The sequence below is a fragment of the Astyanax mexicanus genome, chromosome 2 (genome assembly GCF_023375975.1).
Source record: "Astyanax mexicanus isolate ESR-SI-001 chromosome 2, AstMex3_surface, whole genome shotgun sequence".
Taxonomy (NCBI): Eukaryota; Metazoa; Chordata; class Actinopteri; order Characiformes; family Acestrorhamphidae; genus Astyanax; species Astyanax mexicanus.
The window spans coordinates 33,545,933-33,690,111 of NC_064409.1; the positions used below are offsets into that span (position 1 = coordinate 33,545,933).

The 144,179-nt window shown below is 38.2% G+C and overlaps 1 protein-coding gene across 1 annotated transcript; it reads right to left on the reverse strand.

Annotated features, from left to right (window-relative positions):
• Positions 1-1,532: 1,532 nt before the first annotated feature.
• pdzrn4 (PDZ domain containing ring finger 4) lies at positions 1,533-90,456 on the reverse strand. Its single transcript, XM_015604721.3, has 8 exons — positions 89,838-90,456; positions 22,081-22,328; positions 19,242-19,344; positions 10,880-10,978; positions 8,082-8,144; positions 6,115-6,216; positions 4,200-4,316; positions 1,533-4,084 (listed from the first exon to the last, which is right to left on the reverse strand). Exons 1-8 carry the CDS (start codon positions 89,904-89,906, stop codon positions 2,480-2,482), a joined length of 2,406 nt encoding a protein of 801 aa, XP_015460207.3. The 5' UTR covers positions 89,907-90,456; the 3' UTR covers positions 1,533-2,479.
• Between the last annotated feature and the right edge of the window lie 53,723 nt (positions 90,457-144,179).

Here is a 144,179-nt window from a genome sequence, read left to right on the forward strand (position 1 = left end):
GTCTTGATTGTAGAATCTGACTTTGTGTCTAAAAATGTCATAAAAGGAAATTCTTCAGTCAGTCAGCAACTTAAAGGATTGCCAGCACGTAAAACAACAATCTGTAATAAATGCAAGCAAGTGTGTGAAATTGCTACAGGAGTTGAATTGTCAAACAATGTTTGTTTGCTGCTGTATATACCTGGCAAACCTGAGTGTGGAAATAGGAGTGGGAAATAGTTGGTGGGCAGATTCAAAGGCTACATCCCACACAGATTACTGTAATGTAACACGGTTCAAAAAAAGTTCAAAAGTTCCACTTTTGTCCCGTCAACCAACAGGATATTATCAAGATTTTTTTTTTTGTCAAATGTGAGACAGGTCGTTGTGTTCAATTTGGTCAGCAGTGTTTTTTTGACCATGGAGACCATTTTCAACCAGTCTCTTTCTTATTATTGAATCATTAACACATATCTTAACTGAGGCAAGTGAGAGCTGCAGTTTTATTGGTGTTGTTCTGAGTTCTTTTGTGACCTTCTGGATAGGTTGTCCATGCCCTTTGTGCCCAAGCCCTATTGCTTTTTGAGATCTTTTAGCTGCTTCATGTTGTCAGACAGGTTCTATTTAAGTGATTTCTTGATTCTACAGGTCTGATATTAATCCGGCCTGGTTGTGGCTATTGAAAATGAACTCAGCTTTTTCCAGAAAATGTGGTTAATCACACTTCACAATTCATGGAGCAATTACTTTTTCACAAAGGGCCAGTTTAGTTTGAATTTTTTTTTTTTCAATTAATAAATAAACGATCATTTAAAAACTGCTATTAAACTGATATCAAAGTTTGTTAATGTAAAAAAGTGAAAGTATGACAAAAAAAAAAATCAGTATAAGGGGCGAATACTTTTTCACACCACTGTAAATCCATTCTACAAGGAGGTTTGTTTCAAAATATACTCTAAAAACGTCTTCTAAAATCATCTGGAAAGGATGACAGCATCTTTTCCAGCAACACTAGATCACACCCAACACATTACAGCAGAATTTAATCTGTGTGGTTTATGATGTGCCTGGCCTCAGTTTAATTTGAGATGCAGGAGTGACTCCTGTGATGCTGGATTCAACAGACTGAGCTACTGATCCTTCCCTTTAAGAATTCATGAGAGCCAAGCTTCTGCGCTTTCATCCATTCTAACCCAAAATAATGAGCGAGAGGGTGGGCTGCATGTTTGGAGAATCCCTTTTATGATAAAAGACGGTCTCGCTCGATTGAATTTGTCAGGAATGCCTTGAGTTTGATGGTAGTGACATGGATGGCATTTTGGCAGAGGCGGGAATACAACAAATGCCGAAGTCATCAACACTTCAGGTCATAATTAGGATACTGTTCTATATGCCCCGGTGCTGGAGCTCAAGCTCAGTCAATTGAGGCAGTTAATTAACACATGACTGACATAGCATGGTTTATCACAGCAAATAAATCAATAGAGACTGAAGACAGGAAAGCAATTCTGACAAACGAAATTAATGTAAAACATCTTTATAGTTTTATACCAATAATTTATTATCATTGTTTTCAAGTAGCACACTTAGAACATGTTGACCTGGCTGCAAAGTGGCCGGCTACACTGGAAAGAACTACTTGAAGAGGATCAATAAGTTAGCAAAAATGCACATTTGTTCACCACAATGTATAGTAAAAAAAATGAGTCATTGCAGACAGTGGAAAGCACCAGATCCTTAGGCACAACAACAGTGATAAAATTCAGACTCGCTAAAAACCTTCAGAAACATGTCATTACCCTCATTCAGGAATACAGCTAATAACTGTATTTGGCATCAGAGGTGCAATGAGGTATAGTGAGAGAAACGCCAGACATAAAATATACTGCAATATTATTAAGGTACAGTAGCTACAATGGAACAATGAAAATGATCATAAATACTGCATGTTAATGGTACCGTCAGATACCATGTGAAAAAAAAAGCTTTTGATTTGTGTTTGTAAACCATCCAGGTTTGAGTTTAAATAAGTAAAGTTCAGAACGGAACGTAACTTATTTAAAAGTAACAATGATCCAAAAGTGTCTATTTACAGCACATTTTAGAGTGGAAAGAATAGCTGCTGCATAATAAACCATAGAGAAAATTCAAGTACTTTGAAACACACAGGACTTTATAAAGGGCAGAAACGGTTAAGCTGTCGAACGCTGTACAGTAGTAGTGTTTGACACCAAACACTTTAGCTAAACTGGCAGTCTTATGCACTTGTAGGAAAAAAGACAGAGAGGTCTGAAGTGGTCCAAATACTTCCAGCTAATATATATATATATATATAAAAATCTGGAACATTCAATCACAGTTATGTCAGATTTAAAACAAAGCCCATTTGGAGTGAAAAGTCTTTACAAGGTGTTTTTTTACATCATACAAAACATGAAAAATACCTCCTTTTGCACAATATAAAACTGTCATTTGGAAGGATCTTAGTACAAAAGATCGACTACACGGTTGTGACAGACAGGAAGGCATTGTGAACTTTGGTGCCCTCAGGAGCCCTGGCCCCATGACTCATCAGCTCCTGAATGGTCATCCAATTGTCTAAGATCTTGCGGTTGCGCTTTTTCAGCATCTTCTTGTGGCTCAGTTCCAGGATGCTGACCTCAGCACTGGACGTTCCACCAGTCTCTCTCAAGCACTCCAGTCGGCTGCGCTGCATGAACTCCCGGCGCCGGCGCTGCTCCCTGGCTCGCGCCAGCTGCTGCTTGCGTTCCTCCTTGCTCCAATAGCGTCCCATCTTCAGCTCACTTGCGGCATCATCGTCTGTGGTCATGCCGCCACTGCGCTCTTCCCGGATCCTTAGTGCCCTCTCTCGGAGGATCCGGTCTCGGGCAGGTCGGCGGGCAACGTACTTGGTCCCGTCGGCTCTCACCTTTACCTTCCACTCTAGCCGACCTGGCTGAGGCGCGGAAGGCCGACCGCGGAGGCTAAGCAGGCTGAGCTGGCTCTGGGAGTATTCCAAAGAGGAGGACGAGTGCTGCTGCAGGAGTTGCATGTAGCCCTGATAGTGGCTTGTGTTTGAATGGTACGGAGAAGGATGGATGCGTCCTTGCGCCACTTGACTCTGACTCTTCTTCCGGTCGTGCCTCTCGTCATCAGCTGGAAGGGCTGGGTCTGACTCGGATGGGTTGCTTGGACTCTGCTCCAGGCTGCTTGAAAGAGCTTGCCCTGGACCTTGTGATCCAGGACTTGTAATGGGGGTCTGAAGTGGTGGAGTGGAGTTGGGAACTTGAGACGTGTGGGTATATGTAGAGTTACCTAAAGAGAAGGTACTGTGAGAAGGTAATGTGTGACTGTAAGCAGAGCAACTGTGGGAGGTTAACGGACTTTCACAAGAAACCCCATGGGCATGAATTGCATTGCTGCTGCGCAAGTTCCTCTGATTAGTCTGGTTAATGCGCCTTTGCAGGGAGTGATCAGGTGAACACTCAGTGCCTAAAGGGGTGGAGCGTGAGCTTTCTGCTGTGTTGTACGCACTTGAGCTGTCCTTGTCCCTCAGCTTCTCGTTTTGCATCCTCTCAGGCTGCTCATTGATGTCCTCCAACTTGGCCCTGCGAGACCTGCCTTCCTTGTCTGTTCGTGGAGAGTCGCGCTTGCTTCTCCGCAACTGGTGGGCCTGCATGATGCTCTGGCACTTGCGTTCAATGCTGCGCAGCTCATCGTTCAGCATGCGCAACTCACGCTCCACCCCTCTTCTGCTGGCCTGCTCCGTCAAGCTGCACTCGATGGTGCTACTCCGCCGGTACACCAGGCCACACTCGCCTTCGTTCCGGATCTGGCACTTCAGTTGCAGAAGTTGCTGGAAATGGTCGTATTCCACTCCAGTTTCCACATGCTTACAGTCTTGGCTCAGCTCCTGATTGGCTGAGCCTTTGGAGTCTGTAGAAACCAGATGTGGAGTCTCTGTCTCCCACTGGTGCTGCATACGCTTTGGAGTCCTTAGTTGAATGCGAGTTTCGGAGTCCTCCTCACCCCCATATCCCATTCCGCTGTCTTTATCCTGCAGGGTTGAGGAGCAGGTGGCTTTGTCCTCCTCTATCAGCTTGGACTGTAAAAAAATTAAGAAAAAAAAAAGGAAACACATATTGGTGGGGGATTCAACTTAGATGGGAGGGGGTTCTTTGAAAAACAGACATAAAACATGAATCATGTGTTCGACTCACTTGCTTATCACAGTTGGCCGACTGGTATATGTCCTCTTTCCTTCGTTGCTCCAGTATGTCCATCTTCAGCTCTTCCAAAAAGTCATGGTGTTCTTCATCCAACCAGCCGTCATCCATCTGTGAGAAAAGACAGTCACTAACCATTAGTGTATTCGTATTCAGTTTTGGCATAATGAAGAAAATGTGATTAAATATTTAGAAAAAAAAATTGTGGAAAATTTTTTTTTACATAAAAATGAAGCACAGAGTTAATGCACAACTCCCCAACTACTTTGAGTCTTAACATCAGATGGTGTGATTAATGGAAGGTCTATCTTTCTTAAAAGAAAGAAACTAATTGTGTGAGATTTCAATGTTAATGTTGAATTACATTTTTTTTGTTGTGTCTTGTAAAGTTAGTTTATGGCCACATTGCATTAACACCTCTTGCTTGGACAGGTCTACTGAAGTGTTCTCCTGAAATGACGCCATTTCAAATTCTGGATCTAGAATGTATCTTGTATAAATAAAATGCAAATGTGTTCAGGTTTAGTACAATGGTCTCTGAAAAGAATACTAAAGATAACCTCATAGTGATATTTCTAAACTTTGGAAAAAAATCCTAAACTTTCCACTTTAGAGAAACACTGCCCCTCCCGCTGCTCATGTGTTTAGAAATGCTCTGTGTGGGTCAAAGGTGTCCAATAGTGACAATTTTCTATTTACATGTAAATATGAAGTGTTTTGTTTGGTTGGATATATAAGGAAAGCACAAGGCCATTGTCTCCGCGTTGGTTTGTAACTATGAGAACTCCTGTGCTCTACATGTGTCCACATCAATTTTCGATTCACTACCAAATGGTTTTGACTTGTTTGATTAGATTTTTTGACTGTTTTATTGATTGTACGCCTATTTCAATTACACAAAACTGTTAATCTGTGGTAATTGCCTTGCTGAGATCTAGGTCTAAGATCCTAAGAGGTCTGTGGTCTGAGATTCTTTGTGTTTTCTAGACTGTTATAGTCATATAGTGAGTTTCACTGGGAGCTATACAGTGTTATGTTCTGTAACTGCTAAAGTTTTGGAACACTGAACATCTAAACCCAGGTATTGAGCTGTTTTCACATATTATGTAGTTTTGTTGGACTATACCATGCTCTTAAAGTCTTAAAAAACTGTGATTAAAAAGCAGGGTTATTGCACCAAATATTGATTTCACAACTCTTAAAACTTTATGAATATGAACTTTTTTTCTTCGCATTGTTTGAGGTCTGAAAGCTCTGCATCTATTTGTTATTTTAGCCATTTCTCATTTTCTGCAAATAAAATTACTCAGCTCTAAATGGAATTTGGGAGAAATATTGTCAGTAGTTTATAGAATAAAACAACAATGTTCGTTTTACTCAAACATTTACCTATAAATAGCAAAATCAGAGAAACTAATTCAGAAACTGAAGTGGTCTCTCAATTTTTTCTAGAGTTGTAGATTGTAGACAAGTATGTAGTAGCATGTGTTTTTTTTGTCGTTATTCTCCTTTTTAGTTTTTATTCTCCTGATTCAGCAAAAATCCACCATATTTATATTATCAACGCAACGTAATGAACATCAAATGGGTTTAAAAGAGGTTAGTAAAGAGAAGAAGAGGAACCCACAATGCCTTTAGACTCAATCATGCCTTTTATGTGTTGAACTAAACACGTTTTTCCTTCATTTCCTTCTTATTAAAATTATTTTATTATTTTTGTTGAAGTTTAAGCTAGAACTGTTCCACAATAGTTGTGCCTCAGAAAAGACAATGCTTTTGAATAAGCGAATGATCATCAAAAGTGGGCTGGAAAATTACAAATCACTGTTTAAACCCTGCTGAAGTCATGACTGTGACTGTTTTGGTCTAATCCGTAGCAGGAAACCCCTAGACATGGCTGCAAGCTCACCTGTGCCTCTGGTCTGGTAACCAACAACACAATGTTCCGGGTGTCTTCATTAGACAGAAGAGCCACAGCTTCCTCCCTGTCCTGCACATCTTGGCCATTTATCTGGAAAAAAACACATAAACACATAAAAAGAGAGATAATGACAGACTGCCGTCACCATCCAAAACACAGCAGCATCTCAGTGACAACAGCAGAACAAAGACTCAGCTCACTAAAATAAACACAGACACATGCACACACATACGGCCCCCATCCCGAGATAAGAACCCGCACTCAATTATACATATGCTGGAAGAGTGGCTGTGCATCGATTACAGCGGGAGGCACCTCGGCTTCGGGGAGTCCGAGCGAGCGTTCATAAAAGCATCCTAGCTGAGCTCGTTCAGACACACAATTAACCAAAGCCTGACAGGTGGCGTTCATCTCTTCCTGTATAGAGTAATGGGACTGTCACAAAGAGATAATGGGGTGGGGAGAGGGAGCGGGCCAAAGAGAGGGGAAGAGAAAATAGGAAGAGGGGGAAATTCATGGGACTAGCAACTCTCTATGAATCAGTCTACTCATTTCTTTCAGAGTAACAATCCTGAGCATCCTTCCTCTTCTCCCATTTTCTACAGTAACGCCATGCTCACTATATACTGTATTTTCTGCTTTTCTCCTGAATGTTTTTGTGAGTCAGCATTGTGTGTGGAAACAAACCAAACAGGTTTACATGAACAATGTGTAATCTTTGGAGATATTTAGACAGCTGCAGTCCCTAAATATATGTCTCAAGTGTGCATATCTCCTATACACAGTACCAGTCAAAGGTTTGGACACAAACCTTTAAAAATAAATGTGCATTGTAGATTAATACTAAAGTCATTAAAACTATGAAGAGAACCATATGGAATTATTTAGTAAAAAAAAAAATGGGAAGTGTTAAACAAACTAAAATATGCTTTATATTTTAGATTCTTCAAAGTAGGCAGCTGGAATGACTTTTTAAATAACAGCTGCACCTTTTCCTCTTTTTCTTTTTTCCTACATTGTAAATTAATACTGAAGTGATCCAGACTATGAAGGAACACATAATGAATCAATTAATAACTTAAAAGTGTCAAACAAACCAAAGCACCTAGGTGGGGTGCTGTAATTTTGTGGTTTCTGAGGCTGGTAACTGAGCTGGTCTTCCTTTCCTGGCGCAGTCCTGATGAGAGCCAGTTTCATCATAATGTTTTTGATGGTCTTTGCTACTGCACTTGAGGATACTTCCAAAGTTCTTGAAATGTTTCGGATTTACTGACCTTCATTTCTTATAGTATCTTTTATCTTTACTTAGTTCAGTAGTTCTTGCCATAATCTGGATTAGAACTATTAACTGTACACCAACTCTACCTCTTCACAACTTTACAACTGATGCTCTCAAACACATTAAGAAGACAATAAATCCAAATAAATTTTTCTTGACAAGTTCTAAAGTACCTAAACCTATTTTTCATGTGTCCAAACATTTACATGGTCATGTATGTCACCCACATTTCCACTGGCTTCTTAGTATATATTGGAAAGACATTAGGTAGTTTAGATAAAGAGATAAAACAACAGGGATTTTAGGAAAAGAAAACAATTTCAGATGAAGAAAATCTAAAGAGACACACTGCAAGAAGATTTTGCAAGATGCATTTTTTGGGTAAATTTGTGGCTTTCTTAAAAGACTTGGTTCAGAAAGATTCACTTGTTCAGTAACATTCCTCCATTAAAGCATGCATTTTTTTTTTACACATTTAGACATTTATTCTGAAAGCTCCTCAAGTTCACACTGTCATTAATGCAAAAAGATTAATAATAAATAATGTTATTCAGAAGTTCTGAAATTCACAAGCATTTTTATTAACAGCCAAGCAAGCCAATCTAAATCCACACTTCATGTTATAAGTAATCTAATAATGCTGGTAGATTTTGGATAATTCCTGCAAAAGCTGTACCTGCAAAATTCGATCTCCCTCTCTGATGCGTCCATCTCTGGCAGCTATGCTGTTTGGGCCGACCTGTGAAAGACAAAACAGCATCGGTTCATTATTCAATGGTCCATTGTAAGACACTGACACTTTTAATGTGACACTTTGCCGTTTGATGAATTTGACAGGCTTTATGAGACATTTGGAGCACAATTTGCTACTCTTCTCTTTAAGTGTGCTTCTTTCTGGCTCTGTTCATCATGCTGATTGGTGAAATTATTGATAAAAAAAATATTCCCTGCTGCTTCTTTGTGCGCCTTCTAAAAAAGAGACAGCTGATTGCTTTCTATCGCACATAAAAGTAAGATAAAAGCAGCGAAAGTGTTCTAACTGTCACAGTTAATTTAGGGTTCAGTCGCATTTGAATGTAATCAGAAGCAATATTTTTGAAGATGTCCCAGTGAAGGTGAATATGAACTTGATTGTAGAGCATAACACAACCCTTCTGAATCTTGTAGATCATGTGAAAGACATGGTGAAATGCTGAAAAGTGAGGAAAAAGAGAAAAACCGGAGGAGCACCAGGAGCAGTGACACAAACATCATATCCATACATGCATTTTTAATGAGTTATATTAGCATACCACCATGTTTCCCCCCCTGTTGGAGGTGTATAAATAGAATATCTCTGTAGGTTGGTAGGTTGTTTATGATCTGCATCCTGCCTTGGATCTGAGAGTCAAAAAGCACCGGCCTCAAAAAATAAAGAAAAAAAACATGGTTTAGGTGCTGCGGAAGCGCGGAAGCCATTTTTGATGTAAGTTACGCTGTATTTACATATCTCACACTGATTTTGTACTGTAACAGCAGGCTATCTAGAGACTAGCTCTTCCGCTAAGATGTGTTTTGCTATTCCTCTATTCCTTTGTTTGCGGGTAATGTGTAGAAAAAAAATCCTGCCGGGATCCAGCACTCCGTTTCTGCCCTCTGCAGGAGATGAGAAGAGTATCACTCTCGAACAATTAAAGTCATCAATTAAAACACAGAAAGGGAAGGGGCGGGAATCACATTTCAGACTTCACTTCCTCTCTCCACGCTTGCTTCTGTCTCGCCAGTTAATTTGACTGCCACTCTGACTCGGAGAAAAAAGGCAGGAACTGTTGCTGAGGCTCTCCAAACGAAGCTTCTTTAATTTAACCGTGTCGCTGATGTGCTGTTTTCAAACAATAAGGCTGCATCAGAGAGAATTTCTGCTTATCTTTTAATTACCTGACTGGGAAGCCCAATCTACGCTTGGATTAATTCAGAGGCTTCAGTTCATTTGATGAGTTGGGTTAGACCTCCCACACAATCCTACACTATCACGTACTGACATGCCAAAAGTCAGGAGACAGGAACTAGTCTTTGTCTGTTCTATGGAAGCCTTACAACTACTAAAGTAATTAGCCCCTGCTTTAGAAAATACTTAGTAGAGCCACCTCTCGCTGCAATTACAGCTGCAAGTCTTTTTGGTTAAGTCTCTACCAGCTTTGCGCATCTAGAGACTGAGATTTTTGCTCATTCTATTCTAACACATGAATATTATCAATTTAATCTAAAAATCTAAATCATTCCACTGTAGCTCTGGCTGTATGTTTAGGGTCATTGTCTTGCTGGAAGGTGAATCACCTTCCTAATCTTAAAGCTTTTGCAGCCTGCAACAGGTTTTCTTTCAGGATTGTCCTGTATTAAGCTTCATTCATCTTCTCATCATCTCTGACCAGCTTCCTTGTTCTCTGTCCCTGCTGATGCCACCACCACCATGTTTCATAGTTGGTATGGTGTGTTCACAGTAATGAGCAGTGTTACTTTTCCGCCACACCTGCACTTTGCATTTAGGCCAGAAAGTCCAACTTTGGACTCATCTGACCACAGAACTGTCTTCCACATGTTTGCTGTGTTCCTGCATGGCTTGTGGCAAACTGCAAAGGGCACTTCTTTCAACAATGGTTTTCTTTTTTTTTCACTTTTTCATAAAGACCAGATTTGAGAAATGCTTGACTTATAGTTGTCCAGTGGACAAATTCTCCCCCCTGAGCTGTGGGTTTCTGCAGCTCCTCCAGAGTGACCATGGGCCTCTTGGCTGCTTCTCTATCCAGTGCTTTCCTTGCTCAGTCTGACAGTGTCTTGGTAGGTTTGCAGTTGTAAAATACTTTTTCCTTATAACCTAACCCTGCTTTAAACATCTTCACAGCTTTATCTCTGATCTGGTATTTCTGACAGATGCTTTGCTTGTCTGTTTGTTCAGGCAATTCTAGGCAGGCGCCACTGGTCACGATAATTAATACCCACAGCACCGTCCACTGTTGGTGGTAATACAGTCTATGTTGTATTTCCAGTACACCTGTGACACTGTGTATCAAGCAATATTCAATTTTTCCATGCGCAACTTTGTAAATGAAATGTCTCATCTATCTGCCATCAAATTATTCTGTCCCTATCCATGTCATTTTTTTCCTTATTCTGATAAGTATATTTAGTCTTTCTCTCAGGATTTAAATGATAACAGCGAGAACACAGAGATTATTTCAGGGCTTGAGGGAATAATCACACATCCATAATCACCTTCAGCATGTGTGCATGTGTGACAATACAAACGTTGATTAGCCTGAAATCAGGAACTGCAGTGTCGGTTCAGTCTAAATTAAATGTGACAGCTAATACATTTCAGGGCCTTCCATCTTCACCTGTGCTTGATTTTTATTTGTTTGATGAAAGCAATCAGTCGTGTCTTTTTTTCTGTGAGTGGATGCACTGTATATGGAAATCAGTTCCAGTGGTCATCACCTGACTGACGTAGATAGCCGTGTCTTCCTCATCATCCGTCCTGTAGCACAGAGTAAGCCCCAGCTTCTCCTGACTGTTCAGACGACACAGCTCAACCTCCTAAACACAACCAATTAGAGAGTCAGAGAGTCAATTAGATATTTATACACACAAACCTTTAAAAATATATATTTTTAAATTTATATATTCTCCACCCATCTGTTCACCTTTTCTTTTCAGTCCATCCATCTATCCATCCATCCATCCATCCATCCATCTACTTATTTATTTACTATTCCTTGTACCTTTTAATCAACTCATCTGCCCATTCATTCATTCATTTATTCATCCATGCATCAATCCATCCATCCACTCATTTATTTATTCTTCCTTCTACCTTTTAATCAACTCATCTGCCCATTCATTCATTCATCTATGCATCAATCCATCCATCTACTCTTTCACCTACCATCAATTTACTACCCTTTTATTCAATCATCTCTCCATCTATACCTTCATCCAACCACCTACACATTGACCTTTTCTTCCATTCACTTATACATCAATTAATCTATAAATCCGTTATTACAATTAATCCATCATTTACTCGATCTGATCATTAATACACTCATCCACCTGTCCAGCCATTCATTAGTCCATCCATCCATTAATCGACTCAACACTCCATCCATCAATTCATTCTCCATCTATCCACTCATTTATTTACTCTTCTTCCCACCTGTCAATCAATTCATGCCCATTAATAGTCCCTCCGTCCATTTATCATCCATACATCCACCCATCAATCCACTCATCACACTATCCATTCAATCATATGTGCATCCATTCTTCAACTATCCACTCATTTATCCACTCTTCCTTCCACCTGTCAAACAACTCATCTGCCCATTCATTCATTTATTCATCCATCCATACATCATCAATCCACCCATCCATCCATCCATGCATCATCTACTCTTTCACCTACCCATCAGTTCACTACACTTTCATTCAGTCACCTGTCTATCTATACATCCATTCAACTACTACCGATTGACCCTCTCTTTCATTCACTAATACATTAATTAATGTATCAATCCTTTTTTTTTTACAATGAATCCATCAATTCTGCTATCTGTTCTTCAATACATCATACATCATACATAGTCCCTCCGTCCATTTATCATCTGTCCATCCACCCATCAATCCACTCATGACACCATCCATCCAATCATATGTCCATCCATTCTTCAACTATCCACTTATTAATCCACTCTTCCTTCTAGCTTCCTTTAAGCATCTGACCATTTAACCATTCGTTCATTTATATTATCAATGAAGACATGAATAATCATATTTGTTTGTGCTGTTATTTAAAGACACGTTATATTTCTCAATACTCTTGTCTTGGATGAAAATCAGCTCACTTTTTATGAAAACCTATCCAGAAAACCATAAAATACCTAAGGGTTCACATACTTTTTCTTGCCACTTTACATAAAATCACCTACCCATCCATCCACCTATCATTCTGTCTACTTTGCCATCCATTTTTTAATACATCCATCCATCTATCTGCCTGTCAGTCTGTCTTCTTATCCATCTGCTTATTGAAAATTTCCACCCATCCATCCAACCAAGCATTCCTCTGTCGGCCTATCTACTTATCCATCTGCCTACTGAAATCATCCATCCATCCATCCATCCATCCATCCATCCATCCATCCATCCATCCATCCATCCATCCATCCATCCATCCATCCATCCATCCATCCATCCATCCATCCATCCATCCATCCAAGTTCTGCTCTAATTGAGCTTTCAGAAGGTTTCAGTTAGGAATGTCTTTAATGCAAATGAAATATTCTAATAAACTAAAAATTCTTTAAAAACGGCTGCACTCTCCTGTGGATTTATGTTTGGCAAGTTTAATATTTTATGTTGGACCCATCTGAAATTGGCAGCAGAGAGTGATGTTTGGATATTGCACATACTCTATAAAATAACTTAATGAGCCCTTTCATTAGCATGAGCAGCAAAGAGACAGTAAATTAAATCGTCTCCAACGTGCTCATAACCCGAGTCATATAGTGTGTCTCTTGAGTAAAAAAGCTTTAATGCTCTTTAATCATTTCTCGGTATGATGCAGAGGGTTTAAAAAAACAAAAACACGGTGAAGATATTTTCATCATTCTGAGACTTTTATCTCCTGATCAAAATCTTTTAGAGATCTAAGAGTCTAAAAAATCTTCAATCGTAAATTGTGTACGGTCGTGGAATGTGATGCGATGCAGGAGTGTGGTTCCTTCGTACAGGTTTCCAGTCACATATTAAATAGGTGCAATGAAAAGTTACAGCATGTCTGAGCACTGAATTAATCAGGCAGGGAAATGAGGGGGCATGTCAGCGCTGCCATCCCAGCACTGATGGGTGAGAGCAGTGCTGTGTTTGACTGACGTTCATTTGTCTTAGGACACCATTTAGTCACAGCTGACAGCTCTGGAGTGCTAACAACCCTGAGCTGCTGCTCACTGGACCAGAAACAAGCCATTTACCACTCAGCAGCCCGACTGTACCACCATATATCAGCAGAACCAGCCGTCAGCACGGCCAGAATCACAGTGGAGCACTTATATTAATATGTACCTTCTCTCTCTCGCTCTTATATTCATATTTATATATCTCTCTAGTGAGTGTTTATTTAATCCAATGTAAAGCAGTTCTTCTTCAAAGATGATCACTAAACTATAAAAAGAGATGAAAAACACTTTCAGTCTGGTAATGTTGAGCAGCACAGCTTGAGTGCAGATCAGAATTTGATAGAGTTTCTAAAGTTATGTTCCTAGTACTGTATTTTTCGCACTGTAATGCCCACTTAAAATCCTTTAATTTTCCTTTACATTAATCAGGTTGTAAGGAACAGTAAAGCCAATCCACTGAAGTCCAGCATTTTACAGGAGTTTAAGTTTAGTTCTCCAGCAGCATTAGCATTACCAGCTAACCTCGCTAAGCGCTAGCTCTTTAGCATAGGTGAGTATTATCAGCCTGTTGCCTGCGTGTTTACCGTGTTAAAACAAGCTATGAGGAACGAACCGCTAGTTAATGTTTCCTCAGTGTAGCGCTGTTGGGCGGCATTAGCCGCTAACCGCTAGTGCTAGTGGTTAGCTGCTAATGCTAATGCCCATGCTCCAGCCTTAGTGGAAATAAGCTTATTCTAAATAAACAGAAGCGCTTTACTCACCCAAATATAGTATACAGTTTTCAGGAGAAAAATCTGTGTAGATAAATGTTTAAGAATTACAATTTTGTTTACTTAGCTTAGCTTTACAGGTTTCGCCACCCAGTGGTGAGACCTGCTGAATTAGAAGAAAATCATGGCGACATAATCTGCTGCACCTTGTGTATGAAAATAGATCAGAAAATAGAAGTTTATTGATAGCGTGTTTTTATAACATGGTGCGCCTTATAATGCAAAAAATACACTACATTTTAACATTTATTAGTATTTACACAAAAGACCATCTTTCCTATTGGTTCCAGGGATTTTTTTTTTTGCCTAATGTTTGTATTCTCCTAGCCTCAATCACCATTAGTGTGTGGTTTTGCCCACCAGAGTTACGTTCCCTTGAGTATTGAGTTATATATTATATAATGGTTAACTGCCTGTGGTCACAGTGTTAAAGGCCATAAGAACAAGTTACCATTTACTTTACTGCAAAGTGAGACTTTATGTTGGATGAAAACTGCAATGAATTTACTCTGTGCTTTATTAATTCTGCCATCTGTTGGGAAAATAGGCTTGCGGAAAGGAGCTGTGCCATTTATGGTTTTTTAAGACGCAAAATCACAAGCTAACCTTTGCTAAGAAAAAAGCAATGGTTAGTCATATTGAGTGACTAATAAAAAAATATGACGTGGATAAAGATTGTTTGATTTCAATCATATTACTCAGTTATATGTAAAAGTTTTAACTGAATACCCAAGGAAAGACTTAAAAAAAAAAAAAAGATTCTATTCATTTCTGCCGTTAAAATTAAGATTAGACCAAAACTGTGAGCTATGGGCATAACAAGGTCTACACTTTTTTTTGAAGATGGGTAATGTATGTCCATAAAAGGATACATATGCTCATCAACAATACTCAAGCAGGCTGTGGTTGTCAATAAGTATAACTAATTGATATTATCGGAGCCAAAATGTGCCAAGAAAAACCTTCCCACACCACCATATCTCATTTTTACCAGCCTGAACTGATGACAAGCACAGTTGGGTCCATGGATCCATGCCTTTGACCCCACATTCTGACCCTACCATCTGTGAGCCTCATTAAAAAATTAAGATTCATCATATCAAGCTGCGTTTTGGTGAATCTGTCTCCACTGCAGCCTCAGCTTTCTGTTCTTGGCTGACAGAGATGGAACATGACACGATCTTCTGCTTTTTTTAACCCAACCCAAGGTTGGACATGTTCTACATCACCACAGCAATCACAACTTTTGTATTTTTGTCAACTTGAACCAATCTGGCCTGATTTCAGTTGACCTCCTTCATTGGCTAGGTGTTTCTGTCTGCATTCAATTTACTACAATATTCTCAGTACGCTCTAGAGACTGCTGGTCCATATTTGCATGATTTTATGCATCACAGTGCTGCCACATGATTGGCTGGTTAAATAATTGCAAGAATGAGTAGGTCTACAGGCTTTCTTAATAAACTGCTGGGTGAGGGTGTATCAATTTTCACTGTCACTGTTACTGTCACATGCGGAATGAAAGTGATGGTATATATATTTATTTCATATATTTACTCCACTCACACACACAAAATGCATTAAAACATATTCATATATACAGCATGATATTCATCACATGCCCCCACACACACACATGGAGCTAGGTTTGAACAGCCGTTCCAGGTTAAATGCTCTCAATCTAGTTAAACATACTAGAGCTTAAAGAGATTTAATTTTAGGGTCATTTTCTCAAATGCTTAGTAATATTATACTTGTTCTAAAAGGTAATATCATCTTAGGCTTATAGTGCTTTTTGGAGATTGCAGCATGGTGTTGTTTTTTATCACTAAGGAGCACAGATGAAAGCTGCTCTATTTCAGCTCTAGAGTGATGCCAATAATCACTCTGAAGGATATTCATCATCGCCAGCTTTAATGTAGCTCACTATTGATCTGCCTCCCAAGCCCAGCAATAACTCATAATCTCTTCAAGCCGCTCATTGTTTCAGGCTGCATTTACTGACTGGTGTGTTCTCCTCGCCTGCTGGACGAAAACAAAGGATAATACCCCCTAATCCAGAGCATATCCTCCCTATATTACATTTAAGGAATACTTATTCATATTATATTAACGTCTCCTTGGCCCAATGACAAAACCCCCATTTACATGACAGACAGTTAGAAGTACCACCATGCATAAAGGAAGCTTATTCATGCATGAAACAGTACAATCTGATGAGGAAGATCCAGAGGGGATAAATGTATTTTAAGGGAATGCTCAGGAATCTTTCAAATTCATCTCTTTCTATAACACTATATCCACTATAGATAAATATATATATATATATATATATATATATATATATATGAAAAGAAAGAAGAGATCATTTCAAAATAGAGCATTGTGGTTTTAGTCTATAAACTACTGACAAATATGTAAATATGTAATTTAGAGCATTCATTTGCAGAATATGTAAAATTGGTGAACAAAAAAGACGCAGTGCTTTCAAACCTCAAATAATACAAATAAAACAAGTTGATTTTAACCTGTTCTTTTCATGCACTTCACCCCAGCTGTCATTTGCCATTCTTTTTATAGGTCACTTGATGTCATCCTGCGGTTGCTGACTGACATTCAAATAAATTAACACTCACTCTCCAGACCAGAGCACTCCAGACCAGTCCATTTCAAAACTTTCGCATTTCTCATTTAACATGTGATTGAACTATTTTACTAGCCCTTTTAAAAGAGTCTAAATTCTGGTCTATATTAAGGCAAATAGGCATTTTTCTAATTTTGTCATCCCCATTACTCCAAACCCCTAAAGTAATATCATTGGCAGCATGATTAATACTATAGAAAGTGTATTTAAAGACATTATTGGTTTAATGTAATAAAACCTTGATTTTTTTTATGAAATTTAAAATTATAATCTATACATAGTTTAAAAATATAGTGGATTTAAACTGAAAACAAAATGTTTGTCACGGCCTCGCTCTGTTCCCCTGTGTTTCTCCTGTATTTTTCCGTCACGTGTCTGTAATTTGTAGCTCCGCCCCTTCCCCAGGTGTTCATTGTTTCTTGTTAGTATAAATAGTACCTGTTAGTCTATATTTGCTGTCGGTCTTTGCACCTTCCGCTGTCTTTTGTCTTGCCACGTTTCTAGTAGATATATCCACGTCCCATAGTTCTCTCTTTATTTCTCTAGTTTGTTTCCTTGTTTATCTCTTGTTTATATTTACATTTTATTTTCCTTGTATATATATATATATCACCAGTCCTGTTTAGTTATTATCTGTCTAGCTTTGCCTTTTGTTGTTCTCCCTGTTTATGTTAGTTTATCTTTGGTTTGTTATCGTTATCCTTCGCTTGTTTTGGTTTGTTTCTCTGTTCTATGTTTATTTGTTTATTTGTTTTTGTTATTTGTTTAATAAATCTTTGCTTACCCGCATTTACGTCCGCCTCCCGTCTGCTCCAGCGTTACAATGTTACACTGTTGTATAGATAAGTATTTATTTATTTATGTATTTTTTTAACATAATTCCCAAAAACAAATAACATAAAGTGAACAGTTTTTATTTGGGCCACCCTTTAAAAACAATAAAAACAGTTCACTGCGAGAATATAAAAAATAAAAAAAGTTTACTGCAAGAATATTATAAGATTAAAGTCGTAGTATTTTGAGAGGAAATGTAGTTCTAACTGCTTAGTCTGTTTTAAAAAGCACATTTTTTAGGTTGTGGAAAAAATGGCCAAATTGATTCAAATTATAATATAAACTGCCCATTTAAATAAACATCTTAAAACATTGTAATATTATAAATTTAGGCCAGCATAGTTTTACAGATATAGTATTACAGATTTAAAACAGCTCTATATGACTCATTCATTGACTGCCACACATTTCCTCATGATAAATGTATATTCATAACAATATATTTCTTTACGTTATACTTTTGTTAAAAATAAGAAATTAAGAAACACAATTTCACACTGATCATAACTTTGATGATTCACTGTAAATTTTTGATCTTGATACAGTTTTTTAACACACAGACAGTCATCCTGCATTAGTAAAATGTTTATTTCCTTTATTCATGTCGCAAAACTCGAAGTAAAAGGCAAGTCTCAGCGCAGCAGCGCACGCTTTCCTCAAACAGAAGGCATCTCACGGCAGGGGAGCTAAAAGCGTTTTTTTTTTTATTTCCCATTTTTGTTTGGATCGTTAAATAAAAAGCCATTATTTGTTTTTAGGTATTATATATAAAAAAAGAAAAAAGCTAAATAATTTAATCGTTTCTTTTATTTCCTGATTTTAATTCTCAGTTGAATATCAATTGAACAAAAGAAATTCTGCAGCTGCTCAGGACTGTATTATAAGTGAGCTTCAGGTCAATATCAGGTCAAGGTTTTTAATTTTTTTTTTTCAATTTAGAGCACCATGGCATTCAATACAGAACAATACACAAAAAAGATCATGAAGAGGAAAGTGTTGAAAATATATATACACACACACATAAGCACAGAGTTAGTTTATCTGTCTAAAGATACTTATACTTCTACACAAGGGTCAAACTCTTAAAAAATAATCCTTACAGTATATTCATGGTGTGCCAATACTTAGGTTTAATAATTTTTTTCACTGTTTCACACAGTGCGTTAAATAACACATATTGCACAAGGCACGTTGTGATGTCTATTTTACACCTTGTGCCCACAACATTAAAATAGTATTGGAGTTTAGAAATATTTATTTACACTGATTGGTGTAGTGGTCTGGAAGTGAGGTGTGTTCAGGTCAATTTTTGCCGTGTTGCTATTTTGGTGGCGGAAAAAACACAGGTGCTCCACTGACTTGTTAAAACCCTGACAACAGTCAATCGTTAGTCCTATAGAGTCCATTCCTATAGGTGAAAAGAAATTCTGCAGCTGCTCAGGACTATATTATAAGTGAGCTTCAGGTCAAGATCAGGTCAAGGTTTTTAAATATTTTTTTCATTTTAGAGCAACATGGCATTCAATACAGAACAATACACAAAAAAGATAATGAAGAGGAAAGTGTTGATATATAGAGATATATACACACACACACACACACACATAAACATTTATCTTTATGGTGTAACAAGTGTAAACGATGATGACACACACCTCATACTCAAACTCATCCGTCCTTTCCACTTCAGTCCGCGGGTTGGACAAGTACTCCGGACATTCAAAGTACTCGTGTTCCATTGTCTGGATGGAGTGACAGCTGGAGTAATAAATAAATAAAAAAACAAGAAAATTAAAAAATTAATAGAGCACTGGGTAAAATGCATAAAAACATAAATGTACTTTTACACTGAAAACACTATGTAAATTAAAACTAGTTTTTAACATTTTGTTCAATTTAATAAAAGCAATCTGACACTATCCTGCATGTCCTTGTGTCCTTTTTTTTAAGTACTTAAGCCCTTGAACCAATAGACCCATTTCCCATTATCAGTGTTAGGATTAATTATTCAGTGACTGAGATGAATTATTCGCTATCCATTATGTAGCAAAAATGCTCTGTGTGTTATGCAGTAATAAGAGTGAGCTGCTGAAGTGTGGATCCACATTCACTTAGGAACCTGGATTTAAGGTGTTAAAAGGTTCAAGCTAAACATTAACCATCTGCTGTTAAGATATACAGATCAGGGGTCTGTGGAAAGGGCTCCACAGTTTGTTCTTTTTTCAGGCTATGCCCAAGAACACTTCCACACAGGATGTACTGGATGGTGAATTAAGAGGACAAATTGGTTTGGACTGGCTGCTGTACAAGGTTATACCCAGACTATGTATAAATGTCCATTTCTGCTCTTAATCACCCTGTGAACTCCTTATTAAAGCCAATGGATGGAGCTAGCGGGAGTGCTGCTTATTTGCAGGACTTGCTGCAGCCTTATCATATTAGTAGACTGAGGAGAGCTTAGGTTTTTGCTCGATAATGAAGAAATTCAGAAAAACACAGCAAGCTTTGCCTGAGCTTATTTATTTAAGTTATTACTGAACAATGTGCTGCTTTCAAAAATGGCTGAATGCAGGAACAAAGCACTGACGTTCCAATATTTAATAAGTGACTCTAAAGCAAACAGAAGAAAAGTGCTGAGCTTGTCAATTAAATTCATGAGCTGTAATGCTGATATGTTGGATACCTCAACTTCATATTTATAGATAGAGGTCTAGTAGCAAGATTGAGCAGCAATAACAGGCTATTAAAATGGTTCAGAAGGTTCATAATTGTATTTATTTGTTTTTTTAATGTTTTGTTTGGCAAAAACAGTCATAATTAATTTATCTAATTATTTCCCAATCACTATTTACAGTATTTTTTTTTTTGTTACTGTGTATTCACACAGACTTTTACATGTAAATTATCTCAATAATAAATGAGTGAACACTTTGTACTGTGCGTAAATAAGAAAAAAAAAACAAATCTGAAATGCTCCTCATACCTTGAGTATACGTTTAATAGGTATCATTGTGAAATTGTATAAATGCTCAATACAAAATATGCAGTCAGAATCTGTATATCGTCGCTGTCCAATGAAAAACATGTATCTCCAAAACAGCAACTTTACAGGAGTGAGATAAAGGTTTATGGTAAAAATAGTTTATTGCAGATAATTTTGGAGAGTTTTGGTCCATTCATTAAGAAATTTTGACACAGTCTTTGTGTGTTCAACAACGTATGTGTAAAACTAAAAATCGTCAAAAATGAAGATACTTGTTTTTCATTGGACAGCAATGATATGGACTGAAATTTGGGATGACTCATGAAGACCACCAAATCCATGTGTGGTGAAACTGAGCTTCAGGTCACCTTTGCTCTTCATTACAAGGACTTTGACAGCCCCACCTTATGTTAATGAGGTCAGAACACCTGTTTCTGAATGTGCACTTTGCTTTTCCAGCAGGACAATACTTATGCATATATTGTATGTGTGTAAGAAGGCTGCTTAAAGACATTTTTACATTACATTACATTATCTTACATTTTACAGACCAAAGTGACTTACAATAATGATATAAATAGAGTAATAGAAGTTTAAGATTAAAAAAAAAAACATTTTTAGACAGGGTCTAAAGGAGGTCAAATGGAAATAATGGGATAGAGGAGGAAAAGAGGGGGAGAAGGAAATGTGGTTAGAAATACAGGGGTTGGACAATGAAACTGAAACACCTGTCATTTTAGTGTGGGAGGTTTCATGGCTAAATTGGAGCAGCCTGGTGGCCAATCTTCATTAATTGCACATTGCACCAGTAAGAGCAGAGTGTGAAGGTTCAGTTAGCAGGGTAAGAGCACAGTTTTGCCCAAAATATTGCAATGCACACAACATTATGGGTGACATATCAGAGTTCAAAAGAGGACAAACTGTTGGTGCACATCTTGCTGGAGCATCTGTGACCAAGACAGCAAGTCTTTGTGATGTATCAAGAGCCACGGTATCCAGGGTAATGTCATTATACCACCAAGAAGGACCAACCACATCCAACAGGATTAACTGTGGACGCTGTAAGAGGAAGCTGTCTGAAAGGGATGTTCGGATGCTAACCCGGATTGTATCCAAAAAACATAAAACCCCGGCTGCTCAAATCACGGCAGAATTCAATGTGCACCTCAACTCTCCTGTTTCCACCAGAACTGTCCGTCAGGACAATAAATTATTGTGGTCTAAAACCAGGTGTTTCAGTTTCATTGTCCAACCTATGTGGATAGTTTGTTAGAGGTGTTACAAGACTAGGCGTTCTTTGAAGAGCCTAAAATCTATGTCTGAAAAATGAAAGTATGACAAAAAAACAAAAGAAATCCATGAGAGGAAAATCCTTTTTCACACCACTGACATTTAAAAAAAGAGTTAAAGCAATAATGTAATGTCATAAATGAAACACCCTCTGGTTTGATTATGAAGACAGTAATATACGACACATGTATGATGAGTATAAGCATCGACAGTGTAGGTACCTGTCCGACAGCAGAAAAGGGCAGATGTCAGGCACTGGTGGAGTAGCTGGTCTCATTTTGGCCAGAGCCATGATGTGCTCGAATGTGATGTCTGTCTGAGTACACACATCCACCACACACACCTCCTGCAGGTTGCCATGGGTACTAGCTGTGGGACCCCGCCGTAATACCTGGACAACGATGGGGTCCTTCCGCATCGCTTCCACAGCCACTTCATGTCCAGTTTTAGAAAAGTCTCGCCCATTTACCTGCCGGGGAGAGACGAAGACCCGTTAAATAAAAAAACCAAAAAAACAACTCAATAACATGGTAACACTACTGATACATATTAAAATAGAACACAATTACAGTTTGTCTTAAACATAGCTGTCTGTGGAACATACAGTACCAGTCGAACCTTTGGACACAACTTCTTTTTAATATTTATATATTTTTTACTACATTGTAAATGAATACTGAAGCCATACAGACTATGAAGATAGACATAAGGAATCATGTAGTAACTTAAAGTGTTAAACAAACAAAAAAATGAAACATTTAGGTGCTCTTATCTGGGGTGCTGTTAACCTGGGATGTTCCTGATGAGGGCCAGTTTCATCATAATGCTTTTGATGGTATTCACGCATTACTTAAGGACTCTTTTAAAGTTCTAGAAATGGATTTTTTCTTTACTTGAGTAGTTCTTGCCATACTGTGGATTAAAACATTACTCAAATATAGCTATTTACTGTATACTAATAGATGCTCTCAAACACATTAAGAGACAAAAAATTCAAGTAATTATCTCTTAACAACACAGCTGTTAACTGAAAGACATTTCAGGTGACTCTACCTCATAAAACTGACTGAGAAAATCCAGCCAAGACATGCAAAGCTGTCATTTAAGCACTATAATCTAGAATATAAAACATATTCTGGTTTATTTAACTTTTTGTTGTTTACTAAAAAGGCTGCCCTATTACCTTATTATCTCATTCCAAGAATTAGATCTCATTCCAGGCGAAAAGATCCATTATAACCTTTACAGGCAAAGACCTTCAATTGAAAATGTGTCTGTGTATCTATTCAATATATAAAACTCATGAGAAATCCTGTTGTTTACAAACTGAAGGCTGACAGGAAACACCTGACACCTGTCAAAGCTGCCCTATCCACCTCCAGTCAGCTGTAACAGCGACTTCCCTGCCCAACCAACTGATTAAATGAGCTTCACAGGACAATTATAAATGAGCTTCCTGTACCTTCAGTGTAACCTGCATTTCAGCCAATTATCATGTTTTAAAATTAGATCATAGCGGGATACAGCAAATCTGCTTACCAGGGTTTTTATGGAAATAGCTCATTAAATACTTTAATCAGTCCAGGTCTAAATATTCCAGAATATTTCATTTGAACAGAGTTAGTTTATCTGTCTAAAAAAGATACTTACACTTCTTTCTCAAGTGTCAAACTAAAAAAAAAAAACCTTACAGTATATTTACGGTGTGCCAAAAGTATTATAAATTATAATACTTAGGTTTAATAATTTTTTTTGTGACCTTATAGGTAGTTTCACACAGTGCATTAAATAACACATATTGCACAAGGCATGTTGTGATGCTCTACCTTGCTACCTTACACCCTGTCAACACTCTATTTTCAAGTCTTGTGCCCACAACATTAAAATAGTGTTAAAGTTTAGGAATATAAATTTACACTGATGGGTGTAGTGGTCTGGAAGTGGGGTGTGTTCAGGTCAATTTTTGCCGTGTTGCTATTTTGGTGGCGGAAAACACAGGTGCGCCACTGACAACAGTCAATCCTCAGTCCTATGGAGTCCATTCCTATAGGTGTGTTCCATGTGAGCACACCCCAGTGCATTAAATACACACACATGGATGCCAACCGGACTTTTAACTCAACAAAAAAAGAATAAAGAATAAAATAACATTGCTGTTTCCTTAAATGAGCTGCTGGTGCACCTTCACAGCATGAACACTCAGGTCAGTTTCCTCTGCTGAGACACACAAAACACTGCCCTGTTAAGATATAAATGTGCCAAAGTCAGAGTGCACCTGCCTCTTTAAGGGAATGGCAAGTGACACAATGATTGATTTATATTTTACATTACGCTCAAAACACATTAACGATTAATAAAGAGCATTAATACATGCAATGCATGTTTTGAGACGCAACTTATTCTGAAAGTGCTACTGTATGTGTTTCATTGCTTTAGCTTGATTTCAGTTTGGAACTGAAGGTTGTATATTTAATTTAATTATATTTGACATGTTAATTAGCTGGAATGCACCAATCAATTATCTGTTAATACAACCTAAATTAAACAATATATATATATATATATATATATATATATATATATATATATATATATACAGTTGTGGTCAAAAGTTTACATACACTTGTAAAAAAACATAATGTTATGGCTGTCTTGAGTTTTCAATAAGTTCTACAACTCTTATTTTTCTGTGATAGAGTGATCGGAACACATACATGTTTGTCACAAAAAACAGTCATAAAATTTGGTTCTTTCATAAATTTATTATGGGTCTGCTGAAAATGTCACCAAATCTGCTGGGTCAAAAATATACATACAGCAACATTAGTATTTGGTTACATGTCCCTTGGCCATTTTCACGGCAACTAGGCGCTTTTGGTAGCCATCCACAAGCTCCTGGCAAGCTTCAGGTCGAATGTTTGACCACTCTTCTTGACAGAATTGGTGCAGTTCAGCTAAATGTGATGGTTTTCTTGCATGAACCCGTTTCTTTAGCACTGTCCACATGTTCTCAATGGGGTTTAAGTCAGGACTTTGGGAAGGCCATTCTAAAACCTTAATTTAGCCATTCCTTTACCACTTTTGATGTGTGTTTTGGGTCATTGTCTTGTTGGAACACCCAACTGCGCCCAAGACCCAACCTTCGGGCTGATGGTTTTAAGTTTTCCTGCAGAATTTGGAGGTAATCCTCCTTCTTCATTATCCCATTTACTTTCTGCAAAGAACCAGTTCCACTGGCAGCAAAACATCCCCAGAGCATAATACTACCACCACCATGCTTGACAGTAGGCATGGTGTTCCTGGGATTAAAGGCCTCACCTTTTCTCCTCCAAACATATTGCTGGGTGTTGTGGCCAAACAGCTCAATTTTTGTTTCGTCTGACCAGAGAACTTTCCTCCAGAAGGTTTTATCTTTGTCCATGTGGTCAGCAGCAAACTTCAGCCGAGTCTTAAGGTGCCTTTTCTGGAGCAAGGGCTTCTTTCTTGCACGGCAGCCTCTCAGTCCATGGCGATGTAAAACACGCTTGACTGTGGAGACTGACACCTGTGTTCCATCAGCTTCCAAATCCTTGCAGACCTGCTTCTTGGTGATTCTTGGTTGACTCTTGACCATCCTGACCAATCTCCTCTCGGCAGCATGTGATAGCTTGCGTTTTCTTCCTGATCGTGGCAGTGACACAACTGTTCCATGCACTTTATACTTGCGTATAATTGTCTGCACAGTTGCTCTTGGGACCTGTAGCTGCTTTGAAATGGCTCCAAGTGACTTCCCTGACTTGTTCAAGTCAATAATTCGCTTTTTCAGATCCACACTGAGTTCCTTTGACTTTCCCATTGTAGCTTTTGTAGCTGAGTCTAATCACTGGGTCAAATGAGCCCTATTTAAATGGGCTCATGAGAAGTCAACAGCTGTAGTCAATCAGAATCACTTACAAGAAGTGAAGAGGCCATGACATGAAGCTAATTTGATTGACACAACTCGCTACATCACCAAAATTGACAAATTTTGTTGCTGTATGTATATTTTTGACCCAGCAGATTTGGTGACATTTTCAGCAGACCCATAATAAATTTATGAAAGAACCAAATTTTATGACTGTTTTTTGTGACAAACATGTATGTGTTCCGATCACTCTATCACAGAAAAATAAGAGTTGTAGAACTTATTGAAAACTCAAGACAGCCATAACATTATGTTTTTTTACAAGTGTATGTAAACTTTTGACCACAACTGTATATATATTCCTTTCAGTTCTGTTTAAGTGAAAAATAAACAGAAAGAGGCAGATGTTTTTTACACTAAGGTTAGATAAGTCATTTCATGCTATTGCAGTAAATACACATAGAATTATGTTTTTTTTTTGTACACCATACATGAAATACCATTTGCAAAGTGATATAATTTTACTTTACCTACATAACATTAAAATTATCCATTTTTTTCATCTATAATCAGCAATACTATCTTATAATATCTTAAAATTGCTGTAACCTTTGTTATATCAATGGTCATACTGTACTTAGTGTGAGATTTAACCTCAAGATGATTGTACCAAAATACAGAGAAACTGTATATTTCAAATTTCATTCACATTTTAAGGTTCTATTGAGGTGCTATTGTCACTGGTTGACTAAAAGGGATAGCAGAAATAGCCAGGTTGTTTAATTAATTCTATTTTTATAGACTTACACTTAAATTATATGATATGACATGATTTAAAATAAAAAAGAACAACCAAAAACATTTATAAAACTGTATTTTTGCCTTTGACCCATAAGAAAAAACTCTTGTGATTGCAGTATTCATGTAAAAACACTGACATGGTGGTACACACACACACACACACACACACACACAAAATCCACGCATTCTGAGCATGACTGCATGTTAAAAATGCCTCCTGCAGAGATCAATGCACACAAGATCAATAGTGACAGAATAGTGCTATTTAAAACCCAATTAAATCAGCTTTATCCAAACTTCCACTACAGAGATAAAGAAAAGACTGACACATTTGTTTCTTTAATAAAACGAAAAGTATAAAAAATTCAATTATGAAATGATTTTTCCAGATAACATGGAGTGTACCATTTAATGCAGTATGATTGTGGACCAAATATTTGTAGAACTCACTTCAAATGAGTGCAGCTCCTTTAAACTGCACCTATTTCAGACATGCAAATACACACACACACACACACACACACTTACACACACACACACACAGCTTCTAGTCTAGTCCTGTAGAGACGTACTGCCACAAGATCAACACAAACCTATTAGCACTATGCCTAATTCAAAGCATGGTCTAGAGGAGCATATAATGATGCTGCTCCATCCAATACTTTTAAGATGATTTGAGGATGAGGTCTGGTGATGATCATCCAACATTTTGACCTCACTAATGCTTTTGTCACTGAATGCAATCAAATGATCAATAAATCAATGCAATAATTAAGTAGAAACCCTTCTGAAAAGCAGAATAAATCCTTTTTATTACTCGTGATTTCAGAAGAAACAATGGAGATGAATGAGAAGTTGTTCTAATTCTTCTGCCCATATATTGTCTAATATGTCAAGCACCAAAAGTTCTTAAGTAAGCTGAAATTACAACTACTGCTACTGCTATAACTATAAAAAGCTTATGACTTATATTTATGATAAGTGTTATATATCATGTTATATACTTCTTATTGCAAGTTTGTCTTGACTGAAAACCAACAAGTGACCTGTAAACCATAATCATTGTCACACCTGTCTCTCCCACACTCAGCTCTACCTGCAATTTCCAGCTTTTGGACTACAGTACCCAGAATGCACACTGATATAACTACCGCACACAGGAAGCAGATCACCGAAATGTTGACAACACCTGTTTCACCCACTATATATACACCTGCGCTTTACTCACTCGTCGCAGAGTATTGTTGGTTTTTCTACTTTACAAAGCATTTCTCCTTGCCTTTGTTAGCTCTCTCGTTATGAACTTGTTTTTTTTTTTTTTCTGACCCTGATTATTGCCTGCCCTTTGCTATTGCCTCGCTGTGTTTGGCCCTTGCACTGTTTCACGTTTATGGTATGTCTAACCACCCTTTCTGCTGTTTACTGGTGTTGGCTTTGCTTGTTTTAAAAGTTTTCATTTGCAGCTGTGCGTGTCTGGGTCCTGTCCAGCCATAACAATCATACTATGATCTCTAGAGTCTTTCTGGTGCAACTGTTTGGTTACTTTCCCAGTGAAGTCACCCTTTTCATATTGTTCTGCTATCATAACATTGATCAAAATAATTTCATCATATTACTAATTCTGTGATTTACTCAAGATTTGGTGCCCACCACTTGAAAAAACTTTGGTTTAGAAAAATACATTTTAGCTTTCTATTTAATGTATATTGTACAGTTTAATGTTCTTCTATGATTTAGACTAGTGATTTAGACTACTGTTGGCTATTATGGGTCATTGCAAAGAAACATACTGATTCTGAATTCTTTGCACTGGTGGTGATAGGGTCTGAGGTTTATTTGTCTGCTGGACAAAATTTTGCCATTTTATTTACTATTCAAAACAACTAGTGAACACATTTGTTTTGTATATACAACCCAAATTCCAAAAAAGTTGAGAAGCTTTGTAAAATAGTCTAGAAATCTAAATAAAAATTGAATGCAATAATGTGTAAATCTCAAAAACCATATTTATATACTGTACAGTAAAATAGAACATTATTATCAGGGCAGATGTGAAAGTGAGACATATTTTATTTTATAAAAAAATAAAACATCTAAAAAAAAAGTTTAAACGAGACAACAAAACACTGGAAAAGTAAGTGGTACTTATAATAACAGCAGCAATAGCAACAATTTTCAACATAGTAATCTACTAAAACTGAGAAGGAAGAAGTTCTCTAACATGAAATTGTGATATTTGGGATATCCCACCACCTCACTTTCAACATCTGATATGTGTTCTATGCACTAGTGTGAATAAAATGTGGGTCTATGAGATATGCAAATCATTGCAAATCATGGCACTTTGCATACCGTTCCAACTTTTCAGGAACTGGGTTTGTAATCTAGATCAGAATAAAACAGTACTAAACCTAAAAAAACCCACAGCTTCCTTTCGGGACTTTTTCCTTTTCAACATCCTGTGTTTTCCTTCACCCTGTGTGTGTTCCTATCTGCCATGAACGACTTTAACTTAAGCTCCAGTTGATCAGTCGAGCAAGGACATCCACAGAGCAAGCACCCCCAATCAAACATCTATTTGCTTCAAATTTCCAAAGTAATGGAATTTCTTAGGTGTCTTTGGAGGGCAGCCGTGATAATATCATGCATTTAGAAGCGTGCAACGCAGAGGCCCCAGGTCAGGCTGCATGTTCTGGAGTGACAGTCAAGGCCACGAGAGAACAGCTGTTCACATTGAACAAGTGTTCAATGTGCATCCAGCAGCCTGGCTCAGACAATCCTCTGCAGCTCTCTCAGTGGGACACCAAACCTGGAGCCCCCTGGCAACCACACAACCTTGTGCTGACCTTGCAGCATATACAGCTCCAGAGCAGGAGGAGTCTGATCTCACTGTGAGGGAGGGTTTTTTGATGTCTGACTGCTCGCAAGAAAAAAAAAAACGTCCTTCAAGTTGCTGATGAAAGTGTTACATCATGTTCTTCATCTTGTTCTTCAAGAACACTCTTCTTTCAACTTTGTGTTTTTTCACCTTAAATTGAACTCCTCCAATAAACAACCATGTATTAACTATTAATCACTTTTGGGAGGAATCAGATATATATATTTTTATTATTTACATTTTTTTTATTTAAGGTACCTTCAAGAAAAAAAAAAAAAGAAGATGAGATGCCCCACCTCTTTTCAAACAGCTCCAATACATCAACTAGAAGGCAACTGTGCACAGCACAATGACAATGATGAGGGAAGAGAGTGCCATCTACCCATTTTAGAGAGAGCAAGGCCAAGTGTGCTATTTCGGGCACCGACTGCTGATGCCAAGCAGCATGGTCCAGGATTCAAACCAACAATCCATGGATCATGAGGTCATGTTGTAATGTAAAAACAATATTTAAAGGTAGAATAAATTATTTCTTCCAAAAGGGAGGACTTAATGACAAAAGAGTAAAGTGTAAAAATAGATTTGTTTACCATCAGAAGTGATCTGAGCCAACAAACTTCTTTTATTAATTAATAATTACTTATTAGCTACAGTCCAACAAGGAATAACAATCCTGTTTTACAATAGATTCTACAGGAAAGGATAGAACAAAGCTTTTTTTATGTTCTTAGCATTAGGCACAACATAAACCATAAGTTTTCCAAGTTTTCTGTGGAATCTGGTAAACAAGAATGAATCTAGCATACTGTATGATTGTACTTGTAGGTAGGCAGTACAATTGATCATGGTAAAGTTGACTAAAAACAAATTTAAATACTTGACTTGGCTGTCAACAAGTGAAAAGTGAAAAGCTGCGCTTAATTAATGTTGTAAAGTAATTTTACAGAAGTTTACACATGCAAGATTAGCCCCTTTACATGTTTCACCAGAGTTACATAGTGCAGTAATCATCATTTAGGCCCTATATTAGTACAAAGACACCAGAGACGCCATCTTTCTGTATTATATACCATCAACGGTTTGGAACATGTTTTTATTCGTTTTTTTATTCAATACCTACATAAGGCTACTCTTTAAAAATAAACACATAATAAACATAACATACTACAAGCAGGTTAACAAAAACATATGGCAATGTACAGTTGCAAAAAAAAAAAAAAGTGAACCCTTTGGAATTACTTGGATTTCTGCATAAATTGGTCATTAAATGTGTTCTGATCTTCATCTAAGTCACAACAATAGACAAACACGGTCTAATAACACACAAAACAGTATAAATATGTTTGCATGGTTTTATTGAACACAATATGTTAAAATTAACAGTGAGGGGGGTGAGTATAAGAACCTTTGGATTTAATAACTGGTTGACCCTCCTTTGGAAGCAAAAACCTCAACCAAACGTTTCCTGTAGTTGCAGATCAGACCTGCACAACAGACAGGAGGAATTTTGGATCATTTCTCCTCACAAACCTGTTTCAGTTCAGCAATATTATTGGGATATCTGTTGTGAATCGCTCTCTTGAGGTCATGAGGCCACAGCATCTCAGTTGGGCTGAGGTCAGGACTCTCCAGAAGGAGTATTTTCTTCTGTTGAAACCGTTCAGTTGTTGATTCGCAAGAAAAAGTATGTGAAGGAGTAATCCCAAAGGGTTCACATACTTTATCCTGCAACTGTACATGTGGACACCCTAAGCTGCACACCTCATGAACATCCAGTGTGTATTCTGCTTTGCATTAGAATAATGTTATTTTTTCACGTTTTACACTCTGAATAATTCAGTTTAAATCAGCAACAAAATGCTCTAAAAAGCTGGAATGAATCACTATCACTGCTTCACAAACCTGTTTGTGCCACATAAAAGTTTACGGCATTCGCCAGTCATGTAGTTTATGCCACCTGCAAGCGCGATACTCCCACCCGTCCTGATGGTATGGTGCACCTGGTCCTGCACCTAAGAAGCTCCCTATTGTCCTGAACACGGCTGTCATTAATCAACAGGACCACATGCAGGGGGAGGAGAGGCACAATCAGCACCGCTGTGTCCTGACAGATGGGCCAATTAATTGAGCCTTGAGAAAGGAATAAAAGAGTGCATACTAAAGGTGTGAAGAAGAAGCACTTCTTCCGTCTGCCCCGAGCAAGCAGGAGCTGCTCAACAGATGTGAATGGCTAAGTGGAGGAGAAGGGGGCAATGTAGGATGGAGCACACATCATGATTATGGATGTTTTATTAGAATTAGAAACAAATCCCATGTAGACCCTTTGTCTGGCTTTCTCTCCAAGGTGTGGACAAAAAGCTAAAGAAGTTACTTTATATAACAGAAGATCTAAAAGACAATATATTGTACTATACACATACACATTGGTCTTTAAAGGAGATGGAAATTTTCCAATCCCCAAATCATTAATAAACATATTGTTTTCACAACTATCTCCCCTATCATGCAGGCCTTTTCTATTATAGAGATGTCAAATTTGATGTGTTTTGATAACAAAAAGCATATCATTTTGTATTAAGAGTTATGAAACAATGTCAGGAGAAGTAACATCTAGAAAAGTCTGTTTTCAAAGTCTTAAATTAAATGAATAGTCATGTCCTATGCAATGTTAATTTTGACAGGTGATTTATATTTAGTATTAGTTTTAGTCTTTTGGCTACAATGTATAAGTATAGGTTTAATCACATATTAGTTATTTAGTTATTTTTAGTCTAGTTTTAGTTAAGAAAACGAAAAATATTTTACTCTAGTTTTTCTCTCTACGGCTCTGTTCCTAAAGTAGTAGTGATTGGATCTCTTCCTAGCTGGTCCCTACCTTTTACAGAACTAAATCAGTTTTGATTGGATTTCGTCCCTGCCGAACATTTTCTTCTCGTTTTTATTTGTTAACGAAATGTTAGTTAATTTCGTCTCGTTTTTATTTTTTTAATACTGTTTTTATTTAGTTATCGTCTCGTTTTTCGTCTTGAAAAAAACTTAGTTGACGAAAACTATCATGAAAATTATTCGTTAACGAAATTAACACTGGAGGGTTAGAAAAAAGACTAAAAGTTTTGTTTTGAGTTTTCCAATGTGGTATCTAGCTAATCCATTTCTCGTAACACAGAAAGTGGCTTACCAATGCTAACGTGAATTAAACCTTAGCTATTTTCTATTAATCGTATGTAAAATGCAGTGAAGGCGGTATGAATTGTCTCACAGTTTGAGTTTATGCGGCATTTGTGGCCAATATATCCGAAACACCTTAGCTAATGATCATGAACTGCACATTAAACTCCAGTTTAGGCATTAAGCTGTGCTAAAAATAACCATGAGACTTAAACTTAAACTAGCTAACACTAGCTAGCTAACAGAGCTAAGTTACATGCACAACCTGCCACACATCTGAACATGTCATTATCTTACCTGTTTTTGAATGTCCTGGTGGTAAGAGATATGCCTTACAAGGTTAGCTGTTTTTTTTCAGATGATTTTTATTTCAAGTTTTGCTATCCATGGTAGCACAGCTGAACGTATCCTATAAATAGTTTTTCTTCCAGTGAGAGGAACAGTGTGTGCCTCTATCTGTCAATCAACAGTATAAGTCAACAGTTTGGACACACCTCATGGAAAGTGTTTTCTTTCTTTTTTATGATTTTCTATGTTATAAATGTAATATTGAAGACATTCAACAGAAACTCAGGCAGAATAATGTTGTGACTAAAAAGTGTTAAACAAACCAGAACATGCCATTTTTTTTTTTACTTTAGATTGTTTAGTAGCACATTTAGCTTTGAGGACAGATCTGCATACTCTTGATATTTTCTCAGTGGCTTCATGAGGTCACCTGGAATAGTTTTCTCATAGTTATAAATAGTTAAATAGTTTATAATATATATATATATATATATATCCATTGCTTATAAATAGTTTTTAAACAGTTTTCCATCATGCGGTGCACAGCTCAAATCCCTCATCTCAGCTGGGACAAACCCTTTTTTTGTTTAGTATGTAATTCCATATGTGTCTCCTGATTTTTTAATATTAATTTTAGTGGTATTAATCGATTAAAAAATGTAGTCTGATTAATCACGACAATATTCTGTGAATAACAGCGATTAATTGCACTTGTTCTTCTTAAGACGCAGGTTTTTATAGTGTATTTGGTATTTCTGAATTTCAAGCAGTAATTAAAATCCAATATAATATCTTTATGTGTGTACATTGTATAGCATTTAGTTTTTATATTTTTAAGAACTACTGCTCATTAAGAAGTGCCTGTAACTGATATTCTCCATGTATAAATGCACAGAATCCAAGGGTCACCTGTTTATAGTGTTCCTTCACAATAACCTATACAATATGGTATAAGTAAAATATGTAAAAATGTAATCTAGTACCTCAATCTAAAGTCTTACCATTTGTTGTCTGCCCATAGCGATAAATCACTGTTTAATTAAGGAATATATACAGAACAGAACTAGTTTTATTTGATAATATGTAGAATAATAAGGAAATAATAACAAACAGATTGAAGGTGAACTTGCTGCTGTCAATCAAGTGTATGTAACATATTTCCATGGATATCTGATTGATCACACATAAAAACACTCCACTTCAAACCTCAGGTTTGTTTACTCTGCCTATCAGAGCTGTAAGCCTGATCAGACCGTTTCTTGCTTGTGCCTGTGGCTCTTTACATCAACATTCATATTTCAACTGGAGAAATAAATGTTTTATGATGTCCTTCAGTCGTAACCTTTAAATAAGGTGTTACTGTTCACTCGTTCCTGTATCTGTTTTTCCCCCCAACTGCTGCCCAACGAGGGAACCAGAGGAACAGAGGAACAGTCCAGTCACATTTTTTTAGCTCCAGCGATATGAAGCGAAAGGTCATTACTGTCAATAGAACCTGGCTTCCAACACCAACACCAGGCTCCTCTTTTTTAGATGTCATGAAGGAGAGTGCCAGGTCCACAGCCTTCATCCTCAAAACACAGTACTGAAAAGGTCACGTCTCATCCTGGTGTGGGAACAGGGTTCTCGGCCTGTATAAGCCACAGCTGCTTAGAGCCTGTATTGATCTCAGAATGCAATAACAGGTACTGTATAGTTCATATGCTTCAAACATACTTAACACTTACACATATGAATTTAGCTGCCATGCTAAAACACATCAAAAAAGGGAGCTGCAATCTGGCAGAGAAATTCCTGGAAAACCCTTGCTGTGTGGGGGTGAGCATTATCCTGCTGAAGAAATGCCAGTTCAAAGCCCTACCATGAGAGGCACACCAAGTGAATGCAGATTTTCCTGTACTATACTGTATACACAGCTGAGCTGCTGGTGTCCCTCATATCACCACTCGAGTCAATCTCCCTGATCGACTGTCATATGCAATGGCTCCTCAGAACATCACACCAGCAGTCAGGGCAGATAATCACTGCACACCAAGGTAGGAGTGTAGCGCTCACCACAAGGCCACCATATCATTATCAGATCCAAAACAGAACCTGGGTGCGCCCCCTCTCAAAGTCTGTCAGCTGGACAAAATGTCTTTGAGTGTGTTGTAGAAGTCAATGATATCTCACCAAGAGGGACACTGTCCAAAAGTAGTCTCTCAGAGACGTTTTATAGTGCAGCAGAAGAAGCTTTTACAACATCTTCAGGCAAAAGTCAGTGTTTAATCAGACTGCCCCTGTAATTATTTATATCTACCTGAAATTGCTTGTCTAACAGTCAAAAGTTTTAGAACACCCCAACACATTTTTTCCCCGTATCTTTGACATTAAAGCTCTTTAGGTCCAGTCAATAGCCAGCAATGGTAAAAATTTTTTTACAAAATTTTACAAAATAAAATAAAAAGAAAAAAAAAACATAGGCTATGGTAAAAATGGTATGCAGCAATGGAACTGAGTTGTGCTACGCCTTTGCTAAGCCTTTGTCTGTAGTAAAGCATTGCTGGAATAGATTGTGCTCTCTCTACTGCACACATCACATTCACATTTTTATCACATTTACTAGAAAAAGATACAGAAACACAGATAACTCTGTAACTATTAAAAGTATTAAGGTGCTTACACACTAAACGCAGTGTGCCACGCTGCATTACGCATGTGCTGCCACTCTGCTGGATGCGGGTCAGTTGTGGTTGTGTTGTGCTGCTGCTGATGCCGAGCGACTCCTGCTGATAATAGGAGGAATTTTCTAAATCCTGTCATCTGCAGCCTCTATAGTTCTGTATCTGTCTCTCACCCTCAGAATAAAGCTCTGATTCTGCTCTTCCTTCTGTTGTTTCTTTATAAGTGTAGGGAAGTAATGTACAGCTGAGCATGTTCACTAATCGCTATTATTAGTCACTCGTCCATGTTTATTGTTGTTAGGAGTACAGTTTTTTTCTATTTGTGTGAGTCACGTCATGCGATTTCTGCCGCAGTACCGCTTGCCACGAGGTCAAAGTTAAACCATGTTGAACTTTGACCGCGGTAAGCGGCAGTGCAGTTGAGACGTGGTTATGGGCGGGGAAAAACGCGTCGCTTTCCGCTCAGCTCCATGGCAGATACACAGCGCTCTACCGCTGGAGAAACAATTGAATCCTATGGGAGTCAGTGTACCACGGCGCATCTACCACATGCACCTACCACACCTTTAGTCCTACACCTTCAAAAGACTGGAGACAACTGGTACAAGGAACAGGTCTGGCTGATCCGCATGGCACCATCTTTAGCTCAGCTTAATATTGGACTACGTTTCAGAGAAGATCTGACAGAGGTCTGTCAATAATAATGCAATAATAATAAAGTCAATGCTAAGATAAAAATGGGCCATACAGCATTGATACTGGACAACTAAACAGTAGGGGTCTTCTAAAACTGAAGTGCATATATCAGCAGAAATGATAAAACATAAAAAGACTATTTCTGCCAGCCGGTAAATGAGACTTGAGCTTGTTTATTGGAATAAAATGTTTAGTTTCACATAGTTAATTTATCATTGCATTTTAGTTAACTAACTGTTCACCAGCTTGCTGTTTTCCAGGTAAAAGTAAAAAGCCTTGTATCTCCATTGTGCTGTTTTTCCTGTTTTGACAAAAAGCAAACCCTTAGCAGTTGCTCATTATATTGTATAAATTCAATATTAAATTAAATAAAAAATAAATACATTTACCAAAAGCAATGCTCCAAAATGACGACTTATATATAATCTTTTATCATTGATTTTCATTTATAGTTACGATTTTTTTGTTTTTATATCTACAGCATGATTTATTCTGCCAGCTAGTACATGGCTTCTAAAAGTCCACCGGTTTTGCAGCCTCCACACTGAGTTTCTTCATGCATACATTAATCTGCATTGTAACACACTCTTCCCGTTGCTTACTGCTTTCCCTCAAGGCATTCTGTAAGCTGCTTCGCGCTGATATCGGATAACAACTCTAATGATGTGTTCAGTTTCTCCTGTTCCTGAGAATATTGATTAATGGGTACAATTAACATTTTTTATCTATTCAGAAAAAAAACCAAACTTTTTTTTATTTCCTGCTAATTAGTATGTTTTATCAGCACAATGAGAATTTCTTTGTTTTTTGAGGGTTATATGGCTTCCACTGTTTCAGGAGGATTTAAACCTGTTCTATTGAGAATGAAAGAGTGAAAGAAAAAAAAGAGAGAGAAAGTCACAGAGAGGAAGACACTAAGAGACCAATCGAAGGCTTTAAAGGATGCTGGGGAGTGTTGTGTGTACATTATAGTATGTGTGTGTTGGTATGTGTGTGTGTGTGTGTGTGAGTGAGTAAACATATGGCGATGAAGCATTGGAAGCAGAGGCGGTCACATCCATATGTGGGTCAATTCTCCTCAGGTGACACACATCTTCAGAGTCATTTTGTCCCTCCAGCTGTGCCATTTACACAGGTGAGATAAGTACGCTGGAGTGATAAGACTACAGACCATGTGTGTGCATGTGTGTGTGTGTGTGTAAGTGGGCGTGTGTGTGTGTGTGTATGGCATGTCAAGATAAGAGCTGGAAGAGAAGCTCTTGGCTGTGCAACCAAAGCACAAGAGATAGAACCAAACTCAACTGCATGGCACATGCTGAACATACACACACACACACACACACACACAAACACACACACACAAAACCACACACACACACACACACACACACACACAAAACCACAAACACACACACACAGAGCCGCACACACTTCCATGCAAGGACATCAATCCAGGAAGAATAGCCCAACCCCTGGAGGTTATTTGGACAACCCTAATTCAAAAGCGTATTGTTTGGCTCTCTACTGGCTGCGGAAAGAATGGAGAGAAACCCAACATTTGTCCCTGGAGAATTCTCCACTCTGGTCCAGCCTCTCTTCAACTCAGAGCCACAAAACAAGTCCACTTACGCCAATCTCCCAAACCGATCCAGATCTTCCTGATTCAATTGACGCTTTGCTTTTCTATCACTCCGAATATAGAAAATGAACAGAAGAGCGAGCTAATCTCCAGAGCTCCACGAAGAGGGAAACGTCTGGGAAAGATCTGCACTTCTATTCATGACACCCCCCCCCCCCCATGACGACTCATTTCAATGCCGGAAAACAGGCACCACCAGATCTGCTGTGAATGCCATTTCATTTGGTGGAAGACAAAAAAAATAATAATAATCCCCACAGTAGCAGACGCAGATCATTGCCCCGGTGCATATGTGACACAGTCATGGCCTATGACTGCATTAAATGTTCTGGCATTTCCACAGATCCTGCTTAGAGTAATGGACTTGCCATTTTCAAAGCAGACCTCCGCAGAGATGTTCCAGTTCCTGGGAATCATCATCATTATATCAATTTCTGTCTCAGCTCCACTACCACTCTTGACCTTTAAGAATACTCTATGCTTACCTTTTTCAATTCATAAACCTTCCATTCCTTTCATTCTACTCCTTTCCTTGAGTTCTGGGTTTGAGTCAGGTTTGGGTTACACTTTATTTGAAGGCTACCTGCATAGCGACTTTATAATACATGCATAAGTACTGAATAATGTTTTTTGTCATGCTTCCCTCTGTCTCTCAAACTATCACGCTTCCCTCTGTCTTCCAAGCTGATCCGGACTCCATTTCCCAGAATGCTGCTGACACTCCTGATCATCATCATCACATGACACGACTCACTTGGTCACCTGACTACTGATTGTTTTCACCTGCTTTTCTGTCTATTTATACCCTCTCTTTTGTTAAGTTAATTGCCAAGTTTTTACTAGCCACCTAGCATTACTTATACTATTACATTCCTATCTCTCTTGTTTAATTTTTCATGTATGACCATTGCTACTCTATTTTGTCTTGTAATAAAAGCCTCTTTCCTTTTGTAAATCTGCATGTGTCTGACTTCTCTCCAGTCCTGGCATATTTATCAATAATCCAATTTGGTAACACTTTATTTATAGGCTTCTTACACACAACATAAAGCTACATAACCCATTGGAAACCACTGAATAATGCATTTATAAAGCAATGCTTTAATAATTAAGAATATCTGTTGCCATAATTTCTGCCAGCACTAACATAACATGCATGCATGTTAAGTATCAGTTAAATTAATTTGTTAAATGAATAAATGTATGTTGTATATATGCCAGTTTTACTCAAATTTGATCTTGGCTGGATTTTCTCAGTCAGCTTTATGTGGTAGAGTCACCTGGAACGGCTTTCAGTTAACAGCTGTGTTGAACTTATCAAGAGTTAATTACTTGAATTTCTTGCCTTTTAATGTTTTGGGAGAATCAGTTGTAAAGTTGTGAAGAGGTAGAGTTGGTATACAGTGAATAGCTCTATTTGAGTAATGTTCTAATATATATTATGTCAAGAACTATTAATTTAAGTAAAGAACAAAATACTTTACGAAATGAAGGACATTAAATCTGAAAACTTTAAAGTACTTTGAAAGTATCCTCAAGTTTATTCGCAAAGAACCTTTAAAAATGTTATGATAAAACTGGCTCTCATCAGAACTGTCCCCTACACCACATACGTAGCTCATAATTGGTGCTGACAATGGTAGCCTCACATGTTAATGCATGGAATTTATCTGGAAACTGCAATGCATTATTCATTTTACTAAGTTCGGCCCAGAAGGTAATTACTTTCTTTATGTTGAAATATGAATGAATGAATGAATGAATGAGCACTTTTGAGTGCTTTTCATTCACGTTTTTCACAAAACCATATGGATTTAGCACTCATCAACTCACATCAACTGAGTCAGAAGTGGTAGCCAATCATGCACAGCATATTCTTAACCATAAATGACTTTCCACTGGGCACTGAAGAGTTGACCCAGCACAGATTTCCAATCCATATTTGGGCATAAAGTCATACACACATTCATACACATTCACACCAGGACAATTTAGAGTATCCAATTTTTCTGGCTAAATTTGAGAATCCAATTTAACTGATCTACATGTATTTGTACTGTGGGAGGAAACCGGAGTCCCTGGAGGAAATATGTGCGGACACAAGGAGAACATGAAAACTTTCCCTGTCTCTATCTTTCTCTCTCTCTCTTACACACACCTAAACAAAGGACAATGTGTGTACAAAGTTAAAAGATACAATTAAAGAAACATGTCTGATTATTATTAAAATCCCACTGTGATTATATTACATTAATTCATTTATTTTTATTTTTTAAAACAATGTTATTAAATGTTTCAGTGTTTAAAGAAAATGATGCAATTAATTAGTCATTTTATAAGAATCGACAGCCCTAATTATAATCTTTCAGGAGTATACAATCAATACTGAAATGTGTATAACTCTGAAGCTTGATTTTTACTTAAAAGAGTTTTGAATGAAAAATGACGTAAAGCTATGAATTTGGGACTTTATGTATATTACTGTCATTAACTATTAAAAGAAATGCAGCAATCAATCAGTGAGACGTCATATTATTATTAAAGGAAAACAGATTAAACAGCACTCTTGACTCCTTGGAATAGGATTAATGTTATAAATCAGCTCCAATGTGTCAAAAAGCAAGCTCAAGAAGCATTTCCCCACAAAGAGGAAAGGTCTGCTTGCTATGTTTGCTGTGTATCCAGTAGCGAAATCAATCGATTCAAAAATATTATAACATTAATCTCGACAAGATTCTGTGATTAATCATGATGTTTACTGTGGTAAACATGGGAAACATATCTCTAATTCTTCTTAATTTTGATGAATCATGTCCATATGATGATTAACCAAACCATATGTTGATTTGATATTTGGTGATATGGGGATATGGTACTTTAATTAGTGATATGGTTTAATCGTTTCTTATGTTCCTTGAAAAATGTAACATTTTTGGGTCCAAGTAGTTAAACAAAGTTAATAAGCAAGAAGCCATTGATTTGAGTGGTATGAATTTTGGAATTGTATGTTGTGATGAGGCCGCAGTCACCACCATGAGATTAGTGTCACCACCATCAGATATAAAGTCACCACAGTCAGAGGGAGTTTTATTTGTTTTAAATGAATATGCTTACAATATGTTTCTTCAGTGCTGTTAAGTTATTAAAGCAATAGTCTCTTATAATACAAAAAAATAGTCTGTTAAATAAATAAACAATACTGTTTTATTTAGGGTAAAGTAATTTTATGAGTAAAGTGTTGCATCATCATTAAAAACTCTAAATATGCAACACAGGCCAGACTCAGGCAGATAACACTCGCAGATAAAATCACACAGCTTTTTAGATAAGAGAATAGAGTACAGGAGTAGTGAGGGGCAGGCAGGGTCAGTAACAGAAAAGTTATAAACATCATACCAGGGCATAGTCAGGCAATCTAGGGTCATACATGGTAAATCAAATGAACAGACGGGAGAAGGCAAAAGGGGTGACAAAAATACAAAAATAAGGTTGACAACAAGTTAATCAATAGAGTGGGAATGGCTAAAGATAAAAACAAAAAAACACTAATACAAAACAGGTCGGTAACAAAAAGTCAAAACAATGAAATGCGTTGTAGAAGAGCTAGGAAACTATATTCAATACTTAGCAAAGTGAGAACAGGTGAGAACAATCAGTAGCTTGGAGATCAGGAACGCCGTAGCGCCACGTGATCAGTGATGTGAGAGAAGTCCGGTGTGGGTGCATGCTGGGAAGTGGAGTTTTGAGTAACAAGTAACAAGATTCTGAAGAGGGCAGGCTGACAGCGTTAGGACTGGCTAAATACATATTAGATTTTTTTTTATATTACATATTTAAAAAAATGCTTTTTATTGTCTCTGATGGTGTTGACCAAACGTAATGACTGGAAAAATGGCATTTTCTTCATAAAGAAAACACATTTCTAAACAGTCAAGACCTTAGTCTATAATGAAATAGCTTCAGATTTAACTAACATTTTATTTTTTTAATTAAAACAAGTTTTATCCAAATTCCCAAGAATCAGTGGTATGTTTCACAGAAGCAGCAGCTGCGAGTGCGAGTAAGTGGGAGATTACAGCCTGACAGCTACATCACTTGCAGTGAAGGCAAATATAAGCACTGATTAGCAGTACAGATGAGGTTTATGACAGAAATACCCAAAAAATCCACAATACAAATAAACAACAAAAGCACGCTCAGAGCCCTGTGATGAATGAGTGGGGAAGGGTCTTGGCATCAGGCCACTTGAGCAGTCCAAAATAAACAGTCAGTGGTCTGTGAGGGTCCACACAGGCTGCTCTATTCAGTCACTCGCGCAGCCTTTGTGTCCCATTGTTCTCTGCGCTCGCTGTTTCAGCATCTCCGCTCCCAGTCTCGTAACTGGCCACGTTTTCCACAGTATTCACTTCCACATTAAAATATTCATACATTCAGAAAGAGACTATTAAGCATTTGCATATAAGCTATTTTCCATGGCCTCTCTGCACCAATTAATCAATGTGACAAGGAATTAATGAGAGGCAATTAGCACTTTAACAAAATGCAGAGCACACACACACACATGCACACAGAGAGGTAGACGGAGAGAGAGAGAGAGAGAAAGAGAGAGAGAGAGAAAACACAGCATGTGTGTGTGTGTGTGTGAGAGAGAGAGAAGACAATGCAGACCTTACTGAATAAAATCTATTTGCTAACAGAGTAAAGGTAAGCTTCACTACACATGCATCTGAACCCAGCAACGAGCAGCGAGACTGCAAACAAAATCTGCATATTAATGAGGCTAAGAGCGCTAGTTAGTGATTCATTAAACCAAATTAAATTAGTCTCACCCAGCTTTCCTGACTTTGTCCCATACTCCACTGAGTCTCATATTCTCATAACTTAAAAATCTGAAACGTCAAAAAATCTCTGAAAAATGACTAAAGATTCTTTAAGCAACATCAGCGAGGCATCACATTATTCATACATATTAATATTAGGACTGTCAATGTTTAAATATTAAATGCATGCAATTATTTTGGTATTAGTATCACGTTATTCTTTTGAAAACACAATTAATTACACCATCAAGTTTGACGCTAACTTCTGCTGTCATTTGTGGTTAACAAAAAAAAAAAAGATCTCATTTAGAATTACCATGTTACCATGGTTTGAACGCTGAATCATGCAGCTTGCTATCAGCAGCCGAAGTCCGAGAGAGCACAATTAGCCTTGATCTCTCTGGATGGGTAGATGTCATTCTCTCCCCACATCACTCCCTGGGTGATGTTGATGAACATAGGCATCTGTTAGCGGATGTATAGGAGCTGGGTAGCTGTGCTTTCTATGAGCACACTGGCTACCTAATAACACTACATCAGCAGCATTATTTTTTTTAAAGAGGTGGTATAAAAGGCTTCACATGTGTCAGAGGAGGTATCTGCTGGTCCTCTCCCTCCTAGTTCTGAGGGGGGCATTACTAGTGATCAGGGGAGTCCTAATGATTGAACTGGGTAATTGGCCTTCCAATTTTGGCAAATTTATTGGTTCTGAATAGCCATGACTTGAACAAAGACATAGGCATTTAGGCATCATGGAACATTTACACCTGTGCTTAAGACTATAAAGACAATTAGTATTGAGCTGCGGGGCTGTTCTATGATGATGTCCTATCCAATACATTTAGGATGAGTTGTGGAGTTGAGGATGAGGTGGATTGATGCTCATCCAACAACCTGATCTCACCAAGGTTTATGTCATTAAATGCAATCAGGTCATCACAGAATTTCTCCAAAATCTAAAAAAAGTTTTCTCTGGACTGTAGAGACAGACAACAAATGCAGAATAAACTTGTATTACAATTGATTTCGGGAGAAACAATAATACAATTGGTTTTCTTAGAGTAATTGTTCACTAAAAACAGTATGGGCCCTATTTTATTGATCTATAGTTGAGCCATCAACTGTACACCTTGCAGATTAATTTAGGGCAAAAAAAACTTGCCTTGTGCATTTTAAAACACACAAAAGGCATGTACTAAATCTCTTCATTAATCATGAGTGTGTTTTAGGGGCGTTACATAAACCAATCAGCATGATACTTGCCATTCCCTTTAAGAGCCAGATGAGCTCTGACTTTGGAGGATTGGTATATTATATTAAAGGTGTGAAGCAGATCATTTACAGAACAGTAATGTTATTTTGTATTTAGTATTCTGTTTATTGTTAATATAAAAGTTGGTACACTGCAGCATGTCTATGTGTGTGTGTGTGCATGTGTTTGTATTAAGCAGAGGTGTATGCGTGTGGTGATACAGATGGGTATGGACATCCGACTGTTGACTGTTGTCGGGGTTCTAATCAGTCAGTGGCGCCACTGTGTTTTCCACCACCAAGATAGCAATACGCCAGAAATGTATCTGAAGTTTCACACCTCACTTCCAGACCCCCACACCCATCTGTGTAGATGCATTTGTAAACTTGTCGCTATTTTCATGACACAGATGCAAGGTGTGAAAATAGACTTTGTAGGGTGAAAGATAGCAATAAGCATCGCAAAGATAGAGCCCTATGACCTGAATCAGTCATTGTTCAGGATAATTTATTTGGATAAATAATGACATTTTTATAAGAGGAATAATTTCAGTTGGTGAATTTTTGATGCATCCCTACACATCAATAAAATATCTGTGTCTGTCTCCAGAGATAATTTCCTAAATGTTTCAAATGCACATTTGCTAATGCATATTAGACATACCGCATTCTATTAGAACTCCTTTGAAGCAGCTTAAAAGTGATAACTTGCAGTCAATTTCTGCAGTAACTGTGTGTAAAGTGATGTGCATCTGCCGCAGGATTACTGTGTAGGCTGAATTTAATCACAGCAGCGATACCAATATAATAAAGTTCCCCTGCAGGCAAAGCTCTACAGTACCTCCCATTAGAATTAATCCCAGCTCCATTAACGCTAACACAGCATCCATACGCTCCCCCTCCAAGGGGAAGTCCAATCATACGTACACAACACACCAGCTCAGCTTGTGCTCTCCCGATGAATAATGTATTGGTGCATCGGGGACATATATCATAGCAGGCTAACATGTCTATCTCTGTGTGTAGAAGTAATGGGCCCTTCAGAGAGGCCCAGCCATGGATGGCACAGGTTATGACAAACTGCATCAACACACCATTTATTAACAAGAGTAGTCTTGCTCTTTTCAGAGCTGCAACTAACCATTCATTAGTATAAAGGATACATCTAAGCTGTCATTTGAAGAAACCTTTCTCTCACTTTGCTCGTCACCATCACTGATTTAAACAGTACTAAACAGAGGAAGCTGCATGTGTTTGTGTGGGAAAATAGAGTAAGATTTACTTTATCCCCAGTGTAGCCACTACTTACTGCTTTTACCCGTCGGAGAGCATGAAGCTGGTCTTTGCCACATATTGTCACTGTCCATTGAAAAACATGTATGTCCATTTTTGTATATTTTTAGTTTACTAAAAACCTTGTATATTTTCAGTTTACTTAAACCGCACTGAGACTGATCTTTTACTGCTATATACCATGCTGCTATAGCAAAACTTGCACTCTGGACTTCATATTGCTGCTACCTGTCTACTCTTTTTTGCCTACTATTTTAATTATTTTTTGTGTATTTATCTTTATCTATTTTGTTATATTCTATTTTTATTGTATTCTTAAATTTTGTTATCTATTTTATCTATATATCCATTTTAACAACAGCTTTTGGGTGTAAACTGGTTCGTGAGATTGCAATTTCGTTCCACCACATGTACCACATGTGATGCGAATGACAATAAAATCTCCTTGAATCCTTCCTACATAATGTGAACACAAATTGTCCCTTACATTGTTTCTAGGTTTCTTGATAAATGGACCAATATAAATTTTCAAAAATTACCTGAAATTAGATCTTTTTACACTGACTTCCATAGAAAAGTAAAGAAGAATTTGTATCTCTTTTCTGTAAAGTTGCTGTTTTGGAAATAAATGTTTACTGGGTACATGTTCAACCTTTTCCAGTGCTGGAAACCAAGCCCAATGTCTGGATGGCAAATGCTACAGCACACCTTTACATTTTTTTGTGTAATTTTTTTTTAAGTGAAATGTTTAGTTGCACATGGAGGATCTACATTGTACTACATTATACTACAATATGTTTTGAATAGTGTAGTTAAAAAGTATCCACAAAAGGAGGGGTCTTTAAAGCGCAAAGATGGGCAGAGCATTTCCTGCTTGTTAACAAATATGTGAGAAAATGACTGAAATGTAAAAAAAAGGTTATTTAAACTAAGACTGGATTGAATTCACTTAACTTTTTACTTTAAAGTTCATAAAATCATAAAAACATTCTTAGAATGGAAACATGCACTGTGGTCAGATAAATCAGTATTCCGGATCTTTTTTGATAGATTTGTTGCTCTGTTCTCTAGACCAAAGACAAAAATTGGCATCCAGACCCCTATCAGCAGTCCAAAATGGCAAGTCATGGCAAGAGATTGTGTTAGTACATGTCTCTGACGGCAGCAATAATTCAGGAAAGTACTAAGAGAGATCTATAAAGTAATATACTGTATAGAGGCCCCAAGATTGTGTATTTTTCAGGTACATTAATGCTTTTTTTCAACAAGACAATGCAAAAACACATGCTGCACATATTCAAAGCCATGATTGCATCACTCTCCAATAAAGAATGTGTACAGAATATTACAATTTAATAAAATGTATTTACATAGTGCTTTTTACGTCTGATGGATTCGCAAAGCAGCTTTACAGAAATGTTGTTGCAGCATGGAAGCCGAAAAACTTTGAACATACAACACAGAACCCTCACAGAGCCATAGAGAGAGAGAGTCGCGACAACGGAAGTTCAAAATCCTTGATGGTCACGTGATTCATGGAGATTTCAGATAGTTCCAGGAAGTTCTTGGTGGGCAATTTGAGCCCATAAACACAGAGACAGAATTACGATTTTGGGGCACTAATAATAATATATAAATAATCCTCAATTAATTATCTATGTATAATGAAATAATATATATATATATATATATATATATATATATATATATATATATATATTATTTCATTATACATAGATAATTCATTGAGGATTATTGTGACCATATATTGACTTATTTAAGGCTTATGTTATTCTGTGTGAATCCAATATTGTAATCCATAAGAGAGTTTTTATAGGCTAAATTTGTATGTTAATTAATATTAATTTCATGACACTGTGCAAATGCAGTCGCTACAAGTAAAATTTTAGGTTCAAAAGAAGATGGAGAAGTTTTGGCTTGCATATATTTAGAGTTTACTGCAAAAATAATTTAATCAAAGGATACAAAGATCTGCAAATATTCTTAAATCACCACCTGAATATTTCATGCAGAATTATTTGGATTAAGAAAGAGGAACCACATTATTTGCAACAGCTTTATTATTTTTACAACAAACATGAGATGATATATAACTTTAAAGACTGATATCAGAATAAAGAGAGGCTACATACAGAAAAACAAAGTACAGAACACATGTAAATCAACTAAAGGAAAACAATACATTGCACATGTAAATAAACCAAAGAATCAGCACAGATTACATAAAATGGGGTTTACTTGTGTAGTTCGGAAGAATGAACCCTGGGGAATACAAAAGCAGGACGAGAATAAGAAATTGAGACATGATTGCATTTAATACATGAATACAATTAAACATTTTGGAAACATTACCTACATTTTATTATTATTATTATTTAATATAAAATGAAGACAAGAAAGATGATTGTATTAAAGTTGTTATATTTTGTATTCATTATTTACTTATTTTATATTTATATAAAACAAACAATAACACACACTTATATTTATTGGGTTTGTTTTTGACACACTATTACTAGTGCATCTCAGAAAACCTGAATATAATGAATTTTTTTCTATCATAGTTTAATAAAAAAAAATCTGTCAAATTTTATAATCACTACATATAAAGAGACATATCCCAAAACTGTTTTTGTTTTACTTTTCTAAAAGCTCATGAAAAAAAAACAGAAATAATAAATCCCTAAAATATTTAATTTAAAACTTAAAATATAAATTGTTAGATGTGTCACTGTAAGCATAATTAATACAAAAGATGACTGTTAATTAAACAATATTAAACATTTCTTTTGAGATGCACTACTATTAAACATAACTAATTATGCTATCTTAAATTACACATGCATTGGAAAGTGTTTTCCCTACTGTTGACAATATAGCCTATATCCTTAATCAAACATATATAATAAAATAAATATTGGTCATATCACCTTAAATCATATCTCTGTTAAATTAGTAGTTACTAAGACAAACAGTAAGATAGCTAGTTAGCGTTAGCTACCTGAGCAATAGGTAGCTATCATTTAGCTAAATTCTGCAGTACTACTTAGTACTTAGTTTCCACAGTAGTCTGTATTTATTAAGCATTTATCTCTTGTTAGTGTTTAAAGTTCTTTCTGAAATTAATAGAGTTAAGCTTTATTTACCTAGCTAGTTAGGTTAGCACGGTCTACCTGGATATATAAGATATTTATTTAGTTAGCTTAGCATGGTCTATTTGGACATACAAGATATTTACAATATTTAGTTAGCTTAGCATGGTCTACCTGGATATATAAGATATTAAGATATTTAATTAGTTAAGCATGGTATATCTGGATATATAGGATATTGATATATTAGATATTAAGATATGTACTTAGTTAGGTTAGCATGGTCTATCTGAATATATAATATATTGATATATTAGACATTTACTTAGTTAGGTCAGTATTGTCTATCTGGATATATAAGATATTAAGACATTTAGGAATTTACAACTAATAGGCTCTCAGTCATTGATGTTAAATTCGCGTTGTCCTGGCATAGATTTACTCCCCTAAATCTGCTTTTTAAGAGGGGGTTAATTCACTAAAATGCTTCAGTGCAGATGTTAATTTGATTCTGATGTCCTGATAAAACACAATCAGATTATTTAAGCGTACTAACCTGTAAAAGTGGACCACACATGGTGTATCCTGCTCCAGCTTCACTGTGCTGATAGTATTTGCTGCTAACTTCCGGGAACTATTGACAGGCTCCACGGTCCGCCATTGCTATAAAAAACTGGTCCATTGGAGTGAACGGAGTTGACGCAACTCTCTCTCTCTATGGCTCTGAACCCTCAGTGAACAACTGAGGCAAATAAAAACCCTCTAAGCTGGGGGAAAAAGAAACCTGGGGGGACCCAAATCACATTTACTAACACATGTATCATCAAGGCTAATATATAACATATAAATGAAAGTCATTATGTAGCCGCATAGGCCTAACATTCAGGTAAATAGCCATTCCAGTTAGAAAAGTCCTAGTTACAGTACATATAAACTTCAATGTAATCAGTTGTGGTACAACGAGTCCAAGGCAGATGGCTTCCACAGACTTCCATCAGTCTGGCCATACAGATGACAGGAGAACCTGAGGGTCAAACCCCCATTGACATCAGGCTAAACAGGTGGGCAGTCAATAACACAGAGGAAGGCAGAAAGATCTAATTAGTTTTGACTAGATTTTTGGAGGACAGAGAAAATGCAGCATTATCAGAGTGTGGCTAATGACTCCAGCATATCTGAATATACCAGCCTAACTAAAGGGAGAGAGCCAGAAGGTAACATAGACACAGAGGCAACTTGACACATCCACCCACTCCACCGTCCACAAACCTGAGTGATCGCGTGCAGTGGGCAAGACAACACCACCAGCAACTCAGTTTGCCACAATTTCCTATATCCATGAACCCTTGTATCTGCAGTGTTATCTAAGGGGAAACATAAGCAAAAGCAAAAGCTAAACTAAACAATGATGTTTTTAGTCTAGACTTAAAGATTAAGACATGTCTGAGTCTCAAACATTTTCAGGAAGCCTTTACTAGAGAAAGCTCTTCCTGATGCAGATTTCTTTAGAATGTTAGGAATTGCTAGGAAACCATCATCCTGTGATCTTAGAATATTAAACCAAAATAATTGTAACACAAAAGGAAGAGTTTTTGAAGAGCAAAGATGGACAAAGCATTTACTGCTTGTTAGAATGTGAGAAAATGACTGAAATGTAAAAAAAAAAGTTATTCAAAGTAAGATTTTTTCACTTTAATGTTTATAAAATCATAAAAAAACATTCTTAGAATCAGAATGCATTTCAGTTCATTGAGGGCAGGGACTATCCAAGAACGGACATTCAACTGATATAAATCGCTGACATAATCCTGTGATCTAAGAATATTGAACCAATTTTTTTTTTAACAATAAATAAATCCTGTATTGTTACATACCTTAAGATATGATTACAGGAACAGTGGAAACTTAATTGATTGTTATCCTCAGTTCCAAAATGATCCAAACACAATGGCATCTTTACAAAGTGAAAAATGCTTTACGGACCCAACTTTTTTTGGACAGCTCTGATTTGATGAGCATAGAAAATGGGAAGTGCATGTACATCACCTGTTCGGTGCTGAGGGTGTTTATCAATGTTGGGCTGAATGTTTTTTTTTGATTGGACTCTGGATTGCGGACAATAGAATCGGTTTCATGGTGTGATTATCTCTGACCATTTTCTAAATATGGTCCCCAGTAGAGCAGATAAGAGGCCGGTTGTGGGCTGTGGGGGTCATGCACAGAGAGAGCTTAATGGGAGTGTAATTTAGGGTTTTGCTTCTCTTCAGTCATTAGCGAACCCCACTGCTCTGTCAGGAGTGTGCCACTGTGTCCCCTTAATGACTGTAATGAAGGGCTCTTCTACTATGCTCCAGAGAACAAGAACGAGAAGAGCAGAGAGAGAGAGAAAGAGCGAGAGAGAGGTGGCACAAGAGGACAGAAGAGGAATGATGATCAACAAAGGAACAATATGATCAGACAAACATTAAGCGAAGAGACAAAGGTAAACAGAGGCTGCAGCAGTGCAATGGACGTTATTACATTTGAGTTCAGTCCAGTTGCACTGTCTGAATGGGTAGGCTAATGGATGTAGTGTCTGGGGCCTCCTCCCACACTCTTATGAACACATTAATCTCTCATCAACTAATACTATAACAAACAGCAGCTCTGCAAACAATACCCAGCATACACACAGACACTCACACACAGAGCAATCTGTCTAAATTAGCCCCGTAGAGGAGCACATTAGCAAGGCGGCACATTATACTGTGAACGCGGGTTCAGGAGGAGGTCACTATATCTGACATCTTGAAGGAGGATATGAGATAAGCATCTGGGATCAGCTGCCCCAGCGCTTATCATGCCATTCACGGAAATATTAAAGCCAACAGCTGATCCTAGATCGGCCACGAAGCTCCACAAAATTGAATACGGAAGACCCCAGTCCTCAAAGCTGCCTGATAAATTATTATAAGGCATACCCACAGGGCAGAGACATGAAAGCAAGTTCCTCCAAATACATTTCACATCAAGGAAACACGGCACTAATGAAGGCAGTCTGTTGAGCTGTTGAGCCTATCGAAACAAAACACTTTAATGGCATCATAATGGTGAGCAGTACTGAAGACATCATCTGGAACTTGTGGAGGTCTTTTAGCATAGTGCGCTAATGTAGATTACGCTTTTGAGAATCGATAGTAATCAAATGTTGAATTTTTTTCTTGATACCAAAGTGCTCTACCATGATCCAAGTCAAAATAACAGGGGTGGAAAACATTAGAACTAAAAAACTGTACTAAATGTCAAGTATATACTACCCTATAACTACTCTACAAATATCCAGCTCATATTTGATGCTTAAGATCTAAGGTCTGAGATGGTTATTGACCATGATAATGGTTGGAAAGCTGATTTTTTTTTAGGCAAAAAACTACCCTACTGTGACGTGTGAAGCACTAACCAGATGCTTGCAAATATAAAAGGTTGTCAGTGGTTTATTAAGGAATCCAGAGAACTCATAAAAACAACCATGCATCTCATCTAGCAGAGTAACAATGCAACAGCTAGTAAAACATAGGCACAAACAACATACATAAGCAGGGTCTCAGCAATCCAAAACCAGGGGCAAATGACAAGAATAAAGAGTAAACTGACAGAGATCAGTAACAGACAGGATAAATACAGGTAAAATCACTCAATTTGCAAATGTGTTGGCAATACTTCGCAAGGAGTAAAACAAATGAAAGTGGCATTTATACACAGGTTATTGGATAAATAATACTGATTATTCTGGTCCACCAACTTTGCCATGCTTAAAAGAGGTATTAAAGGTATTTTGGGTTTAAATCAGGCCAAACAAACTCAGCCTGGCCCGGCCTGAGCCCATGCACATTCTGCCCGAGCATAACCCAACCTGCCTGTCATTGTGAGCCTGAGCCCGATTTAAACTCGTTTTTTTTTTTAGTAAGTAAAGCATAAAAACTGAGATTTTTAAAATATATTTTTGAGCTGTTTGAATGAGTATAGTTTAATTAACTGAAGCATAGACATATTATTTAAAAAAATGTTTACTATGAACAGATGAACAGAACAGAAAGATTAAAACACGAACAATGCAAACAATGATCCACAGGCCAAGCATCTGTAAGTTAGGCTACAAGAATGATATCTGAATGACAAAAAAACAGCAATACAACTATGCACTGCACAATCATTAAATCAAAATAGGCCAACAACAATAACATGACAATGATTGTCACGTCTGGTGCTGTTAGCTCCTCTGTCCCTTCCACACCCAGCTCTAACGGAGGTTCTCAGGTCAACAACTACATTACCCAGAATGCACCACCCGCTGACATCACGCACTCACCTGATCACGTGACACCTCACCTGCTTCCTCCAGGAAGCCTCGAATACTGATTACTGGCACTATAAAAGAGCACTCCACACAAACACCCACGCCGCGTATTGTAGGTTCTCCTCTTTACAAAGCGTTCTATATCTCTTGTCTCAGTTTATCTTGTGTATGACCTTGCCTTTGTTTTCTCGACGCCGATTATTGCCTTTGCCTCTGATATTGGATTGCTTGTGTATTACCTGGACTGTGTTTTCACTACTGCCTCTTGGATTACCTCTGACATTGGACCTCTCGTGTATGAACTCTGGACTGTCTCTCGTTTATGGTATGGTTTTGTCTTCATTGCTCTGGTTATTGGTGATTACCCATTTTTCTGTATTGACTACGTCCTACATCTGTTTATTTTATAATAAACATGTTTTTATCAGTATCTGCACATGTCTGCATTCTGTGCTCACCATGACAATGATGTCCCTCTACTCTACTATAATTACCAAAGTTTAAAAACATAAAACACTTTCTAAACAAATTAACATTTTAATATTTAGCATAATATTTAGCCTAAATCCGAAAACAAAAAACAGCAATAAGGCTATGCACTGCAAGTGAAGTGTGTAATACGAAAAAGTGGAGGAGCGCACATATGCTTAGTGTGCAGAAACCTAATAAGTTATAGTTTCATGAGTTGGTTGAATGCTAGACATCAAAGTACATCAGTGCCTGTGTTGGTGGAAATAAAGCTGCATAACCCCAAACAGGAAGAAGTAGAATGAGGATGGATGGATGCTCCTGGGCTCACACTACAGTCAAAAAGTGTAATTTGTGTTTTGAGAGACCTTTATTTAAAGGACATGCTCTACACATACACATGCATTTCTGGACAAGCTGGGATACATGACTAAATACATGACTAAACATGAAAAAGCACATGGACTGATGCATAAAGGTAATTCACTAATATACCTTGCACTACACAGCATTACAAAGTTCTCTCAAGGACTATAATATCCACTTTACCAAAGATACATAGTATAGTCATTAGCGTTAGTATAGCCAAGCACAGATAAATACAGATAAGAGATTTTGTTTTCCCTAAATTAAATCAGAGGAGTGTCAAAATGAAGTAGAACTGCCACATAATGTTGATTTATACATTGTTTTTGTAGAGAGCTCACTAGGTATTGTGATTTAGTGTTTGTGACAGTGGCTCTTTGGCTAGCAGAGGCTCTCAGCATGGCTCTAATGTGCCACTACAGGTGGACCTCATGTGCTCAGTGCTCCGCTGAGCCAAGCCAAGCCAGGCATCTGGTCCTCATTGCATTCGGGCTCATGATCTGATTAACCTGGCAGCTTAATGTGCGCTCGTACCAGAGCTGAACCCAATCAAGCCAGTGAACACTTTTTTTATGTGTGAGAAATGCATTTACATCAAATTAAGATGTGCTTTTAATAAGAAGCTTTCAACCTTTAACCGAACGTTTTTCTCCTAGGATGTGAGCGTAATTGCCCACTCGTCCTTTATCACACTGACTAAGATTATTATTCATGAGGTATGAGGGATTCAGCTCACTGACAGAGAAGAGATAAAAACAGAAAACACACCTTCACACCTCGGCACACACCAACAGAAGACGAGGCGCCTTTCATGCATATACTACCAGCCCTAAGAACACTAACGCTATGCACACATTTGTACTGCTTTCTTTACTAAGATTTGCACTATAATCTCTGCTTTAAGGTTACTATATAGTATTAATATGTTTTTTAACATAAAAAGCAAAATAAAAGTTTGGTACATTTGGATAAGGTATTATTAAAGGTCTCATTCCATTGTTTTTTCATTCATTTTTAAAATGGTTATTTGTGCTCTTGCAGCTAAACTAAACTACTAAACTCGTACCTTAGACTTTGAGATTCGGTGCTTGGGCAGTTTCACCATGTCAAAGCCCCAGAGTCCGTCCTGTATCATTAAATCTGACACAAATGTTGCCCAGTTTGACCAGTGTTCTGTCGAGTTGTGATGCCTTGCCAAACCGTACTCCCCTAGTGTTTATTTAAGGTCTCTGTAAAACGTGGAATCCACCGGAGATCCGATTTAAACCTACAGTTACTTACACAACGCTAACGCTAACTAGCTGTGTAAACAGAGCTTTGAGCTCCTCTTAAACTTATGAGACAGTGTCGGCTCTGCTCCAGTCCTGCTTTACCACAGCCTGTGGACCGTCCTTAGCCGAGGTGGGCGAGGCCATGTAGTCACTGGTTTATATTGACATCTAACAATTCTCAGATCAACTTGTATTTCTGAGGATTTTCTTTTCTTAGCTACTGCAGACAAGTGGAGGCTGAGAAACAATTTCATATGCAGCATGAATATACAACTCAGACAGATCTATAGTATTTCACAAAGAACAAGAAAAAGTGGATTTTAGCAGAAGGAGACATTTAATTAAACTGTAGCCAATTAAACAGAAAACACAAAGTTTTCAGCAAATTCCAACACTATAAGAGTTAAGGAAGGAACCAGATGTTCATTGATGTGTGAACTGCTATGGTAAATTTAATTTAAAAGGACTGAATCAATAGTTAAACTGCAAAAAATAGTTAAACCAAAGCACAAGCACAACAGTGGTCAAAACTGCCATGGGCAAAACTGAAATATAGGTAGAAGAGATCAAACATGAAAAGGCAGTACAGAAAGATCCTTTACAATTTTTTTCTTTTTTATCGTTACCACACTTTTGTACAGGCCTTTTGTTTTTGTTACTTTCTTACATAATTAAATTCACACTAATTTTGTATTTCAATATGCTGAAAATATTGTATTTAATATTTGATTAGCTACAGATGCTTTGAATACTGCACGCTAAGTGTGCAAAGTGGGCAATGTGGCACAAACATTTGCAGCAGATTGTATATTAACAAGCGTAACAAGAAATCAATTATTTTTTCAATCCCAATTTGCTATCAAAACTGCTTCAATCAAATTTGATCTGAGCGGAGTTATTTTTTTTATCGCCAATCTTCTGGTTTAGTCTTGGTTCTACCCATTTCTCAAGGCGAGGTTAAATGTAAAAGATCTAGTGTGACGGCAGCTTAATGTAGAGATGTAGAAGATTGGGTTGCGGTGTAATTTAGCTCCATAAAACCCACAGTCAATCAATAGGCTCGAGCACTGAGAGACGTTCCATGTACGACTCCCAGAGTGAAACAGACATAATTGGCTAATCAGACGTTGGCATGACATGAATTTGGTCGGCTCCTTCATATTCATCTGGAAAATCAGATGTTGCTGGAGGAGCAGCAACACACAACAGAAAGAGTAAAGGTCTTGTGTTCCAGGAAAAGGTCTGCTTTTCAGTCTGACCCAAGCTGATGACTCACAGCTCGTCTCTGGTTACAGTGAGGTGATACCAGTTGTAGGTCACAGATGGTCTGCCTGTTACTCAATACTCAGCTGAGCAGCACAGGGGGAGTCTGAGGGCAGTTAATGACTTTGCACACATGCACTTGCTTAAGTGAGGAACCCAACAGTGGTGGCTTGCCTGTTTAAATTAGCATACATTTCAGACCCACAGACCAAGAACTATCCAGGAGACACACAGTTAGAGTTAGAGACCACACTGAGTATAAATACTCAGGGCCCTATCATACACCCTTGCACAAGGCATGTTGTGATGCTCGTTGCTATCTTACACCCTGTCAACAGTCTGTTTCTATGCCTTGTCCCCACTCCATTAAAATAGCATCAGAGATTAGGAATACTGCATATATACACTGATGGTGTTCAGGTAAATTTCTGACGTGTTTCTATCTTGGCAGTGGAAAATACAGGTGCACCACTGACTGATTAAAACCCTGACAACAGTCAACACCCAGCCGCCCAATCCTATCTTAGCCATACAGGAGCACCATGTGTGTCCTCACATGTTTCACACCCAAATAAACGTGCTGCAGCACCCAAACCACTTTTACCAGCTTTAACCTCAACAATAGACAGAATAAAGAATATAATTACATTGCTGTTCCCTTAAATGACCTGCTGGTGTACCTTCACAGCAAAGCTGAGACACAAAAAAGAGCCTCGCTATTATTATTAAGAGCACACCTGGCTCTTAAAGGGAATAACACCTGGCACACCGATTTCATGTTTCAATTTATTTCATGATATTCCCAAAACAAACCCACGATTAATTAAGAAAAATAAAATACGTACCTTTCGAGCATTTCGAGCAGAGCAAGGCATATTTTTTTGCACACTTAATATACTAAAGACACACCAACACACCCTAAATCAAGCTGGGCGATGCACAATTGACCAGTGTGATATACAGTAGATTGCTAAAATAGGACCTTGAGGGTTCCAAAACATATTTACATCCAGAAAGAAGTGTTTGATTTGGAAGGAAGATAACAAAGTTACCAGGAATAATAATTGATAAAAAAAATTTAGATTGATTAGGGCAACTATTGCTTATTTTTATTGAGCCACACATACAGAAGTAGTGTTTAATGCATTGTAACACATCTATCAGCCATGGCATAGTATCTATGTCTTCAAGGCAAGCTCTCTCAAACAGCAGCAGTATCTGGACAAGCATTGTCCTATTGGAATAGCAGCAGAGTGTGTGTAAAGATTGACGGTAAACTGGCATAGTATAAAATTTCACCCTAGACCTATGACATGTGACAAACAAATTGTTGACCTTGGGGCAGACCACAGTGCCTCCACACACAGATTCATTGGTAATTTCTTCCAAAAGTGACAAAAAAGACAAAATTGGGACCCAATTGCTGACATTCTGAGTCAGTTGATGCAGTGTGAGAAATATTGGCCTTTTTTAAAGCCAACCAATGGATATTATGCTAAACATGTGGACCCAACTTCTTTGGTCCACCCAAGGGTGGCCTGTTTTGAGTGGAACCCATCCTGGAAGACTGCTGTATGACCTTGGCCATCATGCTGTATCTCAGTTTTAGGGTGTTAGCAATCTTCTGATAGGCTAGACCGTCTTTGTTAAGAGCAACAATTCTGTGTTGAATATCCAGTGGTCAATATGAGAGAATTGTTCCCAAAATACCACATTTAACCGTCCTGCTTCCAATTCACACATAAGATCTAACAAGCCATGAGACACTGGGGAGGAAAACTGCTAATTGGGCAAGAAATAATTTTTACTTAGGGGTGTAATAGCTGTGTGTTGAGTTATTTTGAGAGCACAGCAAATTTACACTGTTATATGTTACATTGTATCAAAGTGTCATATCTTCAGTGTTTTCCCATGAAAAGATCTAATAAAATATTTATATATTTATGACAGTTGTACTCACTTTTGTAATATACTGAAGTACGATAATATCACATGACTACCCACAAGCTTTAATTCCGGACAGCTGATTCCTTTTGCAACTATTTTTTGATGATGAGTGTATGAAGCACCATCTATTGGGCCACTTAATTCCAAATGCTAACATTTTTGTTATACTATAATCTTCCTTTGAAATGTAGTGACTTTTCCCCGCCTCTCAATGACGTTCTAACATTTGGCTGACATGAATGCTCACAATAGGGTGCATCTATGTTAACCAGTAAATGAATCGGTAATATCATCATCAATAGTATGTTTTCCCTCCCCCTCCCTCCATCACCACTCGTTACTGAGAGAAAACACACTAGTCATTATGTCTGTTTTCAGCTGCTTGCACATGCTCAAATAAATAAAATCTAAATACTTCTGGAACAAAAGCCCTGAAAAAAAAAAAAAAACTCCTCAGCCTATTTCATATCCCTCACTAGTGCAGGTCAGTGTGGTAGATTGTTTTTTTTTTTAAATACCAGCAAAGGGTAAAAGTGCTCAAATAGTTGAGGGATCCATCAGTGACCCAATAAATACAAACTGTAAAACACCAAAGTTGTTTATCTCAATGTGATTTTTAAGTCACCTGAACAAAACATATTGAATTTCACTAAAAACTATAGCAAACTAATCTATAATCTATACCACAACTAACATAACCTGTGTTGGCAAAATTTACAAACTGTAATTTACAAAAGTTAAACCCTAGTTGAGACTGGGTCAACTACATTGCACATGCTCAGTTTGAATCATTAGTTGAATGGGATCTACTGAACAATTTTGCAGGCTGATGTTGATGTGGAGAGACATGAAAACTGCTGTTCACAGACGCTCTGCATCCAACCTGGCTGAGCTTGAGCTATTTTACAAAGAAGAATGGGCAAATATCTCAGTCTCTAGATGCTCAAAGCTGGTAGAGATAAACCCCAAAAGACTCACAGCTGTAAATGTCACTGTATCTACCTATATTGCCACTGTATCTACATTTGTCTATATTTTGCACTTGCTGCTATTACACTTATGGTTAGATGCTAAACTACATTTTGTTGCTTTGTACTTGTACATTGTAATAACAATAAAGTTGAATCTAATCTAATCAAGTCAAAAAAATGTAAATATGTAGTGAAGTAAACGTGGAAGTAGGAGAAAAAATTATAAAAAAGAATACTCCAGTAGAGTACAGATACTTCTACTAATTCTACTTCCTTACTATACATCTAAAAAGAAAGCTATAGAAAATACGCTACTGCTAGCTGCTGAAAAAAAAAACAGCAGCTCTTTCCAATATTTCAAAGTTGTTTTGTGGAAGGTTGATGAGATTGGTGAGAGGAAGCTGGGAGATGTTGCGACAACAGTTACAGTAAAGGGTAGAGAAAGAAGAGAGAGAATTGTGTCAGATAGATGGATAGATAGATAGTTAGATAGACAGATAGATATTGACTGAATGAGTTTCGTGTACAGACAGGGTCACTGGGATATGTGGCAGGTCCCGATATGTCTGTCAGACACATATATACACACACACACACTCATCACATATGTGAGGATGAGGTTTGAGGATGGAAATGGTATACCACTGAGCAAATAGGGCTAAAGAGAGGCTTCTGTTGAAAGCATCCATGTGCACATTCTAAAGGTGCATTGAATGAATGGTCTTTTTTTTTTTAATGATCTTATTTCCCCTCATGCGCTGTATTGTATTGTATTGTGCAGAGCACTAGTGCACTAGTATCTGTCTGGATACATTGAAATGGTCTTGCAGTGAAGCACAATAGTCTGAACTTCTATCACCCTGAGCTATCCTTCCATTTGCAGATAGACTGTAATGGGTTTTTAACGGCGTGAGCGTGAATAAAGACACATTCAGTGAATTATAAGAGGTATGCAAATGGACGTACAGTCGATCCGTATCTGACGGCGTGATGAATTGGCACGTGCAGTGTAGTATGTGGCAGTGACAGACAGGGTGTTGTACGGTGTGTCACCTTGGGCATGTATGTTTATTTATTATGAACAATGGAGGCCTAGTGAGGAGCTGAGGGCACACACACACTCACACATAGACACACACACAGAGACAGACAGTGGCAGACTGAGGGGTCAGCGCTCCTGTCTGTTCCCCTTGGCTGGCCGCGGCCCCCCGGGTGAGCGACAGCCTGTCTGACCACTGACAGACCCTGGCTCGGCCACTCTGCTTCCTCCGAGCCTGCGTGTGTCTGATAATGACCCACAGCACACTGACCTCATCCATCATTCATTCAGCAGCTTAATGCAGCTTTCATTAACAAAAGCACAACGGACCCTCTGCTGCTGATGCTGCTACTGCATGGTTCTATGTATGTGTGACTGGTTGTGTGTGTGTGTGTGTGAGGGGGGGGGGCAGTGTGGGTGGTGTAAATGGATAATCTGCGTATAATTATGAACAGGTGTTGTGTGGAGCTGCACAATAGACCATTTGTTTATGGTTAATGCAATACTGACTTTTAAAACGCACATTTTAATAACGCAGACTGAAGAAGACTGCAATGAGCAAATGAGCCGTGTTGAGTCACAGTGTTTTGACTAAGCTAGTTGAGTATATATATATAGTATATTGTATAATCACCCTGGTTGAGCAGCATGAGATAATTTGATCTTCTTGATAACAAGCTTGGTCAAATTGGTATTGGCTGATAGACTAGCTAGTCCACTGAAATGAAGAAAATGATAAAATAAAATTATAATAAAACACTACGCAAGCCATCAGTCAGATAAAGTACTATTAAGGATTGGATTTTCAGTCGTAAAAGATAAATGGATCAGGATGTGTCATCAGATATTAATCCTTTCAGCCCCTGCATTAATTACAATGGACATCATCTATTGTCTTTATTTTAAAATGTTTTGTTGCACTTTATAAACCAATGAAACAGTGACCCCGCCAACTGCGCTGGAAAAACAGTAGTTCTAGAGCCAGTAACAGCAATTTTTACTCATTTAAAGTAATTTAGAACACTTGTAATCATGTATTTGCTGTTTAGGTCTAAAAAAAAATAAAAAGGTCAATATGAAATATAAAATATTACACACAGGCTTCCAATGCATTGATAATAAAAAAAACTGTTAAATATTTAGTTTATTGGATTTCTTTGCTATATAGTGTAGATTTTATATACATTTATTTGTTTCATCACTGGAGATAATTAAGGTGTAAAACGGTTAAGGAAACTTGCAAAGTTCAAGCATCTCTTCAAGTCAGCTCTTGTCAGCAGAGCTAAAGCCAGTATTTTATTACTAGAACTGTGTAGAACGGTAACGGATATCTGTTTGTTTTTTTGGCCTAAAAGCATAACTGCAGCGCTGCAGTCATGGAAGCTAGAAGGAAGCAGTCTGGTTCATCCCAAAATGTAGCTGCTAAACCGGCTTAAAGTTCTTGGCAAAAAACTCAATGACCAAAGATGGAATGAAACGTGAGTAAATACTGGCAGTGAGTTTGACATATGGAAAGGACTAAGAGCAAAGAAAGAAAAGAAGACATACGCTGAACTGCTACTTTTCTCCTGAACAGGTAGTTAAGTGTTCGCATTTATATGAGTGGTCTGTGTGCAGCCGGAATACAAGGCACTAGAGAGAATACTAGAGAGAGCTAGTTAGGTTAGCAAGGTTAGCTAAAGTCATCTGGACTATGTTGGCTAATGCAGTCAAGCTACAAAATATATGCTCTATATTGACTCAATTAAGCTACAAATGTGATTTATATTTTTAAGCATTTTTTTTACATCCAAAACAACTAACAGTAAATGCAACTAAGTTTTCAGCTATTTATTTTTTCTGTCTATCTGTCAATATAACACTAGATACTTCTGTGGTAGAAGGTATTAAACTCGTGTTGCACTTGTTCGTGTAGGTTCAGTGTCCTCAGTCTGGCAACCCGAGTGAGCTTTGTGTCTGTGGACGAGTAAGTGAGCAGACAACTCTCTCCAGGGTTTTGAAAACAGTTTACCAGCATACGGTTGGTCAGTGTAATGTTTATTTATTTTCTGATGCTAAATGCAAAATTAGAATAAAAAAATAATAATAATTATGCAGTGCAGTGCAGTGTACAATAAATATGTTTTCATCCATTTTTCCAAGTTGTGTTTTAATATCTCTGGCCCTCACAATGGGATTTTCAGGGGAAAAAAAGGATATTTTCCTTATTTTCAGATTTTTCCATTTTTGCATAATGCAAGTTAGGTTATAACATCAAATTTGTGTTACAAGACACAAAGAAGGACAAATCTGAAAATTGAGAGATTAAACTTTTAATTTTTCTTGAAATTCTGTTTGCAAAAGGCTGAAATGAAAAATAAAATAATTGAAAAACTGGATGAAAAAAAAACATTTCATTTTCTCTATACTGAAAAAAATAAAATATGTTTTGAAGTTTTATAGCCAAATTTCTATTTTTAGAATTAAGCTTGATATAGTCAGATAGACAGATAGATAGACAGTTGTTTGTGGGTATGTATGTAAATACACAAGCAGTAGTTAGCTTGTTATTACATGGACTGTGTTACTACACAGTAATGAGTATGAAAACACAATACATAAAATGAGCACAAGCAGAAAAAGACCTTTTAATATTTACTGATCATAAATAGCATGAGCAACAGCAATGCTGTGGGAGAGAATTAACGTGTTGATGAAGGTGTCCTTTTCAGTGTGACACAAACAATAGGCTAGGAAGTGCAAAAGAAGCTGGTAAAAATAATCCAAACACATTCGTTTGCACGGTGTCAGCAGTTTAAAGCTGTAAAAAGCTTCACAGAGCGATTCCTGCTTTTAGTGTTTCACACATCCAGGGTGGAGGTGTAGGCTGGACATGTATATCATGGGATTACTGACATTTATTTATTAACCACTTGATTTATTTCTCACACATTATCATAAAAATACAGTAATAGGCCGTTTAACTATATATATATATATATATATATATATATATTTATTATTATTATTTTTTTTTATGTGGTTTGTAATGTCTAAGAATTTTTTTTTGTTTTACTGCAGAAAAAAGTCCAGATATAAACACTTCTAATATACATTGTGATAGGATCACAATCTGATCACACAAGCCACATTCGGAGATGGTCAGACACAAATGATTTAAATAACAATAAAGGATAATAATTAAAAAAAATGCACGATGAATGTATATGTAATATTGCTGCTGTCAAGTTGCAGAACCTAGAATACAGGATTTAGTCCATTCAGTTCTTTACAGATAATCTTTTCCGTCTTAAAGAAGCTGAACATGATATTTTATGGTCCCTCATCCTTTTCTCACATTCAGTGCTAGGAGCTATTTCCTCTCTTGGCTCAGAGCCAGTGGAGGTGTTACCCATGTGTCTTCTACCCATATGGGCCTGTTAATCAGGTGATAATCACAATGGCACACATCACCATGCTGCCGCACTGCTAAAAAACATGTCCCACAGAGTGTCGTTATACGCTGAGCAGTCAACCTGCACATTTACTACCATACTTTTAGCAGTTCTTTTCATGCTGCATTCACAAGTTCTTAAGAGCTTTTTAAGTTTTAAACTTTTTTTTTTACAAGCAATATGTGCAGTGATGTGATGGTTTAAATACAAATACTTCATTATCTTACTTTAGTAGAAATGTTGGTTATCTATATTTTACTGGAGTAATTATTTTTCAGATGACTTCTTACTTCTGCTCCTTACATTTTCACCCAATTATCTGAACTTTTACTCCTTAAATAAATAAAACAATCTAGATAAATCTCTCTATCCGTATATCCAGAGTGAATTTGATTGTGGTTGTTTGAAAAGTATAAACATTTACCATTCTGACACCCTATTGGTTAATACGCAATCCATCACACCTGCACACCGCAACACACTCCAGCAAGAACATACCAGACATATATAGTCTAGTATGAAGACGATCAGTGCAGAGACTCAAGAGAACTAGAGTGAAATGTCACAACTTAACTTTTTAAATATATTTACATTGAAGTTAAATGCATTAACCAGCAAAATCTGAATACAGGTCAATGTAATTTTACATAGAAACCATACAGTTTATTTAATATATAGCTCTGGACAAAAAAAGACTGGTGGAGGAGAACATGCCAAGATGCTTGAAAACTGTGATTAAAAACCAGGGTTATTGCACCAAATATTGATTTCTGCACTATTAAAACTTTAAGAATATGAACTTGTTTTCTTTGCATTATTTGAGGTCTGAAAGCTCTGCATCTTTAAATGCATCTATAAATGCTCTAAATTACAATATTTTAATTTGAAATTTGGAAAAAATCTGGTCCGTAGTTTATAGAATAAAACAACAATGTTGATTTTACTCAAATATATACCTATAAATAGCAAAATCAGAGAAACTGATTCATAAACTGAAGTGGTCTCTTATTTTTTTTCCAGAGCTGTATGTCAATTGCTATGGTTCAAAATACTATCAATGCCAAGCACACACACTTGAAGAAGTGCAATGTACTTGAAGAAGAACTGTTAAAACAGCACTGGGACACAATGTGGGAAACAAACCTTTAATAATGGATTAAAAAATAATATAGAAACTTTAAGGATTATTTGTTTCACAGTTACAAAAGGTGTAGGTGTAGGTTAAGGTTAGCTTAGGTTAGCAATAGATTTGGGTGTGCACTAGGATAATCAAACTATAGGTTCTGAGTGTTCCAGCAGATTAAGATGCTGTCACTATGATCTGATGATTGCCTGATAGATCAAATTCCCAATTACGATGGTTTACAACAGCAGCCAAAGCCTCAAATAGACGTTTTTTCCACCAAAATAAGTCTGGTTCTTAAACTGGTTCATTTAGGCTAATAACCAATAACCAAATAATGAAACCAAGGAAACATCATCAACAGAGGAAGTTGCACAATGGCTCTTTGTGTTTCATGCTAAGGAACCTGTTATTTTTTGGTTCCAGCTAAGAAAGTATTTTTCAGGGTCCATATTAGATTTTTTTAGTGTAAATTTGCCGAACAGTGCCAGTGTCGTTCCATGTTGGTGGAAAAGGGCTAGAAATGCACGATTATTCTTATTCTCTCTGGGTGGATAGATGCCACCAAGTGTGACGTAGTTGAGCACAGTTGTCAGCCAGGTGTTGACTGATGTATTAGAAGAAGCATGTGCTGGTTTTAGGGAGAATAGGGATTTTATAGCAGAATAGGGATTGGTCTTCCAAACTGTGAAGAAAACAGGCTATTTTTTTGTTTCCTTTAAACGAAGTATTTAACTCTCTTGAAAGAAGCAATACGGATGTTTTTAATATAAGATTGTACTGATTTCTGTGGCACCCCCAGTTAATTATGTACTGGCATTAAACAACCCTTCTTTGCATTTGCTGGATTTTGAGTTTTGATGCACGTTTTTTTTTTTTTTTTCAGGACTAACATAGCAGAGATGCCATAATCAACTTCAATCTTCTCAGTAAGTGGGACAACTCACAGAGGATTGGTGCAGGTAATGAAGGACTCCTCTGCAGTGAAGCTTCACCGCATAATTACAAATCAGCCTCCAAAGTGCTCAGGAGCCCCACGCTAATTACACACATGCGTGTGTCTAGGGGGGACAGTCGGGTCATGTTCTCTTCCATCTGATTTGACACAGCGTTTTGTATCTTCTCAGCTTAAAGCAGAACAAAAGAGGAAGTGAGCAAGACTCTGAGAGACACAAAACACTGTTATCTGGAGAGAGACCAAGTTCAAAAAACATACGATAGATTGACTGTGGTGGAAAGCAAGAAGTACATGATGTTTGATCAGAAGAGAGGAGCTTACAGAAAGCCTTGCACAGTTTTATTCACAAGTCTTTTATTCCTCAGAATCTACTACACCTCAACCTTAACCTAAACCTAATCTACTACCGCTTAATTAAACCTAAACTTAACCTACTACACCTTAACCTAAACTTACTCTACTACATCTCAACACAAACCTAACCTAGTACTCCTCAACCTAAACCTAAACGTTCTCTACTACACCTCAACCTACATCTAAACTTAACCTATTACACATGAACCTCAACCTAAACTTAACATTCTACACCTTAACCTAAACTTAAACTTAACCTACACCTCAACCTCAACCTAAACGTTCTCTACTACACCTCAACCTACATCTAAACTTAACCTATTACACATCAACCTCAACCTAAACTTAACATTCTACACCTTAACCTAAACTTAAACTTAACCTACACCTCAACCTCAACCTAAACTTAACATACTACACCTCAACCTAAACCTAAACTAAACCTCCTACACGTCAACCAAAATCTAATCTTAAATTACTAATCCAGAACCTAAGCCTAAATTAAACCTACTACACCTCAACCTAACTTAGTACCCCTCAACCTAAACCTAAACATAACCTATTACCACTCAACCTAAACCAAAAGTTTACCCACTACACCTCAATCTAAACCCAAACTTGACCTTCTACCCCTCAACCTAAACCTAAGCTACTACACCTCAACCTAAACCTAAACGTAACCTACTAAACTTCAACCTAAAACTAACCTAGTACCCCTCAATTTAAACCCAAACATACACTTCAACTACTACTCCTCAACCTAAATATAAACTTAACCTACTCCCCCTCAACATTAACCTAAACCTAACATACTTTTTTTAAGCAAGAGTTTTCAGTTTAGTCGGAGCACCTAAGCCCAGAGTCTTGTATCGTTCTTGCATTTCCATCACATCCTAACTAAGGACTAAAAAAAGACTGGCGGAAGAGAGAGGACCCTTTTGCAGGCTAACACAAATTATGAAAGAAATTATGAAGAGGAAACGAGATAAGTCGGAAGAAGGATATCAGATTTATATCTGTAATAATTAATTGTCTTGAAATATGAGCAGATCTGTAATTGGGCAGATGATTCTAATTGATATATGATGATGATGGTGATGATGATGAGTTTTTTTTTTACTGGAAGATCAGAATATTTAGGTAATGCTGGACGACAGCCCTAAAACATTTACATTTTCATATTTTACTCCATTTGTAATGCTGCGCTAGTTATGTAGCACATACTATATGGACAAAAGTAGTGGGATAGCTACACTTTACACATTCTGGGGCTTTTATGCACTACTTTGCTATTTTAAATGCATATGCAGGACTGAATAGAAACACTTAAAATTACTGATTAATAGATATGTCCTAGTTGTGTGTCCATACAGTGCATTTCTGTGTATCATGGAGATAAGCATGTTTAATAAATGGGTCAGTAAGTGCATATCACGCTAGTGCGTGCGAGAGAATGGGACACAAATGGGCCATAAAGAGACAGTGTGAGGCTCAGTGAAGAGCAGCTGGACAGCGTTTGATAAGCGGAGAGAAAGGTCAAGCCCCACACTCTGTGGGATGAAAAAACGGAGGAAAAGAAAAAGGTCATTTTATTATTTCATACAGGAGAGTTTTAAAGCTGTCAATGAGCAGAGTGTCAAACTATGATTTTAAACACAACGAAACTCCAGACTAAAAACACAGAGTTAAAATATGCATATTCACTGTTATCACCCTATTCTATTGTTTTTATCTCCACAAATATCTTCCACTGACTACATCCACTGGTACAGTTAATAAAGAACAGATGTGTCATGTTTAATATGATAACAGAGCTACGGTTAATAACATGCCAAAACAAATTAAAGCTAATGTGAATGAGGGCTTCAACAGGAAGTCTGTAGCTTGTCATGGTTGTCAGGCTTCCATTTATGTTGAATAGCACCTGTTAAACCAGGTACTGTATAATTTGGGCTTTGTGAGCTAGCCAGATACAAAAGAAAAGAAAAATAAGTGTAAAAATACAGGTAAAGCTATCTTTGTGGGCTAATGCTGAGTTTTCTGTATAACTTCCTATCAGTGCAGAGTTAAAAACTGTTTGCCAAATAAAAATTAAAGCTTTTGGATTAGTCATCACAGACAAGAATATCATTATCTGTGTTATTTGTGAATAAAACTTAAACAATATGTGTGAGACAATACAAGAAAATGTCCAGATGTACCCACAACTTTAACATAAGCTATGAGGCTATGCGAAAACATGGCTATACAATACAAGTTTTTTTTTTTCTTGTCAGTTTATATGGTATCATTTACAGTTCATGTAATCTATTGGCTGTTTTTGGCCAAACAATGTGATCTCTAATTAGATCTGATCAGATCATATTTGGGTGTTAACCCTCCTGTCGTGTTCGGGTCAAATCTGACCGATTTACAACTTAAAACACTCATAAATATTGTGTTTTACATCGGATTGCTTCAAGGCCTTATGATATCCTCCACACCATGCGCTTGAACACACAAAAGTGATCATCACCACTTTCATTGAATTTTGAGGGTTTTATTCAACCTTGTTACACCTGTGGTGTTCCCGGTCAAAAGTGACCGCCATAGGAAATGAATGGGTAACCAGAATATATTCTTTCATCAGACAGAAAATATCCCCATACACATCACCCCAACTCACTCACTCACTCACTCACTCACACATTCACACACACACACACACACACACACACACACACACACACACACGCACATTCACGCACACACACACTCACGTACACACTCACGTACACACTCACACACACACACACACACACACACATTTCAGATTGAACAATGTCTTTTCCAGGTACACATCTCTTTCCCACTCTTATGTCCCAAACCTCCCACGTGAACCAACTTCCTGATAATACAATGTATTATATTTTCACCTAGCCTACACAGGTGTCTGTTATGTGAACCCATCTCTTTTCCATGCTTTTGTGCCTATCCACTCGTAAACCACGCCTACACTGTAAAACATTTCAAGTTGGTTTAACTCAGCAACCAAAAAAGCTGCCTTAAAAAGCTGAGTTAACTCAACTTGATAAAAACATTTGTATCAAATCAAGATGTTAAGTTAAACAAGATGTTCAAATACTCATTACTTATTGTTTCAACTTGATGCTCTGAGTTCAAGTCAACAACTCAAGTGTTTAATTTGTCCTTTTTAAAAATTGATCTGTTTAGTCAAATAAACTAACAATTCAGCTTTATTTTAACATACACTTTCAAGTTAGTACAACTTCAGTAATATTCACACAACTTATCATTTTAAGATAACCATAGGTATTAACAACATTTTAATATTATTATTTAACTGCCAATACTGACAGTATATTGCTGGGGCAGTATAAGAGTAAACTCAGGAAAGAGTGAACTCTGTAGCTCAAAGCCAGCATACTGTGATCAGCAGGATCACAGAATAAAGTTAATGTGTTCTTACAGCCTACATCACTGAGGCCTGGCAATTAACACATATATTATATTACTGCACGTCCAGGATAAGGTAGCTTTGGACAACAGACAACACAAAGATGGTAAGTAAGGGAGAGACCACACCCAATATGCAAATATTGGCCTGGCAATCAACGTATATATAATAATTAGTGCACGGCCAGTATAAGGTAGCTTAGGGCAACAGACAACACAAAAATTGAGTAAGGGAGCGGCACACCCAATATGCAGATATATGGTACCAGGAACCAATAGGAAAGCTGCATGAACCAACACTTTAGAAAGAGCTAAAAGTTGGTTGAAATCACATTTTTTCATTGGCTCAACAAACATTTTTAAGTTTTCAGGTTGAAAACAATTGAGTTGTACTTGCTGGTGAGTTCACTCAACTTAATAACATTAGTTCTTCTGACTAAAACACAGAATTACTTTTTGGAGTGTTGGTGACTCACGCCGCACTCAAGGAGTCCGGAGATAGGCGTGTCCCTCCGCAGCTGAAAGTAATCCCCTTTAGTTTTTGCTCCTTGTTATTATTAATTGCTATGCGTCGGTTAAAAAATGTTTTGCCCAATGTGCCCAGGGTTTTAAAGTTGTAAAAAGTACTCCAGTCTTTTCTAACTTGCTGCCTATCACTCTACCTCTCTGCATTTTCAAATCTTCCCATTTTTCTTTTTTTTAGCCAATAACTTAAAAACGTAAGTTGAATAAACTTGGGTAAATTTGAATAACTCACAGGAAGTTAAGACAATATGTTATTTTAAGTTATTTTTATGTAAAACGAAGGAACTTTCAATATACTAAACTTGTCATAGCAATTGGAATTGAAAAGAAAAAATAAGTTCACATAACTTAATGTGGCTGTAATGTTTTACAGTGTAATCAATGTATAATTTTCACACAGACCCCATATATATAGCTTGATGTTTGCCTTGCACTCCTTTTACTCTGAGCACAATGAGTAGGCCACTGACCAAGCGGTTATCTGTGGAAGAGATTTTGTTCTGGACTTTGAGGAGGCTGACCAGTCAACAGATGGAGAGGGAGAACAGGTACCAAAGGAGACATTCTGGTCCAAGAGTGGACACTTGCTCTGGTCTTCATCCCCCAGAACAGACAAAGTAAAGCAAGAGTGGAAAACATCATGAAGATGACTCCAGGGCCAACACGGTATGCAACATCTCATGTGGATGACATCAAGTTCAGCTTCCAACTCTTTTTACCAGAGTTCATTGAAGGAATTTTACTGGAGATGACAAACGGGAAAGTGTGTATTTGGGGACACCTGAAGAGAAATCGACCTGGTAGACCTCCAAGCCTACATAGGTCTGTTGATTTTAGCAGGAGTATATCTCCCATACAATGAGGCTACAAAAAGGGAAAAACAGGGAAATATGGAATAAAGATCTGGCCAGCAAGTGATGCCAGAAGCAGCTATGCCTGGAATATGCAGGTATACATGAGAAAACCCATGTGAGCTCTGTACCCCTAGAGACAACAAAACAAGCCTGAGGTGCTGCAAGGTGGTTTTCAATTTATTATTTATAACGTTCATTTTGTAATACATTTTTAGTGCCTATTTGTACTTTCACTGCAGTTATTGTATGTATAATTCTATAAATTTAGGTTAAACACTGCTTTGAGACATTGTTCACAGCTAAAAAAATGTTGTATAAAAATTTGGTGGTGAAAAATGGTTTCTGTGCTAATTTAAGAGCAGTTAAAACTGACCGGTCAAATTTGACCGGGAACACTAAAGTAAGGGGCAGGAGGTGAACACGACAGGAGGGTTAAGGATTACAACCTGCCTGGACCCTCAGAGAAACGACATTGAAGTTCCTTGTTCAACTGCAAGATAAAGCTACAGAGCTTGAGCATGGCTGCAGGGTAAAGACTTTTTTTAACAAGACTAACTGGAATCCCCTCTCAAGAGTGCATCAACACAGCAGAGCTAACAAACACCACCATCCACATGAAAAAAACACAAGCCATCTATAGATTAAGTAAGTTAAAAAAACTATTTTCAAATAGTTTAGTTACTGAACTTTTTAAACAAATATATATTATCCAGTCTTACACAAGAACACAGCTGAAATTAAATAGCTCACCACAGTTTTAGTGGAAGATTTAGCAAGTGGGCTATTCTGACCCAGAAAGTTTTATTTTAACCTAATCTCTGTCTGTATCATTTGTAGAGCAGAGCTGAAACCACAAATTTGCAAATTTAGACAAATCTCTAAGACAAATTTGTGAGATTTTTGATTGAATTTACAAGAGACAGTCACAAATGCCAGATGTTATTAGCAAGAAATCCTAAATTACTCAAATACGTCTTAATTTGATATGTAAATATTACCAAAATTTTGATAATTGACCATAAAGAAGATACCTTTTATTATTTTTTTGTTATCAACTGTTTATTATTACTATTTGTTTTTCCAAGCTGCATTACTTGCTGAAAGTTGCTTATAGTTACTGGTGCAGTGGGTAAAATGTTATAGGTTTGCTGTGTCTATATCATGTATGTCATGATTGTAGATTACACTGAACTTGCATTATAAAGGCTTAAATAGAGGGTTAGCCAACAGCTGGACACAGCCTGGTTAAAGCTGAGTGATGCTAACAGACTCAGCATCTGGCCTTTGTAAGGGTTGTAGTGGTTTTTCTCCAGTGGTCACTGTTGCATTAAGCTGGATTACTTTTTGATAGCTGTTGACAGGTTAATGACACTTACGAAACACAGAGAGTTATGGTGTATAGTAATCAGTTACACTCTTCTGATACATCAGACAGAGGTTAAGCTCAGTTACAGTAGAATACTCATTTAAAACATGGCAGTATCCAAAATGTTCTCCAGTGTAGAGAGCCCCAGAGAGAGGGTGGGGTTTTAACTGCCAATCATACTAGCTCGAGCCCCATTAGAAAAGAGCAATAACATGTGTTTTAAACACGATTCCCATGACAGATGAACACACACATACACACATTAACACACATGCATGTTCCCAGTGCTGTCTCGCCCTGTTTCAGAGAACCCCCACTCTCTAGGGCGTGTGCTATCTGTCAGGCTTATCATCCCAACCAAGATCAATCAAAACAACGTGTTCTTTTTCTCTCTCTTGCATCTCCTCTTTCTTCTTCTTCACCCCCATCATGTTTATGGCTGAAGAGAATAAGTCAAGTCAGTCAGCTGCTTAGGGACAGAAAGATGGATGGCTACATTTGTGGTTGACAGTCAGGGGTTTGGGTCTGGCAAAGATGATACTGATAACTGTGTACGAACACAAGGAGAAGTGGCTGATAAAAAAGTGGCAAAGACATACATACATTTCTCTCTCTCTTTCTCTCCCTCTCTTGTTCTCTCTCTCTCTCTCTGCTTTTTATAGGTAAATTCCAAATAAAAATATCATCATTTACAGCATTTATTTGCAAAAAAATGAGAAATGTCTGAAATAACAAAAAAAAAAAACTTTCAGACCTCAAATAATGCAAAGAAAACAAGTTCATATTCACAAAGTTTTAAGAGTTCAGAAATCAATATTTGGTGGAATAACCCTTTTTTTAAATTACAGTTTTCATGCATCTTGGCATGTTCTCCTCCACCAGTCTTACACACTGCTTTTGGATAACTTTATGCCACTCCTGGTGTCACGTCTGGTGCTGTTAGCTCCTCTGTCCCTTCCACACCCAGCTCTAACGGAGGTTCTCAGGTTAACAACTACACTACCCAGAATGCACCACCCGCTGACATCACGCACTCACCTGATCACGTGACACCTCACCTGCTTCCACCAGGAAGCCCCGAATACTGATTACTGGCACTATAAAGGTGCACGCCAAACAGACTTCATCGCCGCGTATTGTAGGTTATCCTCGTACAAAGCGTTACTTATCTCTTGTCTCAGTTACTTTGTGTATGACCTTGCTTTTGTTTACTCAACGCCGATTCTTGCCTCTGCCTTTGATATTGGATTGTTTGTGTATGACCTGGACTGTGCTTTCACTACTGCCTCTTGGATTACCTCTGATACTGGATTGCTTGTGTATGAACTCTGGACTGTCTCTCGTTTATGGTATGGTTTTGTCTTCATTGCTCTGTCTACTGGTGATCACCCTTGTTTTTGTATCGACCCTGATTTCATCTGTTTATTATCATAATAAACACATTTTGTTTTTATCAGTATCTGCGCTTGTCTGCTATTCTGTTCTGACCATGACAGAATACGCGGCCGAACTAAATCAGATAGCAGATACTGAGGCTATTAGATCTGGTTTAGCCAACCAGGGGAGGCTACTCGGTCAGCACCAGCAAACGCTCGCTGGTGTGACCCAAGCTGTTTCTGAGCTAGCCCGCCAGCAAACCACGCAGCAGCAACAACTAGCTGAGCTGCTAGCTCACCTCAGAGGCGTAACTGAGCCTAGCCCTAGCCCGTTAGCTGCCCCCAGTATGCCTAACGCTAACTCTTCTGTGTCTGGATTTTCTGTCTCTAAACCGGAGTTGTTTGATGGGGATCCGGAAAAATGCAGCGGTTTTCTTTTACAATGCTCCGTGTTTTTCAGTAATTCACCGCCTACAACCGATAAAGCTAAGATCGGTTTTATTATCTCACGGCTTTCTGGTAAGGCACTCGAGTGGGCTACAGCTATTTGGGAAGACCTTTCTGGGGCTAGTTACACTGACTTTTTGGCTACTTTCCGCTCAGTTTTTGATCATTCGCGTTATGGACAGTCTAATGGAGAACTTTTGCTGGCTCTCAAGCAAGGTCAGAAGCCGGTGGCTTCCTACGCTTTGGAGTTTCGCACTCTCGCAGCTGGTAGTGGGTGGAATAACGCTGCTTTAATCAACGTGTTTAGATGCGGACTTAACCCAGATGTACAGAGGGAATTAGCCTGCAGAGATGATTCACTGACCCTGGATCAGCTCATCTCACTGTCGATCCGGTTGGATCAACTTCTCTCGCGCCGACCCAAGACCAGTCCTCGCACTCAACACACTCCTGTGTCTCTGCCCCGCGCTCCCACTCCAGAGAAAGCTGCGCTGCCTGCCCCAGAGCCCATGGATATCCAGAAAACCCGGCTAACTCCAGAGGAGCGGCAGCGTCGGATCCGGCTTCGCCTATGCCTTTATTGTGGAGAGGCCGGGCATTTCAAGGCTGAGTGTGGTCTCCTGACCCGACCTGTGAAAGCTCCAGCCCTGGGACAGCGCGTGGAGTGCTCTCCACGCGCTAACGTGGTACGTAAGCACAACACAATACTTCGCTCTAAATGTTTTTCTTTGCCTGTAAATATTATGTTACCTACTGGTATGCTCTCTGTCCCAGCGCTTGTAGATTCCGGGTCGGAGGGGAACTTCCTCAGCCAGGACCTAGTTAAGGAGCATGGAGTGCCCACCAGAGAACTTCTACGTCCATTAGCCATCCATGCTGTTGATGGAAAGACTGTCCGCTCCAAGCCGGTTACTCTGCAGACTCTGCCCATCACTCTACAAGCCAGCGCTCTCCATTTTGAGGAACTACCGCTTTTCGTGCTTCCCTGCACCGAGCATCCAGTTATCCTGGGCATGCCATGGCTGAAGACCCACGATCCCACTGTCTCCTGGCGCGATGGGGATATCACGGTTTGGTCTGCTCATTGTCATGAACATTGTCTAGCTTTGGATAGTTTAATCATTCAGTCTACTTCAGTAGAAAGTCCTGATGTTTCTGATCACGTTGTTGTACCCGCTGAGTATTCAGATTTTTTGGAAGTGTTTAGCAAAGATAACGCTACTAAATTGCCTCCGCATCGTCCCTATGACTGTGCTATTGACCTAGTGGAGGGTGCCACCTTACCCAAAGCTAGAGTCTACCCCCTTACGCTCGATGAGGAAAAGGCTATGCGTGATTATGTTAATGAAGCTTTGGCGCAAGGTTTCATTCGGCCGTCAAAGTCCCCCGTCGGTTCTGGATTCTTCTTTGTTAAGAAAAAGGACGGGGGACTGAGACCATGTATTGATTATAGAGGTTTGAACGCCATTACGAGAAAATTTGCTTACCCATTGCCCCTCATTCCATGTGCCCTTGAGCAACTGCGTACAGCTACCTATTTCACTAAACTCGATTTGCGCAGTGCTTACAATTTGATCCGCATTAGGGAGGGGGACGAGTGGAAAACCGCGTTTACCACTACTAATGGTCACTACGAGTACCTAGTCATGAGTTATGGTCTCGCTAATGCCCCCGCAGTATTTCAGTCGTTTATGAACGACGTATTTAGAGATATGATTGGCAAGTATGTGACACTTTTTATTGACGACATTTTGATCTATTCCTCAGACCTAGATTCCCACGTGCAGCACGTGCGCTCTGTTCTCCAGAGGCTTTTGGAGAACAACCTTTATGCGAAAGCCGAGAAGTGCGAGTTCCACCTTCAAAGAGTCGCATTTCTCGGCTATGTCATCAGCTCCCAGGGAGTTCTTATGGATGACTCTAAAGTAGATGCCGTAACTAGCTGGCCTGTTCCCCAGTCTATCAAAGATCTTCAGCGTTTCTTAGGATTCGCAAACTTTTACAGACGTTTCATACGTGATTTTAGTAGCATAGCTGCCCCCCTTACGGCGCTCACTAAAAATGCCACCAAAATTCTGAAGTGGTCCCCTGAAGCTGACCAAGCTTTTAAGAAATTAAAAGCCGCCTTTGTCTCTGCCCCCATCCTGACGCATCCTAATCCAGATTTACCTTTTGTTGTAGAGGTCGATGCTTCTAATACCGGCGTCGGAGCAGTTCTCTCCCAACGCAGCGGTTCACCGCCTAAGCTTCATCCCGTAGCCTTTTTCTCAAAGAAAATGTCGCCTGCGGAGCGTAATTATGGGATTGGGGATAGAGAGCTGCTGGCTGTCAAATTAGCTCTTGAGGAGTGGCGTCACTGGCTGGAAGGTGCTGCACATCCATTCACCGTTCTAACTGATCACAAGAACTTAGAGTATCTCCGTACAGCTAAACGTTTAAACCCCCGTCAAGCTCGTTGGTCATTGTTTTTCTCACGTTTCAACTTCTCAATCTCGTTTCGTCCAGGCAACCGTAATACTAAAGCTGATGCCTTATCCCGTGTTTTCAGTTCCCCAGATGACACATGCCACGTTTCTGAACCCGAACACATTCTGCCACCCACAGTTAAAGTAGCTGCCATTAGATGGGAACTAGATGATCTTATCCAGCGGAGTCTGGTTAACACACGACCTCCGGAGGGTTGCCCTCCTCACAAGACTTATGTACCTGAACAATTTCGTGATCAACTTATTGGCTGGGCACATGCTGCTCTTACTTCCGGTCATCCAGGCGTTACACGTACATTGCAACTCATCTCAGCTCGGTATTGGTGGGAAACCATGCGAGCTGATGTTCAAACGTTCGTAGTTTCATGTTCTGTCTGCGCACAATGCAAAACACCAAAAAACCCTTCCAGCCGGTAAGTTATGTCCTCTGCCTGTGCCTGAACGTCCATGGTCACATATTGCTGTAGACTTTGTTACTGATTTGCCTGAATCTGAAGGTTACACAACTGTCCTTACTGTTGTAGACAGATTTTCTAGGGGAGTTAAGTTTATCCCTTTTCCTGCACTTCCTACTGCTCTTCAGACCGCCCAAGCTATATACACACACATTTTCAGACATTATGGGGTTCCGGAGGACATTTTGTCAGACAGAGGTCCTCAATTTACTTCTCGGGTATGGAAATCATTTTTTGAACATTTGGGTGTACACGTAAGTCTCACTTCTGGGTTTCACCCCACTAGTAATGGTCAGTGTGAGAGAGTCAACCAAGAGTTGGGAAAGTTTCTAAGGTTATATTGTTTCAAGCATGCGTCTGAGTGGTCACAATATCTTATTTGGGCTGAAATAGCCCAAAACTCCTTAACTAACTCCACGTCTGGTCTCACTCCCTTTCAGTGCATTCTGGGTTATCAGCCTCCGTTAGCTCCGTGGACAGCGTCGTCCACTGAGATTCCCGCTGTTGACGATTGGATGAAGCGGAGTGAGCAGGTGTGGGAGGAGACGCATCAGCAGATCTCGGAGGTCTTACGGAAATATAAGGAGCAGTCCGACAGACACCGTGGCACCACCCCCCAATACCAACCCGGAGACAGGGTGTGGTTGTCGACCCGGGACTTGAGGTTTGAGGGGGCCTGTAGGAAACTGCTGCCTAAGTATATTGGCCCATTTAAGGTGTTGTCTCAGGTTAACGAGGTGACTTATAAGATTGAGTTGCCTGCTCAGTACAGGGTGCATAACTCTTTCCATGTTTCTCTGCTCAAGCCTCTTGTCCCAGGTCCGCTTGCTGAGGGTGTTCCAGATGACGTGCCGCCCGCGGCAGTGGAGGGGGAGGATTCATCTACCTATGCGGTTCGAGAGGTGTTGGATTCACGCAGGCGTGGCGGTGTGCTCCAGTACCTCATAGACTGGGAGGGTTACGGCCCTGAGGAGCGTTGCTGGGTTGCCGCCGGTGACGTGCTGGATCCTGCTCTACTGGCCGAATTTCATGCCCGTCACCCTGGTAAGCCTGCTCCTAGACCCCGTGGGCGTCCCAAGCGCTCACTCTCTTCTTCGGCTCCGGTGCGTAGGGGTTCCCAGTCTCGCAACCCCCGCCTGCCCGTCACCTCTGAGGCTACGCCTGGTCCTCCCGCCGGTACTCCCTGCCCGTCGGGTGGACGTCGTCGTGGTCGTCCCCGTTCCGGCTCCGTTCCGACTCCCTTGGGGGGAGGTACTGTCACGTCTGGTGCTGTTAGCTCCTCTGTCCCTTCCACACCCAGCTCTAACGGAGGTTCTCAGGTTAACAACTACACTACCCAGAATGCACCACCCGCTGACATCACGCACTCACCTGATCACGTGACACCTCACCTGCTTCCACCAGGAAGCCCCGAATACTGATTACTGGCACTATAAAGGTGCACGCCAAACAGACTTCATCGCCGCGTATTGTAGGTTATCCTCGTACAAAGCGTTACTTATCTCTTGTCTCAGTTACTTTGTGTATGACCTTGCTTTTGTTTACTCAACGCCGATTCTTGCCTCTGCCTTTGATATTGGATTGTTTGTGTATGACCTGGACTGTGCTTTCACTACTGCCTCTTGGATTACCTCTGATACTGGATTGCTTGTGTATGAACTCTGGACTGTCTCTCGTTTATGGTATGGTTTTGTCTTCATTGCTCTGTCTACTGGTGATCACCCTTGTTTTTGTATCGACCCTGATTTCATCTGTTTATTATCATAATAAACACATTTTGTTTTTATCAGTATCTGCGCTTGTCTGCTATTCTGTTCTGACCATGACACCTGGTGCAAAAAATCAAGCAGTTCAGCTTGGTTGGATGGCTTGTGACCATCCATCTTCCGCTTGATTATATTCAAGAGGTTTTCATTCATCTGTGTTTTAACACAAAACAAATTATATAATTTCATACAAAATTAAACAAACAAATCCCAGAAATATTTTGTCTTACATACATTGTGGCAAACTGCACTGTAGCATTTTTTACATGTCAGCAGTGACCATAATGTTTTATTTTATACAAATATTGACGGACAGTTAGCGCTAATGCTGATGCACCCTGATCCTGCAAGACAGCTTTAATTTCTTTGGATTGTCTATCAAGATCTCTGGAGATAGACTTGTAACCTTAAGATATTTGATATTTGAAGAATTTTAATTCTCAATTCCTCAGACATTTCTCGTTCACTGTTTCTGTTCTCCATGCTCAAACAAACGAAGCAAAGATTGAGTCAACTTCTGTCATGTTTTTCTGGTTTTAGATGTAATTTTTATATTGCCCACACCTGTTATTTGCCACAGTTGAGTTGAAATGAGCTTCACATGCTTAAAGAAAAGTTATTTACCCACAATTTTGGAAAAGTGCCAATGAGTTTGTGTGAAATTGTGTAAAAATTGCCTTTTTATGTTTTTTTTGTCTACTTGTATATCAACAAAAGAAAAGGTAGTTGCTCGTTGCTCCTGTTTCCAAAGGTTGGTCTCCCCATCTGGAGCCACATTACTGACCGAGTTACAGTGACCACATTACTCCATATGGCCATCAGCAGGCCCAGCACCACACCTTCTGCTGTCTTTACAATCCCAGCAGTGGGGCTGAGGGAACTGTCTACCTGCAGCCTGGACAAAAACAGGACACACCTGGACTGTATTCATTTTCTTTTATTTCTTTTAAAAATATGCATATATTAATTATAAAGAGTTAATTATACCAGCCCATAATGTTTTTATGGTGTCCTTTACAGTTGTTTAAATTTTATTATTTTATTAGTCTTTATGTAAACTGTCGTAACTCTTTTTCAAGGCTAATCACAAAAATCCTCAAAAAGCATACAGTACAAAATGAAGCAGTTGGTATGTATGCTTTATAAATATATAAATAAACAACCCTAACAAAATAAGTCGAGTTATAGTATATTGTCACTCTCCGATGAAAAACAAGTATCTCCATTTTTGTTGATTTTTAGTTTACTACATAATTTGAACAAACAAACTCTCCCTTACATTTACCAATGTTTCTTGATGAACGGACCAATAGAAATACTTAAAAAATAACCTGAAATAAATTCTTTTTTTACATTGACTTCCATTGAAATTATTCCATTCAACACTTATCTCCATGTTTTCATTTCAACATTTTACTATAGCTTCAAACATAAACCTTACAAACCTGTTATTACTTGGTAATAACATTGTAATTACATATGATTATGCCAATAAACAAGAAAAATATTTAGGAATGAGAGGGTATGAATGGTAAAAGGGTAAAAAAGAGATTAAATAGAGCACAGGAAATAGAGAGAGAGTGAGAAAAGAGAGAGATAGAGAGAGGAAAAGATTGAGAGAAAGAGAAGTACATACGAGCCGAGAGTGATGACAGAAAGTGTGATTAAGCCTAGGAACACTTATCTCCATATTTTCATATCAATATTTTTACTATAGCTTCATACATAAACATTAAAATTCTGTTATTACATGGTTATAACATTGTAACTACATATGATTATGCCAACAAACAAGAAAAATATGTAGGAATGAGAGGGTATGAATGGTAAAAGAGTAAAAAAAGAGATTAAATAGAGCACAGGAAATAAAGAGAGAGTGTGAGAAAAGAGAGAGATAGAGAGAGAGGAAGAGAGTGATGGATAGAGAAGTAAATACATGCCGAGAGTGATGACAGAAAGTGGGATCAAGCCTATGAATGCTTATCTCCATCATTTCATTTTAACATTTTACTATAGCTTCAAACATAAACGTTACAAAACTGTTATTACACATTGTAATTTTTTGATGAATGGACCAATAGAAATACTTGAAAATGACCTAATATAAACACTTTTTACATTGACTTACATTGAAAGTATAGAAGGTATAGTATATAAAGTATAGAAGTATCTTTTTCCTCTAATTCAAACCTACGCTCAGCAGGTAGGAATTGCCCCTCTGCCCACCCCGGTGCCGCCTCACAAACAGGGCATGTGGTGAGGCATCTGTCCACACAGAGAACTGACCAAGGCCAGCCAGAAGCTGCATCAATCCCCCGGGAGCCAAATTCACAGCGCCACCAACTCCCACAAAACCTGAACTACACATTCAGAGTCTGCATATATATAGACTCATATTTCAGATGCATATTTTTATGTTTTAAACAAGTTTCAGCTTTTAAAAACTCTTTGTTCTTTTTAGAATTGACTGTAAAGAGAATTCGGAGACGTCTGTCATCACAGCTAAGCCAGGACATTTGTCACAAAACAGAGGAAATATATATCTTCAGAATACAATCAAATCATGCTCGCTGTTTTCAGAATTCAGAGCTAAAATGAGATCCCTGCCTATATTATGGGACAATCAAATCAGACACGGGTAACAAATAACCTTGTGTGGGTGAGATAGAATGAAAGAGAGAGTGAGAAAGAGAGCGGTGCAAAATGTATGGGCTCTTTGTTGTAAGAGTAACAAAAAGAGGGGAAGACGATTTAAGAGAGAGAGAGAGAGAGAGAGAGAGAGAGAGAGAGAGAGAGAGAGAGAGAGAGAGAGAACGCACACCCTACACTCATAAATCATAAATCTCTCAGGCCTCCAGGGCTGGAGGGTCTAACTACCAGGAATAGAGCTGGAGTGATCAGACACAATGTAAATGCAGTCTCTCCGTGTGAGTGTGTGTGTGTGTGTGTGTGTGTGTGTGTTCCAGAGGAGAACAAAGAGTGTGTGTAGGACCTACACTTTTATACCCAAGCACACAAGCAAACCAGCTTAGGTGGATACCCATATACATGTCCCCACCCATTTAAACACAAAATAACACTTTTATATCCCTCCAATGAAGTCATCTGAGTGTCATCTCACTTATCATTCTCCTTCATTCTGCTTATTAACAACTATATCCATGTTTTCTTACCAATATTTTACTATAGCTTCAAACATAAACGTTACAAGCCTATTACCACACTGAAATAACATTGTAATTGCGTATGATTATGCCAGAAAAGAAATATGAATGAAAGGGTATAAATAGTATGAAGTGTGTGAAGGGTAGAAAAAGAGTGAGAAAGTTGAAAGAGACCACAGGAATTGGAGAGAGTGTGTGGGAAAAGAGAGAGATAGAGAGTATAAGCTGAGAGTGATGACAGAAAGTGTGATTGGGCTTATTAACGCTTATCTCTATGTTTTCATAACAATATTTTACTATAGTAAAACGTTAAACGTAAATGTTATTACACTGTGATAACATTGTAATTACATATGATTATGCCAGAAAACAAGAAAAAGGTGTAGGAATGAGAGGGTATAAAGAGAGGCTGAGAATAAAGCACAGAAAATAGAGAGAGAAAGGGAGAGAAAAGAGAAAGAGAGATAGGGCGGGAGAGAGAAATACATACAAGCAAAGAGTGATGACAGAGTATGTGATTGAGATTGAGGGAAAGCGAGAGAGAAATTGATAATGAAAGCAAGACAAAAAGACAAAAAAGACAAAAATAAACTCAGAGCTGAGAGAGAGAGAGAGAGAGAGAGAGAGAGAGAAAGAAAAAAAAGGGAGCGAGGGAGAGGGATCAGACACAGACTCCTAGACACACTTTCTGTGTCTTTCCATGGAAATTCACTCCACAGAGAGATGCCGAGGAGTTCTACCCCCCTCTCCCATGTGGTACCGTATCTCTCTCTCTCTCTCTCTTTCTTTCTCTCTTTCTCTCTCTCTCTCTCACACACACAACCATCCCTCACAGCTTTCCTCACTGTGGAGCTTCGCCACAGACTTATAAGGATTAAACACACTCCACAGGATCAAAGGTAATATCACGCAACACACAACATGTCATTTGAGGAGGGCAAATACAACAGGCACAAACATACAGTTGTTTCTAGCAGTAGAACATACTCACACACACACACACACACACACACACACACAAATTAACCCAGTGGGTGTGTAAGCAGCAGACACGCTGAAGGCACAAAAGAGCAGAAATAAGAGAGGATGTGTGTCTTTGTTGTAGAACGAGGCACTCAGTGAGGGATAAAGCTGTTCACCAGGCTCTCTTTTATTACACTTCACTCCCCAGTGTCCTACCACAAAAGACCAGCAGTAGCCTCACATACAAACACTGCTCGACCTCAGCCCACCTACACTCTAAGAAAAGTAAGTACAGATTTGTACTTAAAAGAGTACAAAGCTTGTCGCTGGGGCTGTACCTTATATTGAGGCACAAAAAAGTACCTTTCAGTGAAAGTCCTTTTTTGTACCCAGGGTTTTTGTGGCAGTAAAAATCATAAAGATTATAAACATTATCATCAACTAAATATGGCTCAAAAACTTGATGATACAAAATTGTCTGGCTTTCAAAAAAAAAATGTGCAATTTAAATATATATTGTTCATTAGTACAGTGATACAGAATACTGAATGTACCCTTCGGCTGGTTAAATGGTACAAATTTGTACTTATTGCTGTTAGAAATGACTTTGTACTTCAGAGGGAACAAATCTGACCCCGTAAAGACCAATATTGTACCTTTGAGGGTACAATTATAAAGAGTGTACCTTCGAGTACAAAAAAGTACTCATATCGTACCTCTGTTTTTTAGAGTGTAGGTCAACTGAGAGGTCAATAGTCAATATTCCAGACCACAGAAAAAAAATGCATTTTTCATAATATCAGAGTTTGATATATTGTGTTAATATTTGGACTCATTCATCAATAGCCCTAACAAAAATATTTTTAATTTGCTTTTATACCACTGAACTCTTCATAGCTCTCCTCTTATAATTAGAGTTTTCTGTTGTGTTTGTAATTTGAACCAATCCTTACTTGGGAAACATTGGTAAATCTCCGATTTTTTGTAAAAACTGCGCAAAAAGGTTTGAAGAGGAAGATTCTCCTTAAGAACGATTGGTGACCAAGACACATGATTTAAGTTTCTAATGATACGATTAATTCCTGGCTCATATAGTCCATATTTGGAGAAATATGGCCTCTGTTACTAATGTCATCCTATTTTCTTCCCCAAAATTTGTTCTACATCAGATTATTGATTTGATTGTGTTTTTAAACAAACAGTGGCTGTGCTTTTATTATGATTAATCCAGTTATCCTTATAAAAATAACAAATGTAAGGCCCAATCCCATTTCACCCCTTGGCCCTACCCCTTACCCTTGTCCCAATTCTTGTTAGGCTGGAGGGGTAGGGGGAACAGATAGGGATTGTTTGTCCTTCAAACTAAGATTTTTCAGAGGCACACTTTAAACCAAGGGGTATGAGAATCACTGGTGAAAAACCCACAAATGTAAGAATTTTCCTTGTTAAAAGTGACTATTAGCACTATATTGACATAGTTTAATGTCTTGTTTCAATGTTTTACGGCCAAATTCTTCATAACAAGCATAAAAAAAGAGTTTGTCTCTAGTAGTTTGTCTCATAAGCTAGCTAGCTAACTTTCCCTTTCCACCTTAAATGGTGCAACAGGCGGCAGGGGCTGCAGCATTTAAGGCGAAACGTAAAAAATGAAATTAAATAAAAGCTCATTTCAGCTCTCCTTCACAGAGAAATTAAGAAATGTATGATAATAATTAATTTCTGAACCTCATGCCCCCTTTCTGAAGTTACCTAGCTAACCAGCAGTAGCAAGGTTACTGAACTTAAGCGCTCCTGATGACGTATCGAGTGGTTGAAGGGTTGTCCCAATTCTTAGGGGGGGGATTTCACCCGTTCCTTTTCTAACTCTGTTCCAAGGAGAAGGGTTACACTCATAAACAAGGGGTAGGGATAAGTGGTAGGGCCAAGGGGTGAAATGGGATTGGGCCTAAGTTTCTAAAGACATCTGTGACGTCATAAAAGCCTTCACAATTCTATATCTTCGCTGTAGATTGAAAAACATGGATCTCCAAAACAGCAGCTTTAAAGAAGAGAGATTAAACCTTCTTACCTTTTAATGGAAGTCAATATAAAAGCACTTTATTTCAGGCCATCTTGGAGAATTTCTATTGGTCCCTTCATCAAGAAATTTTGACACAGTGTAAGAGACAGAAAGCCTACCCAAATAATTCACACTTTATCAGTTACATGAAGGGTTTTCGGCAGACTGTGCTTTTAAAGAGGTTGTTTTAAAGACATACTGTGAATAAAAACAGCTCAATTAATTATGACAGACACCAGAGGTCTGAAAAATATCATAAAAGTCTATTGCAAATTACATTTTAGGTACATAAAACAATCATATACTTCCTAAGTGAACCTCAGAGCCCTGTATGCATAATCTTATTGTTCAGATATTAATCTTAAGCCTTTAGTGTTAAGACAGAATACTTATTCAGTACTTTAGTAAGCTTACAATTAGATTAAGGTTTAGGACATAATTTGTTGTGTTGTAATCACTGTAAGACAGGTCCTGGTGTTCAAAGGTGTTGGGGATCAAACTGTAACACACCCCCACCCCCCCAACCACCCCCACTCCCACACACACACACACACACACACACATAGACATGCAGTGAAAATGTCCTATCACCCCCTGCCAGCTTCCAGCAGGGATAATCTGTCTGATAAGGTGCAAATAAAAGTTTTACATCTAATTAAAGTGCAAAGCAGCTTAATGAGGCTACTATCAAAGCAGCGTGAAAATATTCATTAGTACACAAGCCACTTAGGAGAGGCAAGCTGGCACTCCCACACTGACAAGCAGCTCAAGGAACCGGTCTTCAGGGAAAGAGCAGCGTACCTGACAGACACATCACGACTTTAAAAATATATCATTATAATTTAGTCAAAAGTGCTTTTTTTTACAGTATCCATTAATGCATACCCACAGGTTGCATTAGAAGTTTTATTTAGCAATATATATTACAGCAACGCTTACTATTGAGTTCAGAATGTAGGTTACCTTTTATTTATGCTGACATTTATGCTCTCTCTCTCTTACTTGTGTGCTCATACACACACAAACACACACACATACACATACACAGCTAATGACAAGCTGTTGAAGGTGTGGAATATGGAGCTACACTAGCGTCTTATTTTCTCCATTAAAACCCTCAGCTAAACTCAGTAACTCAGTAATACTATATCCTTGTTTAAAAAGCACTAAAACTACCCTGAGATACTATAATACAGTAAATAAAAGGATCTAGTCTGCAGGGTGTAAACCACACTACACCACCATTATTACTGTCGCCTTCCCAAAAACACTGTTAAGCACCAGCATATAAAACAAGTTCATTTAGTCACTGAATAATGTTGTGAATAATAAAGTTATTGGCACCAATAATTCAGATCTATATATTTGTTTTTATCATCTGAAAATCTGGACTCCAGAAACTGCACTTTGTAATTTTGGTAAAGTAGGCAGAAAAAACAACCAGAGAACAGTGTAGCACTGTCAAATCATTCATTATTAAATACTGTGATATTACTCCACTGCCTCAGTCCAGTTCTGAGGGTGATCTCTCAGCTTGTAAAATGCATGTGAAAAGTGTGTTCTTCAAAGCCAACAAACTCAAGAAATATCCTGTTCAGTGTGCAGTCCTGTTCACACCTTACTCTAACTCATATTTACAACATACACAACTGTAAAAGAGGGACTGCATTAGTTAAAAAAAAGTACAATGTATTGCACACAGTTTTTTTCCTACCCCAAAAATGTAGTCATGTTTGCTTGTAGACATGTTTGATGTGGTTGATGATTCGGTAGATAACCCTTTCAGATTCTGCATCTATTTCAATGGACATGCATTTTTTTTTTTTTTTTTTTTTTTTTCAAAAGTTTTATTGGACAGAACACAAATTGAGAGCTGTCGTCTGTCAGAACAGACCACAAACCAGCCAAATAACAAGTTAACAAACCAATGAAGCATCAGCTTAGCCCCACATACTGCACTGGAAAAAAACTGCAAATCAGATGTTAGGACATGGCAGCACTAGAGCAAATGAAGCCATACTTATTTAATGTGATTTAGACACTTTTTATATCATGTATATGTTACTGTTTATGGATGGTTCATGAAATAAAAAGGATAATATCAAACATAAAATAAAAATGTGAAATGCAATGGACATTACAAAAGCCAAAGAGTAGAGCCTTCTTTTTATGCATTACAGACAGCAACAGCATTTGTATATTTTTATATTACTGGAACATAATTAAGGTCTAAAAGGGTGGTTGGTTTCTTTATTTTTGCACTTGTTTTGGCCTATTTAAGTCAGCAAGTAAATAAATAAAATTCACATTTTGAATAAAACTACACATTTGACTACATTTGTGAGGAAGAGGAAAAGCTATCTACCAAACTACAGACTGAACCATCTCAGCAGAAAGCAAAAAAATTGCCTTTCGTCAATCAAATACTTTCTAAGTGAAGCTCAGAGAGTGGAAAACTTAATAAAAGTGCCGAATATGAGCCTGCTATTGAGTTCAAAAGGTACATTAACTTTTATTTATGCTGAAGTTTATGCTCTCACTTTCTCTCTCTCTTTTTCTCTTTTTCACTTGTGTGGTCATACACACACAAACACTCATACAGCTGATGACAAGCTGTTGAATGTGTGGAATATGGAGCTACACTAGCGCCTTTTTTTCACCATTAAAACACTCCTTTTAAACTCAGTAACTCAGCTGATTACAATATTCTATTTTAGATATTTTAGAGATGATACTATACAGTAAAACTACCCTGAGATATTATTATACAGTAAAACAAACCCTGAAAAACAAGTTGATCATGATTTTATCCATGATTTAGTCACAGAATATTGTTGTGATTAATAAAGCTATTTTTAAGGGATTGGCAAAAGCAAAATAATTGCCTTTCGTCTACATTTTCAGGAGTCTGAAATAAACACCACCATGGCCATCACAACACTGCCTCTCTACTAGCCCCAGCGAGCGGCTGTGGTGACAGCTCAGCTACAGTTCAGCTCCATTGATGTCGCCCTCACTGTGTCTTAATCTGAATGAGATGGTTCAGGTCAGCGCAGAGCATGGCAGCCGACACATGCTGCCGCGCATATCATTACCATACTGCTCAACGGCCACCAACTACTACTGTTGATGTGTAGAATCAGAAACCTGTTCAGGTGATTCAACTCATTTTACAATTCAGTTCTATTTTAAGACTCATCATCATGCTGAATTAACAATTAATGATGAATGAATAATGAATCATTCAACTAGATCACTCAAGTTCAGTCACCTTAACACACTGCTGCTCAGTGAATTACAGTAGATCAGTGGTTTTCAGACTGTGGGTCACGACTTATGTGTGGTGATGAAGTAGTTACAGAAGCTTTTTTTTTTAAGTCACAAACAGTAGTTTTCAAGGAACTTACAATCAACATGTGGCACAATTTTGACATTCTTTAGTTCTTACTCAAGCAATTGGAATCAGCATGTCAAAAAAAGCCACAGTGAAAAGATTGAAAAAGTGTATGTAACTCAACTAATTGAATCAAACTAGAGATAGGAGCTAATTAGACTGCATAAAAATTAATCTTAAAGTCTTACAATCTTACAATCTTTGAGTTTTCTTAAAAGCATAATTAATGCAACTTCATTCACCTTCATAAAACGATAGCTGGGTCTTGAGACAAAAAGTACACTCTACACTGTGTATTCCTGAAAAGTGTTTTCTTCATTTGTAATAATAACAATACCTTATTTCAAAGGATGCTTTTTATTCAGATAAAAAATCATGTAAGTTTAGAAAAGGTTCTTTGAGTTGTCAGATTTTTTTTTTATAAGAACTCTATGGTTGCTTTACTAGAAAACCCTTAAAGAAGCCATTTTTATGTACTGTGCATGGCTTCATTTTTTCAATTATAGTCAAGTTAGGTCAATAAATACAGTTTTGCTAAGCTTACTTTGGAGGTGTTCTTCTAGGTTATGAATCTCATTGGGAATCCCCTGCTTAATCATTGTCAGACCCCACAAACATGTATACAATTAAAAATCATTTTAAATTAGAAGGTTTTTGCATTTCAAACTTTTTAATTGACCTGACACATGATTTTATTCAGTGTAGATAACACTGAAACACGAAATCTGTGACTCCATGTGACATCCATGTGCGACTCAAAAACAAAGCGTAGTACTCTACCATTCATGACCGAGAGAAGACTCATACAATACTCATTTATTCAGAGGACACGTAAACATCACATCACCAGCAAAAAAAACTGAATTACCTGATCTGATTTACTAAATGAATACATCAGCTTTTATATTATCATCTTAAGAAAACAAGAAAAGCAGACTCTTATAAATAAAGATGTGTCAAGATGGGGTCTCTGGATTGTATTGGTTCCCCAAAACTGTACTATATGGATACTATATGTATAATCTAAGGGTCTACAGCTATAGTCTTTTTGTCTGGACCAAAATACATGAGGTAAATGAAATATGACATAATAATCTAACATCAGCCAGTAAATCAGAAGAATCTAAATCGCAATGAAAGCATCATGTCTAGTAGTTTAAGTGAGGCTATTGACCTTAGACCAAAATTGTGTTAAGACTCTATCCAATAAAGGCATGAATTAGGCTTAAAAGCACCATAAATGTACCAGCAAACAACAAGAACAACAAGTACAATCTCTAGAAATACATCTGCACACCCTTGTAAAAGTGTGTGCAAAGAGTGTGTCTGTGTATATACAGTATATATTGGCTAATATGCATTAGAGCAATCAAAGAATATACATAAAGCAAACTGTGCAAGGTGTGTCACAGTTCACAGAAAGACTTTTTTTAGTCTTTAGCTCTCAAAAGAAGCCTGATCAAACCCATAGTTCAGTAAGTTTCAGACCTTTACATGATGGGGTGACATAAGATTCCACACAAACCACACAAACTACATGATTTCCCCCTAAAAGTGTACTGTACATCCAAGCCAGCAAGCCAAAAACCACTATTCTCTACTCAAAAACACAGACATGAATGGACTGGATTAAGCAGAGCTCACCTGAGCGATCTCGTACAGCAGTTTGTAATGTTCCTCCCTCTTCTGCAAGGTGCACAGGTTACAGCCCATCCTGGCCGAGCGCGAGAGGCACCCCTGGGACCCCTCCACCTACGGCTGGCAGTGGCACACACAGTCACACACACACCACCAGGGATCTCCCTCAAGTTCTGAGCGACGTGTCTCATCAGTGTCCCTCTTCTTGCACTCTTCTGCTCAGGTGTAAAAAAGCAAAAATAGCCAAAAAGACAAAAAAAAAGAAGAAAAAGACAAGCTGTCCAACAGACTGGACCTGGCAGGGTGCTACTGACTGGATCCCAATACAGTGTATGTGTGTGTGAGTGTGTGTGTAAGAGAGAGAGTGTGTGAGTGTATGTGTGTGAGTGTGGGAGTCAGCGTTTTTTGTTTCTATCTCTCTCTCTCTCTTTCTCTCTTTCTCCTTCCCTGTGCCTGTCTGCTCTCCTCTCTCTTTCTCAGGCATGTACTACTGAAGCACATTCACACACACACTCACACACACACACACACACGCTGTAGTAATTCTGGCTCCAAGACACACCCCCTTCTCTCTCTCTCTCTCTCTCTCTCTCTCTCGCTCTCTCGTTCTCTCTACCCCTCAGTGAGGGGTGCTTGGTGCACATGACTACACTCTCCTCAGCTCATGAATAATAATGAACCCCATTGGTTATTCACAAAAAGGGTGGTGGAAGCTTGTGTGTGGAAGAGTGTGTGTGTGTGTGCTAACTGGTTACACCTCTTAACACTGGCTCACGATTAACATGATAACTGTACCATTACATCACTCCAATTGGAAATCTGTTTGTTGTTTTATTGTTTAATAAATGAGGGAAATCAAGTCACTTATTATTCAATAAATCCACCATCCAAGAAATCCAGCATCTCATTTATCTCATTTTCAAACAAAACTGCAGAGAAGAACCAGTTGTTCCTTTTCAGAGATATTTGCAGGACCAGACAATAAACAATCCAAAAAAAATTGAGATGATTCAAATCTGTGCTCATCAAATAAACATCACTCAGAGCTTTCATCTATGAGAGGAAGAAAAAAAGATCAAATTCCGCTCTCGTGTCAGATCTGAAAACAGGTGTATCTGTCCATCCTCTCACTGTGGGTATGAACAGATGCAGAGCTCATCAAGAAGCTCCAACTGAGAAAAAGCAGACAAGCACAAAAAGAAGAAAAAAAACATTTGATTAAATTAAAATACTGAGACTGACACATTCTGCTGTAATCGTAAAATTAATGATCGATCATCCCAGAGTTCAGACCTCAACAGCATTTTATGGAACTCCAAAAAGACTGCCACTATGATCCGAGGATCACTGGTTTGAAACCTGGATCATGCTGCATGCCATCAGCAGCCGGAGTCCGAGAGAGCACAGTTGGATTTCCTCTCTGAGGGATGGGGATCTTTCATACTACTCCAAGGCCCTAATGAGCGATGTTCATTTCCAACTTACACCCCACCAACCCCATCAATTTTCACGCCTTGCACCGGTGTCATTTAAATTGCAAATGTGTATGTAAATATATCTATGCCAAGTTCATTTCTGGTGTATTGTTATCTTGGCAGCCAAAAACACAGGTGGGCCACTGACAGACTACAACCTAGGCAGACATCAACAATCAGATGTTCATAAAGGTTATTGTCATATTACTTTTGTTAGTGTTAAATGATCTGCTCACACACCTTCACATTGTGAATGCGCAGGTAATTTTAAGCAATATTCAAGTAGTTCAGCTTGGTCTCTTTTTTTGTGAAAGATATATTTTTTTTTTGTCTCTTTTTTTTAGCAATTTCTGAATAATGGCTATTTAGATTAAGTATATGAAGTATGATCTCCTTAATACCTGTATTATATTAAAATAATAAAAAATTATGTACGTTCTTATAACTAATACAAATCATACTATAACACTGATGTTGTCAATGGTGGAAACTGTGTTCAGTTAAAAACATAATGCATGAGGCAGCTGCTCTGCAATAGGAAGACACACAGACGACAATTGATTATCAACAAAGTGGAAAAGAGAAAAAGAGAAAGAGAGAGAGAGAGAGAGAGAGAGAGAGAGGGAAAGAGCAAGAATGAGAGAGAGAGTCATACAGTTAACTGTATAGTAGCTGGGTAGTTGTCTGCTGGCCATGGAGTTGTCCTCTCGGGAGGTGGTAATCCGATTAGTGGAGCTTTAATTTCACTCAGCAGGCCTGCAGGGGAGCAGGACAAGCGCTTCTGTCCACATCAGGAGACTCCCTTAAGTCCACGCTCTTCCTAGACACACACACACACGCCCCACTGATACTCCTCCTGTCAGTCTGCCTGGCACCTAAACCCGGCTACCCTAAAAAAAAGATAGAATAAAGAAAATAACAAATCAATTAGGACCAATACAAATGAATGACACTTGTTTTGTTTTTCTGCTTTCCTGATTAAAACGCATTCATTATTTATAGATTCTGTTTCCCTTAAAGACAAACCGAAGGCGTTCTATACTGTCCTGCTCTGTCCTCCAGAAAGACACAAAAGGTCGTCAAGGAGATCTGAAGATGTTCTTCAGGATAACGTGGGCAGATCTCATCACAGTAACCTTTTGAAGGTGGGTGGACATGCTTTGAGCTGCTACAATTGGGGCTGACCTCATGTCAGTTCAAGCCCCTGACACAGCACCATATCCAATACAGCCATACAACAATAGGTCAGAGATCAAGTCAAAACTGAATGTGCAACCTTTTGAAAGAAAAAAGAGAAAAAGACTTGAATATACATCCTTGACTGGTGTTTTTCTCTATTGGGTACTATGGATTACTCTGAAATAAGGATCACGTGGATATACAGTACAATTCAGATCCTGGCAATGGTTTTATTGTGTAGGACATTTTTCCTTCTGTAGAATAGCTACAGATTATCAAAATCTTACCAAATGGTTTAGTTGAAATTCCATATACACGCCCAAAGACCCAAACTTGGTCTGACCAAAAAAAGGTGGTCTTGGTCCAGATCAACTAGACCATGATCTGGTTCGTTTGCAGTGTAATGCACTTTTTTTTGGATTGTTTGGAATTTAAGACTAATTAGTTTTGAAGTTTGAAGTTTTGAAACATGCTACTGTCATCTATTAAACAATAGAAAACGAAAAAGAACTAGTGTTGTGCCAAAATCCAAATCCCCTTCAGGTGCATATGTGACATGCAGCAGTATGAGTAAAGCAGATTTCAGAATAAGACATATATCTACTGTGACTGTAGATTAATCCTTATTTTCAAGCAGAAATACATAAATCTGAGGGTAGTTTGTTACTGTGATGCCACAGACAGAAGTGAGACGCTTGCAGTAAAAATTTTTACTTTAATAATCAGATCAGATTTCCAGAATTTCCAATTTTCCAGAATTTCCCTGTGGAATCAAGAAAAGAATCTATCGATCTAAGTACAAGCAACAGTAAAAACCAGAAACAAGCAGTCCAAAGGGATAAACAATAGATGAAAAATAAGGGTCAAAACCAGATCAAAAACATCTAGTAAAATGGTAAAACAAAATCAGAGACAAAAGCCATAAAAGGTCATACCCAGAAATAGATAAACAAAGAAATAAAGCTCAGGATGTAGCTAAAAAAAAACAGGGGCAATACTTTGCGAAAAGCTGGACAAACAGACTGGTATATATACATGAAAAAACACCAGAAATTAATCGGAACACAGGTGAGGCTGATCTAACTAACATGTGCTCATTGGCTGGCTGAGGCACATGACTGAGAGGTGCATTCTGGGAGTTGGAGTTTGTGAAGGTGAAAAAGTCTGTAGAGGCTTTGGAAGGTGTGACGGTTACATTCATTTTGCTGCCTAACATGCATGTCATATTTGGCAGGAAGGCAGAATTTGGCACAACACCTGGAAAGGCAATTTACTGAAAACATCAATCAGTGTCAAGTATAAGTACAGGTACAGCCCATGATGATGATGACCTGCGGCAAAAGTATTTTAAGCCGCTCACTAAACTGCATTGTGAACCAATGTCTAACTAACAAAACTAAACAAACAGGTGAATAGTGGTTTAAATTGTGAGAATATGTGTGAAAATTGCCTTATTTTGTAAGTTAAAGGTAGGGCAAGAATCTACATGAAATATGAACATCCTTCCAATAAATATAGTTTTACAGAAATGTCTGTGCAGTGTTTGTGTTTTGAGCTAAATTTGGCCTAATTATGGCTCTGTTCTGGCATCCAGATTTAGACAAAGTGCTGCTGTCATCTCACAGCAGTATTTTGGCTCGATAAAAGTAAAAAAATAAGTGTACCAGAACTATAAATCATCTGCTTCAATACAGGAGACATTAGAACAAAAATCAACAAACCGAAAATGATATTGTTCATCTTTGTATACTGGAGTTTTATAATGAGATCTAAACACATAAACAGTAAAAAAAAGTGGAATGAAATAGATTAGTTAAAGAGAATTTAAAATCTAGACTTTATAAAGGGAGCCTGCTTTTAATTGCTTGTTTAAACAGACATTCTCATCAGTTCCCATTGCACACTTCCAGATACCTTAATGAGAAGTTCTGGGATGTTGTTTTTTTCCAACAAGGGCTCTCCTTTATTTTTCCCCTTTTTTAATTTAAAAACTCCCTCACTGGATGAAACCCTACTTCACACTCTTATTGGCTGATGCACGCCAGAGTAGACTTTAAATTTGATATGTTGCTGTACACTCTTATTAAGTATTAAATCCTTTAACTAGTAGTGTCAATCATTTGCAAAAATGAATCTGATTAGTTACAACAATATTCTGTAATTAATAATTATGTAGGATGTTGTGTTTTGTGTTTAGTCTGCTAAACAGACTAGAACCATAGTTTTATCTTAGGGTACTTTTGATGCTTTTTAAATATACAATCTTTAAATGTGCCGAGTAACTGTTTAACTAAGATCTTTACCATCAAACTCAAGTAAGCTAAGACACAGAAGCTTTAATACATCACTAAATGAAACTGCTAACAAATAAACAGACTGTAAAACGAGTGAATTATGGAAGAGACTTAATAGTAAGGGGTGCAAACAAACACACACACACACACGTGCATGATGCCAAAACCTTTCTATCAAAATGTTTTTAACCCATTCATACCCTGTGCCAATTACAATGGACATCATGTCATTTTATGTTTCAAATGTTTTGTTACACAGAACAATAATTGAGAACTGTTGTCCATCAGAATAGATCATAAACCAGCCAATGAAAAAGTAGATTAGCCCCGCCCACTGCACTGGACAAAAAAAACTTCAGCAATTTAGACATTAGGACATGTCAGCACCACAGAACAAATAAGTCAAAGTAATACAAGCTTATTTTGACTAATTCTTTGTGTCTTAGAACAATTTTTTATCATGTATAGGAACATGTTTTGGACAATTGGATTTATTTTAATATAGATTTTATATTAGTAGGCTGTAGTAGTGTCTCATTTTACAGACAGAAGACAGCTTTTATATTTTTCCATCACTGGAACATAATTCAGGTCTGAGACTGTTAACCCTCCTGTTATGTTCTGGGTCAATTTGACTCGTTTTAAAGTTTGAAGATCTTTTCAGTATTAAACTTCTTCTACTTGCCTTTATTAGTGTAATCAACATATAATAGGGAAATGGTTCATTTCACATGTGTCACGTCTCTAGGCTCTCCTCTCACACTCCCGAACTCCTCATTTCCCAAAATCCCACTGGCGATGACATCACCGTCAGCCGCTCACCCTCACCCAATCGCGTTACGCTCCCCTGTTCAGAGTCACCTGTGTTCTAGGTTGTTCCAGTTCATAGTAATTCTAGGTTTTGTATATATAGGGTTCTGTTAGCATATGTTCTTTGCACGGTATTGTCGACTCATGTTGCGTACTGAGCGTTTTTCCAAACCCTTTTCTGTCTGCCCTTTTGTTATGACCCATTTTTCTGTATTTCGGATTTTGCCTTTTGTCTTTGCCCTTATCAGATTTGTTGCATTATCGGACTGTCTCTCTGGCTTCGGATCTTGGACTGTTTCCTGTACTATGTCTCCTGTTTACACTGTGAGTATTGTTATCTGTCTGTGTTATTCTGTTTACGGTTCTGTAAATAAATCAGTCTTTACCTTTTATTTGGCAAGCGTCACTCCTACCTGTCTGGCGTTACAACATGTTTGAAACCACCCCCTGCAAAAACAAACAAAAACAAAATTGCAAAATTGCAAAGTAATAAAGTAGTGAAACATTAAAAAATTTTAAACATGTATTATTTTATGAACAACGAGTGAATTATCCTAATTGAACCATTACCTGTTAGAGGTAAGAAACACTATTGCGCTAAATATTGATAGAATAAGTAGTAATGGAGTTAGTTATAAAATATTTACACTGCTTGTAAGGAATTTTGGGGGTTTCAGACATTTTTTGGATGGTAAAATTTGCATCGGTTCAAAATGACCCTGGAACACCATTGCTTTTTCTGAAAAATGAACATGACAGGAGGGTTAAAGCACACATTCACAATTGGAGCGTCCAAGCTTCAGATTAGCACTGCATATTTACAAGCATTCAATCCTCAAAAGCATCTCCATAACCTTGTCAGCAATGTCAGCTGACTGAACCACAAACAGAACTCAACCCAATTCTCTTCCTAACAAGCTGCCAGAGGCGATATCAAGAGCAGTGCATCTTAATCAGCAGCTGATAGAAACATCTTCTAAAAGTTTTTTTTTTCTTATAAGAGGGGTTGATGGGTGAGTCTGTGGCAGAGCAGCCTTTCATGTCCTCGACGGGGCACCTTGAGCGATCTCAGTTCGATAGCTTTTCCTGAATGAAACTGAATGGCGATCTGAGCCGCCCTTCTGAGAGTCTTGTGTTGAGCCCGAGATTACGCGTCGCTCTGCTGCCACAAATCCCTGTATGACTCTTCAAAGAGCCACTCTCTGCATTCACAGAACACTAAATCCATTAGCCACACTTCTAATCCTCTATTCTACCAAATAATATCTACCAGATCATCATGATGCCACACTTTCAGTTATTACTACATTTCTGTTCACAAGACAAAAAGCATTGTTGTGAATTTTGAGTTTATTGCAAGGCAAGCACTGTAGTGTGTGCTGTTTTTTATGGGGAAAAAGTATATATATATATACAGTACAGGCCAAACGTTTGGACACACCTTCTCTTTTACAATGTGTTTTCTTTATTTTCATGACTATTTACATTGTAGACTCTCACTGAAGGCATCAAAACTATGAATGAACCATGTGGAGTTTTATTAAAGGGGTTAGACAATGAAACTGAAATACCTGCTTTTAGACCACAATAATTTATTGTCTCGATGGACAGTTCTGGTGGAAACAGGAGAGTTGAGGTGCACATTGAATTTTTTTTTAATGGTTTTCTTGGTTTTTGGACACAATTCGGGTTAGCACCCGAACATCCCTTTCAGACAGCTTCCTCTTACAGCGTCCACAGTTAATCCTGTTGGATGTGGTTGGTCCTTCTTGGTGGTATGCTGAAATTACCCTGGATACAGTGGCTCTTGATACATCACAAAGACTTGCTGTCTTGGTCACAGAGGCGCCAGCAAGACGTGCACCAACAATTTGCCCTCTTTTGAACTCTGGTATGTCACCCATAATGTTGTGTGCATTGCAATATTTTGAGCAAAACAAAAAAACAAAAAAATCTTACCCTGCTAATTGAACCTTCACACTCTGCTCTTACTGGTGCAATGTGCAATTAATGAAGATTGGTCACCAGGCTCCTCCAATTTAGCCATGAAGCCTCCCACACTAAAATGACAGGTGTTTCAGTTTCATTGTCCAACCCCTGTGTATATATATATATATATATATATATATATATATATATATATATATATATATATATATATATATATATATATAATGCATGTAAATGCTTGATTTGTAGGGGGGGGGGGGTGTTGGACTGTTTACTACTCACTTTAAACCCACTAATAAATGTACTTATTTATTTGCGAGTTCACACTAAAATCATTATAAAAAGGCTTATGTTGGTTTATCTAACGTATCAACAACACCACTACTTAATACAGGAACATAAAATAGTACATCATCAATGTGTATTATTTAGTGTATCAGATGCTTCTCAACTGTTACCCAAAGTACAATTTGGGTATCAGTACTGAATTCAAAGTATCTTATCAGTACCGGTATAGAATATAACTGAAATAGTTATTTTATTGGTGGCAGATTTCAGCCCATAATCTATAGCCACATGCAAAACCAGCAAACTTTTCACCTACCAGCTGTAAGAAATTTCTTTCTCTCAGACTCACCTAACTAAAGCTGGTAATTAACAGATCAATTAAATCAAGGGCATTTGTTAGGGACATCTTCAAACTGTCTCTGTCAGACTTAGACATAAGAACCTATGACTTTGGGTCAGATCCCCAGACAGTGATTAAGCTTAGTCTTAAACACAGCATTCAGAATGGAGATTTTTAAATTAAAGGATAATATAGTCTACGACTAAGCTTTGTCACTGCGTGGGAAACACACACAGACATTGGCTTAGGGACCGGGGGGACGTGTCCTACCCAAAATCAGTAATAGGTGGATTTTTTTCCCCCCAAAAATGATATTTTGAAAGCATGCTGAAAACTGCACCCCGCCAGAAAAAGCACCCCCTCTCATGAGAGGCTGCAGGTGACGTTTCTTTTTCTGTCAGCGTATCTTATAAAATTATCCTGGGTATTTCCATTCTCTAAGTAAAGATAAAGCCAAGAAGATGCAGATGCCCGCTCCCGAGATGGGGTGCTTTTCCTGGCGGGGATGCTGAATTCGGCACAACACCGGCTTTAGTCCAGTGATGAGAGCAATGAATTGCAACAATAACAATATACTGCAATAAAAAAGACTTTTTGTCTTGCTCTGTTTTTTTGTCTTGATAGCTGATTAACAATACTAACCAAGGGCGGGTTTGGGTTATATAACGTTTATATTAACTACTGCCAAAAATCTCTATGAAAGGTAATGTTACATTATTTTAATAAAAGGACACCATTGTAAGAAGTGCTCTCAGTAGAAAAAATTAAAAACACAAGACCCAATGCTACTGAGTTTTTTGAGTGAAGAAAATGTAAATGTACAACAGACTTGACATGCCAATACATATAATAATAATAATAATAATAATAATAATAATAATAATAATAACCAAATCTCTTGTATTATTTTAAATATTAGTTGATAAATGATCAGTTTTTGTCATATGTATATAATTTAGATTGCACGCATAACCCGAACAAACCCACTCCTATGCCTTTGCACACAGAGTCTAAAAAACAAAAACTTTATTTTTAAAGTTTAAAGTTTAAAGTTAAGCAATGCCTCATATTGAGAGTTTACAGGTTTAGTATTAATGTCTGGGAGAAGATTTTGTATTCAGTTCAGAGCAGTAAGCTCTTTGTACAACACACACTGGCTTAAATCAGAAATGCAGCACTACACCTTTTATTAAGCTGGGCCTACAGGGGCCGGGAAAACTCCCAAAGAGGGGCTCATATTGTGCTTTTTTGAAGTCACAAAAACACAAAGCACACTGTGATGTTCTGTTTCTTGGGGGATTCTCGCTGCTGTGTTTGTCAAAGGATGATTTGGGCTGTGCTTCTCCCTGTTGCCAAGCAACAATAGCATCCTAGCAGGATACCTGTGTTAATAAGGTAATGCTTTGGTATGTTTAGGCAGAAAATGAATGGTATCATTAAAAAAAAATAAAAAATGTATATTGTGTGTGCAAAACATTCAAGCTAAAAAATATTTTAAAAAAAAAAGTAATAAATAGTTAACTACATTTTCCTAACAGTTGTCACAAAATTCCTTACTGTTGACAGGAACAAGCACTTGTGAAGATTTCAGGTTAATCAAAAAGGTCAAGAAAGTTTTTTTCTAAACTCTGGAAACATAATCAACCACAGTCCAATTAGTGTTCCATTCAAAAATCTACAGATAGCCAAGTCTATCTGTATATCTTTTTAATATAGTTCTGTGTGAAAAAATAAAGTTTAGCAACACTTTCTATAAATCACGTGTCTATTAGACTATATAAACATACTTATAACAGATTATAATGCATTCATAAGGCACACTTCTCTGCATTATACATGTTTCTAAAAATGTATAACAATTTATAGCTATGTTAATTATGCATTATGTATTGTAATTATAGTGCGTCATAAGCGCTCATCTCTCATCTGTTACTGCAGGGGCTGTACTACTTTACTAAGGTGCTGCTACTATGATTGGGAGATCGCTGTTTCGAAAGAGAACACAAATGGTCTTGCTCTCTCTGGGTGGGTAGATGGCGCTCTTTCTCCTCATCGCTCCAAAGGGAGATATGGATCAGCACAGGGCGTCTGTGAGCTGATGTATCAGAACCGAGTTGGAAAGCAGTTGGAAAAGTGTCTGACTTCACATGTATCAGAGGAGGCATGTGCTAGTCGTCATCTTCCTGGTGTGTTGGGCATCACTGGTGATAGGGGGAGTCCTAATGAGTGGGTTGGGTAATTGGGGAGAAAATGTGAGAAAATTGAGAAAAAAACAATATATAGGTCACTATTAACACAAAATAATACATTATAAATATAAGTAATTATAATACTTAATATAAGTGTAATTCATAAGTGATTAAAAGTAATGAAAGCATGCTTTTTTAAGGCAGCTTTATTGAGGTATTTGGTATTGACATATAACATCTTATAAATACAGCTGATGATGCACACAATTCACAATGTCACAGTTCATAACGTACAATAAACATGGCTATTATGACTTGTACATCATTATAACATTTATTCAAGTGTTACCTACATTTTTTTTTTTGACTAGAACATAGTTGTTTAAATTTGACTTCAAATATGTTGTGTACCAGTCAAAAGTTTGTACACATCTCTTCTCATTCAATGCGTTTTCTATTTTTTTATAGTTTGTTTTTAATTGGAAGTTTAATTTTAAAGACTACATTAAAGCTATACAGGAACACATGATGTATTATTTTGTAAAGGTCTTAAACAAACCAGAATATGTTTTATATTTATATGTTGCCACATTTAGCTTTGAGGACAGATCTGCACACTTTTGGTATTTTAATCTCAGTGTCTTCATGAGGGAGAGTCACTTGGAATAATTTTCTCAGTGTCTTGAAGGAGTTTCTGGAGGTGCTGAACAATAGCTGCTGCTTTTCCTTCTTTACACTGTGCTCCACCTTTTGCCCAAGCTTTTGACTGTTACTGTATATTTTATCCCTGTATGTCAAATTCAGAACCCTAGATTGATTTACAACATGTGGCAAAAACCATCACCAGCATGTCTAATAAATCTTATCACAAAAAAGCATTAGGCAAATGTATTATTTGGATTCTTGCCAAAGTGAAGTGGAAGAGGGCAGTGGGTTTTATACCATCCGATGTGGCAGCAGTCAGTCAAAGTGTAATCAGCAAAATTAAAAAAGAAATACAAAGGTTTCTGCCATTCTCAGACTTGTCCATCTCTGATCCCTGTTACAGATGCAAGAAACAGCAATTGAATCAAGGTCACAATTATAGACAAACACAATGTAACTAATAACACACTAATAACACATTTACAGTTGCAATGTTCATGTGTATTATTTGGCACATTCCTATTGCAGGCTAGAAAAAGTTTTCCTAGAGCTAGATGCTAACATGTTGTTTTCAATTTAAGGTAAATTATTGAAGCATGGGTTTCATATCTCAAGGAAAACTAGAAAGAATGAACAGTAAAGGACCAACAGAAGAATCTACAACTTTAAACCTATTTTTAATGTGCCCACTTTTAGAAATGTAAGGTCAACAAACCATGACCTCAAACTGACAAAAATGTTTGGTGATGAAGCTAAGCAACAGTACACAAGTAAATAGTCTAAAAGATGCTTGAAAAAGAAGAGGATGTGTGTTTTGGAAAGGCCACGTCAGGTTTTTGTCCTTGACCTAATTGAAATGCTGTGGCCTGACCTGAAGAGGAGTGTGTATGTAGGGCATCCCAGAAATATTGATGGCCTGAAACATGCTTGCAGAAAGAAAGGTTCAAAAATTCCTTCTCAGTGTTGTGTAAATCTTATTTAAAGGTACAAGAAACATTTGGCGGTGGTGACCGCAGCTAAAGGAGGATCTTACATGCTAAGGTATTATAAAATGACAAGAAAATACATATTATTACTTTAGTTATAGATTTTGTTTGTTCATAATTTTGACTTTGACAATGATGAGACTAGAGATAGACTGATCTGAGTTTTGAGGGATAATCACGATAGTCTTTGGGCTCAATTAGCTGATCAACAATACTAACCAACGGCAGGGTTAGGTACCACATTTTAATACTTTCTATGCTTGTTAATTCTTTAACATAGAAGCCTTCTGTGAAGTTTTTGAAACAGTTGCTGCTGTGTGTGCTTTGTGGCCATGGTTAAATCTTGGTTAAGCCTTGTGCACCATTTGCACTGTACAGGCTGAAAGATGCACTCTAGAGAGGGGTATCCCGTAAGTGGTGTTTAAAGCCTTTACTTTTTTTCCCTCACAAGACATGTTTAGTCTTACACGTTCTACAAATACACTGCCCGGAAAAAAAAAGGCGCCAACTGGAAGTAAATGATGTGGGGTTGCTGCTGCAGTTGGTCGGGTCTAGGTTCAGCAACAGTATGTGATGAAAGAATGAGGACAGATGACTACCTGAATATACTGAATATAGACCAGGTTATTCCATCAATGGATTTTTTTTCTTCCTGATGACACGGGTATATTCCAAGATGACAATGCCAGGATTCATGGAGCTGGAATTGTGAAAGAGTGGTTTAAGGAGCATAAGATCATCATTTTCACACATGGATTGCTCACCACAGAGTCCAGATCTTAAAGCCATTGAGAATCTTTGGGATGTGCTGGAGAAGACTTTGAGCAGAGGTCAGACTCTACCATCATCAATACAAGATCTTGGTAAAAAATTAATGCAACACTGGATTGAAATAAATCTTGTGACATTGCTGAAGCTTATTGAAACAATGCCACAGTGAATACGTGCAGCAATTGAAGCTAAAGGGGGATGAAATATTAGAGTGTGTGACCTTTTTTTGTGGCCACCTTTTTTGGCCGGACAGTTTATATGAGGCATTAGAGAAATATTGCAATTGCAAATTATGGATAAACATCGAAACATAGCCAATCAATCTTTCCATAATTCCACAGACCTTACTTACTTTTCCTTTCAGCTGTACTTGACCGAGGCTTGTCCTCACATTAGTTCAATCAGCGAGGGATTAGCAGCCTCCCAGCTGAGTCTCACTTTATAGTAGTCACCAATATAATGCAGTCCCCAGGGTCAGGCCTCACAGTGACACTAAGAAAGATCACACTTGTGCACAAACACACACTAACGCCCAGCATACAAGCTTGGGCCTGGCTCTGATGTGTTAACCCAATACAGCAGCTCCCATAAACTCGATTATGGGGCTTTCCCCCTGGCAGTAAAGTCTCTCTCCCTGGCTGCCGAGGTGGAAATGGCTCTAGAGGGTCTCTTTAAAGCGCAGGAAGCATCTGGGCCAAATGTGAGATGGCTTCCATTAAGAGCCAAACCCAACAGCTACCAACTGCTCTCTATGGCAGACCTGGCTACGGTTACATTTGCACAGCAGGGGTACAGTAAACTAATGCCACCCATTCTCTCTTCATCTTCTCTCTCTCTCTCTCTCTCTCTCTTATTCTCTCTCTCTCTCTCTCTCTCTCACCTTTGAGAGTCCAGTTGGTGTCAAGTTGCACTTAGCCAGCTGTCAGCAGGCGCTTTGTGTTGATTGTACATTCAATAAGGGATCTCAATTCACCCCCCATTCACCCTTTCTTTCTCTCTTTCTCTGTCTCTCTCTCTCTCTCTCCTTGTCTCTCTCTTTCACTTTAACACTCAGAGAGTGAACATGTGCATGTGTGCAAGTGTGTACACAAGTGCACGTGAAGGCCACGCCAGCTGTTCCCCCATTGTGCAGGTGCTTAACTAGATTAGAACATCAGAGGACGGGACAAATGATCAGTCCTGAACGGAAACGATCAGCTGCAGCGAAGGACGGCGGATGTGAACGAACAAAGACATGCACACGATCAAGCTTAACACAACCCGAGGCCTCCCTCTCTCTCTCTCTCTCTCTCTCTCTCTCTTTTTTTTCTCCCTCTGTTCTCTTTTTCTCAGTGTTGGCCCTTTCATTCGCTACATGCTCTGCATTCAGTCTTTATCTCTGCATCTGGTTAAAGGCCAGAGAGCACACTGCCTCCTAATCTCACCCCACAGAGCCAAGCATGAGGCCGGAGAGTGGGAGGATTGGACGCGCTCCGCTGAGATCAGCCGAGATGGTCAGATGTTTCACCTTCTCACTCGCCGTATCAGAGAGCACTCTGTCTTTGTAGCCGCTGGACGCTGACATGCCTCTTGAGCTGAGATAAGGCTGCCCACACCTCTCTTATCTGGTCTTCACCCACCCTGAAGCCTGACACATTCTCCATTCATAACTGTGTAAGCTCTTGTGAGGTCGACGCCCCTTAAAAGCTGTGCATTTGCATGCAAATATCTTTCATACGTTAGAAAGATTTGGGCATAAAGGCATATACTAATTCTCTTAAATATTCATCCCTTTAAACCCTTAACAGGCCTGCATTTTTGTCCATTTTCTGCCTGATATTACACAAATCTAAATATTGAAGATTTCTATTCAAGCATTACATTAAAAGGTTTTTGATGTTTGATAATAATTTCAATACAAGTTCTAATTGTAATTGTAGTAGAAGTATATTCCTGAATACAAATTTTTAATTTTAATTACAAACATTTTAAGTCCTCTAAATCTTTCATTTTGTTATGTTTGTCCAGTTTGTCTATTTTCAAACCTGCAGAACTTGGGTTTGATTCCTGTTACTGATCTGAAATTATTAAGTGGAGTAGAAAGTGAACAGGCAGCTTCTCCAAGTAAATTGTAGGAGATTTCAAAGCCCTTAAAGTTTCAGAATGTGAATAGCCTATTTAACTGCAGAAAAAAAAGGGTTTTGTATCACCTACACCTATAGTCTGTATATGGGACAAGGCATTTCATAAGGTTAAGAGGCAGGTGCGCTCTGACTTTGGCACATTCGTATCTTAACAGCATGGTGCTTTTGCACATCTTAGAAGACTCAGAAACTGACTCAAACCAAATTAAATCAAATGTATTTGTATAGCACTTTTTACAACTGGTGTTGTCACAAAGCAGCTTTACAGAAACATGATTACAGGACAAAGAATCAGGCAAAACATTAAACATACAAAATACAGAATACAGAACCCCCAGTGAGCGCGGAGGCAAGGAAAAACTTCCTCAGAGCTGCAGGAGGAGGAAGAAACCTTGGGAGGACCAAGACTCACATTTAAGGGGGGACCATCCAACCACTGGTCAAACGGCTTTTAAATTAAATTTAAAAAGTCTTTATACATCCACATAGGTTTTATATACTCAGGAGTATAGCAGCACCACTAATGGAACCTGACCTGTGTGAGGGTTTGTAAAGGTTTGCACGCAGCTCATTTAAGGGAACAGCAATGTTATTTTATTCCTTATTCTGTACATGGTTGAGTTAATAGTCAGGCTTTAGTGTTAAATGAGCAGGGGTGTGCACATTCATGCTAAGCGTGTGCAGAGTGCATTGTGCACCTATTGGAAAGGACTCTGAAGATTGACTGTTATCTAGGTTAATTTCAGTCAGTGGCGCAACTGTGTTTTCGGCCGCCAAAATAGCAATATGCCAGAGATTTACCTGAACTTACTTTACTTCCAGACCACCACACCCATCAGTGTAGTTTTAAACTCTGACGCTATTTTAACGGTGTGGGTGCAAGGCATGAAAAAAGACTGTTGGTGGGGTGTAAGATAGCAAAGAGCGCAGGGTGTATAATAGGGCCCATTTCTTTACTACAGCCATTTGAAACTGGAGTTCACAGGAGTGTTGTACCCAGAAAGTGTAGCTGTAGCATTGTTGCTATTAGTAACTCATTGTTATTATGAAGTTAATAAAGGTGAGGCTATACAGAATGCCCAGCCTTTTAGCAGTACTAAAAACGTACCAAAAACGCACAGAAAATGTACCGAACTGTGGGGTTTATACCACAATGTGAACTGAACCGTAAATTTTGGTACTATCACACATTTAACAGCCTGAAAAAACTGTTACATTATTTAGACAAAACCTGCCTTAAACCCAGATCAGACTACACGATTTTAGCCCGATTTTGACCCAATTTTGTTGGAGCTGACAAACTGCCTGGGTCGGATCCGAATTTCAGTGTTGCGAGCGACAAATGTCCATGTAGTGTGACACAGTCAAAAAACAGAAAGCGGGACGGTGCTCCTGCAGTTCGCTGGACCAGCGAAACAGAAGAATAATCTATTAATCTATTTCATTCATGAGATATTCTGTTTACATGCACTGAAACCTAGCTAAAGTAGCTAGTACACGAAGGCAGTGATGTCTTATTTCTGAGCACAAAAGCACTACCATTACGCAATGTGGTTCTGTAACCATGATTGTCAGATTCTATGCTTCTCCCTCGCAATGACCTATGAACTCACACAGGATGTGGATGATGATTGGTTGGTGACTAACATGTAGTGTTGCCAGTTTCTCAAGTGAGACACGAAACAAAGATAACTGCTTAATCTGACATAGTGAACATCATAAAGGGGCAAAAATATTGTGTAGTCTGAGCTTGGCATTACTGATTCATACACTTTGATGGACATGAAGCTGAATGTTGCGAAATACACTCAAAGCATCTTACTCGAAACTCAAAAGCAGTAGAAGTGTCCCCAGTAGAGCCATTTAGCTCATAGTGAAGCTAATGTGTCCAGCTGTGGACAGAGGGTAAGTAGTAACACTCACTGCATTGATCTTAGTTTCTGTGTCTCCTCTTGCCCCTCACCAGGGAGCCACTCAATACTCTCAATAACAAACCAGACGGGAGCAATGCCTTCGGCCCCACGGACCAGCCTAAAACAGATCTATAAGACAAATTTGCACAGAGGACACTAAGAGAGACTGACCCAAACACACACACACACACACACACTCACACATTCTCCCTAACCCAGAGCAATGTCTGCACTCCCAAGGCTGCCGTAACAACCCAATAAAACTTTTACTGGGCCAAGATTGGCCCGTTCCCTCTGGGACGTGCAATCTAAAAGATGCAATCATGTATTCTGACACATTTGTGGTCCTATTTTACCGTCATTATAGAGAGCATTATATATCTGACCGTAAGAAGGATTCTCCTTGAGGTCAATGCAAACTAGGTTTTCTCCATATTACACTGAGAACTGAAGGCAATATGTTACAGTAATACTGCCATTCTCACGTTTCATTTACTTAATTAAAGCACAAATTCCACTGACTCTTCAACATTTCTGCATAATTAAGTGGATGAGAAGATAGAGAAAAATGTGATTCACAATAATTTGGTATGAATTGGTCTATTCTACCAAGGCATACTGATTCATTTTCTCTACAGTGATGGTGATCCAGGGTTCACAATGGTATCCTACACCATACAACACAAATAAAACCCTCTCGTTTTACCTATTGTCCTTAATACGTAGTTGAACCTACATGTGTCTTTTGGTTTTAAACATAATTCTGATTATGGTAAAGTAATATCAGTAAATATAAAAATCTTTTGCAACACAATAAGGGTTACAAATAACAGTCCTTATAAACATTGGTCTATATTATGATTAAGTAAAAAAAATGTAATCATTAAAAAAAGAAATAGATACAAAATTATATTTTTGTGTCAATTATTAGTTGAGACATTCTGTCACAAGTATTGCTAATTAGATCTATTTTCAAGAAGTGTCAAACACTTCTCATTAAATGTGTTATCTTTCTTTTTACGATTTTTACATTGTAAATTTAATATTGAAAGCTATACAGTATTAAAGCTATACAAGAACACGGTATGTGAAATTATTTTGAAAATAAAAAATGTCTTAAACAAACCAGAATATGTTTTATACTTTAGATTCTTCTAAGTACCACATTTATCTTTAAGGACAGACCTGCACACTCTTGGTATTTTAATCTCAGTGTCTTCATGAGGGAGAGTCACCTGAAATAGTTTTCTCAGCTTCTTGAAGGAGTTCCCGAAGGTGCTGAACAATAGTTGCTGCTTTTCCTTCACGCTGTGAAGCTCCAGCTCATCCCAAATCACCTCAAATCACCATCTCAGTTGAGTTTAGATCAGGGGATAGTTTACTACGTAATTCTATATGTGCCCCTTAATTGCTTTCCTGTTTTCAATATTAATCTACAATGTAGATTAAATAAATAAAGAAATTAAGAAGAAAAAGGTGTAGTTTCACATTTGAAAAGGTGAAAAAAAAACGTGATCACAAAAACACCTTCATTTCACGCCAAACGTTGTTAGTGCGATAACAAACTGTAAGATATGATCACATTTTTTTTTTTTTACATTTTTTTAATTGTTAAATACCACCTACTTATATGTATGTTTTTTGGAAGGGTGTTCCTTCTAAACTATTTCTTTTTCCAAACATAGTAAAATAATAATGGAATTGTCGACTGAATTAACATGGAATGGGTTCTTATTTTCTTAAATAAGTAAGTCACTGCTCTTTCTTCTTCTTCTCTCCCTCATATAAAGAGATTAATACAGAATTAAAGCAGAAGCCCAAGGGAAGCCATGTTATTTTTTGCTTTTCTGATAAGATATTCACTAGGATTTGGTTCAGTGGGTTTGTTTTCGCTGCAGCTGCAGAGATTAGCAGCAATAAGTACAATACTCGGTTTAAAACTCCTATCTAATCTGAGCAGAATAAATATCTATTTTTTTTTTTAAACTAGGTCCACTATCACTGTAGTTACAGAGGTACTGTATATAATGAACATGTAATAGATATGGTAAATAAGCTGGAGGCAGGGAGGCAACTGGCTTACCATAGAGTTTAAAAATCAAAATGGTTTTAAATCAAATACACACATATATATATATACATAACAAACCAGTTAACATGTAGCATGTAGTTCTTTTGTCCCTTACTAAATAAAATGCAGTGTGAACCCACAACTACAGTATTTGGACTAAATACAACTCTGGAAAAAAATTAAGAGACTACTTACTTTTCTGAATCAGTTTCTCTGGTTTTGCTATTTATAGGTATATATTTGAGTAAAATGAACATTGTTTTTTTTTCCTATAAAATACAGACCACATTTCTCCCAAATTCCCAAAATAATTTTAGAGTAATTTAGTAATTTGCCATTAGTCATTAGTCATTTGTCATTGGGAGGATGTATTTGCAGAAAAGGAGAAATGGCTGAAATAACAAAAAAAGATGCAGAGCTTTCAGACCTCAAATAATGCAAATTAAACAAGTTCATATTCATAAAGATTTTAGAGTTCAGAAATCAATATTTGGTGGAATAACCCTGATTTTTCATCACGGTTTTCATGCATCTTGGCATGTTCTCCTCCACCAGTCTTACACACTGCTAATTGGCTAACTTTACAACACTCCTGGTGCAAAAATTCAAGCAGTTCAGCTTGATTTGATGGCTTGTGATCATTAATTTGGTCAAATCAAAGAAACTCAACATTTTATGTGGCCTGTTATTTTTTTCCAGATATGTATATCGCCGTTGTCCAGTGAAAAACACTTATCTCCAAAACAGCAACTTTACCAGAGAGAGAAAAAACCTTGTAAACTTTTAATAGAAGGAAAAAGGGAGAGGGTATTACAGGCCATTTTGAAGGGTGTCTATTGGTCCGTTCATCAAGAAAGTTTGGCACAGTGTAAGAGACAGTTTGTCTGTTCAAATTATGTAGTAAACTAAAAATCGGCAAAAAAGGAGATAAGTGTTTTTCATAGCACAGCGACGATATACAAAGTAATAAAGATATGAACCTTGGTGCCGACTCTGGTCCAGACTCCAAGGTTAATCATCAATGTTATGTAGTTTAGAAAGTTTGAGATAATTGATATTAAGGGATTTATCTCTTCCATTGAGAGCCCAGTTTGTGATGTTAGATGCTACAAATACTGGTACACAATCAATAAGAAATACAACTTCTCTCACAAAGTACTGCACTCTTCTGTAATTTTATAACACTGTGTTCAGCGCTGCAGTGCAGTGTATTGGATTCTGAAACAGATCAGTTTGAATCATTTTTTATTTCATTCTTTCTTTCTTTTCCTCGCTAGAAACTGCAACTCTGTATTACGATTATGTTCTATAACTGTATCCACCATAATCTGTGTCTTCTTCATTTACTGGAACACATTTCCTCTTTCATGCCTTGCTTTTTTACAGCCCGTCTCGTAAGGCGGGAATTTATTGTGAGCGTTTCAGAAAGGACGCCACACACAACGCTGCAGACGACTTTATCGTCATTTAGAGAGTCCTCAGCCTGAACTGGAGCAAATTGCCTTTCGGCTGTTTAAAACGAGCAGCCGAGGCAATATAGAAAAGCTTCATAGAGAGTCGAGCGTCTGCCCTCTATTGCTAAACGTCTTCCAGGAATGAACATTGATTTTCTAGGAAGGCTGCGCTGGATGTATGCATGGAAATCCACTTGATGGAGTTGTGGTGGATCTAGTTTTTTCTTCTGTCTTCTCCAAACAGGTTCCCTGGCCTCGCCATGGTTGTCAAGGCAACCTTGGCGTATAACGGAGTTCGTGACAAAGAGCTAGCGAGGTGAGATTCATCTCAGAAATAGGCTCAGCTATACTCACCAGGCAGCCATGCGTGCCACATAACTCAGCTTGCAGCTGTATCATCACAATACAAAAATGTATTTATTCAAATAGGCCTTGACCCCAGATAGGCATGACAGACCATATGCATTTTGATGGCCGTAACTTTAAATATAGCAAGCCAGCTGAAAGCACCGCGGATAGAAGGATGGAGAACGACGAAAGATGAGACTGGATCACTGGATGACTGAGAAAGACAGACAGTGGTGTGGCTGTGATGATCTGTTAGGTTGTGTTCTTCGTGCAGCTCTGCTTATTAGAGGATCTGAATAAAAGATAGCAGTGAACCAGTTATGTCCAAAGTCGGTTTAACTGATTCACACATCAAGCCCATCCCACCATATTGAAGAGAAATACTAGTCTGTTTTTTTTTTGACTACTCCTTTATTGGAACAATAATTAAAAACTTAGAACTCAGAACTATGTCTAAGACATTGCTATGTCATTGCTTTATATTGGTCTGTATTAAGCCGGCTAAATACTGGTGAGCAATCAACCATGCACTTTTCAGCTTGAGTTAAAGTGTGTCAGTGTAAGCGGTCGGCCAGTGCTGCCAGCTGCCAGTAGGGGGCGAACACACAAATCTAAGAGCTAAGTTCTAAGAGGTAATCAGTGCTAACGAGGCACACCTGCTGGCACTGGTATATAAGGCCTTGGAAAGCAGCACACTCTTGCCACACCTTTGTAGAGGGGTGACCTGTAACATAGGGTACTGAAGAAATAAAAGAAAAGAAATAAAATAAAAGACAAGAAAAATCTCAAAAGATCTCACAAGCATGCAGAGGCTCACAAAAGAAACAGAGCACTAAAAGAAAGCAAAAAATTAAAAATAAAGAAAAGATCTGTCAAGAAAAGAGAGGATAAAAGAAGATATCTTAAAAGAAAGCAAAGGCTTACAAAAGAAACAACGAGATCTGAAAAAGGAAAAAATAAATAAAGAAAGAAAGAAAGAGAAAGAAAGAAAGAAACAAAGAAAATAAAGAAAAGATCTCAAAAGAAAAAGACTTTAAGCAAGTCTGTCTTAAGTTTCCTTTTTAGTTTGTTTGCTTTTCATTTGTTTGAGAAATGCCATGTGGCATCTCCTTTGTTTGGTTTTCCCGCCTTTTTTCCTCCTTAGTTAAGAGGGTGTAATTCCCACAGCTGTCTGTCCTTGCCAGTGGCGCAGGGGTAGAGTGTTGGTTGGTCAGTTCAAGCACAGCTTAAAGCGATCCCTCATATCCTCACATAATCATACTACCTCATATCCATATCAACATATGATAACAATAATTCTTATTTAGCAGCAACATATTACTTACCTTTTTGCACTTGGGTTCAGTCCTTCAAAGTCCCGTGACAGTCAGTGTGTCTTTGCTATTGTAACGATGGGAAAAGTACACTTTGTGCTGCTCAAAATGCGCAAAAGTCATGTACTAATTCTCGTAAATAATCGTGGGCGTAACATGAAGTGAGTGACTTATTTTAGCTATTACAGGTCTGTTCCAAAGATTGCAATTCAAATTCAAATGTTTTTATTAAATGTTTTACATTCTATATAACTAGTTCAGGCATAAATTTAATAAAAAAATGTTAAAATGCAAGTTATCCACACACGTTTTCCGTTGCCAAGATAGCAATATGCCAGAAATGTACCTGAACCACAAGCATCATTGGTATTAAAATGGCCCTGGAACAAGGCGTGAAAATAGACTGATGGCAGGATGTAAGATAGCAATGAGCTTTGCAAATTGCCTTGTGCAGCGGCTTAGATAAGGCCCAAGGTGCATTACTGAGCTACCAATGCATGGTTGACAAGCCAGCCTACTTATAAATTTTCACACAGCATTTAAAAAAATATATATACCTTACTTAAAAAAAAGGACCTTACTTCTATCTCTGCCCTTATCAATAAGGATACAGCAAATTTCTGCTAGATCAGTAATTTTGCAGCCCTCAGTAAGCCACATTACCTGGGTTTTTTTAGACAGAATAATCTGTCTATAGTCTTGCTATATCAACTTCCTCTAAAGCAAACAAGAAACATATAGGATGAAACTGATATTAATGTACTTCAATCTTTGAAACATTGATTTTAGTTTAATTTGTGATTTATTTGTGATTAATTTGTTTTAGTTTTTTTTTATATATAGATTTGGTTGGATGCTTTGGCTGTGGTTTCTCAGTTTAAGTTCTCTATAGGGTCTTCATTTATAATACATAGGCATGGATATTAATTGCATGCTAATGTGCTAATTTTAAAGGAACGTGCACAGACATGCCAAATTAACAAACCAGTGGTATTCATTAACACAGATAGCATATATTCTATTAGTAAAGCTGGTGTTTATGCATCATTTTGTAAATCTGGTGGAATATTTTTGGGACAATTCATTTTACTTGTAATTTTCACGAAGGTTTTATAAATGATGCGATGTGCAATGTTTGTATTTTTCTACATAGTGGTAATGGGCCTCCATAAATTCCAACTGAGCTACTTAGCATCTATGCAATGTTCATGTCTGCTGTGAGACTTCAATTATCAAATTTATACACTTATGCAAATAAATTACAGTATTTTACAAATATGACTTACTGTGCCACAATTATGACTGACAGTAATGACTATTAGAGTGTCACAATAATGCCTTACAAATGCCAAAATCCATTAATGCATAGAAATGCAGGATATCACACTTACTCACTAAAAGAAAGGCCAGTGTAAATGGAAAAAATAAGACTACAATCTTTTATATTTCCCTTGTTGCTCAGTTGTTATAATGGTTCAGTTTTTTAAACAACCTCAAATCTCTTTATTTTGCTACAATTTGTGGCTCTGATTCAATTTTCTTTTGTACTACATTATGATGACTGACTGTATGTTACAAACATGACTTACTATGTTACAGCAATGACTTAAGCAATAATACACGAGAGGGATTGCTATAACGTGTAATATTGGCACTGCTGTGCTGTGGTTGTAAGCATGAGGCCTTGAGTGTATTATTGTGATTATACTGTACCACAGTTCCATAATTGTTGTTTATTGAAAGATTTTAAGTTAATAAGGATGATAAAATATGATCTGTTTGGTTATAAAAACTCCACAAGTTAAAATAGTTCCATTGCTGCTCTGTTTGTAGCTGCGCTGTTTGGCTTGTAAGCACTGCGGCGTTGCTAGGTTACCTGTAGGCGGCAGATAAATATATGGAGAGATTCAGTTTCAGTGCATTACTGGCTGATAATGGCACTCATAGAATGCCTCTCAGCCAACCACACTGCAGGGTCAGAACTAACTGTGGTATAATGTATGTTACAAACATGACTTTATTTCAGTAGTGACTTACTGTATGTTGCAGTTATGAATTACTTCTGAATGAAACAAAGAGGTGTGCACTTCCCAGTTCTCTTGCAATAAAATTTTACTCTCTCTCTTTCTCACACACACACACACACACACACACACAAACACACGCCCTGTCTAACATAACCCCCAGGAGGTCGTTACAGTGTGATGCCACTGGGGCCTTGTGAAAATCCCCTAGGCTGTAGCAGATAATGCTGGTGCTTAACTCTTCATCTCCAGTTCATCCAGCACTCCATCTGCCCACTCTCTCCTGGATTTGCAGCCCACCCTGCTGCCCTCATGTTGCACAGTGATCGTTCAGCAAGAGGGTCAGCAAACCCTTTCTACAGAGCTCCTGTAAACACCCAGAACAAACAGCATGACTGAGGGAAAAATCTATGGGAGAAGGGTTTGACAGCAGAGTGTCATAAATCACGTTTTAACTTCCCAAGCAGTAAAAGGGAAGAGGGGTTTCAGGTTTTTAGACTAGAACAGGGTGAAACCTGTGCTTTTACTAATGCCATGGGTGAAATTGATTTGACACAGACAGCATGTGGAGCTTTTGGAGGAGACAAAATGTAACCAGTTTGAATGTTCAGTTTTCAATGTTACTTATCATTGAAGTTTTAGATGTTTTATTGCTGGAAATAAGAAACGTATAGTATGAATATGAAATGAATTATTCCTCATTTGTCTCTAACTAAACCCTGCGCAAATTGCGTCACAATGCTCTTTGCTAACTTAGACCCCGTCAACAGTCATGCCTTGCGCCCGTGCCATCAAAATAGCATTAGAGTCTAGGAATAAATCTACACTGATGGGCGAAAATGGGTAAATATCTGCCGTGTTGCTATGTTTTGTGCCAGACACAAATGTGCCAAAGTCAGAGCACACCTGCCTCTTAAAGGAAGTAGCAAGTGACTCACTGATTGGTTAATTCCACAATTCGTCCAAAACACACCATACATAACCCATGAATTATTAAGAGAATTATTATATACCTTTTGCATATTTCAAAATGCACAAGGTCTATTTTTTGCACCTTCACGATACCACAAGCATGCCAAAAGACACGGGGGGTGTTTTTCATTGCGGAGGTGCAGATTTTGTTGCGCTTTCAAAATAAAAGTTTATGCTTTTTCTGCGATATAATTTTTTGGGGGGAAATCCATCTATTTATGATATTCCTCCCTGGTTCTTACGCCAATGGATAGATTTACAAAGTGTTTAAAGCTCTTATATGGTGGGAAAACAAGTGATAATAACAAAGGTTAGATAGTGTATGTAAACATTTAAAACATACTCTTCACAATTTAATAAATACATACAATATGTAAAGTAAACTGCAAAAAAAATGTAATTCATAAAACCCATAACATTTATTACCATACACTCGCATTTAAAACAAAACCTACAGCAGATTAGCCTCACCCATTAACACCCATTAACTGAAGTATGTTGAGTGTTTCATCCTGGAGCTACTTTTGAAAAATAACACAATACAGAGTAGCCAGTCACAACAGAGTGTATTAAAACTAATAAAAACTAACATTTTACAAACTAACAGATGATCTACAGGATAAAGAGAGGTTGGAAAGTGGACGCATTAAATAAATACATATCTATAAAATATACAATCAAAGAATTGAATGACCTAGACAGCTTAATAAGTGACAAACCTAGCAAAGAACCTACAAAGAAAACACACCCCTTTACTTAAAGCACTGATTAGGAAAAGTACCCACAGTATAGAAACATTTTTCACTGCTCTTTTACACATAATACATATTGAGCACTGAGAATAAGAGGACATTAAAGCAGGGGTCAGCAGTCAGTGAGCTGGACAGACAGAATATTAGTCTGTGTCCTGCTCTAATGAAATCATAATAGCTCCTGGACTCAGTCAATCCTTCCTAATTAAAGACCCGTACTAATGCTTCCAGACAGTCTGGAAAAAGTGCCATGCTTTTATTTTGTCTTTTACTCGGTCTCTGTTCTTATCTTTACACAGTAACTCAACAAAAAAATAAATGTAGTCCAACAGGTCAGACCAGGCAGCAAAAGCGTGACTCTGTAGCTGAACATTAAAGAAGGTTAAAAACAGGGTCTTGCACTGATCAGACTGCAGACTTTAATGCCTCCATCCTCCTTCACATTCTGCTGCTTTTGCATGCTGGCGCTCTGAGATCTTGCTCAGGACAGGCTTAAAAATGATCTAATTCATGCCCTAATACCTTGCAGCAGCTGTGTAAATGTACTACTCTATTCTAACAAAATTATTATAAAATAAAAAGTATTTTTAGTCCTTGTTAAATAATTTGCAACCTTTTCTGTAATTTTACACAAACATACGCTGCGCTTTCATTTTCAGAATTTCACAAGGGGGCAGACTGCATTTTTATAAAGCTCTGATTGGTTAAAACCGCTGTCAGTCAGATAAGAGTCCTATAGCAACTGAAAAACACAGACTAATGCTTTTGAATTAGTTGCTGTTTTTTATTTTAGTTAATTTATAAAATAAGTCCTTACACTTACAATAACTATAATATATGTTTCCTGATTCAAAATTATGTAATTATGTACATTCACTTATTGTCACTCCTTCTCTGAAGGGTTAGAAGGGCCTCACTGCACACCACTGTTTATTATTAATCATTAGATTAATAAACACATACAGTAAATGCAAAAAAAAAAAAACAGTGATGAAAGAAAATGTCTGTGAAAAATGGTCACTTACAATACTATTACATATTAAACTTTTTTACAGATATTTTCTGGTGCGCTGGCACCGTGAGACATGCTTACCAAAATAAAAAGCAACAAGGTCTAAATATCTAAACATTGAAGACATATATTCATTATACAAACACACAAACACTTGTGCACCTATTCATTAATACAGTCATCTAATTGTTGATTGTTGGTGAAAGACAGGCTGCTTTGAGTATTTCTATAACTGCTGATCTCTTTGGATTCTCAGCACAGAACAGTTTCTAGAATTTACTCAGAATGGTGCAATAAAGATGTAACATCCAGTAAGCGACACTTCTGTAGCCTGAAATGTCATGTTGAAGAAAGTGTTCAGTGGAGAATGGGTAGACTGATTCAAACTGACACAAACTCTGGTAACTTAGAAACTATTCTAAATTGTGGTGAGCAGAAAAAAGCATCTTAGGAGGCAAAAAAAAAAACAGGACGTTGAGTTTAATGGTGTGTGAAATGTCTTGGCTGTTAACAGTTTTGGCTGTTAATACCAACCACTGATTGCTGACCATGTGCATCCCTTCATGGTCACAGTGGACCCCTTTTTATGGCTTCTTTAGCATCAAGTTGCACCATGCCATTCAGTGTTAAAACACCTCAGATATGTGGGTTGATAAAGTGCTCTTAATCCATTGCTATTGTTTGTATAGTGACACATTCTTTATGATTTGGTTTCTGCATGCCACCACACTGGATTTGAAATGAAACAACTGTGGTACAACTAGAGTGTGGACTCAAAGGGTTGGCAAAGCCTCATAAAGGAGGAAAATCCAGTGTTTTGTGATATCCATAGGTGCCTGCAAAGTATTCTCAAAAAAAAAAAGAAACAATTAAAAAATGAACATTTTATCTATGGTAAAGTTATTTTGTCCAATTACTTTTGAGACCCTGAAATGAGGGGGACTTTGTTGAAAAATGGTTGTTTAATATTTTTGTTCAACTGACGGAATTCTAAATGTCTGCACTTTAGTTGTATCTCATTTGTTCCATGTAAAATCCAGAGTGGTGGCATGCACAACCCAAATCATGAAGATTGTGTACTTCTGTGCCTAACTGTACGATAGCATGTGTAAAACAGTTTTTTCATATATGTACAGGTAAATATGTTTTATAGATTTTTGATACTTTTTAATATTTATAATGTTTATATTTGTTTATATTAGTTTTTTTTTTTACGTTTGTTTTGCTGCAGTAATACTGTAAATTTCCCTAGCATGGGACTAATAAGGGATTGTTGGGATTTATTTTATCAAAAAATCCCAAGAATCTGGAAAAATCCAAGAAAAAGAGTGGTGCTATCAGTAGCTTGTAAGATGTATATATTTGCGTCAGGTATTTCATGGCCTTTATTGCATGTTTCATCATATCTCACAATTATTTTCCTTTGTTAAAATTATGATTCACACGATATTACCACAATTTCATGTGTAGATTCAACGTTTTATGCCTATTTTCTTCATGAAAAAAACATTTAGAAAAAAACGCTAGTAGTCATTATCAGTATCTAGCAAGCTTGCTAACTTTACCATTCCACCTTAAATTGTGCAGCAGATATCAAAGGCTGCAATATTTAAGGTGGAATGGAGTGGGAAAAAAATAAAGGAAGTAAAAGCTCAATCAAAGAGGAATGGAGAATAATAATTAATTGTTGCACCACATGTGCCCTTTCTGAAGACATACGATGCTGTAAAATTAACCGGCAGCTAGATTGCTATTCTTTAGCGCTTCACAGCTATACATATATATATGATTCATGGCTAAATTGGAGCAACCTGGTGGCCAATCTTCATTAATTGCACATTGCACCAGTAAGAGCAAAGTAAGAGTGTAAAGGTTTAATTAGCAGGGTAAGAGCACAGTTTTTCTCAAAATATTGCAATGCACACAACATTATGGGTGATATACCAGAGTTCAAAAGAGGACAAATTGTTGGTGCACAACTTGCTGGCACATCTGTGACCAAGACAGCAAGTCTTTGTGATGTATCAAGGGCCACGGTATCCAGGGTAATGTCAGCATACCACCAAGAAGGACAAACCACATCCAACAGGATTAACTGTGGACGCTGTAAGAGGAAGCTGTCTGAAAGGGATGCTCAGGTGCTAAACCGGATTGTATCCAAAAAACATAAAACCACGGCTGCCCAAATCACGGCAGAATTCAATGTGCACCTCAACTCTCCTGCTTCCACCAGAACTGTCTGCCGGGACAATAAATTATTGTGGTCTAAAAACAGGTGTTTCAGTTTCATTGTCCAACCCCTGTATGTCTGCATTGAGTGCTTAAAGGGTTAAAGGGTTGTCCCAATTCTTATAAAGAGGATTTCACACCTTCCCCTTTTTAACTTTGTTCCAAGGGAAGGGTTACACTCGAAAACAAAAAGTAGGGATACCCCTAGAGGTTCTTTTTTACAATCTATGAAGAAGAAAAAAAAAATGAAAAATTGCACTAAACCAACAACTAAAGGCAAAGCTGTACTTTTTTTTCTTATTGTCTATAAAAGCAATTTCTGCCTTATATACACAGAGAAGCACCCCATCCTTCAGGGTTTACTCTAACCTGTAAGTTAAAATCCAATCAGAACAATTTTCACCAAGTGGCCTCCAGTGCCAATTCAACACAAAACCACATGCAGTTTGTCTCAGGCTTCTGCAACAGATTAGCTTGTGTGTGTGTGTGTGTGTGTGTGTGTGTGTGTGTGTGTGGTGGGTGTGTGTGTGGTGGGTGTGTGTGACTGCTCCAGCCACGTCCATTATCTGCCCGACAGCTCATTAAAAGCTGATTTACAGTACAGAGCTGATCTCAGATCTGTGCAGCCTCGCGGGGTCAGAGGCAGTCAGTGGACCCCCAGTCAGGCGGAGTGTGAGTGACTGGTGTGGAAGCAGAGAGGGAGAGGGGTGGTGGGATCAGGTGTGTGGGGCTGGACTATAGGCAGAGCTATTTGTTCACCTACGTAGCCTCACAGTGGCCCCAGGGCGGTCATTTGCTCACTGGCCTGTTACGACCAATAGAAAGTGTGGTAATTGGCTATTTGAGGCTGGTGAAGGTTGAGCTGACAGAGGTGGGAGAGAAGAAGCAGACCGCCTATCAGTGATGTGTATCAGAGCCATTCATCAATTATGATGACAACGTTTGACAGAAGGTACATCACAGGGTACGTGTCTCATCAAGCAGAACCAGAACCTAGCAGATCCAAACTGGGTCTAGGTAACCTAATATACACTGGGTTTGTGTGTGTGTGTGTGTGTGTGTGTGTGTGTGTGTGTGTGTGTGTGTGTGTGTGTGTGTGTGTGTGTGTGTGTGTGTAATTTAATTCATTTAACTCTAACACTGTTTAAATCTAACCTTACGTTTGGGTCATTCTGCCACTGTGGTGAAAATAGGGTCTATATTGAAGGTAAGTGATTTTTAAATATCTTTGCTTTCTGAAATATTCATTTTGGTTTAGAAAGAATAGCATGTAGACAATCGAACTGGCATTTACATGTATGTATGTGTGTGTATATATATATATATATATGTATATATATATATGTATATGTATATGTACAGTGAGTCCAAGAAGTATTTGATCCCTTGCTGATTTTCTTTGTTTGCCCACTAATCACTAATAAAGACACTATCCTTCTGCACTTTTAATGGTAGATATATTCTAACATGGAGAGACAGAATATCAAGACAAAAATCCAGAATATAATTTTAAAGAATATATTTTAATTAATTTGTATTTCAATGAGGAAAATAAGTATTTGATCCCTCTTGCCAAACACACTCAATACTTAGTGGCAAAGCCTTTGTTTGCAAGCACAGCGGTGAGACGTTTGTTGTAGTTAACCACAAGTTTAGCACACACACCAGGGGGAATTTTGGCCCACTCTTCTTTGCAGATCCTCTCTAAATCATGAAGGTTGGTGGGCTGTCGCTTGGCAACTCTGACCTTCAGCTCCCTCCATAGATTTTCGATCGGATTGAGGTCTGGCGACTGGCTGGGCCACTCCATGACCTTAATGTGATTTTTCTTGAGCCAATCCTTTGTTGCCTTTGCTGTATGTTTAGGGTCGTTATCATGTTGGAAGACCCAACCACGGCCCATTTTCAGATCCCTGGCAGAGGGGAGGAGGTTGTCCCTCAGGATTGTGCGGTACATGGCTCCATCCATCTTCCCAGTGATGCGGTGAAGTAGCCCTGTACCCTTGGCAGAGAAACACCCCCAAAACATTATGCTTCCACCTCCATGCTTGACGGTGGGCACAGTGTTCTTGGGGTCATAGGCAGCATTTTTCTTCCTCCACACATGGCGGGTGGAGTTGAGGCCAAAAAGTTCAACTTTGGTCTCGTCTGACCACAAAACCTTCTCCCAATAACTTGCTTCATCTTTCAAATGATCATTGGCATACTTGAGGCATATATATATATATACGTATAATTTATTAAGGAAACATTAAGGATATTAAGGAAACATTGCAAATTTCAAGCATTATCATCTCTTTTTAGCAAAGCTAAATGTAGTATTTTCTTACTAGAACTGTGTGGTACGTCACAGAAATCTGTTTGTGTTTGTGTGTTGGACTCTGATTAGTTCTACCCCGAAGTTGCCAGGGGTGCTACAGCCATGGAAGCTAGAAAGCAAATGGACTGGTTCAGCTTAAACTTTACCTGCTACACAGCCTAAAAAGTCTCGTAATTAAATTTTTTTTTCCACCAGATCTAACCGATCATCTAATTAACTACACATTATAGTGTTTGTCATGGTGTGCACAGAATACAGACACTCGCAGATGCAGTAAAACGGGTTGTTTATTAAAATAGCAGGTAGAAAAAAGGGTAGTCGTACAAACAAAGTTAGAGCACCGGTAAACAGAAGCAACGTAGGGATAACCATACCATGAGTGAGATACAGTCCAGAGTTCAAACACAAGCAGGCCAACATCAGAGGTAATCCAAAATCGAAAAACGTGAAACAGTCCAGGTCATACACAAAAATATCCACAATCAGAGATAATCCAAAAATCGGCGTCGAGAAAAAACAAAACAAGGTCATACACGAAGATAACAGAGACAATAGAGAGTAACGCTTAGTAATGAGGAAAATCCAACAATACCCGGCACAGAAGTGTGTGAGAGGTGTCCTTAAATAGTGCCAGACTAATATTCGGGGCTTCCTGGTTGGAGCAGGTGAGGTGACGTGTGACTGGGTGTGTGCGTGTCAGCGGGTGGTGCGTTCTGGGTAATGTAGTTGTTAGACTGAGAACCTCTGTCAGAGCTGGGTGTGTGAGAAACAGAGGAGCTAACAGCACCAGATGTGACAGTACCTCCCCCCGAGGGAGTCGGAACGGGAACGGAACGAGGACGACCACGACGACGCCCACCCGACGGACAGGGAGTACCGGCGGGAGGAACAGGAGTAGCCACAGAGGTGCCGGACAGGCGGGAGTTGCGGAGCTGGGAACCCCGATGAACCGGAACCGACGAGGAAAGTGAGCGCTTGGGACGCCCACGGGGTCTAGGAGCAGGTTTGCCCGGATGACTAGCATGAAATTCAGCCAAAAGAGCCGGATCCAGCACATCACTGGCAGCAACCCAAGAGCGCTCCTCGGGGCCGTAGCCCTCCCACTCAATGAGATACTGGAGCCCACCGCCGCGCCTGCGAGAATCCAGCACCTCTTTCACCGCGTAGGTGGATGAAGCCTCCCCCTCCACAGCCGCGGGCGGTACGTCATCCGGAAGACCCTCTGCGAGTGGACCTGGGACAAGAGGTTTCAGGAGAGATACATGGAATGAATTATGGACTCTATACTGGGCTGGAAGTTCAATCTTATAAGTAACTTCGTTAATTTGAGACAAAACCTTGAAAGGCCCAATATACTTAGGCAGAAGTTTCCTGCACTCCCCCTCAAACCTCAAGTCCCGGGTGGACAACCACACTCGATCCCCGGGTTGATACTGGGGGGTACTGCCTCGGTGTCTGTCGGACTGCTCCTTGTATTTGCGTAACGCCTCCGAAACCTGCTGGTGAGTTTCCTCCCACACCTGCTCGCTCCGCTTCATCCAGTCGTCCACCGCAGGAACCTCAGAGGACACGGCTGTCCACGGAGCTAACGGAGGTTGGTAACCCAGAACGCACTGAAACGGTGTGAGACCAGAAGTGGAGTTAGTGAGAGAATTCTGCGCAATCTCAGCCCATATAAGGAACTGAGACCAGTCAGAGGGGTGCTTATAACAGTACAGACGGAGAAACTTGCCTAATTCTTGATTTACACGTTCACATTGACCGTTACTAGTGGGATGGAACCCTGAGGTTAAACTAACATGAACACCCAAATGTTCAAAAAATGCTTTCCAAACCCTGGAAGTAAACTGAGAACCCCGATCAGAGAGAATATCCTCTGGAATACCATAATGTCTAAACACGTGTGTGTAAATGGCTTGTGCAGTTTGAAGTGCAGTGGGCAGGGCAGAGAAAGGAATAAACTTAACCCCCCTGGAAAATCTATCCACAACAGTGAGTACTGTGGTGTAACCCTCGGAGACAGGTAAATCGGTGACGAAATCTACAGCTATGTGAGACCAGGGTCTTTCTGGTACAGGTAGAGGAACAAGCTTACCGGCTGGAAGGGTTTTTGGGGTTTTGCATTGAGCACAAACGGAACAGGAGGAGACGAAAGCGTGTATGTCAGCTCGCATGGTTTCCCACCAATAGCGAGCTGATACTAGCTGCAGAGTGCGCGTAACGCCGGGATGGCCCGAGGTGAGAGCAGAGTGAGCCCAGCTAATAAGACGATCTCTGAATTGTTCAGGAACGAAGGTTTTGTGAGAGGGACACCCCTCAGGAGGTGGTGAGTGCGCTACACTCTGTTGAATGAGATCATCTAATTCCCAGCGAATAGCTGCAATTTTGACGGCCGGAGGAAGAATGCGTTCAGGTTCGGAAGACTGAGATGCGCTATCCGGAGCAGTATAGACTCGGGATAGCGCGTCTGCCTTAGTGTTACGGTTGCCAGGGCGAAACGAAATAGAGAAATCGAATCTAGAGAAAAATAATGACCAACGAGCTTGGCGAGGATTAAGACGTTTGGCAGAGCGTAAATACTCGAGATTCTTGTGATCAGTGATAACAGTAAATGGGTGCGCGGCCCCCTCCAGCCAGTGACGCCATTCTTCGAGAGCCAGTTTGACAGCAAGAAGCTCTCTATCCCCTATGCCGTAGTTGCGCTCCGCAGGAGACATTTTTCGTGAAAAGAAGGCTATGGGATGCATTTTAGGCGGAAACCCACTACGCTGTGACAAAACAGCCCCTACCCCAGTATCAGAAGCGTCGACCTCGACAACGAACGGGAGTTCGGGCTTAGGGTGAGCTAGTATAGGCGCGGACACAAATGCAGCTTTAAGCTTATTAAAAGCTTGCTCAGCTTCGGGGGACCAATTCAGGATCTTAGTGGCTTTCTTGGTCAGAGCAGTAAGAGGGGCAGCTATACCACTGAAATTGCGGATAAATCGCCTATAGAAATTTGCGAAACCTAAAAAGCGCTGGAGATCCTTAATAGACTGCGGAACGGGCCAGTCAGTGACAGCTGAAACTTTGGTGTCGTCCATCAGGACGCCTTGGGAGCTAATAACATAGCCGAGAAAGGAGACTTGTTGACGGTGAAATTCGCATTTCTCTGCTTTGGCATAAAGGCTATTCTCCAGTAAGCGTTGGAGAACGGAACGTACGTGGATCACGTGAGACTCAAAATCAGCTGAATAAATCAGAATGTCGTCTATAAATAGGACGACGTATTTCCCAATCATATCCCTAAATATGTCATTCATGAATGACTGGAAGACTGCCGGGGCGTTAGCGAGACCGAAACTCATCACTAAATATTCGTAGTGCCCATTAGTAGTGGTAAAGGCAGTCTTCCACTCGTCACCCTCACGGATACGAATTAAATTATACGCGCTGCGTAAGTCTAATTTCGTAAAAAAGGAAGCTTCACGAAGTTGCTCGAGAGCGCTGGGTATGAGGGGTAACGGATACGCAAATTTCTTAGTTATGTCATTAAGCCCACGGTAGTCTATACAGGGTCTCAACCCCCCGTCTTTCTTCTTGACAAAGAAGAACCCTGAACCAACTGGAGATTTAGACGGGCGGATGAAACCCTGAGCGAGTGCCTCCTCAACATAGTCTGCCATAGCCTTCTCTTCATCGAGGGTGAGGGGATAGACTCTAGCTTTGGGCAGCGTAGCCCCCTCCACTAGATCTATAGCACAGTCATAAGGACGGTGTGGAGGCAATTTAGTGGCATTGGCTTTGCTAAAGACATCAAGAAAATCAGAGTATTCAGAGGGGATAACAGGAGTATCTACTGCGTCAGGACTTTCTACCGAGGTAGACTGTAAAGCTAACTCATTAAGAGCTAAACAATGTTCATAACAAGAGGGAGACCAAACCGTAATATCACCATCAGTCCAGGAAACCACAGGATCATGAAACTTGAGCCATGGCATGCCCAAAATCACCGGGTGTTCAGAGCAGGGAAGCACAAACAGGGGCAGTTCCTCGTGATGCAGAGCGCTGGCTTGAAGAGCGACGGGAAGTGTCTGACGAGTGATAGCCTTGGAGCGTACAGTTTTCCCATCCACCGCGTGAATAGAAATGGGACGGCGCAGGTCACGGGTAGGGATGCCATGTTCCTTGACCAGGTCCCAACTGATGAAGTTCCCCTCCGACCCGGAATCTACAAGCGCTGGGACACAGAACATACCAGTGGGTGAAGAGATAATAACGGGTAACGTAAAACATTTAGCTTTGTGATTAGAGATAGAATTACGTACCACGTTAGCGCGTGGAGAGCCCCCCACGCGCTTTCCCAGGGCTGGAGCCTTCACGGATCGGGTCAGGAGACCACATGCAGCTTTGCGATGCCCAGCCTCTCCACAGTAGAGACAAAGATGGAACCGAATGCGGCGTTGGCGTTCCGCTGGAGATAATCTGGACTTTTGAACATCCATGGGTTCCACTGTGGAGTCTGATGAAGCGTGAGGTAGCTCTGCTGGAGTGGGTTGTACGTGGAGGTTGGTCTTGGTTTGGCGAGAGAGCAGCTGGTCTAACCGAATGGAGAGGGAAATCAGCTGATCCAAGGTAAGGGATTCATCCTTGCATGCTAACTCCTTCAAAACTTCAGGGTTAAGTCCATTCTTGAACAAAGAGATGAGTGCAGCGTTGTTCCAGCCACTGCCAGCTGCCAGAGTGCGAAACTCCATGGCATATGAAGCAACAGTTTTTTGACCTTGTTTTAACGCCAGTAGAAGCTCTCCAGAGGATTGTCCGTAGCGTGAGTGATCAAAAACTGCTCGAAACAAAGTCAAAAACTCCGAATAGCTGGTTTCAGAAATGGTGTCCCAAACCGCCGTAGCCCAGTCGAGTGCTTTACCAGACAGCCTCGAAATAATAAAGCCGATCTTAGCTTTGTCTGAGGCGGGAGAAGCGTTACTAAAAAATACGGAGCATTGTAAGAGAAATCCGCTGCATTTCTCCGGGGAACCATCAAAATACTCCGGCTTGCACACCTGAAAGCCGGAGACAGGAGAGCTAATGGTGCTAGTGTTAGCTACAGGGCTAGCGTTAGCTACAGCTAAGCCCTTGAGGTGCTCGAGAATGCTAGAGAGCTGCTGCTGCTGGTTAGCTTGCTGGCTAGCTAACTCAGTAACGGCGTGGGTCACACCGGCGAGTGTTTGCTGGTGCTGACCGAGCAATCTGCCTTGATTAAACAACCCTGATCTTAGCATATCCGCATCTGCTGTCTGATCGAGAGCGGCCGGGTATTCTGTCATGGTGTGCACAGAATACAGACACTCGCAGATGCAGTAAAACGGGTTGTTTATTAAAATAGCAGGTAGAAAAAAGGGTAGTCGTACAAACAAAGTTAGAGCACCGGTAAACAGAAGCAACGTAGGGATAACCATACCATGAGTGAGATACAGTCCAGAGTTCAAACACAAGCAGGCCAACATCAGAGGTAATCCAAAATCGAAAAACGTGAAACAGTCCAGGTCATACACAAAAATATCCACAATCAGAGATAATCCAAAAATTGGCGTCGAGAAAAAACAAAACAAGGTCATACACGAAGATAACAGAGACAATAGAGAGTAACGCTTAGTAATGAGGAAAATCCAACAATACCCGGCACAGAAGTGTGTGAGAGGTGTCCTTAAATAGTGCCAGACTAATATTCGGGGCTTCCTGGTTGGAGCAGGTGAGGTGACGTGTGACTGGGTGTGTGCGTGTCAGCGGGTGGTGCGTTCTGGGTAATGTAGTTGTTAGACTGAGAACCTCTGTCAGAGCTGGGTGCGTGAGAAACAGAGGAGCTAACAGCACCAGATGTGACAGTGTTAAACATTACAAATATTACTTATTGTCATATATATATACATGTATATATATATATATACGTATATATATATACGTATATATATATATATATATATACGTATATATATATACGTATATATATATGACAATAAGTAATATTTGTAATGTTTAACACTATAATGTGTAGTTTATTAGATGATCGGTTAGATCTGGTGGAAAATACACAATTTTAGGGCAGAGACCAGGGTTAAGAAACTCATTTAAGTGTACTTATTTAGTACTAAATTCTGGCTATCCACAACATCCAGCTTCTAGCTAATTGGTTAGTGACATTAATGTTCACTAATTATAGCTTACAGTAATCCTGCAATCCTAAATTAATAACAATTAACAATTTAAATTTAACAATTTAAAAATGAAATCGTTATTGGCTGATCAGGTCCATCAGGGCAAGTTAAACAAATATAGTTTTCCCTACTAGCGCACCGCGCGCCGGAAAACCAGCAAGCTGATTGGCTGTTTCTCCTGAAAGGCGGAACTTTATTCTTGAGCCGGCACAGTGATTATCGCTAAGGGATTTTCTATTCACACATAGTCAGTGCCCTGTCCCCTCATTAATAATACAGCTGAGCTGAGCGAAACTATTCGGGGCTACTGGAAAATTATTTGGGGCTAAAGCCCCGGAAGCCCAGGCCAGGTGGCAAATTAAATTATCATGTAGTCCCAGCAAACAGATATTGTAAGGACATTTAGAAATGTTTAGAAAAATGTGTTAATCTTTAATGTTTACAGAGGCATATAATGTTACAGGAATAATGTTCCAGGAATGTTCTAAAAACATGTGAGAAAATCACAACTTTATTAGAATGTTTCGCACACAACACTCCCAGCTAGACGATTACTAACATTATGGAAACATAAAAAGTAACATTCACAAGTGTGGTACAGAAAAGTGGACTCTCTTTCACTGTCTGTGGCTGTTTCCTCATAAGACAATAATGGTAAGCAGTGAGACATTTATATCCAGAATATCCTAGACGTACAGATATCTCTGGATCCAAAGCTCTTCATACTGGGTCTATATCCATGGAATTTCAAACTTGGACAAAACAGCAACAGTTTTTAGATATTGGCTGGATATTATATGCTAAGAGAGTTATTGCTCTATTTTGGAAGAGTAAATGCAAATTAATTACAACATTGCCCTTAGAAGGTTAAAGGCAAATATTCTTATTCTTATTTTTATGATATTTGGGGCCTATTCACTAATTTCTTAGAAAACACAAGGATTTATCACACGTGTTACAAGAGACAGTGACTGTATAAGTAATCCTCTGCAGTTTAAAATCCTTTAAAATGTGTATTGCCCCACTCCTGATGCAAAGGCAAAGAAACAATGATAACCATAATACCCTTACAAGAAACAATTATTCTTTTTTCTTTCCCTCCCCATGTTTTTAAGGGGGAAAAGGTTTGTTAAAGTGTTCTGTGTTTAGTTGTGTTTTAAAACAGTGTTGTAAACATTTAAATGTGATAAAACAATAGAGACAATGTTGGCAAAAAAGTAACATTCCCAAAACTGAAAATTAAAACAGCAAGCAAACACTACCATAAAAAAAACATTAAAAAGTGGAATAAAATGTTTTAAGAACATCCAGAAATCTTGACATACTGAACATTCTGAAAACGTTAATTGTAAGTATGTTGTTAACCTGATTTTGCTAACCCTGAACAGTAACTTCTCAGTTTCCTAACATAGGACAAGCATGACATTTATAAAAACATGAAACATTTTGCACTCAACAGAAGTGCTTAAAGGTCAGTGGTCTATTGGTATTTTGAGATGTCAGTGCAACTTCAGTTCATTTCAATCATCATATATATTATGCATCATATATCTTTTTAACACCAAGCGAAGACTAATGATGTTTTAAATAAAAAATGTTTATGAAAATATCAGTTTTTCTTTTACAGCAATATATATATATGCCGTGATTTGGGCAGCCGTGGTTTTATGTTTTTTGGATACAATCCGGGTTAGCACCCGAACATCCCTTTAAGACAGCTTCCTCTTATGTCCACAGTTAATCCTGTTGGATGTGGTACGTCTTTCTTGGTGGTATTCTGACATTACTGGTGGTTTCTGACATATTTTCAGCATAATATTTGTGACTGCAGTTTACGTTAGCATGTGTAGCATGACTGCGTTAGCGAGCATAGTCCAGATCACTTTAGCTAACCTTGCTAACCTAGCTATCTCTCTCAGATACCCTCTGCCTTGTTATCCCAGCTGCACACAGATCATTGATAGAAATGCAAAAACTCATTTTTTTAAAATAAATTAAAATGCCAGTTCCTAGTAAGCTAACCTAGTGGTTGTGATAAATTACCTTGCTAAAATATCTACCTCGTTCAGAATAAAGTAAGGAGCTTGGCATCTGTCCTCTAGTATTTCTGAGCTGGAAGTCTTCTCCATCTGTTGAACTCTTTGCTAATATTTACTCTCGTTTAATTACGGCTTTTTTCATTCTTTTTTTTTTTATTAATTACGAGACTTTTTAGGCTGTGTAGCAGGTAAAGTTTAAGCTGAACCAGCCCATTTGCTTGCTAGCTTCCATGGCTGTAGCACCCCTGGCAACTTCGGGGTAGAACTAATCAGAGTCCAACACACAAACACAAACAGATTTCTGTGACGTACCACACAGTTCTAGTAAGAAAATACTACATTTAGCTTTGCTAAAAAGAGATGATAATGCTTGAAATTTGCAATGTTTCCTTAATATCTGATGACATATCCTGATTGTTTTATCATTTATAAAGACTAAGTACCGGAACTGGGGTGACGGAGCTTTCTCCATTTCTGCGCCATCACTTTGGAACTCTGGAACATTTGAGACTGTTCAGGTTTGTCTACATTTAAGTCACTTCTCCAAACCCACGTTTTCAGATCTGCTTTTTAACCTAAAATGTAATGTAGAAAACTTGTAGAAACTATATTTGTGGGTTTTTTTTATTATACATTACATACATTATTCTTGTAGTAATTTTGCCTTTTACTTTGTGCCTTATCTTTGTATGTAAAGCGTATTTGAGAATTTTGAAAAGCGCTATATAAATCAAATGTATTATTATTATTATTATTATTATTATTATTTACTACTGAAACAATATATTCCTTATTGTTCCTTTAATTAACTATATACTGCTCAATCAAGTATCTTGATTGAAGAAGCTACAGCTTCATGGAATCACTTAACATCTTATATTTATTAGACAAACTTTTTTTTTTTTTTTTTACAATTTAATTAATATTCTTTGCACTTTGTTGATGTGTACCCCCTGTGTTTTCCACTGTGTGTGTGTGTGTGTGTGTGTGTGTGACAATCCATTTCGCTCCTTTGTGCAGTGCGTGTGGTGGGACTGGGATTTGGCTGGGGTGATCAGGAGCCTGAATTTACCTACAGTTCAGTGATTCAATCATTCAGATTTGATCTGGCTGAGGAACCGAGAGAGGAATCGCTGCTCATCTGAGCTGCTTTGACCTGATCGGAGAAGCGGGAACAGAACGATACCTGATACTTAGCCCGCAAAATAAACCAGAGATAAATGTGGCAACCGGCTATAATTATAACGGGAGAGCGTCTTTCCACGGCAGGCCTGCAGGACATATTCAATTAAATTTAAAAGCAGTTAACACAAAGACAGTTCCTGTGTTTTCAGTCAATTTGAGAGCGCTAATGTGCCGATGTGTGACAGGTGGGAAGTAAACAGGAGAATGTAAAAGTGTTTGATGGTGTCAGCCTAATGTGAATTTTAAAAGCTGTAGTGAGGCTGTATCCATTAAAACCCCCGGCTGGATAAATTGGAGGTCCGAACTGTAGTGGCAAAATAGATTTCAATTACAGTCTCCATTATCTGAAATTGGATTTCTCTTAGACATCCACCCATACACCCACGTGCACGTCTGAGCACACACATATACACAGACAACCAGACACACACACACATACAGAAGCACACACGCACACACACAGATACGTACATTTAAAAGGCAGAATCATTAGAAGGTCAGAGGAAACCTAGGAATCATTACTTTGATGTGGTCAACAAAGTCGGCGCTAATCAAATGAATTACACTAAACCTTATCTGCCAGAATCAATACTTTAAAGCTGCTTTGAAGATTACACTGCTTCTCCAGCAGACTACACATGCTGGATCTAATTGTTGGGAGCATTGATGGGCCTCCGAGTCATTTTCCGACACACGTTCACCTCCTGAAAAAAAGCGCAGCATCGGAAAAGAATCAATACAGCAGCGGAGAGATGAACAGGGTCCCCACTGCTGGCGGCACTAGTTAAGACCCCTCTTTTGTTTCTGGAAACTGACAAGTCTGAGACAACTGAAGAGTCCATTAATGGAGTTCAGAACCCCTGTCATTCAAAGAGAACAATGGATCCAGCGTGAATGCTGCGCAACAATCACATATGTATAAACACAGCCCAGGGCTCTGAGAGCAGGTGGAATTGCAGGTGCCGCATCTGAAGAGAAAGGAAGATGTGATGCACTTAATAACCCACCGGCATAATTGTCTGTTTCTGGAGCAGGAGCTCAGAAACATCCCCTGGGCCATCAGCGAGCGATGGGTTGTTTTTCTCTGTAAATTTGTAGAATCTCACGCAGAGGAGCAAATATATCCTCCTAAAGCATCCAGCACGACACATCAGGGTTAATGTCACATACTGTGTGAGAGACCTTTGGCTCTTTCACTGTGGAGAAAAAATAAAAAATAAACCAAGCAATTTCTAAAAATACTGGAGCCTACTAAAGCCCTTCAAAATACTGACCCTGGTTCAGATTATCTGGGTTGTTGTGTACAGTACATTGACTTCAGATCTACAAAGATGTCACAATACCACTTGAAATTGGCCAAAAGGCAGCTAAAATTCATTCTTCATAAACTACTAAGTATTAAAGGACAGTACTTATAAAAAATATATAAATTACTGTCTACAACCCTTTTTACACCTACAGTTGGCATACAGATTTAAACCCAATCTATTAAATCATTGGCCCTATTTAAGTGATCTACAGTATAGGTAAGCTGTCAAACGTGCACTATGCAGCTTGATTTATACTGCAAAAAAATCTAATCCACTGGCAAAAAACTGCCAATGGCGTAAGAAATTTTTTCTTAGTAAGATTTCTTTAAATAAACAATTGCAAACTCTGAAAATGAGTGATGCAAGATTTAAATCAATTAAAACTTTGGCTTAAATTTGAATAACTTTTTTAATTCAAATTAAGATCATTCTTCCTATAATAAGCAGATCTGACATTTACAATACCTAGTAAGACACGAAGGATTATCAAAGAAAAAAATAAGATGGATTGCCTTAAAATTAGGTAATTTATTTGCTGAGATTTTGTTTATTTTTCAGTGTGTCTTTGCTATGATAACAATGGGAAAAATATGCCTTGCGTGGCTTGAAATTTGTGCTAATGTATTCTTTCTCGTAGTTAGTCAGGCATGTGCTTTGGCCGTAACGTGAAATAAACCAATCAGGTGTGCTCTGACTTTGGGGCATTGCTATTTCAGGGGTGCAGCTACCTGGACATGTCAAAGTTTTCAGCAGAGTAAACTGATCTGCTCATTTATTTGCTTATTGTAGATGTAAAAGTTTGCATAGCTGCCAACTGGCACAGGATATTGGTTTGTGCACTGCTGTGTGTCCATGTGTGTGTAAAAACCTGGTGTAAACAAGCATTGGGCATGCGCCAGTTGACAATTCACTGCCAAATGCATCTTTGTCTATTTGCAGTAAAAGTCAATTAATATAAATATGCTTTTAAAATGCTATTCAATAATTAGTGCCTAGCCAAACTTAGCAAAAAAGCCTAGGTTTCAAACAATGAGGAAAATTAGCAGCATCATTATAAACTCTGCAAGAGTTAATAAGAAAGCAAAGATTTGTTGTAGGGATCTGGCTCAATGTGTTTTCACACACATGTAAATGTTGCAATAGCCAGAAAAATAGTTAATTTGTTGTAAACAGACATGCATGTTCAAATAAACATGTTTTAATAAAGCAACACAGGTAATCCGATATTGTTGGGAATGAGCTGACTTGCAAAATGTGAAAATATAGTTAAAACATATCATGAATTATGTAAATAATAAAATTTAACTACATATATTTACAGTACACAGTCATATAACATGATTATGTAAATGCATGATGTAAATTCCTGTTCCCTTATACAAGAAAAATAAAATCATGTGTTATTATATTATGTGTAAAAGTATTATAAATTGTGTAAAAATATGATTTTAAATGACAGTCAATCTCAGACTGTCAATATATTCCATCATATCTTTCTGTAGTGTTAAATAATTATTTCTTAGTGTGTGCTTAAACCAATCAAACTGTACATTGGCTCTGCAGCTCAAGTTTAATTTCAAATTAGCACTGCTTCATTACTGAGCTTTGAGACTAATTATGCGTCAGAGATTTTCATTCTAAACATATAGTTGCCTTTTCTAGACTGTGTATTTATACAACTGATTATATTCTTGTATTGTTTTACACTCAATTTCCTAGGAGGTATTAAGCCCAGTCATCAACTACAAAGCACAGGATATTTAGTTGAGGACTTTGCGTAGGTCCTAAAGTCCATTAGTAATTTAGTTACTTTAAGATGCACCCACAGTAGACACTGCAGACAGTGTTAAACAGTGTACCCACAGCTCATGCAGTATTTATAAGAGGCTTTGTCAGTGGAATAGGACTCTCTAGAGCAGACCAAAATGAGTCTAAAGTCACCAAGTTCAATGCTAATGGTCAGCAGGAGGGGTATAAAGCCCCCAACACTGGGCTATAGAGTTGTGCAACTGTGTTCTTTGGAGTGCTTGAGCTAAATATATATCCAGTATCTTTAAGATGAGCTGGAGTGGTGTTGCTTGATCTAAATAGACACATTTTATATAGTTAAATTTATCAGATTCTGACAACTAGTATACAACCTTCCCAAAAGAGTAGAGGTCACTGCTACAAACAAGTGGGACAAACTCCTTATTAATTCTTTATTTATAATTTATAATTTATAAAAAATCCTTATTAATCTTTATTTATATTTATATTAATATCTGATTCTAGAGGAAACACTGGATGAACAAGTGCATTTTGCAGCCTTACATTTGTCGATAAACAGGACCACAACTCGATGGTTTCAATGGCAGCTCTAGTGTTTTCCATGGTGTTAAACATATATATTTAAATACATCTATTAAGCAATAAACAAAAATAAAAATGTTTTTATGTGGTTTATGTTTGTTTTATTTGAGTAATGCCAAAGAAGAACCACTTTTGGTAGCAATAGGGATGTGTAAGTATAATGATCTATTCCATTATTTCTTAAAAATCATCATTAAAACACTATTTTGACGAGTGTAGACGTTAATTTCTGCATACAATATTACCTAAATACAATTACTTAATTTATATTACTCAAATAATTTATGATACATAATATATTATAATATATATTCCTGATTTTTCTTTTTTTTTTTTTGTTAAAACACATTTTACACTGTTTCAACACATGGATGGCATGTAATACAGTATTTTAGTATACTATTTAGTATACTATACTATACATATATACTATGTACTACATGCCAGTGAGACTTGGTCTGTTTACGAAATAAATCTTTGAGATTATGTAAATGTTTTCAAGTAAAATTATATATAATAATATTGCATAAATTAAGTAATTTCAATTAGGTAATATTGTATCCGGAAGTAAGTAAAAGTTTTAGGATTTTAGGAAAAGTTAAAAGGATTGATTTAGCAAAAAGAAATAAAGTTTAATAAAAGAAAGGATTGACTGAAGTTCAGTTCACTTATTTACTCTATGTAACATTTAAATCTTGAAACCCAGTTGAAGTTACTTAAATTTTTCTGAAATTAAATGAACAAAAAAAAGCAACTTTTTTAAAGTAAATTTTACTCGTTATTTTTTTTTTTCAGTGTAGGGCTAAAGATGCCTTTAGAAGACTAGGCCAGGCTGCGCTATTGGCCAGATGTTGTGTGCTTGCATAGAGGCACTTAACATACCTCACCAAATAAGAGTCATTTATACTAAGAACATTAGTAGGTTCTGATTCTCATAGCTGATTAAAAACTGATGAATAATAGCACCTCCAGTGGGACTGAATTGCAGTCTTGCTCATATGCGTAACTGAGCAACACCCACTCGATAAAAAAGCCTGCACTGTTCATTTTCAAAGTGCACGTTGACCTTGTCGAGCACGGGAGGGGTGAGTGTGAGGAGAAAGGGTGAAGCAGATGTCACCCCTCTCTAGAACACATTCACCCTCACCCCTAAATCCCTGCAGAGGGTTCTGGGTCAGCCCTGGGGTCAAAAGGTCAATGAATAATCTACTAGGCTAATCTGCATTTTTGCATTTTTGGCACAAATGTTAGTGTGAAGAATGGCTGTATACATGAATGAGAAGATGGATGAATGAGTGAATTAGTAATTTAAAGGTCAGAAAACATCCAAATTATATTATTTGTATTATTTTTCTATGTTGTGTGGTTAGGTCAGTCAGTATCATGTTTTAAGCTACAGCAAATATTTAAATTCACAGTTATGTAACAGCTGTAACCTCTACATTACCCATACATGCTCTATTAACCACATATATGTGCTGAGGAGCACAGATGGGGGTCATATTTAGATGGGGTCACTGTAATGTATCACTGTCTAACCTGATTAGCCTCACAAAGACCCCATGACCCCTGCTTGATACTCCTTTATGCTCAACTACCTGCCTGGACTACAGGAAGCATATATTTTTTTATATTATGTTATAATACAGAGGATATCATGTCTTGAGCTTGTGAGTAGTTATTTTTTACATTGTCCATTGGCATACTTATAAAAATGTATAACCCATTATAGCCATGTTAATTATGCAACATGAATTCTAATCATAATGCATTTATAGCTGTGTTATACGTCAATACCAAGAATCTCATATACTCTTATACTTGAATATAATTATAACTAGTTATAGTCACTTATAATTTATTAGAACAGGTCCAAATAAAGTGACCAGACTTTAAAGTGACTATAGTATGTATGTTAAAATAGTATAGTGGTATACTATTTTAACATACATATTATAAGCACAGCTCTGCATAAGTCAGAATGCATAATGCACATACCTATTATAGGTTATACATTTTCATAACGATTTTTTACCATGTTTATCATGCCTTAATGAGTGCATTATAATATGTCATGAATGTGTTAATAGAATCTAATAGACTAATACAATGACATTTATAGAAAATGTTAACATATATCCTATCATGAATGTTGTAGCTTACTGCACACTGACAGGGCCCTCATGTTGTGCAGTAGGTGCATTTCTCATTTTTTACCACTACTTTCCAAACAGGCACTGGTCCTCAGTGTAAACGTTTTCTGTCTCCTTGTGAGATATCCTGACAGCCCTCAGTGCTAAAAAGTTTAGAGTTAAACTCCCCACACAGTATTCTGTCTTACAGGCTCTGAATCTAGATTTTTTCTTTGCTCTCAGTGTGCTCTGTGGCTACCATTCTTTGTTTGAGATTTTAGGGGGGTTGGAGGGGGTTATGTGTATGTATATGTGTGTGTGTTTGTGTTATATGTGCGTGTAGGCAAATTGAATTTATTTCTGGTGGTTCCACTGGTGTAACGTCATTCACCCTCTTGGTGTTGGGTTGGATGTTGAATAAGGGTCTCCAACAGAAAGTTTAGGCATAGTATGAGAGATCAATTGCTTGTATGTTCTTTCATTTAAATCGGATCTCCGGTTGATTCTGCATTTCACCAAGACCTTAAATATACATTAGAGAAGCACGGTTTGACAAGGTAGCACAATTTAACAGAGCACCGGTCAAAGCGAGCCCCATTCGCGTCGGATTTTATTATATAGAGCAGGCTTTCGGGGCTTTAACGTGGTGAAACTGCCCAAGCTCTGAATTACCAAGTCTGAAGTAACAGTTTAGTAGCGTTAGTTTAGCTTATATGAATGTTATCAATGCAGCGAGGAGAAGGGGGTGGGATAATCCGCTCGGCTTCTGGCACATATAACGTTTTTCCAACGCAGGGCCATTCAACACTAAGACTCTGATGTTAAGCGAAGTTTAAGGATTAACTCTACCCAGCACTCAGTGCTAAATCTTTATAACTAAGGCTGTATCTCTAAAAATATTTTGTCCTTTGAGTTTTAGAGTTGTAAAATTGATCATGGTGGGAGGGCAGGTAGGCGTTCTGTGCTGCAGTGCTATTAGCCAATCAGAGGCGATGTATTTGCATGTATAAATATTTATGAGCAAAAGGCGAAATCCTTTCTTTCTTCAGAGACCAGTAATCCATTGATCTGAAGAAGAAAAACTAGACTTTTTAAAATGAATGAAAAAACGATGGAATGAGACTTTTAACAAGATTCTATGCTGAAAGCTGCATATTTACAAGCATAGAACATACGTTCTTAAAAAAAAACAAAAGTACACACCAACACTGGGCCTCACTAACATTCTTCTTCTTCTTCTCTCTTTCTCTCTGCCATGTTCCCCGACTTTAAAGTGCTGTACTTCTGAACGTTGGACCCGTCGTGCCCCCCACTCCCCCAGCGTCTCATTAGCCTTTTGATTATGAGCTATGGTGTGTGCGCTCTGCTTTTACTGTCCAGACACACACACACTTACACACACACACACACACACACACACGTCTGCTCACCTCCCACTGCCCTCTGCATCCTCCCAGACATCCGTCTCCATTTCATCCCTTTACAAATGCAACACGCAGCACAAGCGACACACACAACGGAAAACAAAACAAGAGTGCACACACACACACACAGGCCCACGCAAAGGCACAAAATAAATATTTAACGCCACCTGCTCTCTGAGGCTAAAATTAAGCACTGCAGATTGCTGAAACATTGCTTACACAGACATGAGATGACATTAGGGTCAGCGCGCTGTCTCCGTTAAGCACTACACCGGTCCGCGGGGAGGTTTTGTGTGGGGTTTTTCTAATTAGTGAAATGGAGAGCGGTACCGTTAAGTAAAGCCGGGTCTGCCGGAGACGGTCATTAAACAGTGCTGTCACTGCAATTCAAAACAGCAAGACACCGCAAAAATATTTTGGTTCTGGCTGAGTTCCCACGTGCAGCCTCCATCGCTGAGAAGGCCCCAGAGCTCCAACCTGTCTGTGTGTGTGTCTAAAATGCACCGACTGTGAAACCCTTCCCTCCTTTTGTGTTTCACCGATGACAGATCTCAGTGGGAGAAAGCACTGGCGTTTCATTAACTAATCCGAGACAATAACACCTCGCTCTCCTCCCAAAGCCCCTCCACGCTCTCTCTCTCTCTCTCTCTCTCTCTCTCTCTCTCTCTTTCCTCATCCACCTCCCTCCCAGGTGCCGCTCAGGCTTCTTCCCTCCGTTTCAACTGCACACATTACTCATGAGACACTCCCTCGCTCCCTACATCTCCTGAGATGTTCTCAGCACTGTCACCAAAAAAAAGACCAAAAACTACAGCATTTCTGACGACATCACTCTTTGCTCAGTTTTTGGCGTGACATCAGGTTTGTCACTAAATCGCTAACTTCTTCAAGCAGTTTTGGGAAAGAGCTTGGAGACAAATTCTGTGGGTCGCCCCTGTTCTTTGTTCTCCTGGATACCTCTGATTCTGATATTTTGCCTTCTAGAGCGACACTCCAGGTCCTCCATTTAAGCCAACAGGCATCTATTGGCGTTTATTAGTGGTAAGTGAGCAACACTGAAGTTTCAGTGCATGAATGTGTTTGTCTTTGTCATCCAAAGCTTCAGCTCAGTTTCCAGGCCTCTGGTATTCACAGACACCATCATCTCTTGAAGATTAGAGACATAGCTTGACATTTAGGCAAATTTATGGTTAACTTTCTCACTTAGCTGTTGTTAGCAAAGTTATAACATTACCCCCATTGTGTCTAATCTGTCACGCCCTTGCTCTGTTTCCCTGTGTTTCTCCGTTTCCCAGTAATTTTCCATCACGTGTGTTTAATTTGTGGCTCTGCCCCTCGTTACCTGTTTCCCAGGTGTGTGCTTCCTGTGTGTATACGTAGTCCCCTTATGTCTGTGTTTATTCGTCGGTCTTTGCACCTTCCTCCGTTGTTTTGTCTTTCTACGTTTATCTTGTTTATAGCTCCAGTATTATTGCTTTCTATTTATCTCTGTTTTTCCTTGTTATATCTCGTTTATTACCTTGTTTTTTCTTGTCTTTAGTTTATTTTCTGTCTAGTTTATTTCCTCGTTTTCTCCCTGTTTGTTTGTTTGCTTATTTTCTCGTTTGCTCCTTGTTTGTTTGTTTGTTTGTTATTTAATAATTAAATTCTGTCTTACCCGCTTTTACATCCGCCTCCTGCCTGCGTCTCGTTACATAATCAACAAATATACACCATAAAGGCAATTACCTATCTGTAGAGCCTATATGTGGCTATGTTTACATGCAGCCTAAAAATCTGTTAATAATCAGATAGCTCAATCGAATAGAGCATGTCCATGTCGTCCAATTGAGGACTGTCATGGATTGACCCAGGCAGGGAGATGAGGAGGCGGACGCAAGTGCAGGTAGGGCGAAATAAATAATTTAATAAATTTATATATATATAAATAAATAACAAAGATAAACAAATAACAAAACACGAAATAATAAAGTAAACCAAAACAAACGAGAGAAACTAGAGAACATAAACTAAACAAACTAGATAGATAATAACTAACAAACAAACTTGGAGTAAATAAACAAAAACAAACGAGGGACTGAATAAATACAAAACTAAACAAGGCAGGGATATAAACAGGGAATGGACTAGAAACTAAACACTAAGCAGAGGACTGGGAAATGTGGAAATAAACAAGAAATTAGAAATATACACAAGCGATAAACTGAGGTAAACACGGTGCAACGACTAGGGCTATGAGACACGGAGAAACACAGAGACAAACCGACAAAGACCGACGAAGACAAAGTGGCACAGGGGATCTATTTATATGAACAGGCAAACATACTAGAGGTGGAAACATCTGGGGAAGGAGCGGAGCTACAAATGAGACACATGGTGGAAAACTACTGAGACAGGAGACACAGAGGGGTACAGGTCACGTGGGGAAAACACACAGAGACATGAGACAAGGCCAGGACGTGACAAGGACATTCCAAATACAATTTCTATCAAAACAAATGAGGTGGATAATCCTTTATAATAATAGAAGATTAATAGACCATGTGAATTAGGTTGTCCTGAGTCACCATAATTTAACACTGTTAAACAAACAAACATATCAATTGCGAATTCTGGAAAAAGCTGTCTGACATCACTTGATATATGTACACTAAGCAATACTGCACGTGTGTCATGTTTGATTGGATGACTTGTAGCATGCAAATAAACAGAGTTTATTCAGACTATTGGGGAAAGTGTACATATAAACACCTCATTCAGATTCTAGTATCGAAATGAATTGGAGGAAAGCTTTGCATGTAAACATAGCCAGTGTTACATATGCAGGACTTTCTCTTGCTAAAAATAAAATACACCTGTTTTCAGGTAAAATCAACAATTTGAAGTCCTATTAAAGAAGAAAATCAAGGTACTATCAGATAAAACCACTAATGTTTTGAAAAACACTTTCCATCGTATGTATCATGTTTCATTTCAAATAATATTACTGTAGAATTTGGAGTAATGGTATGGCAAATGTTGAAAAATTACCAGAATTTAGACTCATATAAAATAATAAAATCTGAATTCACTTGTATCAGTATTCATTATGTATATTTCAAGTAATAATACTGTAAGAATTGGAATGAATGGAATGACAAATATAGGAAAATTGCCTGTTTGATTGTATATAGACCAAAGTTTGAAAGAAATCAAAGTTATCATTTCACACCACTTTATAAAGATCTCTCTTTCATTTATCCAGGGTATATGTTTCAAGAGATATTTACTGTAGCATTTTGGAGTAATAGGATGTCAGACTGAGGAAAAGTGTCTTTTTTTTGTTGTGCATGAACCAGAATTTTGAGTCTCATAAAACCAGAAAACCAAACTCTTATCAAATGACACCATTTAATTCTTAAAGACGCTTTTCTATACTATGTATGACAGTATCAAGTGATGTTACTGTAGCATTTTGAGTAGAAGGAGGTCAAACTTATACCCATTTGGTGGTTTAGCATGAACCATGATTTGGCATACTGAAATAATGTAAGAAGGGCACCACAAGGCATGTGTGCTTAGGGAATGTAGAGGTATGTAATGGTGCCAGGCAAAAAATCATTCCATGCTGTTTAAATATTCTCATGTAGGTCCTGTAGATTTTGGTACAACAAGCTCTTGAGTTGGCAGGAGTTTGTGGACAAGCGTTGTCCTGTGATACGAAATTGTATCCCACAGCATGACATCAATCCTTCTCAAAACTTTAATCCTGCCACTGAGCATGGTGCCTCCACACAGGTTTTATGGTCGTCATTCCATGACAGTTTAGAATACAGTTTTATTATTCAAAATTAAAAACGCACAAAAGGCACAATACTCCAACTAAGGGTTTCTAAACCCTCATTTCCCTTTGTGGCACTGAGTCTCTATCCATTGGCTATTCAGTACAAACTCCTGTATACAAAGAAAAAAATAATAATTAAAAACTCATTTGGAAAAACCCAAGTACATTTTTTTTGGGATTTGTTTTACAAATGTTTAACAACAGGCAAGGGATGGAGAAGAGGGAGCAGACAATAGCATACTATACATTTAACACAGACAATATACAATTTCAAGATACAAATATTACTAAAGAACCATCAAATAAGAGCATATTAATCAGATAACTCATCAAGAAGCTACAAAATCCTGGACAAACTCATATCATTTATCCCAAATACTGATTGTTGAAGAATTTGCTTTGTGAATTTTAGCTGTTAAATATTCCATTCTACTTCCAGACTACATTTTTAAAACTAGAGATCCAGAAATTTATAACTGAAAGACGCAAGTACAGTTTTGAATAATTATAGATTTAATTAAGGGCAAAATGTCAACATACACAACACATTTTATATAATTTACAAAGTCATCCAGACACAAATAAATGTCAATACAAACAAAATAAAAAAGGTAATACTATAGGTATAGCTGTTTTTTGACTGTGATGTATTTGTTTAGTCACATTCTCTCACTATCGGCAGGCATACATTTAAATCACATCAATATAAATCCAAATGTTACTTCACTCGCTCATGGTCATTCATCACCATCAGCCTCCCTATTGCAATGTTGACAGCTAATGTATAGCTACACTATTAATAATTAAGGAAAGATACAATTACAGGTGCATCATACATTTAAATACATACATCAAAAGCCTGCAAAATGACCTAATAACTAAAACAATAAAACAAATTTAAAGTCTATACCCCACTTACCATGATTCCACTCTTTATAAGGCGTATGTCATTTGCAAACCATTAACCTATTAGGAGCTGTTCTCTCATTTATCATCCCCAGAGTAATGAATGACTGTGACCTGTAAATTATTAGCTTGTTCTGTATAAATACTTGTATTTTTACCCCTTTACTTGGAAAGTATTGCCAACTTTATCAATTGCATACCAAACATTTCAATTATTCATATCTGTCTGGTAATCAAACTGTGTTTGTCCAGTTTTTTTCTGTTTTTTTCTTTTTTTTTAATTAGTTTTCTCATTTTGTTTTAAGGAAAGTGCTTTGCTTCTTTAAACAGAACTTGTGACCATGGCTTTGCCTATCATGCGATAACACCATCCCTGTGAATGCAGTGAGTCCAAGGCTAAAAGCTATTAAACAGAATTTTTTTATATTTTTGGTGAACATTTTCAGGTTTTCACTGTCAATGGAGGAATAAAGTACCAGTCAAAAATTTGGACACACCTTAAATTAGTGTTTTTTTTTTTTTTTTCATTATTTTAAAATGTTCTGCATTGTAGATTAATACCAAAATCATCTAAACTGTAGACTGTATATAAGTATGGATAGCACGACAGGGGTTGAAAAGTAAAGCCACTATGTCTCTTAAGCCCTCTGGTGTCTGGCTCCAGAACAACTTTTAACCCCGCCTATTTCCATTCAACTGAATGAGAGATGGCGGAATCTTTAATCTAAAATTACACATCCAGGATTTTTTTTTTTTAAGTCTGGATCTGTACATTCTGCAAGCCCCCCTCTTTTGTTAATAACCCCCAGTGTTTTTCTTTATAGTTAATACGTTTTATAGGAGTTATTCCGTGATATTTAAAGGGGTGTGGCGATGTGGTGATTGACGCACTGGCTGTGTGCGCCCCCGATATGGGTGGAGGGGGTCTTAGACATGTGGGCAGGTTTTGGGCACCTACACAGCCTCGCCTTCCACCTCTACTGCTCCAGTTCTGGCTCCACTTTGCTTCTACTGCACAAGCGCACACAAGATGGTAGCATCCATTTCGGCCATCTTTTGGCTTCAAAATGCCATAATGAGAGTGAATTGGGACGCCCTGTCCATATTTATATACAGTCTATGATCCAAATTATGAATAAAAACACATACAATTACCTAGTAAACAATTTTAGATCCTTCAAAGTAGCTTGCTTAGATGTTCGCTTTGCATATCTTGGCCGTTTTTTTTTTTTTTTCAGTTAACAGCTGTGATGAACTTCTTGAATATATTTTAATGTGTTTGAGAGCATCAGTTGTGTTGTGAAGAGGTAGAGTTCGTACAAAGTGAAGACCAGTCTTCAAGAGCTTTGAACGTATCCTCAGGTGCAGTCGCAACGACCATCAAAAACGTAATGATGAAACTGGCTCTCATCAGGAATGCCACAGTAAAGGAAGACCAAGAGTTTCCTCTATTGCACAGGATAAGTTTATCAGAGTTACCAGCCTCAGAACATGCAAGTTAACATCACCCCAGATAAAAGACACC

What these genes read in the sequence shown, in the direction of transcription:
- pdzrn4 (XM_015604721.3), bottom strand. Translation starts at nt 89,906, where the DNA reads ATGGGCTGTAACCTGTGCACCTTGCAGAAGAGGGAGGAACATTACAAA. An exon ending in TGCTGTACGAGATCGCTCAG is followed by an intron (nt 22,329 to 89,837) that starts GTGAGCTCTGCT and finishes TCTCCCCGGCAG; the next exon opens with GTAAATGGGCGAGACTTTTC. An exon ending in CGGCTATCTACGTCAGTCAG is followed by an intron (nt 8,145 to 10,879) that starts GTGATGACCACT and finishes TGTCTTTCACAG; the next exon opens with GTCGGCCCAAACAGCATAGC.